Genomic DNA, 134,513 nt, shown 5'->3' with positions numbered 1-134,513 from the left:
ACCTATGGTGAGATTTTAAATCTATATGATATACAATATGCACATACAAATTTAAAAATAATTGAAACATACATCACATGCATAATTTAATTATAACATCCTAAAAGGGACTGATTTTAGCCCCTAAATTAAGCTAAAGTCTAAAGTATTACTTAATAATTTGGTGAAGTACACTATTGCTCCTGAACCACTCGGACTAGCTGAAAACCAACAAATCTACACTGAATCAGCCTAAAACACCCTTGGACTAGCCCAAAACCCAACTCAATGGGCTTGAACCGAGCTAGACCATCAGATCAACCACCAGACGCGTGGGTCACAGACGGTGCGTGGAGCGGGTCGGAGTTAGGCACACAGGCAGGCATGGTCAAACGCAGAACGGGTCAGCAAGGCACACAGGCATGGGTTGGGTCGAATGAATGGTGGGTCTTGTGCTGGACTTAGGTCGGGTCGGACGAACGATGAACCGGGTCTGAAGCCTTATTTTGAGTTTGTCTTCTATCTTTCACAAAAAAAAAACATGATTTTCTTTTATGGTTGATGCAATTACAACCAATTTTCAACTCTAGAGACTCTTAAAAAATTACAGACCCTCAAGAATTACAATAATTATTACATAAAATACTTAATTTATGACCCAAATCATAATGTATCCATTTTAGTTCAACCATAATTTATCTAATAAATTTTAACCCACCACATGTAATTGAGCAAAATAAAAGCATGCTCTTATACAACATGATAGAAAATAAACAACCAAGGTGGAAAATGGATCAAAATTTTACTCTAATTTCTAATAGTAACGTTAGTATTAAACCCTAAATTAAAAAGAAATTAGAGTTTTGAGAATACTTACATTCAAAGCTTCGGTTGTTGTTCGAACTACCATTAAGGTTGACCTACTATCCTCCAGAACAGAGTTATGGGATCCGTTGGATGAAGGAACTAGGAGAGAGAAAAGAATGGAGGATAGTATCCTCTCCGCTCCATCTCTCTTAAGAAAGATGGTTAAGATACAAAAGGAACATATCCTCCCCGCTCTTCTGTTTTTTTTTCTTTTTTTTTGTACAATCTCTTTGTTCCAAAAAGAAGAAAAAATTCTCTCTCAAATGTTTTTCTTTTTACGAAACCAAAATCACAGAAGCCCACAAACTCTCTGTTGATTTTTACCTTGAGAATAACAAGGAAGACTTCGTGGTGTTCTTTGAAGATTTGAGGAGTTCATTGTGTTTATGAGATTCTACAAAGAGAAATTTTTTTCTTTTCCTCCTTAGAGCATGTTTAGGCCTTATTGTTGTTTATGAGATTCTTCCGCTATGGGAATTTCATTCCTTCAAGACAATGTTGCAAATCGTCAAATTCCTTTCAATACAATACACCGTCGTACTTACACACATGAATAGTCTCGTATCCCAAGCCTAAGTCATTGTAGTTTTCATTTGACTTCGTAGAATGAACTAGGGATAGTAGTAACCATAGAAAATGTTGCTTTTAATAGTTCCAATAACATATCGAAAGACTTTTTACTCCAACAGTTGAGAATCTTGATATGCATCAACTTCACCAAAAAGTTCAAGGAGGAAAGTTCTGATTACAAAATAATACATGCAATATGCTAAATACAAAAAAATAATTACATAATTCAAAACAATACATTAAAAAAAAAAAAAAACTCGAAAGCTAATGCTCTAGTGCGCTATAGTTACGGACGCGAACACCAAACCTACAAATTACATAAAAATATAGTTAGAATATTAGATATGCAAAATTAAACAAATTAAATATTGAAAAGTGCGTACCCGAAGTGATCATGGGCCTCTTTGTGATCGACTCATCTCCTCGAGCATCTTCTTCATCTCCTCCATTTCTCGAGCATGGTCTGCCAGTAGTCGATCTCGCTTCTCCTCCCTCAGGCGTTGTTCTTCGATCATTCGGTTAGCGTTGTCAAGGCTCGTCTTTAGTTCGCTAACCTCCTATGTGTGTGATTGGTAGTCATACACACTAGAGGAAGAAGATGAAGCCCCAATCCTAGGTTTAGGTTTTGGGCTCCAACCATGACCTTTTGAGTAGCCCAATTGTCTACCCAAAACTGTCTCGTATATCTTGCCCTCAGTTAGTGGTTGAGAACCCTCTGGGATGGGCTGAGACTGAAGTTCCACCATTTGATTCTGTACAATAGAAGTTTGTAATTAAATTTGAGAGATGATAAGACTTAAAAACATAATTGAAAGTATAATAAAACATATAATTTTCTAAAACTTACAAAAGCGTCCTCTGCTGCTGGTGAAATGAACTCGTCACTACTATCGGTGTGCGTTTCTCTGAATAGCTCAACACGGTCCACCGGACGACCGTGTAGTTTAGTGAGCTTTGTTTGTCTCTAAAGAAATGACTTTGTGTTGCTCCTATGGTTGTAAGGTTGTCGCGCCCTAACAACCTTGCACACATTTGATTGATCCTACATTCCAAAAATGACGATAATCAAAACGTTATACTTTCAAACAAATTAAATAAATAAACGTTATCGATTTCAACGTAAAACTATATAAATCACCTGAAATTGTCGAGTGATGTAGTGGCCATAGAGAAAGTGCCAATCTTCCACCCGATTGACCAATCTCATAGGGTGGGTTTGCTCGTGCTTCTTCAAGGCTGTCAAACTTCTTAAAATGTCGATGGTTACTTGCCCTGAATTCCTTACACATAGTGAGCATTTGATGCTCAACAAACTGATTAAGTGTTGGATCGTTTAGATCGAACACGAAAAATTGCTACAAAAGAAATATGTTTCAAGTCAGTATAACTTTTATATGGAATAGAAATATATATAAATGTTTATGAATTTACAGGTTTATCGTTAGGCCGCCCTTAACGACGTTAATGCACTCTAGTGTTACAAGAATTGAGGAGGAAAGCAATTAGTTTATTTCCACGTATTCCTTCTTAGTCCCTCTCTTTTTTCTTCTTTAATTCCTCTCTTTTTTCTTCTTTAATTGCTATTTTTTTTTCCCTCTTAATCCTCATTTTCCTTCTCTCAATCAAGAGCGGATCTATTAAGAGACCAGGGGCACATGCCCCCCTCACATTATCGGTTTTTATATTTTAATATTAATTTTGAAGTGTAAGATTACAATATATATTAAATTTAACTCGCCTAAATTTTGCTTTTCTGTTGTAGTGGCCCTTGGTTGTATTATTCTTCCTTTTTTTTGTATGCAAATTTTAAATTCACATATTTACCCTAAAAAAAATCATGTGAAAATTGTCGGTCTTCCTTTATTACTACAAATGTAGTGAATGTTATTAGAGCATCAGTGAAACGTCAAAATATTTTCTTAACATTTTTAGTGTGTTTATTATATAATGTCCGGTGCCCCTATGTAAAATTTATGGATTCGCCACTGCTTTCAATTATTCTCTTTCTTTCCTAAATAATTTTTCAATCATATAAAATTTTTCTCTTTTTCCAAAATATAAATATCTTTTTCTTAATAATTATATTTTAACAAATATAATTATATTTTCAATTTTTCACAACAATTATATATATATATATATATATATATATATATATATGCACATATACCTTAATTATCAAATTTCTAAAAAAAAATCTACTATTCAATTTAATTAAATAAATACAAAATGTTTTTTAATTAAATTCAAATTCAATAATACTAAAATTTAAAATCTAATAATTAATTAAATATTCAACTCACAGCTATTTAATTAAATTTAATTTCACAGAATCATAAATTAAGAACTATATGGCGCGCAGTGGATTTTTTTTAATTACAGGAATACCCTCCTTCAATTTCTACTTCCTCTCATCGGCGAGCCTTAGCCTCTCTCCTAAAAACACCTCTCATCGACAAAGACGACGTTAAGGACTGCGCCGCTCCCGTCGCCGCCGCAACAACCGCCGCGCTTGTCAACATCTCTCATATGACGTCGTTTTCCGCTTTACCTCGACACAGCTTCGCCTCGACCTCAGCGTTGTCATCGGTACGCCTCTTTCTCGCCGATCTCACCTTTGCTGCCTCGCCGCCGTGGCTTCCGTCTTCAGCGTCCGGGTTCTAATCTTCGAGTGCAAGTCGTCTAATCTGATAGAAGAGTGTTTTTTCTATTTCCAGTTTTTGTATGTTGAACTCGGTAAAGGAAACCATTGGTGTCTTATCTTTCATTTTTTATTTAAAAGTACAATTTCTATGAAGATTTTGTTGGGTGAATGTAAGTGTTGGACTTGGAATTCAGTGGATATTTAAACTAGTGTGCTAAAACATGTTTATATATGTGTTACAGATTGCTGAAGCTCATGGCCCCGTCAAGAAAGTCCAGAAGTGTTAATAAGGGTTTTCTTCTGCTAATGAGGTATCCTCAAGCAAACACGTGGAAGATGCCAGCAAAAGCAAGCAGAAGGTATGTGTGTTTGTGGTGGAAGATGGCTTTTCCAAGATTTGTTCAGTCTGTCGACTTTCCATTTGCTTCAATATGAAAAATATTATATTTCGTCGTTTTAATTTAGAATTTGGGTTACTATTTTCATCGTGTTACAGGCTATCTTGAAGTAAATTGGGCATTGCTATTCTATCTATTATCATTGTTTTTGACCCGTTAAAAGCTAGACACTCCAACTTGTAATCAGCCGCTTTCTATGGTTTGGAGGGAAATCCAGCTGTGGGTTTGTGAAGGTAAGAGATATGTGAATTTGTTGAAATCCAACCACCTTTCTTATGGGCGTATATCATCTCTCATTCATAAACCCACCTTCAAACCCACCATTAATCTTTCAATTTTGGAGTTTCATTTGAACCGATGTCAACATATCAATCAATTCAACCAAATACTCTCTCAGATGCTTCTAACTGGCTTCATAAGAGAAACTTATGCTGCAAGCAGATTAATCAAATTCTCAACACATTTTCCCTTCATTCACATCGATTACACCCGTCGAATTTTCAACTTCATTGAGAACACCAATTGCTTTATGTGGAATATGATGATTAGAGCTTACATTCAAACAAACTCCCCTCATTTTGCTTTCACTCTTTACAAATCCATGCTTTCTAACTATTTGGGTGCTGATAATTACACCTACCCACTTCTGATTCAGGCTTGTTCCATCCGTCGGTCGGAATGGGAAGCAAAGCAGGTGCATAATCATGTTTTGAAATTGGGTTTTGATTCAGATGTTTATGTTCGAAATACTTTGATTAATTGTTTTTCTGTTTGCTCCAATATGACTGATGCTTGCCGGGTGTTTAATGAAAGTTCTGTTTTGGATTCTGTGTCATGGAATTCAATTTTGGCTGGGTATATTGAAATAGGTAATGTAGAGGAGGCAAAGCATATATATCATCAAATGCCAGAGAGGAGCATAATTGCTTCAAATTCTATGATTGTTTTGTTTGGCATGAGAGGACTAGTGGTTGAAGCCTGTAAGTTGTTTGATGAAATGCTAGAGAAAGATATGGTTACATGGAGTGCATTAATTGCTTGCTTTCAGCAGAACGAGATGTATGAGGAGGCTATAAGAACATTTGTAGGAATGCATAAAATTGGAGTAATGGTGGATGAAGTTGTAGCGGTGAGTGCTCTTTCTGCTTGTGCAAACTTACTGGTTGTTAATATGGGGAAATTGATTCACAGCTTATCTTTGAAAATTGGAACTGAATCTTACATAAACCTTCAGAATGCTTTGATTTATATGTACTCGAAATGTGGGGATATAATGGTGGCACGTAAATTGTTTGATGAAGCCTATTTGTTAGACTTGATATCTTGGAACTCTATGATATCAGGATATTTGAAATGCAATTTAGTTGATAATGCCAAAGCCATTTTTGATTCCATGCCTGAGAAGGATGTTGTGTCTTGGAGTTCTATGATATCAGGTTATGCACAAAATGACCTTTTTGATGAGACTCTGGCGCTTTTCCAGGAAATGCAAATGAGTGGCTTCAAACCAGACGAGACCACATTAGTGAGTGTGATATCTGCATGCGCTCGCTTGGCTGCCCTTGAGCAAGGGAAGTGGGTCCATGCGTATATAAAAAGGAACGGTCTGACCATTAATGTTATTCTAGGTACTACCCTCATAGACATGTATATGAAGTGTGGATGTGTTGAAACTGCCTTGGAGGTTTTTTATGGGATGATTGAGAAAGGGATTTCGACTTGGAATGCTCTAATTCTTGGGTTGGCAATGAATGGGTTAGTGGAAAGCTCGCTTGATATGTTTTCTAATATGAAAAAGTGTCATGTAACACCTAATGAAATAACATTCATGGGAGTACTTGGTGCTTGTCGTCACATGGGTTTAGTAGATGAAGGGCAGCATCATTTTTATTCAATGATTCACGATCATAAGATACAGCCAAATGTTAAGCACTATGGGTGCATGGTTGATCTTCTAGGACGTGCAGGTAAGCTTCAAGAAGCAGAGGAACTTCTCAACCGTATGCCTATGACACCAGATGTTGCTACTTGGGGTGCCTTACTTGGGGCTTGTAAGAAACACGGTGATAGTGAAATGGGAAGAAGGGTTGGGAGGAAGCTGATTGAGCTTCAGCCTGACCATGATGGTTTCCACGTGTTGTTATCGAACATATATGCTTCAAAAGGAAAATGGGATGATGTTCTTGAGATTAGGGGCATGATGACAAAACATAGGGTTTTGAAGATTCCTGGTTGTAGCATGATTGAAGCAAATGGAGTTATTCATGAATTTCTAGCTGGTGATAAAACACACCCCGACATGGATGCAATTGAGGATATGTTGGTTGAAATGGCTATGAAATTGAAGTTAGAAGGTTATACACCAGACATAAATGAGGTTTTGCTTGATGTTGATGAAGAAGAGAAGGAAAGTACTCTGTTTAGACATAGTGAGAAGCTAGCCATTGCATTTGGTCTTATTAATATTAGTCCACCAACACCTATCCGGATAATGAAAAACTTGAGGATATGTAATGACTGTCACACTGCTGCAAAATTAATCTCCAAGGCTTTTTGTCGGAAAATTGTGGTGAGAGACCGACATCGGTTTCATCACTTTGAGCAGGGGTTTTGTTCATGTAAGGATTACTGGTAGTGGATAAGGATTCATAATACTTGACAACTTGATTTTTAGGGCTTGTAAACTTGATTTTTAGAGCTTATTTTGGCACCATTTCGCTTGATCATCTTCACTAGGACTGGCAACTAAGTTGCCTCGAGGTCTCGCAAGCAGCAACTCACAAAGCTAGTTTCTCTTCATTCGGGATGTTGCCGCAAAATGGCTTGGTGAACATTTTTCCAGTGATGGTGATGAGTTTGCTACACTTGCGAGTTCCTATTTAGAGGTCAGGCAATTACGGTGTGCCTTAAACTCTACCATGGATGGGCGTGGGTCAAAAGCTGCAGCTTAATTGTTGACATAATTGGCAAGAATCAGTTGATACTGGTTGCCTCTAGGTACGGATGCATCTAGAGACATAATGGGAAGTTCTAGTCTTTAAAAAACATCTTCCTAGGGTGTAATTCGTTTTGTTCTTTAAAATGCTTTTATACTAAGTTCTTAGTTCAAACCAATTCTTTACTAGAATTTGTTCTTGCATTTCAAAGTTGAGTGGCGATGGATGGGATCGATATGGTACACATGCTTGAATTGTAATAAAAACTTGACCTTTTGTTCTAATGTTACATAGTGACAATACATTATTATTATTTATTGTAATAGTTTATAAATACCACAACTAAATAAATTTAAATAAATTGATCTTGATTTGCATTATTATTGGATTTCAGATTTAAATATGATGAATCTCTTCTTCCTGGAATTCAAATCTGCCTTCAGGGCCACAAGAGCAACTTTGGTTGGGTTTTTCCGATCTTTGTATCTTGGAATATATATTTTCTGAATCAGGTCAAATACAACTGATCAACACGTTAACCGAAAGAAACATATGCTTTGAAGAGGATGGATCTCGACAATGTATTCATCGTATGCTCAAGAACATAGTCGTGAGAACTATGTGTTTATTAGAATTAAAATCCTACCTATGCTTTAGATAATAGAGCACTATAACCTTTTTTGTGCAAGAGCAATTATTTATAAGAATGGTGCAGTGACACTTCTATTTTAAGAGTGATTTATATTTAGCCATAGTATTCTTTTGACTATTTGTTTTCATTGAAAGGGATGAAAGTTATTCACCAACTTTTCAATATTTTTTCAACAATTCGAGCACACGTCGCTCAAAAATTTGCAATTATAAGTTAATTCAAGCTTTCGATTTTGCAGTCTATAATGAAAATATTATTGTGAGATTGGCTTGGTTGTTCAATCATTGGAAACAAAGCCAGGTAATTTATATTGAAGCCCAAAATTGGTTGAAGATCACAAGGTGTTCCCAATAATAAAACTCTACTTTTTTTTTTTCTATATTTTAATTATTAACTACTATGTTATTATTAAACTGTTCTTTTGATAAATAATTTCAAATATGAATGAATTTTTTAGATTTTATATAAATATATAGCTTAGATATTTTGATATTTTTTATAATTGTTGGTTGTCTGCATCAGCAAATCAACATAAAAGGGGTAATTTATCATTAACTTCCGTTAAAATGGTTAATGTAATAAAAGAAAAGAAGAGTTAATTTAAGTTAAACTAAAGTGTAGTGATTCATGCAATTTGAAGTTCAACTAGGAAGGATACTGAGCGTGGCCATGTATGAGAAACGGAGGTTTGAGCTTCGCAGTGTGGATGAAGCTCGTAAGCCTACTTCATCTCATTGTTCTTCCTCTTCTTGAAGGTTCAGAATTGAGAATTTGGATTCAAAATCACATAAGATTTTTTAACTTGGAACAAATTTGCAAGGGACCTTTTTGGATGAGGAAAGTTGAGAACAAATTTGATTTTATATCCAAAATCTTGAATCTCAACCTACAAGAAGAGCAGGAAGAGTTTGACTAAGAAGGCTTACCAGCTCTCCACGCTTTGCTATGTTTGAGCTTGCGTTATCATCCATCGCCATCCACAACATCCTTACCAGTCAAAAGAAATTTGAACGTTGTTGAATGACTCTGATACCAATTGCTCGATGCATAGGTGTAAAGAGAATTAGTGTAAAGAGAATTAGGATCGGTAAATTACATGAAAAAGGCAATCAAAATATTATCGAGCTTGTAACTCTTAAAGCTCCTAAATTTCGAGCACCTTTTTTGTAATTTACCGATCCTAATTCTCTTTGCACCTCTGCATTCAAAATATTGTCGAGTCTGTAACTCTTAAAATTGAAGGCAACAAGCGCAATTCAAGATCAAGTCCAAGAGCTAAAATGAAATTGTGTATATTTCATGGAGTGTTTGACTACGTTTGATGGTCCCAGTCGTAAGTCGCAATAATGAAGCACAGTGAGTCTATTGGTCAGTTAGTAAGTTAGTAATTCGAACAGAAAATACGATTAATGATATGCATAATTACTATGCGCAAGAAAGAACATATTTAATTCTTTAATAAGCCCACTTAATTAAAGAATGAAGGAAGTGACTTTTATAAAGAATGAAGGAGGTGACTTTTATTTTCTCCCCTGGCGGATTTATTAAGGGCCAGGGGCACACTCTTCCTCACATTTCCAATTTAATATTAGTTTTGAAGTGTCAAATTATGATATATCTTTAAAAATGCATTTTTTTTATTTTATATTCGGTCTTTGGTATGGTGGTTGGTGTCCCTTTGAAATCCTAAGGTCTTTGAGTTGTTCAATACTCATCCACTACAATTATTTTTTTTTTGTTAATCGTGTATTCTTACATATGATTTCTGGATACGCCACTACTTTAGACGTTTGGATTTTAATTTTATGTTTTACTAAATTAAGATAGGTATAATAACAATAAAGGATAAATTTGTAATAGTATATCCATTATGTGATATAATAATAATAAAAAGATAAGATAGTTGAATTTTCAACCAATATTTGTTTAGATAAGATATAGGTAGACTTTACTTTAGTTTCCCACTTTAGTATATTTTCTTTAGCTTTCTTTTAATTTCCTTTCTAATTATAAATAGGTCTAGATTTTTATCTTTCTTCAACAAGAATCTTATTCGACAAGGGGTACTGTCTTGTCTGATTTGATTTTATACGTTAATTTTTTATATTTCAATTGTGTTTAAAATTCGGGGTGCATAAATAGATTTCCAAGTTGTAATCCAAGGTACATTGCAAAATATTATTGAGCCCGTAACTCTTAAGCTCATAGTATTTTGATTGTCTTTTACTTGTAATTTATCGATCATCATTCTCTTTGCACCTTTGCATGGAGCAATTGGTATCAGAGCCATTCAATAAAGTTCAAATTTCTTTCAATTGATTTCAAATTTCATTTTCGGGGGAGAAAAGTTTGATAATTTTAGTTCTCTTCAAATAAATTTTATTCTTCAATCTTTTTATTATTTCAAGAGATCGAATTTCGAAGACCCAGACTCTATGTTCGCTTGTACGTTCGTGTCTAAGTTTGTGGTCCCAGTAGCAAGACGCAAATTAAAGAAGTGCGATGAGATCGTTATTCAGTAGTAATTCGTCTTAGCACATACATGTATAGATTCTTGGCCCAAGAAATTTTATTTCTAGAATCAATAGAAAATTTTGAAATAAACATTTATAGTATGAGAATTTAAAGTTTTCAAATGTCTAAGTTTTTTGAAGAAATTTTTATCTTCTTCAAAAGAACTTTCTCAAAAAGAGATTGAGGAGCAACATACTACTTTTTCAGATGCAAATGATATTACTAATGAATCGAAGCGAATATCAAAAATAGAAATTGATTTTCTCAATTGCGGAATTCCCAAACTTGATTAAAAAACAATTTATTTTCAAAATACGTTTAGTTTCAAAGAAAATCTTTGCGTCAAAATTGTTGAAAAAAAAATTCCAAGTCTATGGGAAAATTGATTTTATACAATTATTTTCAAGAAATGATACTGAAAAACATTAAAAGGAATTTTCATTTCTTCACACAGGTGTTGTACAAGTAGTCTTAATTCCAATGTTTAGATGTGGACTAGATACACCAATTTTAGCAATTTCACGTGACAAACACCATAAAGATTTTTCAAATTCATTGTTAAGAATTATTGAATCAAATTTGGTCAACGACCCTATTTATTTTAAATATTTTCTAAATTTTATGGTATCTTTACACATTCTTAAAATCTTGAGCCTAGACATCACTGGACGAGATTTTAACTTTGAAGAAGGAGTTAAAAAATTAATGTGTCTACAAATTCACTTACAAAGTTCTAACTACAACCATGCATCCACCAAAGGCTTTAATGTCATCGACAAAGGGAAAAGCCATGTTGATAGAGACAAATCTAAATAAATCTTTTGTTAGTGTTCCTAAAATCCTCTCTTGGGAAGAAGTCACAAAGAATCCACATTAGATTCTTAGATTCTGGACAATGCTTTCGTCCCTCAAAAGAAAGAAAATGAGGTTTTCCATATCATTGAACATCCTGATAGGAAAGTATAAATCAAGTTTGAGAATGAATCGCCTAGGTTCCCTGTAGTCAAAGAAAACATGAGCTCTTGAGAATTTATGAGTTCAAGGCCAAGTACATCTAGTATTAGGAGTGAGCCAATACCTAATCTAAACAGATCAAATTCCCTCAAGATTAAATATATAAGATTATATCAACGAATACCACATATTGTTTATGAAGAAACTCTCCTTGGTTCTCCAACTCAAAGAGGAATGGATAACAGCTATCAATTAAATGTAATTATTTCAAAATCAAAGTTTGAGCTTAACAAAGAATCACTTCAAAAAGAATCTATGTAAGCTGTAAATTGCAGTGAAAGGATTGCCTTTTTCAAAACCTACTCTGAAACAATTTTTTTTATTGATTAACTCTCCTTAAAATTTTTGGACACAGAGAACTATTGCCAGTAATTCTATTTTTATGGTTGAGTAATTTTTTTGGGTATCGTTCTAAATCCCTTAGTGGAATCGAATTATTAACTTGGTCATATCTAGACACTGTTTGAGAATTTCTCCATATCCTAAACTAAAGGAATCGATAAGGTTTGCTTATAGGTTGATGAAATTAAGATTGGGGATTGATTTGACTAAAGACTTAATTTTTTGAATAGTTTGGATATGTTTGTCTAGCCATGGTTGGGTTTTTCTTTAACCTTTGGTACAATGATTTCCAAATGGGCCCGAGGTTTTGTATAAATTCAAACACATAATTAAGGGAGTCCAAAAACTTTTGGAGTTGGGTTTTATCAAGGATTTGATAAAAAAAAATTGACGTGAACTCAATTGATTCTTGAATGGGCTTTATTTTTTCTAAGTATATTTCAAAATCCAAAAATCTTATTTTTGTCTCAAATAATTTGACTTTTGGTATACCAAACCATTTCTTTTTATTATATCTATAAAGAAAATATTGATATATTTAAAATGCTTTTCTAAATTTGGAAAAAATATTAAAACATCGTAAACATAGACAATTGTAAAATTTTGAAAATCATTAAAAATGGCATTCATGGTTTTTTGAAATTCCAATGGGGCATTCTTTAGCCCAAAGGCATTACATTCCATTTGTATTGTCCAAACGGAACGTTGAAAGCAGTTTTGTATTTATCCTTTTCAGAAATTTGAATTTGCCAAAATCAAGATTTCATATCAAATTTTGAAAATATTTTTTGCATTTGAAATTCATTTGAGTAAATCTTATTGGGAATTGGATACATAATTCATTCCAAAACTTTGTTTAAAGGTTTGTAGCTAATTACTAACCTTGGAACTCCACACTCTTCATTAGACACCTTTGATAGAGATTAAAATATTAAAATTTGGTATTTAATATTCTTTACGAGCTAGGAAGGGGACCTCAGATCATAAGCTACAACGATATGAAATGAATTGGTTAAACTCATTAACCACATAAATCAATATTTGTTAATTATGTGTACACTCTACTAAAGACTCACAGTTGAACTATTGTCACTATAAATATATTTATGTGTCCACGAATATAGTTTAATAATAGTAAGTTAGTCTTTCACGAATGTTTGTAACACTAGTTGGGTCAACTTACCATTTTACCCCTATGTTACTTCTAATCCTTAAATACTAGCGTTCCTCTAATGAACAACTTGTTTATGGTCCAACCAATAAACAAAAATCTTTCTCATGCTATAGAGAGGGGTATGACTTTTTGTTTAAGTCCCGGAGACACCATTTAAGGGAACATTCATGAACTTACCCTAATGTCGAGAATGAGTGAATTCCATCTTGTGTAATTATGTTTCCAACTATCCATTCGATCTTGTCTCCAAAATGATAAGCATATTGAGTCGACAATCTGGCCACTCTCACCCAAATCAAAGGATAATCTCTCGCGAATAGAAGTTCATAATATACTCAAGATTAAGAATAAGTTACATATGTCATTCTAATGAAATAGAGACCTAACTAGTTAATAGAGTTATATCTAGTGACTACTATTTCGTGGTCTGGTCTTATGCACACTCATTGCATATGATACCCTCATTCGCATGTCACTTACATGAACACGTTGCATCATTACGTTTGTATAAAATACAAAGTGAGTCATATCCATAGTGTTACTAGAATAAGGTACCTAGTCTTATCCTTATACTATAGACCCTTTAAGCTGAGCTTGAACATTGATTCATGTATGTCTCTACATATTCTTTAAGACTCATCAAATAACTTAGGATGTTAGTTTATTGGATTTGAGTTATTAAGACAAAACTAATAATATAATCAATAACATTTATTAAAATTATAAGAATAACACTTTATTAATAACGATTAATAAATTATATTTACAATCTACGAGTTTTAGGACATAAATTTCAACATTTCAGGCTTCCTTATGGTCCATTTGAACCTCTTTCATGGCCCATGCAAACCTCCACCTTGGCCTATACAGGTTCCCCCATTTCTTTGATGGAGAAGGAGACTTTTTATAAGAAGTTTTTGGTTGGAAAACTTATGTTCTTTTGAACATTTCAGCACCGTATGTCGAAAGTTGTCTATGATATATATATCACATCATCTTCAACTACTACTCGTCTTTTAGAAAATTGCTTCACACTTTGTGATTTGATCTTCTTGCCTATTCTTCTCGCGAGAGACTCTGCGATTTGCTATCTTCTTCTTTTATTCACAATCCTGCGTTTAGACACTGAAAACTGCGTGGAACAAGCACAACACTTATGTAAAGTATATTTATAAGTACTTATGCATTTTTAACACAATGTACATGTTTTGATACACTACTTTAATATTTTGGCCTCATTATTCTATAAAAGAGGCTACAATAACTTGTATTTCTACAAGCTATCACAATCCACTAGCTAATCACACAATGAAATTCTAAGATTTTATGCACATGTCGATAGTTCTCTTCTATATGATTATTTTTCGAACCCAATAAGACTTAAGATGTGTAATTTAGTTAGGCTTTACTTAATTGCTCTAACTAATAGTTAGGACGCTTGTTTGGCTCATTCTTAACTAGTTGTCATAAGTCTTTATTATGGCTAGCTAGGTTGTGTCAAGTGAGTCGTGTGCACGCAAGAATTGCATGAAGTTCAATCACTAAGAATTGATGATAGAGTTGTATTTACCCTTTATCTTTACTTTCTGCAATTTAGTTTCCTGTCAACCAAAACCAAAACCCTCATTTCTATTGCTTTTAAAAGCAAATTTTAACTTAGAGAAAATTTATCTAAAGCACTCTATAGTTTGATGTTGTACTTAGGGCTATTGCTATGCGTTAGTAGTAAGAACTGTTTAGTTCGACGTATTATAAATTCTTTGAATAGTAGAGGTTTCCAGTCGATAACATATTTCTCTGTCAATGGCGCTTGCCACAAAGACTTTGATGTTTAGGTTAGAGAATGAGAAGTGGACGTAAGGAAGTTTGAGGGTAGGACTCATGCTACCTCAAATGAAGTCATTATGTTGTATTTATAAAGAAAGTTAGTCAAAGGTCTTCTCTAAGGTTTCTAAGTCAATTTAGGATACGTAGATAACCTAATTGGCCAAGGAGCTTGCTTGATGTCATGTTTGGCTTAGGCCGGACTCGATCTTAGGTCAAGGTTGAACATTTTCATTATGTTATCTTGGGCCTAAAATGCCACTTTGGGTTGGGCATGCGTAAAACATGCCTTATTAGGCATTTAACAAGAGTTGGCCTCGACCATGGTTGAAGGTAAGGCCGCTTAGGCTTGACCTAAGCCAACCAACTTTTCCACTTTTCCTCCGCCCATTTCGATTTTTTTGTTACCACTTTCACCCTATGTCATGTTTCTTATTGACTTTGTGTTTCTAAACGTGAATGATATTCATTTGGTCTAAAACCATCCATAGCACTCAGTATTCCTCTTACACCTACCTTTTGTCTTTATTAACTAACTTTATCTTATAACTCTACACCTTAAATACAAACTTATAACTCCTCTTAATTTTGTTGTTTAGTAAGGATTTAAACTTCCAACATTAAATAAACAAACTTAATACTAATGAGTTTTATTTTAAACAAAGTTATTAAAAATATTTATAAATATAATACAATTTTACTTTCTGTTCATGGTAGACCCAAACAGACATAGCAAGTATCTACCCACTATAAAAATAAAAGTAACTTTTTTTTCCTATATTTATAAATAAGTTGGCTGAATTTGCTATATTTGAAAACATCCATTTACTCTCGGGACCCAAGTTGAAGAAGATAAATCAAAAGTCCACCTTTGGAATCTAGCTTTGAACATTTTTACCTTCTTACCTAAAATTATATATTCTTTTGAATAGTATTAATTTGAATATCAATAAGCCAACGTTCTCAAAATCATCGAGCTGGAAAAAAAAAGAAAAAAAAAAGGAAAAAACCCAACCTAAGGTAAGAAACGATAAATTCAAACTTATCCAATTAAATGTAAATTTAAAATAAAATTATATGGAGAAATCAATTTCATGTTTTGTTTTTGTTTATATAAAAACAACCTCGATGTTGCATTATATTTGCAGAAAAAGCCCAAATTTGACGGCTTAATCACAAGATCGATCCCACCCTCCGCTGTGATCGGCTCCGTGTCGTACCAACCAAGGTTCTTCAGATTCAACTCCACTGCTCAGATTCAACTCCACTACTCAGATTCCTTCTAGGGTTTTTTTTTTTTTTTTCTTTTTTTCCATTTCTTCCGATAATGGCTGCGGTTCGTTTGACGCCAGAAGATGCCGAGTTGTTGCAGCAGGCTCGTGCTGCTCCGTCCGCCGTTGATCTAGTCTCTGACGATGATCGCTCAGTGGCTGCTGACTCATGGTCCATCAAGAGCGAGTATGGTAGCACCCTCGACGATGACCAACGTAATGCTGATGCTGCTGAGGCTCTATCTGCTGGGAATTTGCGTCCCGCTTCTGATTACAGGTCTAGTTTATTTCTTCTTTTGAGTTGTTTGAATCTAGTTGGAAATAGTTGAAACCGATTTTTTTTGACGCTCTGCTTATATTTGGCAGTTGGGAACTTGGCGTCTTTTTCTTCTTCTTCTTTTAGTTTTGATTGATTCCTAGAGCATTCAATGATCATGTTATTCCCATTCATTTCTGGAATTAATGAATATGGTTCTGCGGCGTAGTTCATGTAGTTTACAATTCTCTTACTCTTGTATTGAATTCTTGAATGTGTGAGTAGAATCTCATTATCTCTTGCTATTTTTTCCCCTTAGTCCCATGGACTTTGTATGGATTTCCTAATACTATTTTCCCTTTTGCTCTTCATTCTGGAGGGATGGAAGAACTGTGTTGTGTCCTTGTTTACTTTGCTTAGAGATTCGATGTATGTTTCACTTTCTTTTAGCTTTAACTAGTGTCACAATAATAATTGATTGGAAACCATCCTGAATTGCCCCAGGCAATGAAAAAGCAGATTTATAGGTAGTGGGTTCAAAGTATGATAACCACTTGCGTAGGATCTAATATCCTACGAGTGTCTTTAGAGTTTGATGGTTGTCCACCAAATTAGTCGAAGATACACATAGATCGATCAATACACTCAGTTATTGAAGAAAATTTTTCTTAGGATCTCGGTAAAGCACAAGCAAGTTGAATGCTCCATTTTTATCCACATGATCAGATTAGAATATAATAATACTATCAATTTGGTATAATGGTATTTTTTTAATGGGCATATTTTCATTCAAATAAGACTTGTTACATATTCAGTTCTGACAAGGATGAAATGGAGCCAGATGCTGAAGCTGTGACATCAATGCTAGGTCTCCAAAGTTATTGGGATTCTCAATATGCTGATGAATTGACAAATTTTCGTGAACATGGTCATGTTGGTGAAGTCTGGTACGTAAGAATTTCTAAGGTATCTTGTAATATCATTATGATGTTGCCATTCTGGCTAAATATGTAGCTAGTAGTTAGCTACACTTGAATTTTGCTACATTTTTTTTGCCTTCTATTTTATTCTGCGAGATCATGTACTGTATGTTGGTTTGGTACTCACTGTGCCTAAGTTTAGTTGAGAAATTGAAGAACTATTCATCAACTCTTTAGTGATTAAAACATAAAGCAGATTTTTTAGATTGATCAAGTAGAATCAAAGAGATTTGATTTATATTTGTTTATCTAGCGTTCTATTTTTGTACTTTCTTCATTCTTCAGGTTCGGATCTGAAGTTATGGAAACTGTTGCTTCTTGGACAAAGAGCCTGTGTTATGATGTTTCTCAAGGTCGGTTTCTGAATCAAGCTGGCAATGTTAAGACACTGAATGTTGATCAGGGATCCAAATTCTTGTCTAGTTGGAGTGTACTTGATATTGGGACGGGAAATGGTTTGCTACTTCAAGAACTTGCTAAGGAGGGGTATGTTTTGAAATTTTGCCTTTTGACTCTTGCTAACATTTGAGAAGGGTTTTCTTTTGACTTACATCTTATTTCAAGTGGATAAACTTTGTCATAATAGATGCACCAATTAAAGGCATACACTTTGCAAAATAAATTGAGTAGGGGAAAGGATATTGTGGACTGGGGATGTTTTATAATTAATTTTTAAATATAAAATATATTTTTGATGCTAGATCCTTTTCTCTCTTATTAACTTTTTGTTGAAGGAAACAAGTTAGAGGCAAAAATTTGAAGTGAAGCGAGGAAAAGAAAAGGGCACTTCTTTTTTTTTTTTACCCCTCTTTTTTCTCTATTGGTTGGATGATGATGACTCAAAGAGATGCAAACATTGATTGGTACACTAGTCTATAATGATGGGGAGATTATCTTAGGTTGTAGAGATCTAAACAGTGGTGCTTTTCCTTTTTTCTTCCCTCTCCTTTATTTATGTTTCATCAAAACTCTAATCCCTTTATTATTAGTGTATCCTGCCCGGTCTTCAATTGAAGGTAAAGAGGACACGATCATTTGCAATCTTCTTTTTCTAATGAAAGAGGAAAGTGGTCTAATATTACTCTCTCCCCTCCATTCATCATATGAATTAGGGAACACAACCGATGGACAATAAGGGAAGAAACTGACCCTTTTTTCACGGTCAAAGTGCCCTTTAGGAATATCCACTAGGCTAAGGTTGTCAGAAGCATTTCTTTTTGTTGATAAGAAATTGAGCTTTTATCAAGAAATATTAAAGAATATGCTGCAGGATCATTAAAAGAATAACCTCTACTAATGGCAAATGCCCAAAAGGGAGGTGTTAAACCAAATCTTTTTCTAAAGAACATCCAACTAATACTCAAGCCCTTTGAGAATCCTGTTTTTTCTTAGAAGCCAAATACACAATCTCACCAAAAAAGGAGAAAAAAAGGGAACACAGGCTTTTGGGAAAGGAGATGGAAGACACAGCGACAGAAAATAAGAGCTAGAAGAACAGCCCCTCAACAGGCCAAAAGCAAGATTTGTTTTTTAAATTTATTGTTATTATTATTATTATTTTGGATAAGAAACAGGTCTTTGAAAAAGCAAAAAAGAGTCTAAGCAAGAATCCCTTCTCCCTTGGTTGATCTGAGCATCCCAATCAACCCAAGTAGGGTTATATCTCAGATGCTCTTTTTATATGTTACAGGACGGGTGAAAGGTAAGTAAATGGAGAACGAATTAGCAACATAGACAAATAAGATAGAGGTTTAAACAACCCTCTCTAAAGTAGATAGCATAATCTTCACCTCTACTTGAGCAATACAAGGGCTTCTAGCAGAACCCTTAATCCCATGAGCTGAGCCCAATCAAGGGGGTGTTTAAACTGTATTTATGACTATGATTTTGTTTCCACAGAGTGTTAGATTTCTGAAAAAAGCACCTGGCCACATCTCAGCGTATTGATGCTCAACTCCTTCTTCCCACCTAGCATCTAACCAAAGGTCCAAAACAGAAACCCCCTTCTTCCTCCCTCCCACAAGAAATCCCTCAAAAGAAAATTTCTAAAGAAAGGTAGAAGGAGCCTTCAACTACATCATCCACAATGAAATTAGAAATTCCTCAAAATAAATTTCTAAAGAAAAGGTAAAAGCACCACCACTAGTTGTTTCTTAAATGTCAAAATTTTCATCGCCTTCTTCATTGGATTCTTTTTACAATACTTCAATAGTAGTTGGCATTTGTTGCAGGGTTTGCCCTCTGTCTCCGAAGAAAAGATTTGTAACATCATTGCCACTGGATTACTATAATTCACTTCTTGGCCCTAGGAAGCTTCATATATTTAAATATATATTATATGATCAGTTTTTTAGGATACTCATTACAAGAAAAAGTGTTGGGATACTTGCTAACAAGAATCAATATATCTCATATATTGAGAATTAACTAAGAACTACAATATGATCCAAGTTTATGGTACTTGGGACCCCCTCTCTTGAGAATACTACTCAAGATCTGTCTACCCAACAACTCTCCCTTCTTCACTTACCAACATTTTATTTATAACCACAACTGCTAGTAATCGCCTAAATATCTAATTACCCTTATACCCCTAACCTTTTACTAATCTAGTATCTAACATTACCTTGCCCATCAAAACACCTTGCCCTCAAGGTGTGCTTACAAACATGATCACAAAATTGGGCCTTTTTATTTTCATTTTTTTATTTACCAACAACCCCAGCAGTATGATCTTCAATGTTGAAAAAGAAATTCTCCCCTCTAGCTTTGAAAAACTCTTGGCTCCAATAAGGTCCATTGACTTCAGCACATAGCGCAGAATCATTTCCTTTAGCCCGCAAAGCAGCCCAATGTTCTTGAATTTTCTTTTTCCCGAACACGTTGTCATAGTTAACCCTTTGCATATCACTAATAGTTAGTGTTTAATTTTCAACCTCTTCTTCTCTAGTGGGCTAGGCCCATAAGCAAATTGTTGTGCCAAACGCCGGTTATCTTGGGCCAGCATACCTTTACCCTCCTTAAAAACAGTCATGAGTTTCCAACGGTTCAAACCTATAACAAAGCCATCCCAACCATTGAACTCGTGCCTTCTTTCTCCATCACAACCAGGCATTTTCTGCTTTTTTGAGCAACATCTTTTTCTTCACTCGAGTCTTCATTTCAGGCCTCACAAGCATTGCCGCCGACCTTCCCCTATAGTTTCTTCTTGGTCACTCTTCACCAACCTCTTCACCTTCTCTGTACAACCTTTGCAACCACGTTTTCCACGAGATTTATCTTCAACCATGCTAGTTTTTGCTTCCTCTTGTTTGCATATCTCCACTAGTATTAGATATTTCTTTATAACTTTCTTCCTCCACCTGTGCGTGGTTTTCTTTTTCATCATGTGGACAAGCTCATCTCTTCATCCCTTCGACTTCAATAAGATTTTGATCTCTCTTCGACTACCTCTGCTCTTCCTTGTTGATATTTTTCTTTCCTCGATTCTTCTCCTGCTTCTCCTTGCTTTCCTTTATTTTGTTCTAATCCGTCTCTGTTTTCCACACTTCTTTGACCAATATTGAAGTTTCTCCCGATTCTTCGTCATCCTTCTTTCCTTCACTTGACTCGTCCCCTAATGATGATCCAAAGGTGTGATGATCGATCAGTACCTTCCTAATTTTATTTTGTTGTGAAGTGTTGTTCCTCCATTTGAATGCTCAACCGCTCAACACTCCTAGCCAAGGATCTCAATTTCTCCTCAATCGCTAGCAATTTTAGCACATTCGTACGAATTCCAGCAAGTTCTTTATCAATCACATTTTTTTCGTTCTTCTATCCCTTTTTGCACCATTTTTTTATTCTCTCTCAGGTTGTTGCTCTGATACCAATTTGTTAGGATACTTCCTACAAGAATCAATATTTTCATATATTGAAAATTAACTAAGAACTACAATATGATCCAAGTTTATGGTACTTGAGACCCCCCTCTCTCAACAACTCTCCTTTCTTCACTCACCAACTTCTTATTTATAACCACTACTATTAGTAACCGCCTAAATATCTAATTACCCTTATACCCCTAACTCTATACTAATATAGGTATCTAACAAAAACCTTGCCTTGGAAAAGCCTTCTCCGGCGCGTGCCTAGGTGCACCTATGCTCATGGGGTAGGTTTGGCACCTTGCCTTGGAAAGGTGAGACTCACAAAATAAGATGCATCTTAGGTGCATGCCTTTTGGGAAGTCCTAGGGCTCAACTATTCTCTTTTTAATGTAATATTTTCATATGTAGCGCGCCTCACAAATAGAAGTCCATGTCTTTTTGTACGACTTGTGCCTAGGCTTCTGAGGGCCATTGCTTCTTAGTGCGCCTTGGGCATTTAAAAATGTTATAAATAGTGGGCTTAGGTCATGTTGAAAACCCAAGGGTAGTTGAGATTTACTTTGCCCTTATTTTTTATTATTTTAATTGGGCTTGTGTTGCCTAGAAGTATTTACCACTTTGTACCTTTATTGTCATAAGAAAATAATAAAAAATATCAGCATCGTGGTTTTTCTTCATGAATGGGATTCTACGTAAATTTGTGTTTGTTCTACATCTCTACTTTCAATAAAAAAAAATTGGAAAAAACCAAGTTACCTTGACTAGACCTCATTGTTAGAATTAGTGGGCTTGACCCTTAGAGTATTTTTGGAAAGAATATGGAAGATTTTTCCTATTTCCTAATTTTTTTTCTTTGTTTACTCCTTATTGTATTCTATTTATTCTCCCTCTTTGTACATACTGTATTTATTTATCAGAAAAATAATAAAACTAAAAACATCATGATTTTCCTTCCGGTTCACGGGTTTCCACATAAGCCTTAGTTTCATGTTTATTGCTTTCAATATGGTATCAGAGGAAAGCAATAACGAAACCCTAGAAACCAATCCCAAAGAAACCCGGACTAAAACTGAAGCTATCGTCGTCGCCATTGCGTTCGCTTGAATCGCTATCGTCGTGGAAAAACTACTCCAAAGGATTTAGATGCCACCTATCTATCCAATGGGCAAACCCTCGCCGCTGTTCGCGCAACTGTCCAACCAGAAACCACCTCACGCGCCGCCTTTGTCAGGTGCATGGGACCACATGCCTCGCCCTTTCGTCTCATCGCCCAACCCAGCCTCCTCTACGCGTCGTCGTCTATCCAACCAGCCTACCCTTCCAATCATCCGTCGTTGCACGCACCGCCCATCGCCGTCGGACAGCAACATGCAAAACTATCAAATCTATACAACAATGCAAATTTGTCCATCGACCCTTTACAATAACCTTTCTTCTATGGAAACGAAGCTGACCAACACCATAACAGATCGGAGATTGAAGTAGGCGAGTCATCGACACCTTCCGGTTATGGACAGCCATATGTCTGTGGTCTCAGGATTAACCAAACCTACAACAGAGTTATTTTTGAAGTTGGTGCATTCTCAACATAGTCTAAATTGACTGATCTACCGTTGTATTTCGAAGAACTCAGTTACTTCGCTCGCTAATGTACCTTCGATTTATATAGCTAACTTTGCTGCCTTTAATGCACGATTCTCGACCCACGATAATGAGAAGAATGATGGGAAACCAATTCTCATATGTGAGCACTGGAAGAAACAATGGCACACCAAGGATTAGTGTTGGAAACTCCATGGTCGGTCCCCAAGAAGTAACAAACGTTCTTCTAACGAGCAACATAACTCAGAGCGTACCAATTTTAGGGAGACTGCCAACACCTCTAAGTCAATTGGCCCTATTGCTAGCCAGACCAACCCTTCTACTCTAGGCGCCATTGTAGTCAGGTATGGCTTAGTCCCTTGGCCTTATTAGTGTTGATGGGAAGAATTCCTAGATTTTGGATTCGAGGGCCACAGATCACTTGATAGGCTTTTCAGAGCACTGTCTCTTATACCTTCTGTGCCGGTCATGAGAAAATTTGGATAGCCGATGGCTCTTTAGTCCCGATTGCTGTCAAAGGACAAATAGTTTTTTTTTTGGTTTCTCTTCAAAATGTTTTGCATATGCCTAAACTTTCTTTCAATTTGCTATCTATCAGTAAGATCACCCGTGAGCTACACTGTAAAACTACTTTCTTACCTGAATTTGTTTGTTTTCAGAACTTGAGTTCGAGGAGGACGATTGGCACTGCCCCACATAGCAGGGGACTTTACATCCTTGATGATGATATCTTCGGTAGTAGTATTTTTAGGACTAGTTTACTGTCTTCCTATTTTAGCACTTTTGAACATGACTTTTATGTTTTGACATTTTCTGTTGGGTCACCCGAACTTTACTTATACGAAATATTTGTTTTTCCATCTTTTTCCTAAAATCGATGTCTCTTTGTTATCTTGTGATGTGTGCATTCGGACAAAACAACATCGGTTTTCTTTTCCCTTAACCATATAAACCCACACAACCATTTACCCTTATCTATAGTGATGTTTGGGGTCCCTCCAAGGTCACCACCTCATCTGGAAAAAGGGTGGTTTGTAACTTTCATTGATGATCATACCCGTCTTAGCTGGGCCTACCTTATCATTGATAAATCTAAGGTTTCCTCTATTTTTCAAAACTTCTACCACACCATTGAAATGCAATTCCACCAATAAATTGCTATTCTTTGGAGTGATCATGGTCGGGAATTCCAAAATCATAACCTTAGTGAATTTCTAGCCTCCAAGGTCACCAAAACTCGTGCACCTACACTCAACAAAATGGAGTGGTCGAGTGAAAAAAGCGTCACCTTTTGGAAGTAGCCCGTTCACTTATGTTATCTACTTCCCTTACTTCATACCTGTGAGGAGATGCTATTCTTAAAGCAACTCATTTAATTAGTATAATGCCTTCTCGTTTCCCCCACCTTCAGACTCCCTTAGATTGTCTTAAGGAGTCCTACCCCTCTACTCGTCTTGTTTTTTAGGTTCCTCTTTGTGTGTTTGGGTGTATCACTTATGTCCAAATTTTGGTCCTCATCGGACCAAATTTACCTCTTGGGCTCAGACATGTGTGTTTGTTGGGTATCCTCTTCACCAGCGCGGTTATGAATATTTTCACCTATAGTCTAGGAAATACTTTGTCACTATGGATGTTACTTTCTGTGAGGATCGATCCTACTTTACCATTAGCCATCTTCTGGGGGAGAGTGTGACTGAAGAGTCTAACAACACCTTCGAATTTATTGAACCTACTCCTAGTATTGTGTCTGACGTGGATTCTCATCTTATAGTCCTACCAACAAACCAAGTTCCATGGAAAACGTATTAGAGGAGGAATCTCAGAAAGGAAGTCGCGTCCTCTACTAGTCCGTCGCTATTTCTAGTCCAATACTTCGAACCTCCTCGAGATCAAGATATGAAAAACCCTACTGAACCTTGTACTAATAATACGATGAGTGAGAATAACGGGTCTGATGTTCCTGAAAATGTGGAAGAAAAGAACAATGGTGATGAGACTGAGGTCAGAACAGAAACCAGTAATAATGAAGCTGAACAGGGTCATACAGGGAAACTTGATGAGTATGATCTCTCTCTTGACATTCCCATTACTCTGTGAGAAAAGGTACTAGGTCCTGTACTAAACATTCCATTTGTAACTAGGTTTCCTATGATAATCTCTATCCACAGTTCAAAGCTTTTACAGCAAGCCATGACCCTACCATAATACTGAAAAATATTTATGCTGCTTTAGAGTGTCCTGAATGGAAGAATGCTGTCGTGGAAGAGATAAAGGCTCTTGAAAAGAATAGAACTTGGGAGATTTGTACTCTACCTAAGCGACACAAACTTGTGGGATGCAAATGGGTGTTCTTTCTCGAATACAAAGCAGATGGTACTTTTGACAGACACAAGGCAAGGTTAGTTGCAAAGGGATTTACTCAAACCTATGGTATTGAATATTCAGAAACTTTTTCTCTAGTTGCTAAGTTGAATACTGTTAGAGTCCTATCTGTTGCCATGAACAAAGATTGACCCCTATACTAGCTGGATGTTAAGAATGCTTATGAAAGGAGACCTTGTGGAGGAAGTTTACATGAGCCTCTCGTCTAGATTTGAAGCCCGGTTTGGTTAGTAGGTGTGTAAACTCCAGAAATCTCTTTATGGTCTGAAACAGTCTCCTAGAGCATAGTTTGACAGATTCACTACCTTTGTCAAGTACCAAGGGTACAGTCAGGGACACTGTGATCATACTTTATTGACAAAGGTTTCCAAGACAAGGAAGATTGTTGTTCTAATAGTTTATGTGGATAGCATTGTTTTGACAGGAGATGATCAAACATAAATCAGTCGACTAAAGCAAAGAATGGGTGATGAATTTGAAATCAAGGATTTGGGCAATCTGAAATATTTCCTTAAGCAAAAAATGGGTGATGAATTTGAAATCAAGGATTTGAGAAATCTTAAATATTTTCTTGGAGTGGAGGTGACCAGATCTAAAGAAGGTATGTTTGTGTCTCAAATAAAATACACACTTGACTTGCTAATCGAGACAGGTATGTTGGGATGTCGTTCTGCTAACACTCTTATTGAATTCAACTGTAAACTAGGAAACTCTAATGATCAAGTTCCAGTTGATAAAGAACAATATCAGCGCCTCGTGGGTAAATTGATTTACTTGTCCCATACTCGTTCTGATATTTCCTTTGCTACGAATGTTGTGAGCTAGTTTATGCAAGCTCCTTATGAGAAACACATAGAAGCTGTCAACAGAATTCTGAGATACTTGAAAACAACATCTGGTAAAGGGTTGATGTTTAAAAAACAGACAGAAAGACCATTGAGGCATATACTGGCTCGGATTGGGTGGGATCTATTGTTGATAGAAAACTACCTTCGGTTACTGTACCTTTGTTTGGGGTAATCTTGTAACTTGGAGGAGTAAGAAGCAAAGTGTTGTGGCCAGGAGTAGCACTGAGACCGATTACAAAGCTATGAGTTTGGGAATTTGTGAGAAAATTTGACTCTAGAAAGTCCTGTCAGATCTTCATCAAGACACTATTGAAGCTTTTTTGTGATAATAAAGCTGCTATTAGTATTTTTAACACCCAGTACAACATGATAAAATTAAACATGTTGAGATTGATTGACATTTCATTAGAGAAAGACTTGACAGTGGTAGCATATGCATTTCGTACATTCCTTCGAGCCAACAGGTTGCTGATGTTCTCACCAAGGGACTTCTCAGACCAAGTTTCGACTTTTGTATTAGCAAGTTGGGCTTCATTGATATTTACGTCCCAACTTGAGGGAGAGTGTTAGAATTAGTGGGCTTGGCCCTTAGAGTATTTTTAGAAAGAATACCGAAGGTTTTCCCTCTTTTATATTTTTTTTTCTTTTTTACACCTTATTGGATTCTATTTATTCTCCCTCCTTGTGCCTATTATATTCATTCATCAGAAAAATAATGAAATTAAAAACATCATGGTTTTTCTCTCGGTTTTCGGGTTTTCATGTAAATTTTGGTTTCGTGTTTATTGCTTTTAATACTCATATTCTTTATGGCTCTCTTTGTATAACTCTTTCGTACTTTGAGTTCTTATTAATAAAGAAGTTCTCGTCTCCGTTTAAAAAAAAAAAAAAAACTCATATTTGGATCTTTTGAAATGAAGAAATAGGAAAAGAGGACTTTAGGATGAGGAGAAAGAAACCCCTTCCCCTTACCTACATCTTAGCTTCTCTGTCCCCCTCAATAAGGATGGAGAAGTCAAGCATGCCTTCATTTTTTCAATGGAAATAACAAATGAGACCTTCATTAATATAATGAAAGGAGTCTAATGCTCAGAATCTGAAAATAAAAGTTCAAATAAAAGATACAAACTAAATTAAACAGAGCAAATGAAAACATTCCAATTCAGGCAAACGTTTTGAATTGAATAATTAGAGAAAGCCTTGTAGCTAGAACACCACGAGGAGGCAAGAAGATGAGGATATCCAAAATGAAACGACCAAGAAAGGGTTTTATCTTGAAAAACCCACTAATTTATTTCAAACCATACTTCAGACTGTTGAGCATTCACTGAATTGGATTGGATCTTAAATTTTATGGGCCAAAAGAGGGCCCACCAAAATCTGAACTATCCTGAAACGGCATGACAAAGTTTTAAGAGAAAATTATCTTCCTTCATTGTAGTTGAGTTTTTTCTTCTAGAAAACAGGTTATGGTTTAGGCTCTTCTTTTCTACCATTTGGTATGTTTTTCTTTCAATGATGTAGATTCTTACTGAGTGTGTGCAGCATTTGCAGGAAGTAATGTGGCAGTTAATCTAGGGGATTAAGACTTTTGTACTCCACTAGAAGTTGCTGGGCCTTAATCGTTCAGTATTGTTAAGTGATAGGCTCTAGTTTTTAATCCCATTATCATAGAGCTTGAAACCATCATGGGTTGGCCTAATGGTAAAAAGGGAGACATAGTCTCAATATCTAACTAAAAGGTCTTAGGTTCAATCCATGGTGGCCACGTATCTAGAAATTAATTTCCTACAAGTTTCCTTGACACCCAGATGTTGTAGGGTCAGGTAGGTTGTTCTGTGAGATTAGTCGAGGTGCGCGTAAACTGACTCGGACATTTACGGATATAAAAAAAATTATCACAAAGGCTGAAAATTTTTAGTTACTAAATGCAAGCTTGCAATTAGCATAGATAGTTACTGATTGTCATCTTGCACTTGCTTGCAGATTCTCTAATTTGACAGGAACTGATTACAGTGAAGGGGCAATAGATCTTGCTAGAAGCCTTGCAGAGCGAGATGGTTTTTCCAATATTAACTTTTTGGTATGACTTGGCTTGAGGGTGTTTTGATTACCGTACTTATTCTCTTTAAAAATCTTTGCAAATCTATCTCTCTATCTCTGTTTCTTTTTTTTTTTCCATAACAAGAAACAAAACTTTCTACTGCTGAAATGAAAAACATTCTGTCTCTCTATTGGATATGGTATGGAACATAGTTACTTTCTACAAAATTGATAGAGGTTTATTTTTGGCTTTGTAAGAACATATATATAGTTTTTGGCATATATGTTCCTATTTTTTGTGTTAAAAAAGAATTAAAATGTTTTCTAAACTACATTGTCACATTTCTAATGGGCTATAATATGACTTATCGCTGGTAAATGTCATTGGTTCAAGTTAGATTGAGAACTATTTTAAGAGTAAATTAGATTTTTTTACCATAAATCTTTGTTTACAGAATTAGATCTAAATAGACTAGATTCGCTGTTAGTTTTTCTTTTTTTTGTTCGAGCAAAGGACAGTAATTGACAAATTAGATTCAGGAGACAGATTGGGAATGAAATTGAGGTGGGGGATTACCTGTTTAGTCAATCTCATAAATCCAGCCAATTGTTTGTCAGATTATGTTGCATTGGAGTTTCGAGAAATAATTGTCACATCTTTATATTGTCTATCATTGATACCAAGCATGATTTGAAGTATAGAGATGATTTGTAAAACTTTTAAAAGTTGAGTAAATAAATTAACAAAATACTTATTAAACAAATGGGGATAGTTGTTAAATGGCTGTTAGACCACCAATAATCCACACTTATGTTAGGAGAGGCAGCTCGGGTAATTCACCTAACCAGGGTTAAGTAGTGGTTGGGTGACCTGGGTAATATAAATACTTTTGTAATGTTTTGGGACGACTTATGTTTTTGGATGTGAATTGTGCTGTTTGTAGAGGTTGACCGTAATTTGTTTCTTATTAAGTAAAGATCCCAACTCTCTGTAGCTGTAGAGAGCTTTTACAATGCCCTTGGGTTCATACTAGCTGATTCGATGCCTTTTGACGGTCAAGCACTGTATGGTGCAGTTTTAGCATCGTAAACCCAAATGTAAAATCATCTGTAGATCCAGAAAGAAAGTGGAATTAGAGAGTTTTACGAGCATGAAATTCACGAACTCATTTTCTATTAACCGTCTTAGAGTTATTCAACTCAACGCTTGTGCTACCCCTATAAATGGAAAGTGTCTTGTTGCAAATGTATTGGTATGGTCATGTCTGGTAATTTCTTTTCTTTTACGATTTTGGTAGTTTGTGTATTTTGTTTGGTTTCCTTGCACTTTGAGCGTTAAGTATCTTTTCGTGTATCAATGAAGAACTTTTTTTTCTAAAAAAAGAAGAAATACGATGGACGTGTCTTGGAAATTTTAAAGCTCAACACTTGAGTGATTCATGAATCTTATTGATGGTTTTTCAAAAGCTTCTTTCCTCGAGTTTGGGGTTTGTGCATAGTTTGCTCTTTGTTGGTTTATGGTTGGATTATGGGTTTCTTTGGTAGTGTTTATTAGTAGCCTTTGTTTTACCGTATTTGAAGTAGCCAGGGGGCATGTCGGTTGTAGCCATTTGTTATTCGTAACTTTTCTTTTTCTCTTCATTTTGGAGTTTTATCTTTTGATTTTTATTCCTTTTCTTGTTTCAAAAGAGAGATAGTCAGGAAATAGTAGGCCATTTATTAGATATTTAGAAACGTTTCCTTACTTAGTTTCTGCATGATATTGTTGGATCATCATAATTGTATTGTTTTACTTTTACATGACTTAGGTTGATGATGTTCTTGAGACAAAGTTGGAAGGCCAATTTCAGCTCGTTGTGGATAAAGGGACTTTAGATGCAATAGGATTGCATCCAGATGGTCCTATTAAAAGGTAACAATAAGCAAATACATGCATTCTATAATATAGTTGTATGTGGACTGTTTCACATTGGACAGGTGCTTACTCGTGCTCCCACTGAACATGGGCGGCATGGTAAATTGATAATTGCAGACTTGCAAGTTTCACTCCGATAGATATTACTGGATAGAAAATCGAAGTAATTGGTGTTTCTTTATTTCTTTTTATTATTTCCAGGATCATGTATTGGGAGTCTGTATCGAAACTGGTGGCTCCAGGTGGGGTTTTGGTAAGGCCTTTTTTTATCCCCTCTCACCTATCTGGTAGGAAATAATAATAGTAATAGTAACAATAAGAAGGAATATTTTTAAATATAGCAAAGTGAACTAAAATATTTACAAAATATAGCAAAATTTCACGACTCTATCACTGATACTGCTAGACACTTTATTAGACAAAGCACTGATAGATACTGATTGGAGTCTTGAAATTTTTGCTAATTTACTGTTTACAATAATTACCCTAATAATAATGATGTGATGATGATCTACTTCATGCTAAACATGCCCATCTGAAATTTTAAATTCTAGAGTTTTCCAACATCCAGATATTGTAGCATCTCGCAAATAGTTTAATGAGATGGCCTGAACTTTGCACTTTGTTTAAAACATACATTTATTCTTTTAAAAGGCAATATTACTCTTGATCTTCTAAAAATATTTCAAGACTACCCTTAGAATAGAAGTCCGTTAAAACGTTTGGATGAAATTTGGGACATGGAACAGTCTAGATGTGATTTGAAACGAAAATTGAGACCAACACTGTCACGCTATTCTAGGTTACCATGATAACCCATTCCAGTCCCAATTTCCATCCAAACTTCCAATGGATTTCTTCTCAAAGGTAATTTTGAAGCATTTATAATAAGGTCGTGTAATATTGCAATACCTTTTGAATTGGATCTCTTCTTCCCCCACCCTCCTCCCGTTGTAAATGTAATACATCCATTTCATTGATTTCATATATCAGATGAATTGAAACAAAGGACGAAGTTCAAGAATATTTCTTGCAATTTAGGCATTTGATTGATATCATTATGAGAAATATAAAGTAATATGAACTATTTTTCGTAAATCAACAGAGTGTTGTTTACGATTACAACTCAGTTGAAGTCAAAACTCAGAACAAATCAAATGAAGAACAAACGAGTAAAAGGAAAATCAAGAACAATTAAAAGGAACCTTACACCTCTGCCCTTCCTATGTTTCAAGGAATGTTGCAGACCCTTCACTCAACCCCACAAAATGAACTCTCCTTCCCTCTTTTCCATTTGCCCTCTTATACAACATATTTCTAACTAACTCTGGCTCCGTTATGGTCCCTTTCTCACTGCCTAAGTTTTTCTTCACACGTGTGCTTCCCCTTTCTTACCCTTTCTACTATATTGTAGAATAACAGGGGCTACCAGCATTCTTATGAGATTCTTGAAATGCTTGTGAGCTCCGCCTTCTTTTTCCCATTTACATTTTATGTTCTTTGGCAAATTCGAGATGTTTTATTCTCTTGGAGCTCTAGTGCATAGACATAGCATCCTTCGTTCAGTGAAACTGCGATGCAATTGGGACTGACCCTTTTTTATTACATCTAATGCTCATATTAAATGAGACGTAGAAAAATATGAAACAAGAGATAAGCAACTGGAACTGACTTGTCACTGGTAATTCCTGTGTAGGTGATCACTTCTTGTAACAGCACAAAAGATGAACTTGTGCAAGAAGTTGAAAACTTCAACCAAAGAAGGGTTAATACCTTTGCGGAACCAGAGTCATCTGATGAAACACAACCAGAAGAATTGTTGCCTACATTTCAGTACCTAAGCCATGTTCGTACGTACCCGACATTCACCTTTGGAGGATCTGTTGGATCCCGTGTTGCCACAGTGGCATTTCTTAGAAACTAATTGTGTTAGTGTTAGCTTTGTTACCTTGAAGTCGGTCATTTCTGTATGTTATACACATTTATGGATTTAAGTGTTGCCTACCACTGTTTGCCCCCAAAGAGTCAATGTTGTAATGTTTTTACCTTCCCTTTCTTTTTTTTCTTACTTTTTGTTTTTCTTTTGTTTTTTGTTTTTTGTTTTTTTTTTCTGTTGAGAACCTCAATGACTTAGCATTTGTGTAAAACTTTCAACCATTTTCCAGGTTTTTTAGCTTGTGCTTAGGGAACTGATGTAATTACGGTGGGGAGTAAAGTGGGAAATTACTAAATTGGCTGCTTCGATCTCAATGCCTTTCTCAGGATTTCAATAGACATCTAATAAACCATGTTCAACACTATATGAATCACTCAACCCTTTGTAACTTGGCATTGAGTATTAATATCACCCCTTTTATATATACTAGTGCTTTTATCACGTGCATGTGTGTGTTTTTTAAATATAGAAACGTCCCAATAATAAGTCATTTTCAAAAAATAGTAAAATATTTAAATTATTTATCACATATAGTCAAATTCATCAAACTCTTTATCCCATATGTAAATTTTTTTGCTATATTTTATAAATTGTTTCATCTTTTTACTATCCACTATAATTTTTCTGGGATAATTTAGATAAGATACTATACAATAGAAATATTATTTTGATGCATTTAAACATAACACTATAGTTACCAGAGATGCTTATATTTTAGTTATGAAAAGTTACATAGGATGTTTTCATTAAAGATTGTAATTTAATTACAATTGAGTTGCATTTCTATTTCAAAATTAAGTGAAAATAGTGGAAATGGTTCAATTAAACCATCATTAAATTGAATACAAATTTGTAACTTCCACAGTTTATAATCACTTTATTTATAACATTAATTTGATGATTATAATTAATGTAAATAGGTATAATGAAAAAATCAAATCAAATACATGTTTCTTTTTGTCTAACACCATTGTAAACTGTGGTTACAACTAGAGAAGATAGTAATTAAATTAACATTTTTAAATGTAATTCATGTAATTTTAAATGAATAGTAAATAGTTTATGAATAGCTTTAGAGAAGTTGGTTTGTTGTGTGTGTGTAATATATACCTACAAAGTTTAATTGATAATTTAACTTAGGTTATTTTCTCATATTTAGTTATTACATGATATAAAATAAGAAAATTAATATCCTTTTTTATTTTATGTTTTGAAGGAGGAAAAGTATTTTTTTTTTTATTAATTATTACAATAAAAAAATATGTAACAAATAAATTTTAAAAATTATCATACATCAACCAACAAAAAAAAAATAATGAAAAAAAAATACATAAAACAATTAAGATCAATGATAATATGAAAATATATATTTTAATTTGATCGGTATTAGAGATCAAATGTGTTTTTCTTTATTCAGCTACAAATATCACAACTCAACATTTGCTACAACTTGAAAGTACACAAATGTGCAATTTAAATGACGTAATGTCTTCTTAATCACTTAAATTTTTCACCATTTATTGTAGAATGATTCTTTCTAATTTAATGATGTTAGACGGTGAGTATAGTTGCAAAACTTGACAAATAATAAAACTTCTGTCAAACTAATATATAATCGATGTGCATGTACAAAAATGAAGTGAAAGAATAAAAGTTAAAAAATAAAAAGAGTGCAATATTTGTGATCTTTTTAAAAATAATGTAAAATTTGAAACATATATAAAAAGTAGGTGGGTGCAAAACTATTTTTAAAAATAGGTGATTTGAGGTGAAGTCGTGTACAGGGTACACACTTCCATGCAGTAGATCCCACATATTCTATTTTTTCCTTATTTTTATATTTATACTACACTTGACCCCACATTTTTTTTATTTTCTCATTATTTATATACGTGAGTCCCACACATTTCACTTTTTCTCAATATTTATATATACAAACTCACATATAATATAATATATATATTAAACATTCAAATTCTAAAAATATCTTTCTTTATTAAATTAATTAATTTTTTTATTTTTTCTTTATATATATATATATTTAAATATCACAATCTTCACTCCTCAATTTTCTTATTAAATTCATTTTTCTACTTTAATTTAATTTTTCTTAATCAAAATTACACATATCTTATTTTCCAATTTTTAATTTTTTAAAAAAACTCATATATTAACAAATATGTTATTAAAAATATATTAAACAAATAAAAATAGATTATAATTGATAAAAAAATGTTACAAAACTCTTGTATTTTAAAACTTTTCATATTCTATAATAAATTATAATTGAATGAAAAACTATTTAAGCGGTAGAAAAAATATTTTGGTATTCCTTTTATTAGAAAGTAAATTAAATAATTATTTATTATAAACCATAGGAAGAGAGGGTGGAGTTTCCTTTCATTATTTTTTAAAATGACCAATGAATATATGTGGATTGACATTAATATGAAGGACAATTTTGAAATTTTAAAATTTGTTGGGGTAAAAAAGACCAAAATTTCTTCTTCTTAGTCCGTTTTTAAGGTATTATATATATATATATATATATATATATATATATATATATATATTGAAAATTTTAGTATGAAAGTCATGGGATATATTGAAAATTTTAGTATGAAAGTCATGGGAGTGAGATTGAATTATCAAACTTTCAAATAATAATTAGGAGGCGTTTCGTGTAAGAAGTATTCTAAAACTGTAGTAATCACTTATGCTAAAGTGGTTGGAAGTGATTTTGACTTGGCTAAAATCACTTGCTATTGTTTAAATCACTTTTATCTAAAATAATCATGTTTGGCAATAAAATAAATTTAATTTTAAAAGATGAAATATTACTTTAAATTGATTTTTGAAATATTATTAATAAAGTGATTCTTTTTTGTTATTGTAATAGAGTCATCTCCTTCTAATTTGAGTCTAGTGTTTTAGGTAAGACTTTTGATTTACAAAGATGTGAAGACATCCAACCAATTGAGGAAATAGCAAAAGGTCATTTTTTAAGAAAATCGGGATAGAGCGAAGTGTTTTAAAGATACAGAAACCAATACTTGAACTTTATGACTGAAAATTAGAGGTAATTTATTTAAGATATTTCTAAACAACTTTGTAAAAGGAAGTTTTCTCATTGGAGAGAATTTTTAGTTATTAACCTCCAAAATTTGTATTAGGTTCTAGATGGAAATCATGTCATCTAGGCAAGTTTGGGTGTGAGCTGAGCATCAGGACGCAAAAGGCTATGTTGTACATAAAAAGAAATTAAAGATGTTAGTTGGACGTTTGGTGATTATATGCCAGGGCCACACAACCAACCATGCGTGTATGCAACATGGCAAGTGGCCAAGCCTGTCGTCCATGCTTGTATGCCGACCGTGCCAAAATGCCATTTTTAGGGCATTTTTTTTTTATACTTTTGTAACTTTTAGTAAAGTTTGGATATTTTCTGATCCTAAGGGATTAATTTGGATTTAATCATATCATTGTTTTAGGTCAAGAGGAAATTGGACCGAGGACTTGGCTAATATCTGTACGTGACAAAACAAATTTCAAATAGATGTATTTACTAGCCCAAAAGTTTTAACATACTTGAGTTTGATATGATTTACGAGTTATTTCTAAAGCATGTGAGGTATTTAAATTATTTGATAAGCATGTGTTTGTTGAGGTGTATGTTTGGCTACTAAGAGGAAATAGAACTGATTTATGAGCATTTTAGTTTATAAATGTATTTGATAAGCATGACTTATGGTTATGAGGTTTTCTAAATGCAAAAGATTTCTTAAACATGGTGGGTTATTGTTTTTAATAAAGGTTTGAGATTTAAAATATGTTTTAGTCTATACCAAGTTATCTTTACAGCCCTACGAGGTAAGACATTATGCGTAGAGAAATTTGTAGGTAGGGACACATATCTCTAAGGATTTGAGGTGGGGACACTTATCTTTGAGGTTGAATTAGGGAAGCCCATCTCTGAGGCTGGTTCGATAATATTGATCTTACTCTACTATCGTGGATGAGGTTTGGATTTGGTATTGATTTAGCTCTGTTATCTTCTAAGGATTTGATTCTTGAGTTATAGACAAAGAAAAGCTGGTGTTTGAGGAATTGTCGTAAAACGTTTGATGAAATAAATTATTTAAATGTTTACTGAGTTTATAGCTTAAATGTTTTATATGTTGGATTTTATGTCCTAAAACTCGTAATTTGTAGTTTAAAATTATATTCTATTCAATAAAGTGGTTGTTGAGGATTTATTAGTGAAAATAAAATACTATAATCTTGAATCCAATAAACTAAGGTCGTGAGGCTATCTAGTGTAAACTTGAACTTTATGTAGAGTGGCGTAAACGTGATCAAGTTCGAGTATATAGCCCAAATGATCTATAGTATATGAATAAGGTTGAGTGTCTTATTCTGAAAACACTATGGATGCAGCTCGCTATGTAGTTAGTATAAATAATGATGTGATCCTGAATCGTTCATGGAGAGACATGAAAGTGTAGGCATCCTATGTAAAGAGTTTACATAAGATCGGAATCAAGAAATAATCATTTTTAAGTTATAACACTGTTAAGTGTATAAAACTGACTATTTTGATTATAGATGACCTAGGTAACTTAATCTTAGTTCTGAGTTAACTATGAACTTTTGTTCATACAAAATTATCCTTAGATTTGCATAGGTGAGGGTAGCTTAACGGCGCTGACCCAACAAGCCTCCATTTCAGGGGTAAGACCGAGTGGATCGCTAGGGACATAGGATGCAAGACGGAATTCACTCCTATTAGTTTTAGGGTTAGTGGATATGTTGTTCCCATAAGAACTGAATCCAAGTTTTGAACAAGAGGCTCACCCTCTTATTGGTTCGGAAGGGATTCAATTTGTAGGTTAAACTTTAAACAAAAAATTTTACTATAGCTTGTAAATACCTTAATTTATTTTGTTATTTTAAAAAACGACTCAAAACCGTAAATATTTGTTAAGTGTTCTACTTGTGATCATTTTCCTTTGTTAAACGGCGAAAAGATATCTTTTTATGAAGAAAATTCCTATTGGGTCCCTCCTGCGGTTGGAAGAATCTCTCTTATTTCTCCTTCTCCCGCTACATTCGAAGAGCACAAACTTTGGTTCTCTCAATCCATTTTTCGTTATAAATAATCTGTTGTTTGTTGATTTGGGTTACTGTAAGTTATCAAATGTTCTTTTAGAAATGTAAATGGAATTTTAATAACACTCCATCTCTTGCTTCCTCTTTCAGAAAACAGAAGGACGAGAAAAAGAAGGCTTATACTGTTTGTTTCTTCTATCGCACAAATTCTATTCCCATTTTTGTAAGTATTCTTGTTTCCTTTTTATTTTTTTTCCTCTTGCATTTAATCTTAACTCACATCCTGTTCGTAAGTTTTTGTCTGCAACGTGTTTGTTCAATTGTCAATCATGGTGCTGCTTGTTTGAAGGTTACTGACATTGTATTTTTTTTTTTGTGCATTTTCGTTAATTTTAAACTTTTCTTGATCTGGGTTGCCGTTTTCTTGAATTTCTTTGGTTTTGCTTTCTGGGTTTTTGTTTTTGTTTGGTATGCCAGTGTCGGTCTCTTCCTATGTTGTGTCGTGTGTGTGTTCTTTGAGTTTTTATACCTTTTGATCTTATTGATTTGCCTTGACGTGTTGCTTGGTGTTTTTGGTGTTTTGAATGCCATTTTTTCTTTCATTCTTACATTTTTATAATGAGATGAGGTGATGCCAAAGCTTGAAGAAGCTAACACGCCTTTAATAATGTTTTTATGCTCACTCTTAAACAATGAATGATGAGTTCAAACATCTGAATCGGTTCAGAGGTTTTAGAAACTACTTTCTTTGGGGAAAAATAAGAGTTAAAGTTCGTGGCCTATAGGAACTACTTTTATTTTTTGTTTGTTTGGTTTTTTTTTTTTTTTTGAAGTCTTTGTCTATTCACAAGTATTTTAAATTATTAAGGGCCATTTGATCTTTTTGGTTTTTGAAATTTATGCTTGTTTCTTCCAATTATCTTACTTGTTTTTCTTTAAAATAAAACAATTGAGTTCTTTGTTAAATTCCAAAAACAAAAGCTACTTTTTTTTTTTATTTTGAAACTTGACTTGGGTTTTACAACTGTAATAGAAAATTGATAACAAAATAAAGGAACCTATAGGTGGAAGTTGTGTTTATAAGCTTAAATTTAAACCAAATGGTTATCAAACAAGACCTAAGTTCTCAACCTTAGGTCTTCCAAATGAGATAAGTTGTGTTTCTTCCAAATGAGATAAGTTTTCAACCTTAGGTTTGAAACTCGAACTTTGGAGGGTGCCTCCAAACATCTCCAAGGCCTTTTCATTGGAGTTAATGAACTTGTACTTAGAGCATTGATGTAACTTTTCGAGTATCAATGAAAAGTTTGTCTCTTTTTCCTAAAAAAGATAACTTAAAAGGATAACTGATATGGAATGTTTGGTTTTTCAGTTGTCTGGAGTGCTATATTACATGTTCTTGCTTGTTTGTCAAACTAAGATCTATTTTATTGATTAAAGGGACTTCTTTCCTCTTGGAATTAGTTTTTTAATTGCTCCTCTATCTTAACTTAGGAAAATAGGGTGGGACATAAACATCTATAATTCTTAGTTCTTATGTTGGACCTATAGCATTATGCTCAAAATAAACTTCCCAAAAGAATAAACAGTTGCAACTTTTCTACAGCAGTTGAAGTTTCTAAGGGCCCAAAAAGGTGAAAAGCTCCAAGGGCCCAAACCTTTAGTTTCTTTACTTCCTGAACAATTGGATGGAGTTTGCCCACTCTAAAGCCAATTTTAGAAAAACAACGATTTTAAATAAGTATTTTTCTTTTACCTAGAAATTCATCTCCAAGAATCTCATCATTCCATGGGATTTAAATTCCAGGAGTTTCAAAGTTTCTATTTTTTCTCTATTTTCTGCTAATATGTATGAATATATTATGCTGGGAAACAATCTGAATTCCAATGGATGTTGATCGCTGCAGCAACAAAACTGACCTACATAGTGGTATATTTTATTTGGCTTGTTTTATATTACTTTATTGACATTCTTATCAATATCTACTGGGTCATTGAAGAATGGGAGATCATTTTGGGCTGTTGGTGGATCAGTTGCTCACTGAATCAAACCTTGAAGCTACTATTGAGAGAAAAAACAGAATTTGTCACCCTATGGCCTCAACAAATGCAAATGCAGATAATATGATATCTTCGTCAAACATTGATGTCGAATCTGTGTCACCTTCAAGTATTGTTCAGTGCAGAATTTGTCATGATGAGGATGATGGCTCAAAAATGGAGACACCATGCTCTTGCTGTGGCAGCTTGAAGGTTAGATTTAGTCTAGTCAATGCTAACTAGTTTTACTATGTACTCAGATAGCTATTTTTGTAATCCCTCTTTTCCAAACTGTATGGCTGGCTATAAACTGCTTTCAACAATGTTCCTGTCAACTTTTGCTGCATTCAATCTAGTATCCAAATTTATCTTCTTCTCCAAATCTTTTCCCTGCATATTATAATATGCTATAAAACACTTGCTAAGTTAGGTACCCTATTAAGTAGTATAAATGTACATGTTACTGGACTGAAAAGAGTAGGATCAGATTCCTGCATGGATAAAGCATCCTGTGCTATTCTTGGTTTCCTTTCCCTTTCCAAACCTTATTCCTTTCATGTGTTAATTTAGTTGGTTCACCTTGATAATTAGCTTCCAATTAGTGTTGATAATTGCAGTATGCTCATCGCAAGTGCATCCAGCGGTGGTGCAATGAGAAAGGCGATACAATCTGTGAGATTTGCCACCAGGTCTGTCATTTTTATTTTTTTTGTTTTTAATTGTTGTTACTGCATGGCTAAATTTACGTTAGTAAGGAGTATTTTTTCTTGTACTGTAGGACTTTAAGCCAGGGTATACCTCACCTCCCCCTGTATTTTATTATGGAGATATTAATTCACCAATACATTTCAGGTTATCCATTTACCACTCATTCATAATGCATTTCATTTCACATGCAATTTCTCTAGTATATGTTATTATTCAAATCTCGTTCATTCATTTTATATAACAGTGCTATCATTGAATTTTGTGGTCTTAGGGGAAGTTGGGAGATGTCTAGACTGAACCTGCATGTACCTGCAGGTATGCCTGACCACGAGTATCTTGATTCTGACTTTGATGATTTTTTCGCTCCCTCTCCAAGAAGCATATTGTGCTGCCGTGTGGTTGCAGTAATTGTATTCCCTACCTCTTCATTTTATTTCATTTCAGTTTCCTTATTTACAAATTTAAGCGGCTCGATAATTGGCTTTGGTTTCTGCAGAAGCAGATTGAAAAGTATTAAGGTTTTTTATTTTTGCTAATTGAAAAGTATTATGATGAATTTTTGTATAGAAATTAAATTTTATTCTTTGAACTTTCTATAAAGACCAAAATTTTTAATGAATTATTGAGATACATTTTTTTTCATTACCTGAATATGTGTGCATGGACAAGTGTTTTTCTCATTACCTGAATATGTGTGGGGTCGTCAAATATTAATGAAAATAAAGTACATAGTATTTATTCTAAGTTTAGGAGATGCAATATAATATTAAAGTTGATGGATAGAGAAATATAACATTTTGAAGCAAGGATGAGAATGAAACGAGAATCAAATCACTTAACTAAATAGGATTTAAACTTGTGGTCTCCTTGCTCATATTTGTACCATTAAGACAATTGGATTGACCAACAATCACCTGTTTGAAACTTCTAATCATATCTGTATATATGTAGTTTATTGCTCTTCTCGTTTTACGCCATACTCTACCAATTGTAATTAGTGGTGCTGGAGGGTATTCATGGACATTGTTAATGGTAAGATTGTTTCTCGGTTTTCCTTCATCTACTTTTTTATCCCTTGGCCCTTTTCTATTGTTGAGACCAGTGAAGAACCAAAAGTTCGTGTGCTGTATATTTCAGTTGCTGATCTTGAGAATTGTTGGGATTCTTCTACCAATATACGTCATGGTTAAGGCATTTACTTACATTCAACGACGGCATCGTTATCAGGTTAGTGATGCAGTCTATTTCTAGATTTGTTTTGAACAACATTTCATCGTATGAACTGTGCGGATTTTCAATGGGGTTCATGCAAATTAGGGTAGATATGAATTTTGTTGGCCATTGTGTTAAACCTTGTTCTTTTGTTTAACCATGTTTCTAATTATAATCACTATATTTTGGTTTAATATAGTTTTAGTGCATATAAGCTACCCTGACATGATCATAGTCTACTTGAAATAGTTTAAGTTTAACTAGTTAAGACATATGTCATCGACTAGAAGTCAGGGTTCAAATTGTCTCTTCCAAATAAATAAAAACTGATCACCCATGATTTGGAAAAGAAATATCATGGTAAGCACCTGAGTCCATGAATATTATACAGCAAAAAGAAAAGAGGTTAGAATAAATGCCTTTTTAGTTCCTTTTGGTTGTGAAGGTTCAAAACCTTAACAAGTAGCCTTGAAGTTTTTGAAATGCTTCAAAATACCAAACTTTCAAGGAAAAATCAATGATTGGCAAAAAAGTGTCAGTGTGCCACTGGGTCTGTGTACTTTTTTTGGTACAACTTTTGTGAAAAGTAAACGATTATCAAAAAAGAATAGTAATCAAAAGAAAAGAGTGTCACTGGGTCCATCAATTGTACTTTTTTTCACTCTTCAATAATAAGCTTTATGTTTCTTAAGAGGAAAAGAAGTTATGACTGTACTGTCCTATATCAGAACACCAACCATGATAAACATATGGAGAGTGCATATCTCTGAAAATTGGTTCTAGTTATTTGTTTACATATATCGAATACTACATTTGAACCTTCTCATATTGTTTTGTTAGGCTCCCCGTCTTCAACTCACAACATTAGGTGACAATAGTGAATCGACAAACCATTCTCAATCGCACTTAATCCACTTGAGATAACAGTACATTGGCCTGGTCCCTCGTATAGTGGAAACGATGAGATGGAAAATGGCTGGATAAATTGCGTAGGTCACCAAACGCCTTTCACTGTGAGGAAGTTGTGAGTGACAAGCTGTTTATGGTTCTTGCAGCAAGACGATCACGACCAACCGATTATTTTCTCAAATGAAGTTCACATCTGTGCAGAAGCAGCAGTAAGTTATTTGGTTAAAATCTAACTTTTTATTCCATGTAATCGTTGGCTCACTGTTTAATGTATAAAGTGTGTAATCGTTAGAAAGTTTGGATTTGATTTGTATAAAATCAGTATTGCTTTCAAGGATGGATATGTGTTTATTAGTTTTTTTTTTCTCCTTTTTTAATTTTTTTAAATGGTGTGTTTATTTATTGATGGCTGCCAACTTTGCTCTTAAATCTGTTGTGAAAGATTTTAGATTAATTATTTGCTTATGAAATATCAAAACATTTTGAAAGAATTGTATGGAAAATCTTAAGTGTATAACATAGCAAAACAAAATGAAAAAAAATCAAATTTACTAGTCAAAATAGAGACATTAATACAAAATAGAAACATTAATAGTGAAACTCAATATATCTCAACTAAAAGGTTAATGATTAAAATCTTTACTCTTAAAAAAAAATTAAAAGAAATTAAAGGAAGTTTACACAGATGATCTCTTTCCAGGGACTTAATGAAAAGCATGCGAGGCCCTAATAATTCCATGAAGTTTTGTTCCTTCCACTGCGCTTCTTCCATCTTTTTTCCTTACCAAATCTGCATTGTTTCTCATTTTCTTCTTTGTGTTTGATTCTTGTTCTTCCACTCTCTCTTGCTTCTTCTTCTTACTCTAATTCACATTCTAGCTTCCATCTTTGATTTGAGAGGAGAAGAAGAATAATGAAAAGGAGGACCATAAACAAAAGAACATATTGCAAATTTGTAACATTCCAAAATTCAAGGTAATTTCTAATTTAATTAGCTTGGATGTTGTATATATTCTTAGCAGATTTGCCTTTTCAATCATTTTTCTAATGAAAGTGGTTTTCATTATTGTTATGATTGTTTATTTGTTTTAAAAGGTAGGGTTTGTTAGGGTAACGTGCAATTGAATAAAAGAGAGTAGAAATTAGGAAATTTCCTTCTTCTTCCTCACGCTGAACGACGCTCACTATTGCTTCTGGCCGTTCAACTCCCTCCCACGACACCACGTCCAGCCGCTTCGCCCACACGCCGCCGACCGTCTGTCAAGTAGCCGTGAGCGACGACGTCTCCACGCTGTGAGCCGCGCCATCTCTTTCTCCGGGCCGCACGCCGTGAGCGAGCCGAGCTTCTCCTCCAACGCCGAGCCCCGCTGCGCCGATCTTCCCTCTGTCCAATCTCCTCCCCGGTGGGTTTTGGGTGAGTTTTTCGGCAATTAGTGAAGTCTTGTTTTGGGTTTCACCACCCATTACAGAACTAAATTTAAGGATAATTTGAGGGTTAAAGTTGGGGCTTTTCCTTGGTCTGAAGGTTCCCTTTGGAGAAGTTCTTGAATCGATTTGTGGTTTTCCATCCAGGTTGTGAAGTGAAAATTTTGGGTAAGCATTTGGAGGAGTAAACTGGGTTTAATCAATAATTTTGTTTGTCCAAAACTATTAATTTAATTTTAGTTATGTACAGGTTGAATTTTGGATTTCCAATTGCAATCATAATTTTCTCGCTCGAGCTTCGACCTGAACAGTGAACCTAACTTTATGATTGATAATTGATATGTGTGCTTCGACTGAAGTTAACCTAACCTTATGATTGATATGTGTGCTCCTACGGAACCATCAACTCTAAAGAATTGTTACAAAGAATGAAGTGAATTTTGATGAGGAATTGAAGAAATGTCTTTGGAATTATATTTGATAACTTAAATTTAGTATGCAATATCCATAATTGAGAAATTAGGGGTATTACTTAATAAGGTTTAATGTCAATCTTGCCTAATCAAAATTTGATTTGAATCTCATTGTTCTTACACTAAGTACTCTACTTGAAAATTAATCATGGAAATCAAGCAATTAATTGACCAAGAATTATGGTTTTTCAAGGCATTTTTTATGAAAACAGTGCCCAATGCCTTTTACTGCTATAATTCTTCAAGGATCTCTACAGTTTGTTAATTGAATTTTTGAAGAATAATTTCTCCTCACAATTGCACTTGAATTTAGTTTCTTGAATGTCTTTTACTTCACAAGATTGCATTCCCATAATTTCTTCTTGTGTTAAAAGTTATTAATCAATTCTTTCTTGAGATTTATATTTCAAGAATTTTTTACTGAATTCTCTTGAATATTCTAATTGCATTCCTTTATGCACAATCATAAGTCTTTCGTTCAATATCTCGAATCTTTATATCTATTTTACATTATCAATTCAATCTTTTTAATGTCCTACCAAAAAGAGCTTTCAAACTACAGGATTTCAAGTGATCATCCATGTTTTTTAGGTTTTATTTCATTTTTACTTAATAAAATGGTTAGATCTTGCATTGTTTTTATTTTTTTATTATTCTTTTAAAAGTGTTTTCAATTGATGACGACCGTACTTAATTTAGAAAAGTTGGTGGTTACAAAATCATTGACTTAAAAAAATGCAGATTGAGAGGGAGAAGAAGCAAAAAATTAGAGAAATTTTCTTAATTTCACAAGAGATGACGTATACAAAATGCTAAATAAGCGTTTATTTTAAAAAACTTAGATCAAATTTAATTAGGTCTTCCATTTTGAGCTATCCATGTCATTTTTCCACTAATGTGTATTATATTATTTAAAACTAAATCTAAGTCCGTCCATGCAAAGCATATTTTTCAACTCATAAAAGATTTTTATTCTTTCCAATCTTTTTAGGTTTTGATATGCTTTTTTTAGTAAAAGAAAAAAAGAAAAGAAAAAGAGTCAAATTCACTATTTTGTTCAAAGTGCATGTGAAATTGCCGTTTACATTGAGGAATAGAAAGTTTTTTCAAACAAACAAACAAGAAAGGGTTTAAAAATTTTAAAATTAAAATTAAAATTAAAATAAAGAAACAAAACAAAACAAATAATTTGGATCTGCCGTTCTTCGAGCAGATTAGATCCGGAGATTCGAAAATTCTTCGTTCTTCGTCCTAATTTCCCCCATCGCCATTTTCGCAGCTTCGAAGGTAATTTTACTTTTTCAATCCTCTTTTTCGCTCTCCATTACAATATGTTTCACACTAAATTTTTTTTTTCTTCTTCTTCTATATTCTCTGGATCTGATTATTCTCTATCCGTTTCTCTCTTATTTTCTTTTCCTATCTTGTTGATATATTAATTTTTTGATGCATTTATGATTCTGATTTAATTCAATTAAGAAATTTTGGGAATTAAAAATGATCTTTGTCATCTCTGTTTCCGAGAAATGAAATATAATGTGGTATATCGTTGGATTGTGTCTGGTTTAGCTGTATGTCAAGTTGTTGCTTGGAAACTAGTAACAGCATCCTGTTGTTCTTAGTTTTAAAGTTGATTAGGTAGTATTCAAGATTAATATGGTGGTACGGTGGGTGGAAACGTGGATCCATGGAGAGGGGAGTGAACAATGTAGTTGGAACTGGAAGTTCATAACTTAGGTATTTGGAATCTGCATCTATTGAAATAAGAATAATGAAATCTACGTAAGTTCTTTTGTTATTATTATATGTTGCTGTGCATTTCACTTTCCTTATTATTATCTTTGGTTCTTTTAATGTTGTGTGGGTGTGAGTGAGAGCTTAAGGAAGGTTGACTGGTAGATCTTTCTGTTTCTGATATTGGATGGTATGATTTCTATGGATGAAGTATTGTCATATTATGTCTATGATTTCTGTTTGTCGACTAAAAAGTGGGTTGGTTCCATTTCAGAGAAATGGTTGCCCATCTATAAATTGGAGCTAGCTCTTATATTGGTATTTCAGTGAAAGATACTGCCAGTTCATTTGCTTCTGACTTATAACCAGTCAACCTGCAGGCTGCAATTTTATAATTATTGGCGTTGCTGCTTACCTGAGCTTTTCTAGTTAATCATGTCTGAGCATATCAAAGAGGCCGAACGAGTGGGTGGAGATGGACATGTTGGATCTGAAGAATCTATGTCGTCATCTCGTAAAGAGGTTTGCAACTTCATAAATTATATTTAAATTTTTTATAAGAACGTCTAGATTTTTATTACAAAGTTATCAATTTGAAATTGGTGGCTAATTTTCACAACAGGAGGAAGTTATAAAGAAAAAATATGGAGGAATTGTTCCCAAGAAGCCACCACTCATTTCTAAGGTACTTTTCTCTTGTAAAAAATTATGTATTCTTGAGATCATGCATCCTTTCACATATGTGTCTAAAGCTTTTGAATCCCAACTTCAGGATCATGAACGTGCTTATTTTGATTCTGCTGATTGGGCATTGGGAAAGGTAGTTGTATTAGAAACTTATATCAATATGCCATTTTTACTTGATTTTGAATAATTTTGCATAGCTATACTAATCAACTAATTTATCATTCTTAATTTATCCGATTGTAGCAAGGAGTTGAGAAGCCGAAAGGACCTTTAGAAGCTCTTCGGCCGAAATTACAGGTTAAAGAATATATCTATATATATATTGAACAAGAAATATACTCTTCATTATGTCATGCATATGGTCTTCATCTCAACTAGAGACAACCTTTGATATTATTTTAGGGTAGAGATTTTGAGTGATAACATGTGCTGAAGAGAGTGCTTCTCCATCTCAAAATTTAGACCTTGGCTTGACCTTTTGAATAAAAGTTTAAGGCATAACAATTCTTTTCCATTTTGTTTTCAATTTTCTAATTTTAGTATCTAGTTTAATATTAGAATATCAGACCATTTTTCCATAAAGGCAAAAGGAGGAAAAAAATTGGTTGGCAAAAGCATAAACTAGGGAGAGTTGTTTTTGGGTGAAAGAAAGTATATGTTTGAAAAAAAAAATACATGAAAGACTATGAAACTAGGGATAAGCGCTAACATGAGCTCATCTTAATTGATATCTGTATCTTTCCAAGGACAAGAGATCCCGGATTCAAATCCCCCTACCCAAGTTGTACTTAATAAGACATTTTCTAAAAAAACAAAGGATAAGCAAGAGGAGGTTTTTGGATAGAGATGTGTTAAAAACAAGTCTGTCAAAGCCTACATAGAGAGAAACAAACAAGTAAAAGATATATATTGCGACTAAATTTGAACATTTGAAAGTACGGAATGAATTGAAAGCATCATGTTACCAAATCCACCAATTCCCAATCAATTACTGTGACACCATATAGGTTCCCAAGAAAAGAAAAGTTTTCCAAGAAGTTATAGGTGAATAAGCTTGAGTAATCAAATCAGACAATATGATTGAAAAGGTCGAAAATAAATAGCAGACGTGGCTTAATCCTGGGAAGGATGGTGCTGTGATTACCAAATGCGTTAGTATGTTAATTTGTCAAGGCATCTGTATGATTATTGGGAAATAATTTGTTTTGTAATTTCCTTTTTATTGCCCGTTCTTTTGTTAATTCTATCATCAGAAAGGACTAATGCGATTTCAATTTTTTTTTTTCTTCCGTAGCCAACACAACAGCAAACACGGTACAGGAAGTCTCCTTGTGCTCCATCAGATGGCGAAGGTATGCCTTCTATTGAAGCTTTAGTTGAAACTAACCAACCTCAAATAGATATTTAAACTTTCAAGATTGTGTTTATCTAGTCCTTAAAACTGTAATTAATCTGCTTACACGTATTTGTCATTAATCGTGCTTGCGGAAAAAAAAAAACACTAATATGTATTTGTCATTAGGTTTGTAGTTTAACACGTTTACCTGGCCTGCCCATGGTATTATATGATAGCTACGTTGCCTCAGATTTCAAACAATTCCAAGTGATTGTTGACGTCAATAGTTAATCACAAATATCTATTAAACATAAAATTGAAAGTTATTAAAAGCTTTTTAAAGTTTAGAGATTAAACACAATAATTCTATTATTTCAAAGACCTTTAAAAACTTTTGAAACTAAAAATAATTCAATATATACAAATCTTGACAGTTCAAAGACCGAACTTATTACTTATCCGATAAAATGAGAAGTTGTTCGTTCATTGTCAGCAACTCTAATATATGTTTTATTCTATTCATGCAGATGGCGGAACTGCTCAAAATGAATATGCAACTTCGAATGAATGAATAACAGTTGCCGCTTGTGCTTTGTTGTATCTCACTGTTGTTGAATGCCTGTCTAGGTATGAGCAATTTTCTTTTGTTTTTTAGAATGTAATTGCTCAGGTTGGAGATTTGTTATTGTGCTTACATTAAGAATATCTACTGTATGGAGAATGGTAACTAGATTGATCTATTTCATATTTTCCATTGATCACAGTCGACATATTATGACTTATTTTATAAGTCAAATCTAAAAGTGTTGTATTAGATCTTTGAAATGTTGTGTATTCTAGACCATGTACCTTCATCTTGCCACCCTTAAAAGTTCAATATTTGAAGATTTTAAAAACTATCTGATCTTTTATATCTAATGCAACCTTTGACATTCAATTTTATCTAATAAAGTTTAATATCTAAATTTGTAATTTTGAGTCTAAATTTGAATTTTAACCTAAAAAGATTTTTAAAAAAATAGTTAAATGATGGTGACTCCGCAAATAAAATTTATAGTTTAGCCTAAAAAGATTTAATATCTAACGGGTGGTCACATTGTTGGTTAAATTTTGCTGATTTAACATTGGGCTAATGAGAGGAATAGCAAATTATAAATTTTCATTTGAAAATATCACAAATTGATTTAATATATTTAGAAATAGTAAAATGATTAAATTAATAATTAATTAACAATAAAATTTTGCTGATTTAACATTGGGCTAATGAGAGGAATAGCAAATTATAAATTTTCATTTGAAAATATCACAAATTGATTTAATATATTTAGAAATAGTAAAATGATTAAATTAATAATTAATTAACAATAAAATTTTGCTGATTTAACATTGGGCTAATGAGAGGAATAGCAAATTATAAATTTTCATTTGAAAATATCACAAATTGATTTAATATATTTAGAAATAGTAAAATGATTAAATTAATAATTAATTAACAACTTGTAAATGTCATTAACACCCTTTAGCTCCAATAAATTATATTTATACAAATTTTTTTGCAAATTTTTTAAATTAGTATAAAATGAAATAGATTCAAGTTAAATCTTAACAAACAATTAAAGAATTAACTAAAGAGGAAATAGAACCACCACAGACGTTTAGGATCTGAATTGAGATCAAATCTTGTTTTGAAATCACAGTGAAATATATAAAAATGGCTAAATTCAATATAATAACAATAAGGTTAATTTACGTACATAGAATAAAATATGAAGGTTAATTTACATAACAAAATGCAAAAATAATTACAATTAGTATAAAAAAAGCCATGAAGCCTGCTTACAACCCGTAAAAGAAAACGTTTTTTCATAAATTTCATATTTATTCTTTTTTGTTTTGAATTTCGCTCGACAAGTATTGAATTTTTCCGCATCTTTTTCATATTATTACCCCTCATTCTTCGTATTTCCACTTTTTCTTCTTCGAGATTTCATCTCCCTTTTTAAAATTTCTTCATTGTTCATCATTTCTCATATTTTTTTCTTCTTCTTTTTCACTACACTATCGTGACAAAAATCTAAATGATCAGTTGTCTATCCCAGATAGACAAAGAGAAACAGATAAGTGACAGATATAAACATCATATATCAAGATTGTTTAGATATGGTACAAGATCATGTACCGAGATCGTTTTGGATATTAGTACATGATAGATTCAAAATGATCGTTTATTAAGATCTAAATGGTTGTGTATCAATATCTAAACGATTTTTAGATTATATTATATTATTGTTTAAATTAGAAGCCCTTTCGCTTGCACGTATGTAGCCGATTAATCGCGGGTATTTTTGTTATTTCACCTGGAGTTGTGAGCTTTTTTCTTTTTCAAAATTATTCTATACGGTTTAATATAAATCAAATGTAAAATTATAAAGAAAAATTTGAATGAGATTGTTGAATAAGAAATTTTGGCCAATTAAATCGCACCACGTCATCACACCAAAATGATAATATTCATAATTTAATTGGGTTTGGGTAGTCAAGTTTTCTCATATTCAACATAATTCAAACCCTCGATGTAAAAATTAGGCTAGGATAATAGGCGCAAGCCAAGTTCAGCCGGAAAATGGGCTCAAGTTCAAATCCAACAGGTAAAATTGGCCCAGACCCAAATCTATGTAAGGCCCATGAAAATTCTCTATAAATAGAGAGCTTCTCATCCATTTTGAAGATCTTTAGTTGAAGGGAGAATTGAAGCTCATCCACGTCTTCATAAAGATTGAAGATTTGGAAGACTAAATTTTTCTTGGATTCGAGAAGATCGAAGCTCAAATTGACTTGCAACTATATCTTTCTAAAGACCGAATATCAAGAAGTTATAAGTTTTAATTTGTATTCGAGAGAAAACATCAAAGGAGTACATATTAGGGATTGTATCCACAACACCATATAAATCAATATACAAAGTTCAATTCCACAAATTACATTTTTCTGAAAGTCTTATGTGAACAAAGTTCAATTCCACAAATTACATTTCTCTGAAAGTCTCATGTGAACAATTTGGCACGCGCAGTGGGTCCATCTCTACCTTTCATCTATTTCTCTTTTGAAAAACATCTAAAGAAATCATGACATCTCAAGGCAATACTTCCAAAGCTTTAAGCGACATCGAAAAACAGGAAAACTGAATCATATGAGGAAATGTCATCCTTTGAGGTCGCAAAGAACATTTGGAAACAATTGTCCAAGTCACCAAAAGGTGGAATTATAATCAAAGAAAATAATGTGAATGATGAAAAAATTTCGTCATCTGAATGCTCAAATGAGGAGATGCCTCATCCAAATATAATGTCAGTTATGATGACCATGGATACAAGTGAAGATAGAATGACTCAGCTAGAAAAGAAGATCTACATGCTCATGAAGGTCGTTGAAGAAAGGGATGACTAGATTGCATCGTTGAAGAATCACATCAAGAGTGGTAACGCTGCTGAATCAAGTCACACACATACCATCAAGAATATTAACAATTGAAAGGCAATTATGCAGGAAAGTCAACTTCAATTGCATCATTGCTTGTCCAGTAGTTGTAGAAGATGATTGCAAACTCCATCAAAACTCAATATGGTGAACCTGCTCAAACTTTCTCTTTGTATTCCTAACCATATATAAAGAGGATTGACAATCTGAGAATGCTGAATGGATATCAACCATCTAAGTTCCAACAGTTTGATGGAAAGGGAAACTCAAAACAATACATTGCTCATCTCATTGAAACATGTTAAACTGTTGGTACGCGAGGGGATTTGTTGGTGAAACAATTCGTTCAAACTCTTAAAGGAAATGCTTTCGACTAGTACATCTACTTGGAGCTTGAATCCATTGATAGTTGGGAGCAACTTGAGAGGGACTTTCTTAATATCTTCTACAACACCCGATGTATTGTTGACATAATGGAGTTGACAAACACTAAACAACGGAAGGGGAAGCTAGTCATCGACTAGATTAACTGATGAAGAGCTCTTAGCCTAGATTGCAAAGACAAGCTCACAAAACTGTATGCAGTGGAGATGAGCACCCGAGGCATGCATTGAGAACTCCTTTATATTTTGCAGAAAATAAAACCTCGCACGTTTGAACAATTGGCGACTCATGCACATTATATGGAGCTAAGTATCGCCAATAGAGAATGCACTAAACAGGTTTGAGCAGAGTGAATTTGATTGATTTTGAGAGCAAACAAATTGAAAAACTCGGCTGAAATTATGAGGACCTAGATTAGCAAATTTGAAGATGAAAGGTTTGTTTAAAACAATGATATTTTTAGGTGTTGATCTTGGCCGAGAAGGCCTGAGAAGGACTCTAATGATTTTTAAAAATTGTTCTATTTTTAATATGTAAAACCTAGAGTGCACCATTTTGGATAATTTCACTATATCATTGAAGTAGCTTAAAGAGAAGTGTGAAGGCGAAGCTACATACAGTTTTGGTAATTCTTTTTTGGGCGTGTGGACAGTCAATTTTGACCAGTGGCATCCCACACGCCATTCAGCCCAGAAATCAAAAGAATGATTTACTCAAAATCTGTTCATCTCTGATAACCCTATTTGGAAACATGCATGATTTCTGCTCACAATCCCCTATGGATTGATTTTAGTTGGTGGTGGCATGTATACCCTAAACCCTAAATCAATATATTTGACTGGTGATGTTATATTATCACATTATTGTAACTTATATTATAGTTGTAATTATTATTCTTAAGAAGTGAAGCTTTCATAACCGATGCTCAAGACACTATTAAACCTCACCACCACTTGTCCCTGAACACAACCTACCAGCAACATCAAACTAAGGTCATAATTATTACAAAAGGGTTACGAATTCTCACAAGAAGACATTAAACTTCACCACCTCCCAAAATTTGTTACGCGACTTCTTCACCCTTCTAAAGAGCCTATCATTTCTACAATCAAACGCCCTCCTCCGAAAACAAAGTAAAATAAACTGGCATGGCACGAAACTTTGCCTCTTTTCCTAAGTTGCGAACTGATCAGGAGCACCCCCTCAATTTGAAACTTGTATATTATAATGATTTCATTAATTTGGAATCTCTACACTTAAAAACCCATATCTGCAGAGTCTCCAAAGTCTAAGTACTTCTCTAGTATACTGAAGTTTTCTGGTTTTCTTGTTGACATGAAAACATCAAATTGAAACCTAACACACATGTACAAATTTCTTTTTGTTATTCTTGAAATTCTCTCTTGACTTTATTTTACACTTTCCTTTTTGTTATTCTCTTGCGTTCTCTCATGACTTTATTTTACCTGTACAAGCTCGCAACTGGCAGTAACCATATATTTCTCCATGGCTGAGTGATGATTTCAAACACTTCTTCCGATATTAAATATGGGAAACACACTCCACACTAGAAACGCGAACAATGTATTAATATACAAACAAGTGCCGTATTGCTAATTTCGCAAAGGTTGGACGTGTTAACTGAATGATCAATTACTGAATATAGACCAGGTAGGTTGAAAGAAATGCTTAGAGTTGTTATTTGAACGCGTGTTCTTGGGCGAGCTCTGAGCTGTTGCTTGATCAGTCTGTCCTTTTACGTGTTCTTTCTTGGAAATCTTTGGATTCTGTTACAGATTCTTGTTTGTTCTCTTTTTTTCTAATTGTCATCATCTTTTTTGTCCATTGATCGATGTAGTACTGAATGAAACTGACTGGGAGATGAAAAACATCTTTGCTGACATTTCCACATCGTCAAATATTCAAAGGTTTTGTCTTTTCTTTTGGTATGACATAACGGTTTCATTTGTGTTGATATGATTGATGAAAAGGAGAGAGATGAAGACATTTGTTTGGATGTATCAAGTGATGCACATAAGCCTATGCCTAGCATATTCCCTTGAAGAAAGTACTATTTAAATCAATAGATGCTATCACTTGGATTACGGAGATTCCTCCTAAACTTCATGAACTCTTGTGAGTTTAAAGGAGTAATATAAGATAAACAAATATCAAAATTCATTATATGACATCCGGATGTAGTGTAGAATAAATGTCCATCAAACTCAAACTCTCAAACTCATCCATCAAAAGTCATATAATTGTACAATAAAGTTAAAAAGTAATTACTGAAGAAGCAATTTCATAAAATAAAACAATAAATTAGATTATCATTAAATTATCTTCTTATTACTATCTAATTACCGACATATTTGTAAAAAAACTAGATGTGTTATAAGCTATTTTTTTCTAATTTTTTTTTTTTTGTTATTTAATGCAATTTCTCGTTCCATAAGCTAATCAAATTAGATTTTCAATTATGTTTTCTTTAAAAATGACCATGCACGTTTGGAGAGGATCATACACATATTTAATTTAGTAAATAAATGGATAGTCTTCAAATGTAATCTCAATAAAAAGATATATTTTGCATTCACATCTTTTTTCTTTTTTTTTTCTTTTTTTTTCATTTCTCTTGAGTTTAACATAGACGTGAACTTGAATCCATATGTTCATTGCACTGTAAAATGTTCATGAAACATAAAGTGTAAGAGAAAATTTTAAAAAAATACAATGTTACTTTTATTATTTTAACACTAATAAATAAATAAAATATTTGGAAATATTTTAAAATACAGTAGAATAAAAGGTAACTTATTTATAATTATAAGAAAATTTTACTCTATTAGTGATAGAAAGTCATAAACACATAAACATTAATTATTTTAGTGATGTCTATCTATATTAGGCGTGTAAGTTCAACTCGAATAACCTGACAACCTGAATTATTCAATCCATATTATATGGATTGGGTTGGGAGATAAAAATTTTGGTTCAACCCAACCCAATCCGAATTGTTAATATATATATTATATTATATTATTTATTTAATAAAAGTAAAGTCAGTACTATTTTGTTAAATGGTCGTATGAAAGGTTAGTCGATCATGTAAGAAATAAATGATCGTTTGAATGTAGAAAGCTAAATGATCGCATAAGAAGGTAAATGATCGTTTAGGAAGCTAAACGACTGTTAGGTTGGAAATGGAAAAAAAAAAAAACAATCCAACCCAAACTCAATTCATATTTTACGGGTTAGGTTAGGAAATTAATTCGGGTTGATTGAATAATATGGGTTGGGTTGAGAATGACTCCCAACCTAACCCAACCCGTATACACCCCTAATTCTATATCTTTGTTTCATAATTTTTTTTTGTTATATTTATTGGTATTTCAAATAGTACTCTGATTTTAACTTAAAATTTTGACTTTTATATTGGTTGGTAGCTCAAAGGTATTTATCAAACTTTTCAATAGTTCATCGATACTTTTAAAAAAAGTTTTAACAATTTTCACTCAAAACTTGGTGTACTCGTTGATTTCCACCGAAAACCATTAAAACCAAGACAAATAAAATAGCCTTTTTGAAGGAAACAAATCGAACCAAAACACACAATGTAAAACACCCTAGCCATGTGTACCTACCACCTTTGTCAAAATTTACATATTTTCTATCTCTAAATTGTTTTTCAATACGTAAGATAAACAAATTGTCATTTAAGATGCATTGTCACGTATATACATGTAATATATTCAAATCTCGATGTCGACTGGAAGGAGAGTTTATTTTATGTTTATATATATATACTTAGTTTTTAAAGTTTGGTATTTTTTATTCTTATTTATCTTGAGATAGAGATTAGGAAATTGATTTTAATCATTGGTGTGCAAGTATATTTATTTGAAGCTGAAGGCATGCTATGAAGCAATACGATTTTCCCGTTTTCCAAAAATCAAAACTATGATAATTTACCTAACAATCTTTTTCTGTCTTCTAATCCCCATCTTCCTCTTCCTTCGAAGATCATCCAAAAAGCGGCAGCTTCCTCCAGGTTCGCTAGGGTTTCCATTGATCGGTCAGAGTCTCAGCCTCCTCCGCGCCATGCGAACCAACACCGCTGAACAATGGGCGCAGCAGAGGATCAGAAACTACGGGGCCATCTCCAAGCTAACCCTATTCGGAAAGCCAACTGTGTTCATCGGTGGGCAGAGCGGGAACAAGTTGATTTTCAGCGGGGATTGCGCAGTAGTTTCGAATCAGCAAAATGAGTCTCTTAGAGCAATTTTAGGGGAAAGGAATTTGTTGGAGCTGATTGGGGAAGATCATAAGCGTGTGAGAAATGCGTTGGTTTCGTTCTTGAAGCCGGAATGTTTGAAGGAATATGTGGGCAAAATGGATGAAGAAATCAGATCACATATCCGCATGCATTGGCACTGTAAACAAGAGGTTACTGTGAGTACACCTTTTCCTACTTTTTCTTTTTTCTTACGTTTTTCAAAATTGAAAATTGGTATTTCAATTTTCATTTCTGAGTTCTCAACAGATATACACATTTCTACTATTGTTTGAAAAAATAATAATAAAGAACCCCGTTGCCGGGGATAAAAAACGGTAATACCCACTGCCACACTACAACGACTTAATTTGTTACATTAACTAAATAAAGAATATATAAAACGAGTTTAAAATAAATAAAAAATTGAGAGTTGAATGTGTTATTGTAATTATGATGTTTTGTCTATTGAGATGATGTTTATTATGCACATAGGTATTGCCATTGATGAAGACTCTCACCTTCAACATTGTATGTTCTCTTCTGTTTGGTCTTGAGCAAGGTACGAGAAGAGAAAGAATGATAGAATGCTTTCGAGTAATGATAAGCGGAGTATGGTCGATCCCGATAAACTTGCCGTTCACAAGGTACAACCAAAGCCGGCGTGCGAGTAGAAAAATTCAAGAGATGCTGAAGGAATTGTTGGATGAAAAGAGAGTTGAATTAGAAGAAAAAGGAGGCTCCTCACACCAAGATCTAATTACTTGTTTGTTAAGCATAAGGAATGAAGAAAATGAACTAGTATTGAGTGAAAAGGAAATTGTGCACAATATTATGTTGGTATTGGTTGCTGGATTTGATACTTCATCGGTTCTCATTACGTTCATGATGCGAAATTTAGCTAATAATCCAACTGTTTATGCAGCTGTTCTTCAAGGTATGCTGCTTCCAATTATCTTATACACTCTTTATATTACAATGACTGTATATATAATCACATCTTTCTTCAAGCTTATTTGTTTTTTGTTGTGGTGTGTGTGTGTGTGGTTAATTACAGAACAAGAAGAGATAGCAAGAAGTAAAAAATGTGGAGAGTTGCTTAATTGGGAAGATCTTGCCAAGATGAAGTACACATGGAGAGTTGCATTAGAGACCCTAAGGTTGGTGGCACCTATATTTGGAGGCTTCAGAAAGGCTATGAATGATATTCAATTTGGTGGCTACCTTATTCCTAAAGGATGGCAAGTAAGTCAAACTTTCTTCCTTTTTTGACTTGAGGATCTCAAGTGAAACTTTATGTAACATCTAATAAACGTATTCATCCAACCACACTATTGGAATTCAGATATTTTGGACATCACCAGTTACTCATTTGGATGACACCATATTTAGAGAACCATCAAAATTCGACCCAGATAGGTTCAAAAATCCAGCGTCCATTCCACCGTATTGCTTCCTTGGATTTGGCAGCGGTCCGAGAATTTGTCCAGGCAATGAGTTTGCTAGGGTTGAGACTCTTGTTACCATACATTACTTGATCACCCAATTCACATGGAAACTACTTTTGGATGACCATTTTATCAGAGATCCAATGCCAACACCTACCAAAGGAATGCCTATCAAAATTTGGCCCAGATCACAATCTTTCATGGCAGTGTAGAATGCGTAGAAATGAGAATCATGGTTAGTGACATATTTGGGAGTGAGAAGATCTCAAAAATTGTTAAAATCACCTGTCTTGTTTAAAATCATTCGGATAGTATGTAAAAAATAAGTTCGGGCGTAAAATCAAACATTAAATTATTGAGAAATGTGTTTTTTCAACTGATTTTGATAATGACAAAAGTTAATTCAACAAAGGATAGTTCTAGCAATTTTTCTATGCTTGAATAACGATACATTGCAATTCAACTTAACTCACAACCAATTAGTCCTAGAAACTAATTGTCCTCAAGCAATGAATCAAGAAAGAAATCAAAATTCATACTAATTAAAGAAAATGCTTTAAGGAAGAAATCTAAATTCATACTAATTAAAGAAAATGCTTTCATCTTAGAATTGCATTAAGATCCAAAGCTTCTATGTTGAGACTCTCAAGAGCAAGGAATTGAAATTTAAATCGGGCATTGAAGAAAAATCAGTAGTATAGACATGCTAAAGATTAATACAAAGATTCACAATCCAATCATGCCCCAAAAAATGTGCTTAAGCATCGCTAGAAATTAAAATTAAAGAAATGTTGGGTGATCAAGCCAATCAAGAAAGAATTATTTACCAAAAGCAAAAGTGGAATTCAACCTAAGAACAAATTAAAAAGCAATAAAAATATGCATTCTCAAGAAAAATTAGCAAGAACTTTAGTTGCTCGTTGTTTTCAAAGTAGCTCCGAAGAAATTAGCAAAGAAGGTTGCCATTTCTTGAAGAAGAATTTGATTTATTTGGTAGGGGGAATTTTACAAAAGTTTTGACTCTAAGTTTGTAAAATAAAAACTTAGGTGCAAATATAATCATTACAAGTAAAAGAAGGCTTATGTCACACCTCACCCCGAGCACCTCCTTACTTAGTTGAGATATAGCGTGAAGCCAACCGATATCACTTCATTCAAGAACGACACTCGTTGATCATTAAAAAACTTTTAAACAATAAACAAGTGGAAGCTAAATCACAACTTTTTAAAACACAACTGAGTAGAATCTTTCTCATTAAACAAACTTTATATAAGTTTTATACAGAGATAACTTAACTTTAGTTATATAAAACATAACCCAAAACCAACCTTCCCAATCTTAAGTCTGATACCATAAAAGACCAACAAAGCACATATGGAAAACAACAAGACACTTATGATAATAAAACAAAATCTTTCGAGAGACAAATAACAGTGATTCAGATTATGAGGACACGATCTCTACCTGGAAAGTAGGAAAACATTTTGAAATGTGTGAGCTGAACAAGCCTAGAGAGTGATAGTTTTTCTGAATAATTTTTCAAAAACTTTTCAGAAACAATAATTCATAAATATTTGGAAACAGTAAATAATGAACAATTACATGAAAGCTTAAACTGCATAAATATTTAGGAAACAATAACTTAAATTCTTGTTTTTCCTATTCAAAACCCAAACATCTACTCCCACGAGATGGTAGAGGTTACAACTCTAAATTTCAAAGATGGGCATCCTCAATGTTTGTTCCTAGCTACGAGGTAGGCGTTGTCCCTAACACGTTCCTATAGATAAGTGTCTTTACCTGTCCTTGCAACCCCTTGTCCTACCATGTTAAGGGTTGTTTTTAGATATTTTGGATTCGAAAAAAACATTTACAAAATCATACCCTTTAAATTTCCTTAAAGAATCATTTCGCATCAAGAGCCTTTAAAATGTTGTAATACATTGATAAACTTATTTTCTAATATAACATAAAATTTCATAGTAAAAAATATACTTGGATAAATACCTTAATGAAATCACATGCTTTGGAAATTATTCATAAAATATCTTAAACATTTAATTCAAATCATTCATAAACAATAACTTAAGAACATGCTTGAAATTTCTTTACTAAATTCATTTTTCACTTACTGATATAAGCTTTAGTCATTGGTTTATAAATTTGTTCGATCCCTTCCTGACCTGAAATAATGGTAAAATAATCAATTTCATCTTGTTCCTTAAGCATAAAAATACCAAAAGTTTACTTAAAATTTTCAAAAATCGCTAAAAAGGCCCAAAAACACCCCATGACATATGTTAGAGCGCAAGAATGGGTGGTAGGGCCTTAGTCGTGTGCGCTAGGCTACCCGTGTGCTATCGTCACGCCTCACATGGCCGCTTGTTTGGCGTCACACATGGCTCCCTTGCACGTGGGGCTTACCGTTGCGTGTTGCTTGCCGCATGCAGGCTATGCGTTAGGGCATGTGCTAGACGTCTATGGCAATACACTTTACGTCTATGACAAATTTTAGTTAAATTCTAAGATAAAAGACGAAACTGCCCCCCAAATACACTTTACGTATATTCCTTCCGTCTCCCGCTTTCTTCTCTTTTCTTCGCCTTCACTTTGTATTCCTTCCGTCTTCCGCTTTCTTCTCTTTTCTTCGGCTTAACTTCGTATTCCTTCCATCTTCCACTTCTCTTTTCTCCGGCTTCACTTCGTATTTCTTCTACCTTCCGCTTTCTTCTCTCTTCTTCGTATTTGGCTTCACTTCAGAATTTCTGCTTCAATTCATGTATTTTTTTTAATGTTTGTTCGTAATAGATTTGAAATAGATTTAAAGGATGTTGATCTTGTTTGTGTTGGGATATTGAACTTGTTTAGTTGGTTTCTTTAGTTTAATGTGCATATTTTGTGTGGGATGTTGTTTATGGTCTATCAATGATATGTTCTTGTCAATGATTGATAGATTTGGAGGATGTTTAACTTGTTTCTTTGGCATGCTAATATGCTTTCAGTTTGTTTTTTGTTGCTTAGGGATATGGTCTATCGGTGATATGTTTGTATCAGTGATAGACTTGATGGGTGTTTAGTTTGTTTGCATTGAGACATTAGTAGATGTTTTAGTTCAATGTGTATTTTTTTTATATGTTGTTGCTTATGGTTTATCAGTGATATGTTTCCATTATTGATAGACTTGATAGACCTTGAGGATGTTTGGTTTGCTTGCGGTAAGGTGTGTTGGTGGATGTTTTAGTTTAAGTGTTGTTTCTTAATCTATCAATGATACGTTCTATCATTGATAGACCTGAAATATGTTTAGTAAATACTTTATTCTAATGTGCATATTTTGTGTGGGATGTTACTTATGGTCTATTAGTGATATGTTATTGTCAGTGATTTATGGATTTAATAAGAGGTAACATTATTAAAGCTTCTAGTTCTTTTACTTTTATTTTTTCCAAGACTATTACTAGAGTGTGTTTGTGAGTGAAAAGTCTGTTAATGATATAGAACTGTATCAGTGATAGACTATTCTTTCTTTGATTGAAGTTTATTAATGATAGGGTTCTATTAGGGATAAATTATTCTTAAATCTTAAGTGTGATTGTGTAGTCAATCAATACTGAATATTAACAATTTCTATAATTTTTTTCATTGCAATACTAATATTAATTTTTACAAAAGACTGTAGATAACGACAAAACTGAGGAGGATGATGATAATCATCGTGAAAATAAGTCAAAAATGGTGCATGACGTATCAGAGAAAGCGAAGGTATTATAATAATCACAATTGTTGATTTATGATAGACTCAATGTGTCTATATATAAACTCTAATTTAATTATTTTATAGTTTCTATCACTGATAGACTACATAATAGTCATTTTATTGGTGCATTTTATGCATTTTAACACAATTATCTTGGGAGCACTTCAACTCAATAGATTTAGAATTTGACATCACAGTCTTGAACTCAAAATTGTTCTTTATCGCAATGTAGTAAAATGACTTTGATAGTAGTTCCTTGCTAGCAAACATATCATTTTCTTTCAAATCGAATGTAAAGGACAGCCTACTAACATGAATATCCGTAAGAATTTGAAAATCATCACCAATTGAAGAAGAAGGTAGCAGATAAGGCAAATTATTCGTCCCATTGTTAACAACACTAGATGACCATTCTAAATCCATAGAAACATGAGGAGCATGGACAACTAATGGATGTCTTGTAATATGCCCTTTAACTAAACTTAAAAACCAAACAACATCTTTATCTTCATGAATTTCAACCACGGTTTAAAAATCAGTGATGTCATAATTCAATAAGATTGACAATTGTATTGAAGAAAGAGATGCATCCAATCGAACTTCCCTTAATATCAAGCTCACTAAATTTTTCAAAACAAATTGTCTCATCAACCAATACACCTGTAGTCTTGTAGTTCAAGTATTTATTTGTATCATCCCACTGTCCACTATGAAACACTAATATTGGAAGCTTAATCATGATTCCAAATTACTGCAAAATAAAAGAAAACAATTATCAGCCTAGTATTACACTGAAGTATTGATAAAATCTTTAAAGAAAACAAAGATCAAATGTAAAATTTTTAAAGAAAATAAATTTAATTACATACTAGATGATTTAACGAAAGATCATTGTAAAGCTGTTGGACGTTGAGAGCGACTAGTTGGAGGACGACTGATTGAAGGGGCACGATGAAGAAGGTGATCTTTAGGAGAAAATCACAAAGAAGAAGGAGAAACGATGGTGAAGTTGGAGAAGAGAGAAAATAGCTAAGAATAAGGAGAATGGAGAAAATCGTGGAGTAATGATGGTGAAGATGGAGAAGGAGAAAATCACACCAATTTCCTTTTAAACCGTGGGTAATTTTAGAATATTTTAGAGAATAATTAAAAATTTGTTATATAGACAAATTGTTTAAAAAATTGTCATACCCACAAATACGTTACCCATTATAATTCTCCCTTTTTTTTCTTTTTATTAATTTAGTTGCCCTAAAACACATCTCAAGAGGCCCAAACCGTTTGGGTTACATCAAAGGCCCAACCAGCAGCCATTATGTTCCCCTACCAACCTATATTTCAATACCAGGAATTCCTTTTCAATTTGTTTGAAGAAAATCACTCCAAACTTTCTGTTCATTGCTTCAAGCAATCAGAAAACTGGAAAACTTCGGTTTGTATCATCATTTCATTGTATGTTGAATTAACCACTCAACCAACATCTTCAGTCATCTTCTCGTCCTGTGAAACGGTCAGGTATGGTTTTCAGTTCATCCATTACAGCATTCATATTCAATTTCAAACCTTAAACCTCTGTCACAACCCCTTTTTACATTTTTCTTTCATTTTACTTTTTGGAATCCGTTTTCGGAGTTCCTTTTCCATTTCCCCATATATTGGTGCTAAGATTTTCTTCTTTGTAATCGTTTCCTTTTTGCTGCTCTCAGAGAAACCCGTTGAATGCTAGCATGGCGTTTTGTAGAGCTACAAAACGTTCCATTGGATCTTTGATTTCTAACGGGCTGCTGAATAACGCTACTAGGAATGGGTTTTCCAGTTGTGCTACCAATAAGATATTTGTTGTTGAAGGTGTTCAATATGGAAGTTCAGTTCCTGACGTTCACGAAGCTAATTCTGCTATTTATTCGAGGCTTAGTCTGTTGAGAAGATTTAGTGTCGAAACCCCTCCTGGGTCAAACCAGATGAGTCTCATAAAGCAGCTGAGAGAAAGAACTAGTGCACCCATTAAAGATGTCAAGGCTGCTCTCATTGATTGCAATTGGGATATTGGTGAGACATCGTGATAGTTTATGAAACTTTCTTTTGCTTTTGATTTCGTTTACTGATATCTTATGTTGGAAGTACAGAAGCAGCACAGACAGAATTGCGAAAAAGAGGAAAGGTGTTGGCCCTGAAAAAGTCTGCTAGAACAGCCGCTGAGGGCCTCCTTGCATTGGCCCAAAATGAAACCAAAGCTGTTGTTATTGAACTTAACTGTGAGACTGACTTTGTTGCTAGGAATGAGATTTTTCAATATTTGGTAAGTTTTTTATTGTCTTTTTCATCTGTATGCAACATTTCCATTTGAATATTATTGTTAAAATGAGACGAAGAGCAAACACAATTGAAGAAAAACTACGGGCAAATCTCTCTTTTTTATTATTTTCCCATGCTAACAAATGATACAAGGGAAAATAAATAGACTAAATATTTGGTCAAATCTTTCCTTGGGTCAAGTCCATTAAATCTAACACTCCTCTCAAGTTGGGACGTAGATATTAATGACACCCAACTTGCTAACACAAAATCAAAGTTCTGTTTTGAGAAGTCCCTTGGTGAGGACATCATCAACCTGTTGACTCAAGGAATGTATGGAATGCACATGCATATGCTACCCTTCCTTTGATGAAGCGTCGATCAATCTCAACATGTTTAGTTCTATCATGTCTAACTGGATTGTTGGCGATCCTGATAGCTGCCTTGTTATCACAAAACTTTTTGCAGCAAAATTAACTCACATATCGCCAAACTCACAGCCCTGTACTTGGCCTCAACACTACATCTGGCCACGACCCCTTGCTTCTCACTTCTCCAAGTTACAAGATTGCCCTATACTAAGGTACAATAAGTGGAGCTTGATTTCCAGTCAACAACAGATTCTGCCAAATCTGAATTAGTATAAGCCTCAACAGTTTTCTTGTCCGTCTTTCTAAACATCAATCCTTTACCCGGAGTCGTTTTTAAGTATCTCAGAATTTTGTTTACAACCTCCATGTGTTCCTCATAGGGAGCCTGCATGAATTGACTCACAACACTCACAACAAAGGAAATATCTAGTCGAGTATGGGACAAGTAAATCAACTTACCCACAAGGCGTCAATATTGTTCTTTATCAACTGGAACTTTATCATATGAATTTCCCAGTTTACAGTTGAATTCAATGGGAATATTAGCCGAATGACATCCCAATATACTTGTCTCAGTTAGCAAATCAAGGGTATGCTTCCTCTGAGATTTTGAAGATACCATCTTTAGATTTGGCTACCTCTATTCCAAGGAAATATTTCAAATCTTCTAAGTCTTTGATTTCAAACTCATCACCCATTCTCTTTTTCAGTTGGATGATTTCAGCATGGTCATCCTCAGTTAGAAATATGTTATCAACATAAACAATCAATATTGCAACCTTCCCAGCCTTGGAGATCCTTATAAACGAAATATGGTTAGAGATTGTACCCTAGGGACTTGACAAAGGTAGTAAACCTATCAAACCATGCTCTAGGTGACATTTTAGACCATATGAAGATTTTTGAAGTTTACATACCTGATGACGCGAACTAAGCTTCAAACCCTGGAGGGGGGGCTCATGCAGACTTCCTCCTTTAGGTCCCCATTCAGGAATGCATTCTTAACATCCCGCCGACATTCTTTGTTCACAACAGCTAATAGCAAGACTCTAACTGCATTAATTTTAGCAACCAGGGAAAAAGTTTATGAATAATCAACACCATAGATTAGTCATCATGGTTTGACTTAGTGGTAAAAAGGGAGACATAGTCTTAATAATTAACTAAGAGGTCATGAGTTCAATCCATGGTGATCACCTACCTAGGAATTAATTTTCTATGAGTTTCTTTGACACCCAAATGTTGTAGGGTCAATCGGGTGTTTCATGAGATTAGTCGAGGTGCACGTAAGCTGGCCCGAACACTCACATATATCCCAAAAAAAAAAAAACAAAATCAACACCATAGGTTCGAGTAAACCTTTTTGCAACTAACCTCGTCTTGTGTCTGTTAAGGGTTCCTTCTACCTTGTATTTAAGTGTGAACACACATTTGCATCCCATAGTTTTATGTCCCTTAGGTAGAGTGCAGATCTCCTAAATCTTGTTCTTCTCAAGGGCCCTCATCCATGACAACATTTTTCCACTCAGGACATTTTATTGCAATGTGGATATTTTTTGGTATCACGATAGAGTCAAGGTTGGCTGTGAAGGCTTTGAATTGAGGAGATAGGTTCTCATAAGAAACGTAGTTAGCAATAGAGTGCTTAGTGTAGGACCTGGTGCCCTTCTTAGTGCAATTGGCAGATCAAGAGACGGATCATATTTATTGATATTTTCTGAATGATTCTCCCTAATTTCATTTTTAGTAACTCGTGCACTGTCCTCATTTTGCTCTTTCCATACAGGATGACCTTAGTATCAACATTACCCTGTGCACCTATATTTTGAGCAATAACTGTCTTGGACCAATCACTTTCACTCATTTTACTTTCAATATGTGAGTCAATAGAATCAGTCATACCTTGATCTCGTAAAGGTTCAGAGTCTTGGACCAGAGCCGGTTGGTTAGTAGGAGACCCAACTTCCTTTCTAAGATTCCTCCTACAGTAGGTTTTAAGGATCTTGGTTTGTAGTTAGGATCGTGTTGTGAGGATTTGGGCTAGTTATGGTAATGAGAGTAGGACTGATATATTGAATTAAAACCTGAAATAGATTGAGAATTAAAGAAGAGCTACAATATGATCCAAGTTTATGGTACTTGGGACCCCCCTCTCTTGAGAATACTACTCAATAAGCCTCCTTCCTTCACCATCTTCTTATTTATAACCATTACTATATGTAGTTACCTAAATATCTAATTACCCTTATACCCCTATACTAATCAAGGTATCTAACAACTTACTCACATACGCTCGCCTTGTGTTCTGTTTGTCGTTGGGAGCGTTCCTTACCTCCCGGGGAACGGCCATGTAACTTCAAAGGCTGTTCCTTGGTATGCCATTGTTTTTTGCAATGCTCATAGACAAGAACTGTTTTCCATTGTGCTTGTCACTACCACTAGTAGAGGACCTTGCACTAAAAGCAGTGGAGTCAATAGTCACCTCTGAGGTAGCCTCAATTGCTGCAATCTGTTGTCGAAGCCCTTCTAGTGGTTGGTGAGCTATACCCAAAGAAGAAGTGGAAGCTTGCACGTTAGGGCTCATCAACCTCAAATGTTGAGTGAATTTGAGGATTCCTGATATCAGGATGATAGCTAAGGTTAGTGGGTGGCAGGACATACATATTTGACTGCAGAAGCGATGGTGGCCGGTCGGAATTAGGTGGCAGCACATTGATTAGTATGTGGGGAACACTTCAAGCCGTGGATGAAGACAAGGGTGGCACAAGTAGGTTGGTCAGTGACGTCTGAACGGGATGGGCTGGGGTGTGGCAGCGCAGACGATGGAAAAAGTTGCGGAATTAAGTTTTCCAGCGTTGTCTGAAGGCGGCAGAACCATTTATCCATGACAGCGCTAATCTGAGCATTGACGGCGGCTAATACCAGCAACTGTCTCTAATACCATATTGAAAAAAAGAGACGAACAACAAACACAATTTTTACGTGGAAACCCTAGTTCAGAACAAACCACGGTGCAAATCTCTCTTTATATTATTTTTCCATATTAACAAATGATACAAGGGGGAAATAAATAAACTATAGTGAGGGAAAAAAAGGAAAAAATACTAGGTCAAATCTTCCCTTGGGCCAAACCCACTAAATCTAACAAATATGTTTGAATTACTTTGCATGTAAATGATCTTGTGTAGATTGCACGAACTGCTGTAGTTTTCTTCTTCAGGAAACCTTGTTCTTTTTCTCATAAGATATCATTTTATATCTATCTCAGGCTCTATCTTTAGCAAGGCAAGCATTGTTGACTGAGAGTTTGTCTCATAACGATCTTGGGACTTTCCCTTTTGGACCAGAGCAATTGGAGGTATGAATATTGTAAAATATGATTGCTTTCAACTACTTCTTGATTTTTTGTTACTTCTCATATTGTACGGATGCGCGTAGTGATGGGTGAAATTAGGAAATATGGGGCGCATCTGTTGGCTATTGATAGTTTAGGAACCATTGGAAAGATTTTTCATTGCCTTTTTAATTTTCTCAAATGTATAAGTTTCTCAGTAAAATGTGGTTCACATTGAATTCTAGGAGGATCATTTTCGTTATGTTAATGAAAAGTTAATAAATATAAGATGATTTTGAGGAGGATATGCACACAGACATGATCGAGTGACATTCCAAGCATATTTCTGTGTGGGCTATGTTTTCTCTGCCCTCCCGTTGACAAGCACAAGCAGTTTGACCACTTGAAGAATCTTTTTATTGATGTATTTATTTTGTTCATAGAAAGTCAAAATCTTGCAAGTAGTGTCACTTGATCATTGATTTCCAAATCCATGTGACGAGGGTGCTCTTGATGGTAGTGTTGTGCCTGCTTCAATTTTGCTGGCAATACATTATGTAGATGTGTTATAGCGACCTAATGATGTCTCAAAATTTTTGTTGTCCCCATGAATAATAGCTCTCACTTTGATTGCTTAAAAAATAGGTGTTAATGGATATTCTCATAATTTGGACCCCATTTTGTTGAAAATTGGGGACAATGTTCCCACAATTTTGATTAAAATCAGATGCAAATAATAACTTTTGATATTATGCATCATTTCTAATTGAAATTATATTTTCACGGATCTTATTTAGCATATCTTATCCATATTTGTATATAATGAAATTCTTGCCACTTTTCAGGGAATTAAATTAAATCTCGAACACCCAAAAATTAATGGAGAAACAACAGCTGTTAATGCAGTTACTGAAGTGGCTGCCATAATGGGGGAGAATATTAAGCTAAGACGAGGTTTTTTGATGTCTGCATCCCCAAGTGGTGTTATTTCTACGTACCTCCACACGAGTCCTCAGCCAGGTATTCTGATTTGAACTGCTCTGTCTTGCTTTAGGTGTGGGACATATTTTTCCTTGGGTGGCCAACATTCTGGTGTATGGGCTTTGAAATTTGAATAGCATTCAACTTATCCTGAATGGTTTCATTCTTTTCCATTTAACTCCCATGGCGGCCATTTCATGGATGCTTGGAGTGGCTTCCCACCCTACTTTCTATATGTATCTTGCTTTAATGTCTGAATTTTGTGCGTAGTAACAATCAGGACATAAGACCAAACAATTTTCTTGATGTCAATGAAATGATATTCCACATTGTGTGTGTGTGCTTTTTTTAAGGTTTGGGTCGTATTGCTGGAATTTTGTCTCTTGAAGTTGAGGGTGATAATTCACAGCCAGATGCTCTTCAACGTGTTGGATCAGAATTAGCAATGCATGTAGTTGCTGCAAAGCCGTTGTTCTTAACAAAAGAACTTGTTGCTTCTGATGCATTGGAGAATGAACGTGAAATTCTTAAGTCTCAGGTTTGTTTAAGATGTACAATTTTATGAGTTTTAGGTCCATCACTGGACGTTATTGATCAAGATCTTTTCTTTTTCCCTCTATTATTTTCTTCTCCACACCCTTTACAATTTCAATATTGCTTAACATAGATTGTCGGTCATTTGCTTTGAATTTTTATTTGGCTCAGCTTGGTGATCTGTTTTGATATGAATGGAGATAGATGACACAGTGTGCACACACAAAAAGGTCTTGAAAATTATCTCTTGGGGGCAGAGAGTTTGGAGCTACACAAAAAAAGACACGCCAAACTTGTGTCTATTTGTTATGTTTATTTATTATAAATTCAGACAAGTTGGGACAACGTGGGCCTGATTGGAACTTAAAATTAATTCATCCCAGAAAAAAGGGTCATGAAAAATGTTCATATATTGTCTGTGTGGTTTTTCTGTGTGTGTGTTTTTCCCTTTGGGGGCAGGGGTTGGGGGATCTGACTAGAAGAAACCTATGCAGAATGTGGGGGACCTGATTATTTGAGAAGAAAGTGATACAAACTGTAGAATGTGGCTGGCGCTGTGCAACTAGAGGCCTAAAACACAAATAGAACTCTAAGGTCACGTTTGGAGCTAGGACTGGAGTGGGCTACAACAGTCCACTCCTTGTTTGGGGCAAGATTTAGTTTTAGTTGAGGATTAAGATTAGAATTTAAAATAATCCACATGCCATTGCTTAATTCTTTAACCCTAGACGTATTTGTTTTAAGAGTTAGGAACTTTGTCGACCAACTTTCGGACACCACCTCCGGTGATTATTGCTGGCTAATCTCCGACTACCACCTCCAGTGATTCCACTGGCAAACTTTCGACAACCAACTCCGGCGACCGTTACCAACCAACCTCTATTTGACACCAATCAACCTTGAAAACTTTTAATAGAAACATTTATTAGAACTTTTAGGGTTTAGGCTAATCTCTGGTGATTGTCGTCAGCCAATCTTCGACCACCACCTCCAGTGACTCCACTGGCGAACTTCCGACAACCAACTCCGGTAACTGTCGCTACCAATCAACCTTGAAATTTTTTAATAAAAACATTTTTAAGGTTTAGGCTAATCTCTGGTGGTCGTTGTCGGCCAATCTCCGACCATCATCTTCGGTTACTAACGAACTTTCGACAACCAACTCTAGCAACAATCGCCACCAATCAATCTTGAAAAGTTTTTATAAAAACATTTTTAGTAAACATAACAAACAAAAAAACTTGTATATACAAATACTTTTAAAAAAAGGTTCTAAAACACATTGTGTTTTTATTTTAAGTTCTTATCAAAAGTGTTTAAAAATGAATTTTTGAAAAATCTTTTTAAGTCATTCTAAATACATTTTTAGTTTAATTATAATAATATATTTTTAAATACACTTTCTTATGCTTATGCAAAATTATTTTATCTACTTGTTAAACTCTTTAATAGTCATATATGAAGATTGTAGTTAAATTTATTAAATGAACACCCTAATTAACAAAAGTTGATTTAATCACATATAAATTACTATAAAATATGTTATAAAATAAAATTGTAGAAGACATGCATCCCAACTAGTAATAAACTAGCTTGTATAAATCAGTGGAAGGTACAATTCGAACTATGTTTTCAAAAATTGGTATTTCATGTACTAATTTATATATGCCAAAAAATAATAGTGAAAAAAAAAATGATAAAACACAGACTAATTTACACCTCAAATATAGACTATAATAACTCAGACCATGATACTTTGCACCCTAAACCCAGACTATAATACTCTACGCCCCAAACACGAACTATAATAATCCACAGACTATCTGCCCCAAATACCCCCTAAATTTTTCCATGGGGCTGTTATAAACTATTGGATTATCTGGCCGTTTTTAAGTTATTAAGGATATCTTTGTCACTCTGCCCCTTGAACTCAATCTATTATTTTGTACAAATGTAGTTAAAAAGTAATATGATATATTGATTTGTCCACTGTTTATCCTTAAATTTAAAAACACGTGTAGATACTTCCAAAGAGGATTCTACATAACCATCCTTGAAACAGAAAATTACACACACCAAAATTACATATTTTAAAGAAAAGACTTGATCATGAATTCGGTTTTTATACTTTCAAGGTTGTATTTATTTTGTCGTTGTATTTAAAAAACGTTTTAATAGGTCCTTGAATATTTAGACTTGAATCTATTTAGTTTCTGTACTTCATAATATTCTAAATACTCACCCAGAATTTCAATTTTGTTGTCCTGAATATGATTATTATTTTCCAGTGTATGAATTGTGAAGTGATGTCAATGACTTTAGCATATCAATCACTTGTGATGGAAACTGTTTTTTCTATAAAAAAGAAACTTTGATATCTTATTTTAGGATATCATTTATTTATGATAAATTAGGATATTTCTATAAATCTTTCACATGTCAGGCCGAAACAACTGGCAAATCTCAAATGGCCATAGAAAAGATGGTTGAAGGCCGTTTACGGAAGTACATGGAAGAAGTTGTCCTGATGGAGCAGAAGTTTATTATTAATGATAGTATAAATGTAAAGGTGAGGTGTCAATCAAAATTTAAATTTATATCTTCTCAAGAATCATACAAGTATGCTGATAGAGTTATACATTGCTAATGAATGGTGAATGTGTCTTTGATGTAATATATTAAATTCTGATGCTTTTGTTTAAGATTTTTATATATTTCTTCTGTTTGAGCGTGAATTCATTTGTCTGTTGGCTTTTCTTTTCTTTTACTAGGAATGACTAGCGATATCCAAAAATGTTGTTTACGGGTCCACTAATAAACATTTAGATATTGAAAAATAACTTTTTTTTTTCTTTTTTTGATAAACAAATTTTCACAATCATTATTTTTTATAAAGATTTCAGTTTATAGGTCTGTGTAGACGTGTTTGTTCTTTTCAAGGACAACTTCTATGATGTTCACTTTGTATCTTTGCATTCCGATCTTTGTATCTTGAGCAATTGTCTCTTTGATTATATCAATGAAAAGTTTGTTTCTGTTAAAAAAAAACTGCGCTGATTAGATCTCCAGTTCAATTGTGATACGTTGGAACTATTTTTCAGACAATGCTGGATAACCTGTCCAAGGAAGTGGGTTCGCCAGTGAAGATTGGAAACTTTCTGAGAGTGGGTGTCGGGGAAGGAATTGACAGGTATACTCTACTCATATGTCGGAGTGTTGTTCTTATGTAACGTTCTTTCTAAATTGAAGGGTTTCACTTATCAGCTATGCCTCTCTTCATTTACTGAAGATGGCAAGTTTAGTTTAACGTGTCGTACTCATCATTTGTATTAGTAACATCCAAGGTTTAGGAAATACACAAGCTCGAAATGTTGAAGCATAAGAAGGCAACCACAAAGGCAACCACAAAGGCCTAAATCTCATTCTTCAACCTCATAATAAAATGCCCCAGTCTTCTTGGTCTTTGTGTCTACAAGCTCAGGGGAAAATGGATAATTTTGTGGATTCCCTCCTACTCCTTTGTTGCTCGGTTTTCTTGTTTGTGGTTCACAAATTTTACTTGCTTCTTGAATGAAGTTTATAGCTGGGTAATACTGTCGTAGAAAGCCTCTTTAAACTGCAAAGAGGTAATTGGGCCCCTACTAACATTGATAAATTTCTTTGTAGACGCCCCAATGATGCCTCCTAGATGTGGTATCAGTTGCCTCAATAAGAATATTGCAGGTGTTGGGAACCAAATCTTGAGTTTCAATTGGGCTGGTGCCATTTGCTAGATATACTCATCTGTAGGGAATCACTACTACTTGACAAGAATTCATATGCTCAAATATTGTGGTGGAAGTTACACTACCTATTCTTCGTCATTGTGCATGGTGTTGTTCAACTCAGCTTATACTCATTTGTTTAGATTTAAATCTACCTCATTTATGAGGCAAGCTAAGTTAGAGTTGAAACCATTAGGCTACATCTTATGTGTTTCTACACCAAGCTTACCAAGTGTTAAAGTCTTCATTGCTCTTGCTTAGTGTGTTACTCGTGATTTTTGGTGAAAGAATAGTAGGATGTTTGAAGATAAGTTTGCTTCTTTTGATTCTTTTTGGGCTTTTATTCAACATACAACCTCTTGGTGCACAAATTACACCAAATTATTTTGTAATTATTGCCTTCTTATGATTATCAACAATTGGATAGCTCTTTTTTATTAATTTTGTAGGAAGGGGTTCCTCTACCTCTGGCCTGGCCTTAGGCTGTTTTTTTAGCTCTTTTGATGAGTATCTCTGTTTCTTATAAAGAAATTGTGTCAATTCTCATATCATATGGATGACTGTGTTTTTATTCTGAACATGGAAATTGACTAATTGATTGTCATCAGAAGGAACTTGTGTTCAGGCCATCCTTGAGAACTCCCTTCAAGGTTTAGGGGTCAATGGCAGGCCAAAGTCCTTCTTAGGTGGTCTCTGCCTTGAAGGAAAAGAAGTTGATAGACCAAACGGCATGGGACCTATTAGCTAGTGCCCTTGATAGTAGATGTACTGAAGTTACAGTACCCTTTGTACCAATTGTTTGGGAGTTTGCAAATGTATTCCTTGAGGACCTTCCAAGTTTATCACTAGCCCTAGAGGTAGATTTCACTTTAGAGCTCAAGTCAAGAACAACTCCCATTTCTGAATCTCCCTATAGGCCCAACAGAGTTAGAGCCAAAATTATAGATACAAGAGCTATTAGACAAAGACTTCATACGCTACGGTGTCTTGCCATGGGCACACTGGTTTTAATTGTGAAGAAGGATGGATCCGTACGGCTATTGTGCATTGAACACGATGCAACTTCCATTTTAGGGGCCACCCTAGAAAAGTTAAGCCTGCTGTGAGACCACCAACCATCCATCAGTATAAGAGGAAGGGTAATAATGTAATTGTGGGAAGAAGTTAGTTATGTATGGGAGTGAGGACCGAGAATATTACATAAAAGGGATGAGGGAATCAGGTGAGAGTGGAGGGGTATTTTGAGTAGGAAGAGGTAGTATAAGTAGTAAAGGTTTGTATTTCCTTTTTCATTAGCGTGGAATTAGTATCAGACTCTCATAGTGAGAGGGGAGTTGTAGCCTTAGGGCTCTTTCTTCATTTAATAATACTTGTTTGTAAGTAGATACCTTACACGTGCTTTGACTCAAAAGAAATACTACATTTAGTGGTCGCTTAAGTATTTTCTTAGGGAGCATGCAAGTGAAAACAAAACTTGTTGGAAGTACCCGTATTGGTCTGTAGGGGATAGTTTTCACTCTCGTAAGCCAGTAGAGACAAGTAAGGTGATGTGACCGAATTGCAGGGATGCAAGAGAATGTGAAAGTTGTGTACTAAATTCAGATTTTGAATCCTAGGTTTTTGGTGTTACAAATGCTATCAAAGTAGAATCTCTTCCAATAGGATGTGGTTCAAGGATGGGCCAAAGAAAAGTTGGTGAGCATGCGACACTCGAGTGGAAAGGGGCGCATGAATGAATTAATACTACACCCGTATGGGAGAGATCCTGAGGATACACCGTATGGTTAAGAAAGAATTTAGGGGCTTGCTGTGTGTTGAAATCGCAAGGGTATTTATGTAATTTACTGTACCCTAGTTTTTCTTTCCTTTTCTGTTAAGGCTCATGTTGCCTATTTATGCTTCCTTTTTGTGTCTTTATCATTTGTAGAAAATAATAAGAAAAGTCTCCATCGTGGTTTTTCTCCTTGTACTTTCCACCTATCTCGGTGTGTTTTTTCTTTGTCTCTTTCAATAACTATTATCAACAAGGTGAATTTTTCTTTTTGGTGTCTAAATCATAGAAACTCTAGAATTAAGCTTGTTTGGCTTGGAGCAATTGTATGTTGGGTGACCCCATAAATTTTTCTAAAAATCATGTCGGTGAGGACAAAGTTGTTGAAATGGATTGCATCAGTCAATAGAGAAAATTCACCCTTGCAAGTCCTTCAACACGATTGATGTGCCATGGCTAGGTTGTAGGGAATGCAGGAAATGTAGGACACAATAAAAACCCAATACCCACTTTCTGGAATTGATGATCTATTTGATTGGTTAGGGGAGTAGCTGTATTCTTTAAGATTGACTAGTAACTAGGTTACCACCAGTTGAGGATATTTCCACGACTTGAGGTCTAGGCATGACCGTATGAGCATTACAGATTTGTTGTAGTGTGTGGACCTGATTGGTCTAATCATATTGTTTTCACTGTAAATTGCAGGCTAGAAACATCGGATTCACCTGAACCTGTTGCTCAAGCTGCATAAATATAGGTAATGCTTTTGTATGAATGTTAATAGTGTAGTTTCAAAGTTGCCCCAAATAAAGTTTTCCCCTTATTTTTCTCCTCGTCTTTGAAGATAAGTTTGTTGGTAGAATCGACGCTAGTCTAAGTAGTCAGTCCCTTCTTTGGCTTCTTGGACTTCACTGACCAATCTTGTCAAGGATTCTATTTAATGTTGCAAGCTCAAGATTACTTGTTTGCTCTTAATAAGTTTCTTGTCAGTGTTCGTAATAAGATGATCTTAATAATGCTTATTTATAATTATAGGGAGGGGAAGAGTAATTATTGAAGTACATTCTAAGACAATCATAACAATCACTAATTGATGTAGTTTTTCATTTTATAATGCTTGTTATTAATTTTTTTATATTGGATCCGTATATTGCAGTCGTCTGGCTGGTAGTAGCTCAACAATTTCTCAGCATCTTAAAACTCATTTCCTGCCCAAATATTCTTGGTGGTGGTTAAGTTCCATAGCATCCCTCAATCACTACAGTGATTTTCTGCCCCTTGCTTTTATTGCCATTACAAGGACTGTATGCATTGAGGTAGAAATCCTTTTGGTAACAACATCGCTGCACTTTTGTTCATCCCTCGTGTCTGATTATGAGATCAACTGACCATTGAATTTTGAAATCTGGGTAAATTAAGAGTTTATGTTTCTTCACAAATTGTGCTTCTTATTTGTTCATGAGACTAGATTATGTCTAACAAGTAACAACACACCCCTCAATTCTATGGTTCTTACCAATTTTATATGAGAGTTGAAAGAAGATAAGGGAATAAATTTTATAATTTGTATGATAAGGGAATAGGATACGACATCTGTTTATTAGTTCATTTGTGGGAAATGGTTTGAATTTAACAGTTTCTTGTTTTGAATTGTCATCTTATATGGAGTTTAAATTTTTTTTAACATGTTTAGTTGATCTAATTTTTATTCAAATAAACATTCTATTAGATCAACTAAACATGTTAAAAAATTTATAGAATGTTTATATAAATTAGTTGAATGATGGGTTAATTTGAATGATTTTCTTTTTCTTGAAATTAGTTGAATTTGAACCCATCAACCGATGAATTAGATTTGCCTGATAAATTAGTTGCATTGGTATTTAATATATAAATAGTGATTTAAGATTTACTTAAATTAAAAAGAAATGATTCAACTAATTTCAAGAAAAAGAAAATCATTCAAATCAACCGATCAACAGACGATGAACTGAGATTGTAACAATTTTCCTTTTTAACAATTTTGACTAAGCAGTTCACAAATCTTCCTTGCATATTACTAAAATTTGGCAGTTGTCTGATCTTGTTTACTAAATAGTACTAATAATCTTGTTTGCTATTTATTGACCATTTTAAATAGATCAACATAGGAACTTCAATTTTGAGTCAATGAATAAATGTTTTATATGATTGTTAAACTATGAATGATAAGTTGAAGCATCTGAATCAGTCCAGAGGTCTTAGAAATGGGGAAAATTTCTTGTTATATGCTCGGAGTCAATAATTGTATCTTACTCACTTCAAAAAGAAATCTTGAGTTCTTTGTCAAATTCCGTAGGCAATAGCTAAAGAAATCTTGAGTTCTTTGTCAAATTCCGTAGGCAATAGCTATTTTTTCTTATTTCAAAATCTTAACTTGGTATTCATACCATTATTAAAACTTAACCTTAAATAAATTGTATCTGTGCCAATTCAAATTTTGTTATATTTGTAATTTTTTTAAAATATTGTTATATACTTGATTATTTTATATCGGTACAAATTTTGTTATATTTGTAATTTTTTAAAAATATTGTTATATACTTGATTATTTTATATCTAATGAATAAATTTGCAAACTATACTAATGAATTCTTTTTCACGGTGGGATAGGTATTCAAATGGAAATGGGTGAATTTTGAACAAATTAAAAGTAACTTTGTGATCCTGAATTGACTAAAATTTTCAACTTTTACATGAATAACTCAATAATCATATTATTTATAAAAAAAAATCTGACTTAATTTATCTTCCAACAGTTTTTCTAAAATAAAAAATATAATAATTTAATATCTAATTTGAGAGACGAGACGTAGTTCACTAAGCTGAGAATAGAGAGAATTTTTTTTGGTGTTATGAATTTTTCAAAATGATTTACTTTCTAAAATCAAATTTCTAGACATATTTCTTCATGTCTAGAAATTTTTGCTCTCACAAATGAAAGCAATGAGTTTTGAACGAAAAAAAAGAAGATAGATTTGATATTATATAATTCAAATTAAAAAATTATATTTGTCGAATATTCACGTTTTTAAGTGAATGATTATTATACTCTTACGTAACTTTTACTCTAAATGTCTTATTGATCTTTTATCTTTTAGGGTATATATATTAAATACATATCTAAACGAAGTTAATAGTTTGTTTATAGGAAATTCGCAGTTCTAAATAATTTTTTAAAAAGATTTGAAATAGCGTTGGAGTGTCGAGGACAAACACCACATTACATGTAATTAAGAAAGTTCGTTTTCATGTTTGAAAGAGTCCTTTGAATATAACACTAAACTAAATATTATATATTAATTAAGAAGAAATCAGTTCTAAAATCATCAATATTTTACCCTAATTGATTAGGAAATCTACTATATATATATATATTTCGAGTTGTTTGTTTGTTTTGTTATTATATCTTTTTATTTTTGTTTAAAAATCGATCGTGTTTTGCAACCTTACTTATTTAAGAACCAAGTCGAAGCTCAAGTCTTGAAGTTTGACAATCACGTCATTAAATACATTTTATGATAATATTTACTTAAAAAGTTTAAATTGTACAAATTAGTTTAGGGCATTTATCGTAATGATTCATGTGTATTTTGTCTTAGAACTTTAAGAAATATATTCTTATTATATTATCTTGAACTTTAAATCGGGATTTTTATGTTATAAAAGTAATAACCGTGAGACATGTCCTAATTCAAAATTCAAAAGAAATTAATTAAATTATAACTTTAATCAGTTTTGAATCACTCTTGAATTTAGGGGTGTGAAGAAGGACGTAAAGGATATGTTAACCTAGTTGAGGTATTCATTAGATACGTCCACTAATCGCTCAACTTAGTACTTTGTTCAAAAAAAAATAAAAACTTTAATCCGAACTTATGATTGAGCTTTGAGAGGTTTGAGTCAATTTTATATATATATAAAAAAAAAACTAGGAAGTTAGAAAAAAGAATTTTATAGATGAATGGATAAAAGAATTTGCCAGTATGAAATAATATATTTATTCTCCAAAACAATAATTTTATTTAAATATGTAATTGTTTGTATCGAACAAATTAAGCGACTGCAAGAAAGTCAATATTTTAAAATCTAATTTAAGAGATGAAAGAAGCTGCAAATTTTATCTAAAAATAAGAAATTAATAAAAGGAAATTGATTTTGTTGGTTGGAATTTTGATTTAGAAGTAGATCGATAGCATTAATTTGTTAGCAAAGTTTATCGATATTCAACGAAAGAAATTGGAAACACATATTATGTACTAAACTATGCTTCTTAATATAGAAAAAAGATATGACAATTAAGTTTTGTAAAATCACAACAAACTTTGAACAAATTTCAATCTCCATACAACGGTGTATATATAAGGCAATGTAGGCTATGTTTCTCTCATCACAATCACAATCCCAGAAGAAAAAAGAAAAGAAAAAGATAAAGAAAATGAGAACTTTTCTAGTTATTCTCCTCCTAGCATTAGTATTTGTGTTCTCATCTATTTCAGCTTATTCACTACCATTATCAACACGAGGAAGGTGGATTATTGATTCGCAAACAGGTCGACGAGTGAAACTTGTGTGTGTGAATTGGCCTTCCCACACACAGAGTATGTTGGCAGAAGGCCTCAACCATAGGCCATTAAAAGACCTAGCAGACGAGGCGATCAAGTTAAGATTTAATTGTGTACGACTCACATATGCAACTCATATGTTAACTCGTTATGCAAATAGGACGATTGAAGAAAACTTTGATCTTCTTGATTTAAAACAAGCAAAAGCTGGATTGGCTCAATATAATCCTTTTGTGTTGAATAAGACTGTTGCTGAAGCATATGAAGCTGTTGTTGATGTGTTGGGGGCAAGTGGTCTAATGGTCATCGCTGACAATCACATGAGCCAACCAAGATGGTGTTGCTCTCTTGACGATGGCAATGGCTTCTTTGGAAACAACAATTTTGACCCTCAAGAATGGCTACAAGGGCTTAGCTTGGTTGCTCAACGCTTTCGCAACAAATCAACGGTATGTAATTCACATCATAAGATTTTCTTAGATTCTTAAAACTAAACTAAAACTTTTAAGAACTTGTATAATATTTCATTAATTAACAATTTTTTTATTGGTTGTTTAGGTGGTAGGAATGAGTTTACGAAATGAGATACGGGGCTTTATGGAAAATGCAAACGATTGGAACAAATATATAACTCAAGGGGTAACCACGATTCATAACATAAATTCGGAAGTCTTAGTCATTGTTTCAGGGTTAAATTATGACAACGATCTCCGATGCTTAAAGGAAAAACCTTTGAATGTTAGCACCTTAGACAATAAATTGGTTTTCGAGGTACACTTGTATTCTTTCAGTGGAGATTCCGAGAGCAAGTTTGTAAAACAACCATTGAACAATATATGTGCAAATATTATGAATGGATTTATAGACCATGTTGGGTTTGTAATGCAAGGACCAAACCCGTTTCCATTATTTGTTAGTGAATATGGATATGATCAAAGAGAAGTTAACGATGCTGAAAACCGATTCATGAGTTGCTTCACAGCCCATCTTACACAAAGAGATTTAGATTGGGCATTGTGGGCTTGGCAAGGTAGCTATTATTTTAGAGAAGGTCAAGCAGAGCCTGGAGAAAGTTTCGGAGTGCTCGACTCTAATTGGACTCAAATTAAGAACCCTAACTTTGTACGAAAGTTTCAACTGTTGCAGACCATGTTGCAAGGTAACTATATAAATGATTATTACAAGTACATGCAATGACCTCTATAAATATATAATATAAAGTAACAATTTATGTATAACATCTTTTTATGATATATATGCAGATCCAAATTCCAATGCATCGTTCTCATATGTTATATATCATCCACAAAGTAGCCAATGCATCCAAGTCTCGAATGACAACAAAGAAATTTTTCTCACCAATTGCTCCACCCCAACTCGATGGAGTCATAACAATGATGGCACTCCAATTGAGATGTCAAGCACTGGTTTATACTTGAAGGCTAGTGGGAAAGGCCTTGAGGCATCTCTTTCATCTGATACCTTAAGCCAACAAAGTGTTTGGAGTGCCATTTCAAATTCTAAACTTCATTTGGCCACCTTCACTCAAGGTGGAAAGAGCCTTTGTTTGCAAATTGATAGCTCTAACTCTTCAAAAGTTGTGACCAACTCTTGCATTTGCACCAATGGTGATCCAAATTGCCTCCAAGACACCCGAAGCCAATGGTTTGAACTCGTTGGAACCAACACATTATGATTGCCTTTGTATTTTTAAGATTTAAACTATGTGACAATGCCTTGTATATGTACACCAATTCTAATTCAAATGTGATTGAATTTGTATTTGTACGATATTATATGTATATGACATTGACAATTTCATGTATTTAATTTGCACTAACGACGATCAAAATTTCTTCCAAAAGATCCAAAGCCAATAACCAACAAATTGTCATGATGGATCACCACATATATTTAAAAGATTAGATATATATGACAAACGTTTATGATCATTTACGATTATTTTGAAGACAATCTTTACTTTTAGTCTAAAAACATGTTACCTCCCAGAAATTTTTTAATTAAATAGTGCAGTGCTTCTTTAACATGATAGTGCGAACACTTTTCTGTATTTAGACTTTTATGAATCGTAGTTTGAGAATGTATATGTGTATATAAAATATAAGTTTTAGGTTTAAATACAAATTCATGGTCCTCTATTTTAGTATTAGTTAAATATTTTGGTTCTCATGCTTACAATTTTAGTATTCATTTTAGTCCACATTTTCAAAATATCAATAATAATAAAATGACACAAACAGTGAAAATTTTTTCTTTTTACCTTAATAGCTAGAAGTAATGTTTTTGTAGGGACTTTTAAATATATATATATATAAAAAGATAACTCCACAGTGAAATTTTTTGGTGAGATTGTGATGATGATTGGTTACACTTCGTGTTTCTTATTTCATAGAGTTATTGGGTTCTTCAAGTTCGATTGGCTTGAAGTTTGGATTATCTTTCAAGTAAATGTGTTTTTTTATGCTTTAATTATATGATTACTCGATTGTTTATTTGCTAATACAAACTTGCTGTAACATTATGAGGAGTAATTCAGGCAATTAGATTTTTTTTGTTTTTGTTTACCGTTTAGAAATGATTTTAAAATCCAATCAAAATTTAAAAAACTAAAAAAAATAATTATAAATACTACTTTGTAAATAGTTTTCATTTATGTTTGGATTGTTTTCGTAATCTAATTAATATTTATGGAAACCAATTAGGGATGTAAGTGGGTTGGCCGGTTGGGTTGGTTGAGGGACATTCTCAACCCAATCCATATTTTTGAGTTATTTGGGTTGGGTTATTGTCAGTTGTGTTATTTTTTTTTCTTTCTAGTTTCGAAGATTGGTGATGGAGGAGAGTGGAGACAAATGGATGTGGGAGATCGGAGACGGAGAGGAGATGTGGAAGACCGAAGATGGAGAGGAGATGTGGAAGACCGAAGATGGAGAGGAGATCTGACGGAGATGGACGACACAAGGATGAAATCTGACATTGAATGGTCGTCGCACTATTGGCGAAGATGAGGTCCGACGGAGATGGACGACGCGAGGATGAGATCTGACGTCGAATGATTGTCGAACTGCTGGAGACGAAGGTGAGTCGGACTACCGGAGAAGAGAACACTGAGAAGTGAGAAGAGAGTGAAGGGATGCGACAAGAATGATATTAATAAGAAATAGGAATGTCGTGCGTGAACGTGAAAGAGAAGAGAAGACCTAATTTTTTAAGTTTTATTTTATTAAATAATATATATATATATATATATAAATTTTGTTTGGGTTTGGTTGAACCAAAATTTTCAACTCTCCAACCCGAGGCCCAACTCGAAAAAATTCAATTTTTTAAACTCAACTCAACTCATGTAATATGAGTTAGGTAGTCCAGGTTGTTGGATTCAACTCATATTCTTACACCCTAAAACCAATATTAAATAAACTGTGAAAAAAATATATTTAGTGAAACACACGTTTTGTTTTAATATTTGTGAGTGTCTGAATCGATCTACTTGCATAAACTAATCTCGGTCTACTTGCATAAACTAATCTCATTGCAACATTTGAAGGTCAAGAAAACTTGTATAAGATATTAAAATATATTAGGTATATGGTTAACTATAGATTGAACATTTTGCCCCTTACCCCTTAAGTGTTTCTTTGATGTTTCCACTACCAACCGACTAACCTGTGATATCTGTTAAACCATTGTACTCGAGTCCACCAATCAACACGAAATACTTTAGCCATTAATTTATGAAAGTAACTAAAATTATCAAACCGTACATAGATATAGCACTAAAAAAAGCATAACTTACTTTTGCAACCTAGTCATTACCAAGTCAAATATTAATTAATCTAAACATAAAGTCAGCTAATATTTTTTTTTATTGAACTATAATCCTTAATTTAGACTTTAAACTAAATTTCAATTATAACATTTCATCCCCAACTTTTTTGTTACAACTTCTTATCCTTGGTTGCTATTTCATTTTTTAATACACCCTGTGGGATTATTTCTTCTGCTATATAAATATTGAAGAACTGCATCTTTTGTCATATTGTGCTAACTTGGGAGTATTCATTCATTTTGAAAGCAAGGACAAAATGTCAGGACAACAGTGGAAAAACGTCTCTTTAGCTTGTGTTTTTGTGCTGTTAACTTTTGAGGCCTATTCATTGCCCCTCTCGACAAATGGAAGATGGATAGTTGAGGCAACGACTGGCCAACGTGTGAAGTTGATATGTGTAAATTGGCCGGGACATATGCAAGCCATGGTGGCAGAGGGTCTTCATCTCAAGCCACTTGATGACATTGCAGCCATGGTGGTGAAGTTGCGGTTTAATTGTGTGCGTTTGACTTACTCGATTCACATGTTCACACGCTATGCTAATTTGACTGTTAAGCAATCCTTTGAAAATTTTGATTTGAAAGAAGCCATAGTAGGTATAGCCCAAAACAATCCTACTATATTGAACATGAAGGTCGTTGAGGCTTATGAAGCAGTAGTCGATTCCCTTGGTGCACATGGAGTTATGGTAGTTTCTGATAATCATATAAGCCAACCAAGATGGTGTTGTAGTAATGATGATGGAAATGGTTTTTTTGGAGATCGCTATTTCAATTCCCAAGAATGGCTACAAGGACTTAGTTTGGCAACGCAAAGCCTAAAAACCAAACCTCAGGTATGGTTTATTTATTTACTTTATTTTCATTAAATTACTTCTAAATAAAACTATAAAATCGGGTGAAGCATATAAATAAAAAGACAAAAAAAACCCTTAATTTAACATATTTTAGAAAATAAATTAAGTACATCTATATTATTAAAGAAAATTATACCAATAAATAATTTAATCCCTTCAATTCATATATAACACAACTCTTAAAATATAGGGGCAATATTTGTATTTCAACCTATAATTTATCATTAAATGTTTTATATGATATTTTGACAAATTAGATGATAATTTATATGTAAATTCAAAGGTAGTGGCAATGAGTTTGAGAAACGAACCACGAGGACCAAATCAAAATGTGGAGATGTGGTTTCAATATATGAGCCAAGGAACTAAACTTGTTCACCAAATTAACCCAAATGCTTTAGTAGTGGTTTCTGGACTAAGTTATGACACCGATCTAAGCTTCTTGAAGAATAGGTCAATGGGCTTCAATTTGGACAACAAGCTTGTATTTGAAGCTCACTTGTACTCCTTTACAAACAACATGGGTGATTATTGGACATCAAAGCCATTGAACACGTTTTGTGCTAATGTCAACCAAGGATTTGAAGACCGAGCTGGATTTCTTGTGAGAGGACAAAACCCAATACCTCTCTTTGTGAGTGAGTTTGGGATCAACCAAATGGGAGTAAATGAGGGACAAAATCGATTCTTGAGTTGCTTTTTTACCTATCTTACTAAGAATGATTTTGATTGGGGCCTATGGGCGTTGCAAGGTAGCTACTACTATAGAGAAGGTGTGAAAAATGATGAAGAAACCTTTGGCGTCTTAGATTCTAAGTTTACAAATGTCAAAAACCCAAAATTCCTTCAGAAGTTTCAGCTTATGCAAACCAAACTTCAAGGTACATAACTTTTAAAAAGTGATACATACATTTGAATTCGTGTTTTAAGAATAATGTTAGTTTGATTTATTCATTTTTTTTCTTCTCACTGATGAATCACACAATTGTTCTTTAACACAGATCCAAGCTCAAATCTTACAACATCATTCATAATGTATCATCCTCTTAGTGGTGAATGCGTGCGAATGAACAAAAAGTATCAATTAGGAGTTAGTAGTTGCAAGACATCTAATCGTTGGAGTCACGAACAAGATGACACTCCAATTAAGTTGGCCGGTTCTATATTGTGTTTACAAGCTGTAGGAGATGGACTCCCTCCAATTCTATCTAAAGACTGCTCAAGCCAACAAAGTGCATGGAAATATGCTTCAAATGCCAAGCTTCAACTAGCCACTGTTGATGAACAAGGACAAGCCCTGTGTTTGCAAAGGGCTTCTCATTCCCATCAAATTTTGACTAACAAATGCATGTGTCCTAATGATTCTGAATGCCAAGGAGATCCACAAAGTCAATGGTTTACACTTGTACCATCAAATGTACATCTCAGTTAATTGATGTCCAAAATTGTAATTATCTGTCTATTTAATTTGTTACACATCCTCCCTTTCAATTTAAACGATTTTATGATTCAAACATTTTTCATGAAGGCCAAATAAGAAGTTTAGATGCTTTTGTCCAGAGAATTATATTAAACCTACTAATATTACTATTACGTTTAGAGAATAATATATTTTAGTAAAAAAAAAGTTTATAAGTTATAATATTAATAAATTATTCAACCGAAACATGTGTAGATCAATTTCAATCTAAGCAAAATGCTAAGTAAGAAAAATTCACCTGATAGAAAAAAAAAGGGTTTGATATATAAGTTATTCTCACGTGAAACTATAATGGTTCATTTAATTCTTAGATTTATCTTAATCCAAATAAAAATTAATTTTGAATTTTTGAAATCATCAAAGTTAAACGAGCTAGTCAGGGCATGCATTTGGAAGAAGATCAAACTTTGAGTCATTCTAATTTATTTCAGTTACAAAATTTTAATCAAAGTAAATAATAGAAAGCAAGAAGATATCGTGTTGATCAACATTTTACCCCAATGTAACTGACTACTAAATCTACTCTATATTATATATATTTGTGTTGTTTGTTGTTATCATTATATCTTTTTATTTTTGTTTAGAAATTTATCTTGTTTTGCAGCATTACTTATTTATGTTGGCCAACAAAATGAAAAAAAAAATAAAAAATCCAAAGTCTTGAAGTTGGACAAAGCACGTCGTTACGTACATTTAATGGTTATATTTACTTTAAAATTTGGACAATGCCAAGATATTGCATATTTACACACAAATAACAAGTGTGTCACGTCTCTAATTCAACAAATTATTTAAATTTTACTTAAATTAAAACTTGAATGAGTTTCAAATCACGGTTAAAGAAGGACGTTAAAGGAATATATGTTAACCTAGTTGGTATTCATTAGATATGTCTACTAATCTCTCAATCTTTGCTACTTTGTTCAAAAAAATTAATACTTCAATCGCGCTGATCTTAAGATTGAACTTTGACGGGTTGAGTTAATTTAAGAAGTTAAGAGTTAGTGAAAAAAATTAGATTTTTTTTTTTATATATAGAATGTGTAAAAGAATTTGCCAACATGAAATAATATATTTATTCCCCCAAATAATAATTTTATATAAATATGCAATTTTATGTGTATGTTCTTTTGTTAATAAATATCACTAACATAAATCATTAAAAGCATAAAACTTACCCTACAACCATACTGGCACTACCTCATCATTCGTAGAATGGGTAAAATCTTTTAATGTTGTGCTCGTTGTGTTATTTAAAGATCGGTTTTTTCGTTGAACCTAGATCTTGGGATCTCCAGTCAACTAGATTGGGTTGCCTCTCTGGATAACTTCATATTATAGGCTTTAATTCCATTCTTTTTCATAAATTTTCAACCAACTCCCTAGTTAGGCCTTTAGTAAGTGGATCCGCTATATTATCTTTTGACCTCACAAAGTTAATTGTGATAATTCCACTAGAGAGTAGTTGTCTGATTGTGTTATGTTTCTGTCGTATATGTCGAGACTTACGATTATACATAATATTTTGTGCCTTTCCAATAGTTGTCTGGCTATCACTATGTATACATATTGCAAGCACTGGTTTAGACCAATTGGGAATATCTTCCAAAAAAATTCGAAGTCATTACGCTACTTCTTCAACCTTGTCTAAAACTATAAATTTAGATTCCATTGTGGATCGTGCTATACATGTTTGTTTGAAAGATTTTCAAGAAACAGTACCGCTTCCAAGGGTAAAAATGTAACCACTGGTGGATTTGGAGCCTTTAGTGCTCGATATCCAATTGGCTTCACTATAGCCTTCAAGTACAGCAGGATATTGAGTATAGTGTAATCCATAATTTTTAGTATGCTTTAGGTATCCCAAAATTCTCAAGATAACTTTCCAATGATCATGACCTGGATTACTTGTATAGCAACTTAACTTGCTTATCTCATACGCTATATCAAGACGTGTACAATAACTCATGATATACATTAAACTACCAATGATGCGAGAGTATTCTAATTGTGCTATACTATCTCCATTATTTTTACTTGAATGGAGACTACCATCAATTGGGGTCCTTGGAATCACAATGTCATGTTTTGTATATTTCTTCACTATTTTATCAATATAATGTGATTGAGATAGCACTAACTCTTGTAGGGTTCTAGAAATTTTGATACCTAGAATAACATCTGCGCAACACCCATGTCTTTCATCTCAAATTTTTTAGCCAACATTTTTTTGGTTTCCTTAATAATGTTGATATTGCTACCTATATATAATTAGCATATCATCAACATATAAGCACACAATGACATGGTCATTCTCGTTGCTTTTGAAATATACACATTTGTCACATTCATTGATTTTAAACCCATTGGCTATCATTACACTGTCAAATTTTTCATGTCATTGTTTTGGTGCTTGTTTTAGTCCATAAAGAGACCTAATTAATTTGCAAACTTTCTTTTCTTGACCGAAAAAAACAAACCCTTCAGGTGATTGAATGTAGATCTCTTCATCTAACTCACCGTTTAAAAATATCGTCTTGACATCCATCTGATGTATCTCAAATCCATGCAAAGCTGATATTGCTATGAGCATGCGAATGGAAGTAATTCGAGTAATTGGTGAGTATGTATCAAAATAGTCAAGTTCTTCTTGTTGCTTGTAACCTTTGGCGACACGTCTTGCCTTATATTTATCTATTGACCTACTGGTCTTTATTTTTCATTTGAAAATCCATTTACAACCAAGTGGATTATTTCCTAATGGAAGATCAATTAGTTCCCAAATATGGTTATGCATAATGGACTTAACTTCAGTATTCACAGCCTCTTCCCAATATGGAGCTTCAGGAGAGGACATGGTCTCTTTAAATGTTAGAGATTCATTTTCTAACAAATAAGTAAAAATATCATGCCCAAATGATTTTGAGATCCTCATCCTTTTACTTCTTCTGAGTTCCTCATCCTTCGTTAACTCAACATTTGATCTATTATAAGATTCACTCGTTATAGCATCAAATAAATGTTTTTGTAACCTTGCTTCACAAGACATTTTATGAGGAAAAACATTCTCAAAGAATGTTGCATTCCTTGATTCCATGATTGTATTAACATGTATATCTGAAATATCTTATTTATGAACCATAAATCGGTATGCACAACTGTTAGTGACATAACCAATGAATATGCAATCAATAATTTTTTGTCCGATTTTAACCATTTTAGGTTTAGGCACAGCAACCTTTGTTAGGCACCCCCACACTTTTAAGAATTTGTAGGAAGGTTTTCTTCCTTTCCACTTTTCATAAAGAATATTTTGTGACTTTTTATGAGGAATTCTGTTTAATAAATAATTTTTTGTCAATAAAGTTTCTCCCCACAAATTTTGAGGTAAACCTGAACTTATAAGCATTGTGTTCATCATTTTCTTAAGTGTTCGGTTTTTTCGTTTAGCAATTTCATTGGATTAAGGTGTGAGTAAGAAGTAGTAGTTTGGTGAATAATGTCATGTTCTGAACAAAATTGTTTAAAAGGAGGATCATATTCACCACCTCGATCACTTCTTATTGCCTTAATTTTTGAGCTAAGTTGATTTTCAACCTCTTTTTTATAAAGTTTAAACACTTCAATTGCCTCATCTTCGCTTTTTAGCAGATACACATAACAATATCTTGTGCTATCATCGATAAAAGTAATAAAGTATTTTTTTCCACTTCTAGTTTGCACAAATTTCAAGTCACAAATATCACTGTGAATTAACTCTAAAAGCTTGATAATTCTTTGAGTTGAATGAAAAGATGTTTTAGTCATTTTTTATTCCACACACACCTCACATCTATGATTTGTGTCAAAAGTGAATTTTGGAATCAAGTTCATATTAATTAGCCTTTGCAAAGAATTAAAATTAACATGTCCTAGTCTGCCATGTCAAACAAATGACTCAACAATACGTTTTGTAAATATAATAATTGGATTTTCAAATCTTCTTCTATTTCCAAATTATTAATTTTTCCTTCCATTGGATAGTTAGGGGCTATAAGTCCTTTTTGTCTACATTTGTAACAGATAATTTCTTTTTGTTTTTTAGTGGGTCTGTTGTTTTTATATTTCTTCTTTGGTCTAGATTTATAATTTTGTTTATTTTGATTGTTTTGAAAATAACCTTGATACCTGTAAGGTTTTCTTCAAAAGAAGTTTCTTATACTTCCTGGGTTGTTTTAGTGCTAAAGGAGCTTGTATATTTTCATAACCATATTGGGCACAAAAGGATCCAAGCTCTTGTCGTTGTTTGTGGAATTCATTTTTTATTTTCACTTTTAATTAGAGATCCTTATTTAAAGCTAATCATTCATTATTGATAAAGTTAATTAGTTCATCATAAGTTAAATTATCGAATGAGATTGTTCCTTGAAAGGTTTGTCTAATAGTTTGGCGTACTTTTTCAACGAATAATTTTGGTAATCCTGAAAGAAAATTTTCTTTCCAGTATTGATTATTGCAATCTATTCGAGTAAAAACTTTGCTTAGGAAAGCATCTTTGTACCATTGAAAATCTTGAAGTTTTTGACAGGTAAGATTTGAAAGGATCTCTGATCTCTAAACTATAAAGTTTTTTGTAATGATGAAAATTAAGGTTGCTACAACATCTTCGGTTTGATTTATAGTTGTACCACTTTGTTCACCTTAATGTTGGATTTAAAGAACTAATACACTCTCGAATGATAAATGGCTCTGATTACCACTACTTTGTGGGTGCATGCATGATGGGATAATACGAGGTGTATTGAGAAAATATGAGGTGACAAAGAATAGAGAGATGTGGGCATGTGACATATTAACTTGTAAAGAAGACCTTGATAATTGAGTACATACAATTATAGAATCCAAGGGAAGCCTAATAATCTTCAATAGATTCAAACATCAAAATCAAAGGAACTCGATTGTTTTAGTAGATATCAATTACTAAAAGAGTCCTAATATAAGGGGAGTTTCTTCTAGATTATTATAGTGTGTGTTGTAATATAGTGTGTTTACAAAATAATTTTTATTTGAATATTAATAAAATCTCTTTATCTGAGCCTAATTAAAAGCACTTCATTAGTATGTGATATTCACCAAACTGGACTATTAAAGCTATAGTGTTCTTCATACTTCATGGTCCTTTAGTTATTACTTGCCTTTAAATAAAGTAACAACCTAAAAGTAAAATAAACTATTTTATTTTTTAAGAGAATATCATACTTTGCCAATTAATATAATTTTTTAACAATGGAAAAAATATCCATTTACAAGAAGCTGGGGCTCGAATTGAGCCGAACCAGTTAGAATAGCACATAAATACTAAGAACCAAAGTCGAATCACTCTAATATTTGTTCGATTGATTTGGTCTAGTGATTCATAGGTTAATAGAATCACATTAGTATTTATTCATTTATTTATATATTTCATCCATATATAAATGGGTAAAAATAATAATCTCTTCGGGAGATTGTAAGTAATCTTTGATATCCAAATAATATCATATTTATAAGCTTAAAATAAAAACTATGATCTCTTCGAGAGATATAAATAACATTTCAAAGTTTGCTTTCGTACATTGCTCTCCTTTTCATTGTTAAGGATTTTAAAATTTCAAATAGACTCTTAACGTACGACAAGTACAGACTATTAAATACAATATTATTATATCTTTTCCAAAATATATTTGAAAAATAAAATTCTTATATAAATATGTATAGTTCTAATCATGTAAACACTTTCTTCTATATCAAGTAACATTCACTTCGGGAAATTCTATTAAATTATTTGATCGAAATTTACCAACTTTTTAAAATAGAAACATATGCTCAATATCTAATATAATGTTTCAAACTTTCTCTCTCAAATTGTTATTTGCAAGAGCAAAAATGTTTTGACATGTTCAACTACGAGTGCACGACAAAAACAATGAGCACTAATTGATTTATGCAACTTCAAGTGTGTTAAATCAAAATTGGGTTTAAGAAGTAATTAACTATTATATATATCTTTCATAAACTGTGTCATAAAATAATTTAATAAAATATATATAATCACTACATAAAAAATTTCAAGACTCACAAAATTGACATGAGTATAATTTAAATATTCAACCATCAAATAAGTTTCAACCCAAGCATGACAAATAAATAAAATTAAAGTAATATTGAATATTTAATCTCATATTTTGAAAAGTAATATTAACATTATATAATCTTAACATATAAAAGATAAACACTACCGCAATATTTGTAAAAAAATGTGATCCAATTAAGAATATAAATATCCTAATTAATTTTGCTATATAAAACAATTATATTCAAGTATATGAAAATATAAACTAATGGTGTTGTTGTAGTGGAGATTTGAAACTGAGACCTCTCGTCTACAAATACATACAAGTGTCAATTGAGCTAAATTCATGTTTAATTAAATTTAATTCCTCAACAATATATAGATATTTTATCCATAATTTATGAAATACTTATCCTCAACGAAAAATATTGTGATGAAGACCCATGCACATATACAACATGTAATAAGATAATTAAAAGTCTAAATTTTGGAGAGAATGGGGTCTGGAATCCAACAAGTATATGCCTAAATATGTTTAATATGATTGAGAAACTTGGAGACAAACAACCTAATTCACTTAATACAAACTAACCGTTCTAAAAGGTTCTCTCTTAAAAATATTTGATGAGTTTTACAATTTGATAAAATCAAATGTAAAATATATTATTAAATATATTTTAACAATCAATTTGCAAATACATAACTTACATATATGATTAAAGTAGAATACCCACATTCTTTGCACTTTATATGTTTAAATTCAAGAAAGATGAATGATGGTAGTGAGAAGATAAACGATAAATACACCAAATACATACATATGCAAAGTCACCAAAATTAAAATACTCACCATACTTGAACAAAATTCTAAATACCTCAAAACTATAGAGAAGATTCTAGTGGATCTGAATCTTTAACATAAATAAAAACCATTTTTTACACAATCTTCAAAATGGTGAGACTCGTACTAACAACGTGTTATAAAAATAAAAAACAAGCAAGCAATACGCCAAAAGAATAGGAAAGAGAGGAAGAAGAGAAGGCAATTGAACTCAACTGTGTTGTTTATATATCTCTACAACCTCTATTTATAGAGTTGTGAGAATAATTCTTACAAAATCAAATATAAGTAGGGGACAAGAAAGTTATGAAAATTGATGGGAATGTTAGTGGATGAATTTGTTACCTAATAATATTCAACTTTAATTTATAATATTCATAACATTGATATATACTGTGAATGAAAAAAATAGGTAAAATTAAATACTAAAATTAATGAATTATGAAAAACAATAAAATAAAAAATAAAAACTTTTGTACAAATGTGTGAAATAGTTTTCCATTATCTATGAGTTTAAGATAAAATGTCATTTCATGTAACGTGAGGTCCCATGGTCTAGTGGTTAGGACATTGGACTCTGAATCCAGTAACCCGAGTTCAAATCTCGGTGGGACCTTTTTTTTTTCCTTATTTCATATCTTATCACCGGGATTTTTTCCCCTTATTTCGTATCTTTTCTGGTACATTTTTTTACTGAATTTAAAATGTACTTCATCAGGTTAATTTTCATAAATATATAATATAACACAAATATTATTTTGAAATAAATCAAATTTGTAGATTTAATATATGGTTAAACTAAGCGTAAGAAATAGAAAAATTAATTTAAAAATTCAAAGGACGAATCAACCCCTTCCTTTCGTCACAAAAGAAGGAATTTGATGAAGAACAAAAAACAAGTCCTCTTTCACAGTCGAAAAGCGAACTGATTTTACGATTCTTTATAGTTGAAGAAAAAGGAAAAGGAAAATGGAGGATTCTCGATCATCAGACGGCGGAAGTGAGAGGCGAAGTTCCGTCATTAGTAGGAGAGGGACGAACGGGACGTTGAACGTCATATTTACTGATCCGCAGATTCTCGATTGCTATATTTGTTGCGAACCCTTGTCAATTCCTGTTTTCCAGGTCTCATTAAAACTCTCTTCTCCTTTAAAATTGTGTTTATTGTTCATCTGGATACTACTGATGCTTTGTTTTTTCTCGCATAGCTTTTTTGGTTTTTGTTACTTTGGATACTGTAGTTTCGCTTGTGTGTGGTTGTTGCTGTTGACGATTTTAAAATCCCCTTTTCTTTGAGCTTTTCTCATTTTCTCTTTTCGAAGTTTATTGTTTAGACTATGCATTTCCATTGGAAGTAATTATAGATTGTTATGGAAATTCTGGAGTTATGATGTAAATAGTCTTAGACAATGGGAGAAAATTGCTTTACCTTGTTTATATTATCTTGAGTAAATGTTCGAATCAAACGACAGTTTATTTGATTTAACTTCAACTTTTCAATTGTATGGATTATTGGATTTTCTTCACTGTTTAGAAACATGAACTTGAAGGTATAGATATAGAAGAACATCAAGTTTATATTTGGGTTTATAGTCTCTTATATTCATGATTTTATTTGATCTCATAACATATACTTTGGTTGTTGGATGTATTAGTGTGAGAATGGGCATATTGCTTGCTCTAGCTGCTGCACCAAAGCTCAGAATAAATGCCCTAGCTGCACCTTAGCAATTGGCTACATACGTTGCAGGGCAATTGAGAAGGTTTTGGAATCAATCAAGTTACCATGTCAAAACGCAATATACGGATGCAAAACCGTGATGGGTTTGAACCTGATAAACGACCATGAGTCCTTATGCAGATATGAACCCTGCTCATGCCCTTTGGACAATTGCACCTTTGTTGGTTCAACAGAGCAGTTGGGCTTACACTTCACCAAAAAACACAAAGACTCAGCCAAAATCTTCTCATACAATACGAGGTTCACTATATGCTTGAACAATGGTGATACTCATCGTATCCTTAAAGCAGAGAATGATGGAGTTTTGTTCTTCCTATCTTACACATTTGAAATTTTTGGGAATGCTGTAACTATGAACCGGATTGGACCTTTGTCATCTGAGAAAAAGTTCTGTTATGAAATTAAAGCCAAAACACTGGGGAGTGTTCTTTCTTTACAATCAATAGCAAAGGAGATCCAAGGTTTGATAAAAGTTCCTCCTTCCAAGGGATCACTTTTGATTCCTAACGAGTACTTTGGATCTTCCACCCAGACTATGTTGGAGATTAGCATTTGGCCTGCACACTAAAGACAAAAACTGTGAATCAATAGCACGTTTGCTGATCTTCTTGGTTCATTGAACTTTGAATCTTTCTGGCTGCTTTTTTTTATCTTTTCAAAGGACTTGTGTCTACTTTTGTACATATTATCATATTTTGTCTTGGATAGATACCTAGGACATCTTTTTTATAATTTTGTATCTATTATCATTTTTGGTACACCTAAACCTTAAAAGAATTGTGTAAAAAATAAAAAATGTTAGTTTGACCTAGTTTTATCCTTTTTCGTACATCTAAACCTTAAAAGAATTGTGTAAAAAATGTTAGTTTGACCTTGTTTTATAATCCTGCGTTAAAAAAACAGATCAACGTGAATTATCCAACCCAAGTTGCTTAAATTTTGTATTGTGTTGGAATTTTGTATTGTGTTGGATTGGGTTAGAAAATTGAAGAAAAAAAAAACTTAGTATGAGTCTTAGGTTGTGCAAATAAGAGTCAGGTGACCCGACCAGACCCGGTTATGCATATAATATATATAAATCCTAAACATATTTTATCTTCTCCCAGCCTTGCAGAGTCGCACGTCTCCTTCAAGCCTCGCCACCACCTTTGCCAATCGTCTCAACCCTCGTAGTCATTCCCATCCCTCAACTTAGTTACTCTTTTTTAGCTTTTTTTTTTAATCTTTATAATTCTCTAAAATTATGAAAACTTTTCACATTCTTGTTGGTTGAGAAAAGAAATTGAAACAAAATGGATCGAAATGAAAAATAGAAGGAAAGGGTTTTGAAACCGGGGACAAAGTTGCCTCGAGATCATCCCTAGTTTTAAAACTGACAAACCTGGGACAAAGCACCAAGATTTTACATAACGGAGTAGAGTTGTTTCTTCTTCCTCCAACTATGTGTGGAGTTGTTTCCAATGCCACATGAATTAAGTGTAGAGCTAAGAGCGAGAAAGCGAAAAAAAATGAGACGAAGCTGGAAAGTGAGCTATAGTAAGAAAAGTAAAGAGAATATGAATAAGACAAATGCGAATCAACTTAGTTACTCTTTTTTAGCATTTTTTTTTCTATAGACTTGGTGCTCGCAACAACCTTCCTGAAATCAGACACCAACAAATTTCTAGATTTATTCATGGGTTACGGGATGAAATTAAGGATATTGTCAACTTACATGTATCTTCTCACTTTTCTTTCAAATGCTACTTCCTTTGCATCTAAGATTGAAGTCACTCAAAAGAGCAAGAATACCAAAATCTATAAAAGAAAGAACAGTTGGGACAAACAACAAAGAAAACCCCACTAACTCATTTATATGCTTTCAATAAGGAAACTCATCCATACTTTCACAGCTTGTCAAGAAAGATGACATTCCACCAAAAAAATCTGGCCACTAAACCAGATGTAAATACTAGTAAAAAGAAGGTTGACAGCCTTTATAATCGTCGTACTTTTGGTAAATGTTTTCGGTGTGGTTATTAAGGACATCTATCCAATGAGGGCCCTCAAAGAAGAGCTTTAACAATTGAAGAATGACAAGAAGATGATGATTCAGATGATAACATCTATGAAATTTCAACACCGGACGAGGGAGATCAATTATCTTGTGTAGTTCAAAATCCTTTTCACTCCAACAGCTAATCGTATACCTCAAAGAAACTCTCTTTTCACAACAAGATGCATTGTTCACGGTAAAGTGTGTCAAGTTATTATTGATAGTGGTAGGAGTGAAAATTTAGTATCTAAAAAAGTTGTTTCTTTTGGGATTTATGTCCTAAAGCTCGTAAATTGTAAATATAATCCATTGATCGTTGTTAATAAAGTGTTATTATTGTAATAATTGTTATTAATTATATTATTAGTTTTGTCTTAATAACCCAAATCCAATAAACTAATACCCTAAGCTGTTTAATGAGTCTTAAACAGTACGTAGAGACATACATGGATCAATGTTTGAGAAAGGGTCTATAGTATAGAGATAAGACTACTGTTACGAACACTCGTGAATGACTAACTTACTGTTATTTACCTATATCCGTGGACACAAAAATATATCTACAGAGAGAAGAGTTCAATTGTGAGTCTTTAGTGGAGTGTACACACAATTAACAAATATTAATTAATGTGGTTGATGTGTTTAGCCAATTAATCTCAAATTGTTGTAGTTTATGATATTTAAGTCCATTAGGTCTCCTTCCTAGCTCGTAAAGGTAATGAGATTTATTTATATTGGTTGTAATTTGAAATGTTCAAATTTACTTTAGGAATTAGTTTCATGTATAGTGATACATTATAATATAAAGGTTATCAAACTTTATTATATAAATTTAATTTTAGATATGATTAAAAATTAATTTATGAGAAGTAAAATATTTGAATGAGTTCCAATATTAATTTAATGTGAATTGGATTCATATTAAAATTATTGAATACGAAATAAACTTATATTTGAATATGATTCAAATATAGTTTAAATTAAATATAATTTATGAGAAATAAAATATTTAATTTAGCTCTTAATTAATTGGAGAATTAATTAATAGTTTTATTTAATTTAATTTAATTTAATTAATATAAAATTATAAGATATTGGAGAGATATTCTTTAAATAAAGTATTAATTAAAATATGATTTAATTAATTATTAACTAATTGATTAATGGTTAATTAATGAGTAGATTTGAAATTTCTATTAATTTATTTTTTTTTAAATTAATAGAATCTCATCCTTCTGTCTTATTCTAGAGAGTTATAAATATGTAGAAGAAAACAGTTTTATTTAATCAATCAATTAAGAAAAATAATTTCTCCCTAAACATTTTTCTCATCACAATTGGTTCTCACAAATCAATCTCATCTAGTGGTATCTCAATTTGGAGATTTATTTTGTAGATTCAAATATATCTAATCTATAATTAGAAAGCTTTTAAGTCTTGGTAAGAAAACTAATTTCTTAATTATTTTTACCAATCTACTCGTATTTTATGATTTCCAAATTAATTTGAGGAATGATTCTGAAAAATCTTCCATTGACATGGACTTTTATCCCCTCAATTATAAGTTTCATGAGTTATATAAAATATGTTGATATTATAAATATATGAAATGGGATAAGCATGATGCATGACATTACTTAGTTAAATGTAATTTGTTGTATTTAAATGAATGACTTATGTTTGCTTGATTTTCATATATTTTTTTAATATAAGTGTTATATTAATTAAGATGAAAATCAATTTGCATAGAGCATATTACATCCAAAGTTTAATATAATTGCTATATTAATGTAATGTTTTGCATGTTACATGATTTATTATTTATTATAATTTGATTTTAATTAATTAAACCATAATATGCATATTATAAACTTCATGCAAAACATAGGAACTTAGAGTTAATTTAATTTAATTTTAAATTATTTAAAATTAAATTGACCTAATATCACATGGATTAGAATTATATCTTATTTTGGTTTAATGAAACTAAATAGGAAAAATAGGATTTAATGATCTTTTTTTGTTTCTTAGCTGACAATTGTTTGTTTGGTGAGAAGAGTCCTCTCAATATTCGGGTCTTGGCTTAATGATCCATATTTTCTTTGTGAAGGATGAATTTATCTCAACTAATTATTTTGTACAAGTGACATTTTCACATACACTTTTATGATTGATGACCCGCTCTTCACAATATGTAGTATAACCTTCTAATTATGTCAAATTATTTCATTGTGCACTACCGCATTTTTATAACTTATCACATTTGAGATTGACAATGCCCATCTTTAATACGATAAAATCTCAACGGTCATATGACGTGTTCTGGATCACAAATCCTCTCCATTAAAAATAACAACCATAAAATTATTATTAAAAAATTATCAAAAATAGCAAATTTGATAAAATCAAAAATTTAAATTCTATCCATAACAAACATTTGATAATGAGTGATATATTTCTATTAGTGACATTGATAATCATCCATAAAAATAACTATGACTGAATCTGAAAATTTTATTATAGTCGATAAATATTTTAATTTATTTCTATTTGTAAAATTACGGCAAAAAAAAACTATTTTCGTTTTGAATTTCCTTCTCGTTTACTAGTTCAGCAATGGATAAAAACGAGGCGGAAGGAGCCCGAATCCACCACTGAAGAACACTAAACAATATCAATGACTTCCTCGCTCATGTTTCGTCGCTTTTCCTGTTTTCACTCTCCATCTTCTCCTTCTTCAGTTTTCTCCAAGAAGAAGCCCCTCGTTTTCCTGGGTTCTCCTCAGGTTCTCCATTTTTCTTTACACTTTTTGGTAGTTGGTTTTCTCATTCCGTTGCTTAATAGAAGAAATGCCTTTTTCTTAGGTCTCAACCGTAGTTCTTGATGCTCTTCTTAATGCATCTTCTCTCGCAGATGCAGCTTTTGAGGTATCCATTAAGCTCTTACCTCTTCACTTCACTCTTGTGTATGATTGATGTGAGTTTGGTTTTGCCCGATTGCCGCTCCCCAGTTTCTTACTATGTTCGTGTTTAGTATAATTGTTAATATGAATTTAGAGAAGAAGAATGGGGGCTGGAGGAAGTTGTATAGGAAATGATTGTAACTTGTTTCATTTAGAACTATGTCAGAAATCACAACAACCTATTTCATGTTTTGAACTATTTCTAACTATAAAATCTCCGATCAGTATTTGAACACGGGACAAACCCAATTAAGAACTATAACTCAATACCTGGATTGGTGGGCGCTCTTTTCAGTCTTCTTTTAGAATCAATGCCGAGGGATTTCCATTAAGCTCCCATAGGCTATACGTGAATCTATTGCATTGGTTATGTGAAGGTTATCTGCAGTGATAATCAACATCAGTCAAATTGCCATTCTGTTTTGACATTAATCACTGTTTTTATTAACTGTTGAAAGCTTATCATTGAACTTGAAGGTATGGAGTCGGTAGAATTTATGAGTATTACTGTCCTTTGAGCGAAAATTTTAGAATTTCTAGCGTAAGCCACTTATAGGAAGAATAGCCTTCCACTGTGTTTCTAATTTCTTTATAAAGACCCTATCCTCTTCTACTCACCTAGAAGGTGAATTTTGTGATCTAATACCAAATTTTCAATCTTATCATTACCTTATTAACATTTCTAAGAAAACAACCATACCTTATTAACAATGGTTTCTTGTAACATGGAATAAGTTGTGATACGATGTTAGATTGCAGAAATGTGTTTATACGATGACTAATGCTAAATTGTTTAGATTGCAGCTATTGTTACTCAACCACCTTCTAGAAGGGATAGGGGGAGAAAGCTGATGCCTTCTCCAGTTGCACAATATGCCCTTGATAAAGGCTTCTCTTCTGACCTTATTCTTACGCCTGAAAAAGCTGGAGAGGTAGTGTTACCTTTTTTTTGAGGTGAAGGCTTAAGGATTTGATTCTGCTTGCTATGGTGATAGAAACAACTGAATTTTAAGAATGTGGAAATTTCTAAATTATAAGCATGCTGTGAGAGTGTATGAGGCGTACTTCTACAACATTGGGCATCAAGTTTATTTCTTCCAATGAAGAACCTTCTATGTTTATTTTGTAAGTGCATGATAAATCTGTGGTATTTGTGGAGTCTAAAAGTTGTGATGGATGGTAATTAATTTTGCACTGGTTATTGCTTGTTTCTATTCCTTCTATTTGTGGTAGAGAGATTTACTTTCTACTTTTTTATTGAACTTGTCTTAGTGATCACTTTGTGCAACCGTAATACTCACAAATGAGCCTAATTCTTATTTTTCACAAGACATTTTTGAGATATTCTTACTTTTTTTTTTAATGATCATTGGTGTTAAGTTCTTAAACTTAATTACAATAATATTGATGTGGGACTTTTCAAACTTCTGTAATACTCACTTTGATGGAAAATTCTTAATGTTACAGTAGAAATTATATCTTTTTAACTGGAGACAACTTTTATTGATTAAATGAAAAGAGAGACTAATGCTCAAAAGATACAAAGCTCCACAAAGGAGAAAAAGTAAATGCAATACAATTTCAATAATTGAAGCATATTCATAAAAGATAATAAGTCTTGTAGAAATTATAATGCTTGTTTCTTCTTATTTTCCTTCAGGACATGTTCTTGAGCACCTTGAAGGTTTTGGAACCTGAACTATGTATTACAGCAGCATATGGAAATATCTTACCGACCAAATTTCTCAACATTCCAGCATTGGGTAAGCCATTTATTTCTGATGATATTCAAAGTAAAAAACAATTGTTGGAAACATAGCCAGAACTAGAAGGAAGCAGAAAAATCTTTCATGAGGTGGACAGAAAACCTGGTCAAATTTGGGAGGGTGTCGTTTTCCCTCCTGGAGTTATTCAATTAATTTCTCTTGTAATTATGATCCCTCAGGGACGGTCAATATTCACCCAAGTCTATTGCCATTATATCGCGGTGCTGCCCCTGTTCAGAGGGCATTGCAGGTTGCTTATGCTTATAAGCTATTGATATCAAGTGTTCAATTTTTTCCATACCTTCAAATAGTAATATGATTTTTGCCCCTGCTTTTAGGATGGTGTTAAGGAGACTGGCGTATCACTAGCATTCACAGTTCGTGCATTGGATGCTGGACCCATCATTGCTTCTGAAAAATTTGAAGTCAATGAGCATATCAAGGTGCACCTGTAACTATTAGTTTACAGTTTATGCAACATGACATGCATTTCTTGATTATTGATTCCTGTAAAGCACTAGTGGTTGGTATCTGAAAAATCCATCACACGGTTCACTAATAAATTATAATCAGAATACAATTGAGATGGAGTCAACTATTAGAAGTGCAATTTTTTTCCACTTTATTCCCAATACAGAGGTTTTTATGAATTCAACTACTTGTTTCATGTCTTATTCTGCACAGTTATACATCATCTGCAAACTTGCATTTTGTTCATTTTACCTTTGAACTCTTGAAGGTGGAGGGTTCATTCATCCTTTCTTCACTAACCTCCTATTCAATTTGCTAGCAGGCACCCGATTTACTTGCATTGCTATTTTTAGAAGGTGGGGCATTCTGTGTCTGTCATGAACTTCCCTTGACCTTGATGCTTCCTTTTATTCTGTCTTTTCTCGTTATTTTTTTAGCGTATCGTAACTTCTTAGTTTCTTCTGTCTTGTGAAGAGTGGCGCTGATTTCTAATTATTCATTTTATTAGATAACTTAAATCACAATACCATAAATTTGTAGCTTTTGAAGTCGTCAACTTAAATATATATGTGCGCTTCTGTTACAATCTAAAATGACCTAGTTTTTTTCTCTTTTTAACAAATAAAAGGTACAAGAGAAGGACTGTGGATAAGGGGAATAAAGAGCACTGAAAATTTACTAAAAGGAGCTCGAAGTGATGGTAATTAAAAAACGGGTAAAAGGAAGCATTAAAACATCAGACCCCACTAACCAAACCTATCATTTTTTTAATTATTTTTTAAAAGCAACAAAGATTTTCATTGATAAAATAAATAGTCTAATGCTAAACATACAAGATACTGTAACAGAGAAGATACCAAAAAATGAAAAAAAATTACAATAACTAAACTGCGTAGATAATTAACAAAAGCTTCGGAAAGAGAACACCATAATGGGGTGACAAGTCAAGCTGAACCCAACCGATCTAACTGAACTAATGATTTGTCATGGAATACCCTTTGATTACGTCAAACCATAACTCTGATAGAAGAGTTTTAAATGCGTTGGTCCATAAAATTTGAGATTTGGATGATAATGAAGGACCGGCCAGTACTTGAAGAATGTTCTCATAAAGGAGCTTCAAAGACCCATTGTAATGTAATAGGATTTGTGTAATTTAGTAAATTCAAAATTAGTTAACCTATCCCCATTTAATTATCTATAAATAGAGAGCCCCTCCCTTGTATTCACTAGATTTGATCATTTGAATAAAAGTCTATCGCTTGGTTCTACATTACATTGCAAACCAAAATATGAAAGTAAACTCCACCAACAGGAATGAGCGAATGAGCACTCGGAAAATAAATGCTGCAAGTGGGCAAATAGAACAAGGGGGTTAGTGTGTGGAAGTTGGGGTGGCAAAGCAACCTCCTTTTCCAAGAGGCCAGGAGGCAATCAAGTATTTTGATAGAGCTATAGCTAACTGAAAACATACCAAGAAGGTCTGTTTGGATTGATAAAATTTAGTTAAAATACACTTCAAATCTATTTTACGTGGTTTCCGAACACTTCAATTTTTCATAAAATGACTTATTTTCAAAATTGTACAGTTGAAAAGTTAATCTAAACATATCTAATGATCATCTCCTATAAGAAGAATGGGATAGTGCTTGTCTGCCAATAAATTAGAGTTGAGAAATAATTATCAAAAGAAAGTTATACTTTTAGACCTTTAATATTACATGGATGGTTTTAGTTGTAGTATCTTGACACGGCTTAAGTAGCACTCTAGAGGACCAAAGTGTAAAACTGGAAACTGTGAGACAAATGAAGCTTCTAATCTGCTTACTGTCCACTCTCTTCCAGGCTCTAAACTCTTGATTCGGGAACTTCCTTCTATACTTGATGGATCTGCCGAAAAGAAGGCGCAGCCTCAAGATGAATCTAAAGCTACCAAAGCTCCAAAGGTACCCTTGGTTGAGGTCTTCTATGATAAATGTACATTCAAATAAAGGGAAAGTAATTTTGGTTGGTATGCTTTAGACTGGAAGAACAACAAAATAATTAGTCATCTAATCATTCATATTGACGTAAATAAAATTTCTAACTCATTCTCTTATAATTAGTTAACATTATTTCGTTGTACAATAAAGTGAAGCAAGAAGTAGACATCCATGAACCGAGTATTGACTTCTGCAGATTGCTCCCGATGAGGCATGGCTATCATTTGATCAAGAGGCATATGTCCTACACAACAAGGTAATTTTACTCTTCTTTTTGTTCAATTTTGCAGTTAAAACATGCATCCCTTCTAGGTTCGTGCATTTGCAGGATGGCCTGGAACACGAGCTAAGATTGTTGTTGTTGATGAGAAAAGTGGTCATGACGATATCCTAGAATTTAAAATCATTACTACAAGGCTAAACGTCAATTGTAGTAGTCAGGAGACTCAAGCAGACGAGATCCGCTTTGTCAAGGACGCTTTGGTGTTCCCATGTGGAGGGCACACGTCACTTGAGGTTGGTTCCATATTGTTGCCTATTTATATTATGCTGAAGTTGGTGTTGCATACAATAGAAGTATAGCATTATCCATATTGATTAACCTAACCGTCTTTAAGAGTCAAGAGTCATGTAAATAATAAAGGGTTTAGAGAGATTGGGTTCAAGGCTTCAAGCCAAGATATCCATTTTACTTAAAAATTTAATACCATAGTAGTTTCTTTATGAGTATAGTCGAGGTTGGAAACGTGTCCGACATTCTTAGATGTGTTTGAAAAAAATATTTTTTTTCCCTTAATTTTGGACACGGTTGGATACAATTTGGACATATCTTTGGAAAGTTTTTAACCAATTTGGGTTTCTCTTATGGTTTGTACCTTATATATATTGTTCGTGTTTGTGCTTCAAATCTTATTTAGATTTTGTTTTAGATCAGTTGCATTTTCTTATGTCAACTAGATAGAACTTTCAAAATGTTAGGAAGTTGCTAGAAATTCACAAAAATTCACATCAAGCCCTTACAAACCGCCTAAGATACAAGTTTCACAACCTACCCACAGTTCCTTAATTACAAAAGAGCTTCTCAATTTGAAGAAATCATTGAAAATGAATAAAGTATAAATTTTTTATCTAAAGACATCCACCCAAGACTAATCAAAATTTAAACACATTACCAAGAAGACATACTTTAGCAGCATCCTCAAAATCTTATTATTTGTTTAATTTCCAACCATAAATTGCATAAGGTTGCCTTTATGGCATAAATCTTCACAATTTCTTTGCTTTTTCTTGAAAGTTCCACCAAATGTTGTACATTTTCTTGCACCCGAAGATCACCTCCATTTGTCACTTTGTTAACAATATTACATCTTTTCACTTGTTCTTTAAAACATATACCATCACATATTTTTGACCTAGCATAAAGTTGAATTACTACCACTGTGCACAAACATGGTTAGGCTGCATTTTCATTATGGTTCTTTGGTAATTTGACCAGGTATTGGAAGTTCAATTACCTGGAAAGAAGGTCATTAGCGCAAGCGCCTTTTGGAATGGCATGCAAGGTAAAAAGTTGAAGAAATTTGATGCAAGCAAACATTTCTTGCGCGTGTTGTCATGATATTTAGATGTTGAGTCTAGGTGAAGGGATTTGTTCATCCATTGCACATGTTGTGGTATTTAGATGTAATCCGATGCAATTTTCTGCATCATACATAGAATTATTTTGTTTTCTCATTTGTTAACATTTTCAGAATGTTGATTGATCTAAAAGTGATCTCTTTTGAGTTATTTCTCTCTTTTAAAATAGAATACGAAAATATCGAACTTTCCGTATTCTAATGACTACTATTCTATCTCTATCAATATCTATAACTATAGGCATTCATGATTTTATGTTAGAAGAAAAAAAATGAAATAAAAAACTTAGACAACTGTTGCAATGTTTTTACCCGGGTCAAGTATAGTTAAATTTTGCCTTAAAAAACAAGGCATAAACTTCAATAAAAATTCACTCAACTTTAAATTTGGATTATTTGGGTTGTTAATTTGACCAACCCAAAAAATTGGATTGGTTAAAATAATCTTCCTAACCCAACTCGTCCCAAAGGTACCCAACTCGTCCCAAAGGTTACATTATCACGTAAGGTTTGGTTTGAGTTGCAATTAATTTGATGCATTAAACTTTAATATAAAAGTTAGTTTAATAAAAGTTGATTTTGGCAAGTTTTACTTTACAAGTAAAAGTTAATTTTCTTTTCTTCCTCTCTTTTTATATATTTCATTATTTGGTGTCGAATTAAATGGGTATAAACTTTTAATAATGGTATTAGAATCTGTACTTTTAACATGTTGGTTGTTAATTCTTTTAACATGTTGGTTGTTAATTTGGTGAGGCTGATCCTCAAATTTGAGAGAAGAATATGTGGAATCGAAAGCATCCATACCAGAAAATTAGATAAGAATATATCAAGAATTTTTAGGTATAAAAGGACCCATAACTTTAAATCTCAGCTATAAAATTTAATCCCCCAAACTTTCCTAATTGAAACATTAGTCTATTTTTTTCATTTCCCCCTACATTTCATTGATGGCTTTTCTCTCCTCATCCCTTTTCCTTCTTCTATTTCCTTTAGTTTTATAGTAACTTTGTATGAATAATGGCCAATTACTTTCATGATGTATTCAACTCTACGTTCAATTTAATGATATTAAAATGTCAAGATTAAAATTACCAATTTTCTTAGGTTATAAAACATCTAAAGATTTGTTTGGATTGATTGAAAAAAAAGCTATTTTTTTTAAATAAATCATTTTTATTTAAAAGTTTTTTTTTATATAAAAGCAGTTTAAAATACACTCATCAAAATATGAAAATGTTTGAAAAGTTATTTTGAGTTATCGTCAAATACTTCATTTTTTTAAAAAAATATTAAATACTTAAAAAGTTAAATCGAACAGACTCTAGTCGTTTTACCTTTATCTCAATCTCTCTCGACGTATAGCTATATATTTTCTATATATTTTCTACACACAAATGATTGCTTCTGTGCTTATCTTTAATCTTAAACCCTAATATTAAAATGGCATGCCCCACCTCTTTTAATTAAATTAATTAAACTATAATGGTACCTCTCTTATATATGAGCCAAAAGTTTGTAATGAATGCTTCATCTCTCTTTTATTTATTTCTTTGGTTTTTGCTTTGTGGGAATAAGAAAGAAAGGAGAAGAAATGGGAGCTCTTGATTATTTTTCCAATTTTTGCATTGTCACACCAACAAGAACCAAACACAAACCAATGCAGGTACTAAAAGTAATTTAATCCTTATTTTTATATCTTGTGAAGAAGTTTTCCCCAATGGGTTTTCTTAATGTTTTTGTAATTTAGGTTATGTGTTCTTTTTAGACAGTTGAGATCAAAGTGAAGATGGACTGTGATGGATGTGAAAGAAGAGTTAGAAATGCTGTCACTTCCATGAAAGGTCTATCTTTACTCCTTCAACTATCTCGTGCCTCGCTTTAAATCTAGTTCTTATACATACTAATTGTTATCTAGTTCTTATACATACTAATTGTTACAAATAGAAAGTTTTAAAAGAGTTTTTTCTTCTATAACATTTCGAACAAATGAGTAAGTTTCAACTTTTATAATGAATGTATTAACGTCATCGTCATTATCCCAAAGAATTAGTACAAAATATATATATAATTTGTTTTTAACGTTATATCATCATTTTTTCAATTAACTACTAACGTTTAAAATGTTTAGAGATGAAATTGAAAAAAAATGTGAGTGAAAAAAATAAATAAATTTTTGCAGGAGTAAAGTCAGTTGAAGTGATGAGAAAGCAACATAGAGTGAGGGTTATTGGTAATGTTGATGCAAACAAAGTGCTAAAAAGAGTAAAAAGCACTGGAAAAAGAGCTGAATTTTGGCCTTACATTCCTCAACATCTTGTTCATCATCCTTATGCTTTTGGTGCTTATGATAAGAAAGCTCCTTCTGGCTTTGTTAGAAATGTTGTTCAAGCTTTTCCAACTCCCCATGAAGAAAACTACGTCTCTTTTTTTAGTGATGACAACGTTCATGCTTGTTCCATCATGTAGCAAACTTTAATTTATGATCACCTTTTTTCTGTCTCTCTTTCGTGCTTGATCTCCATCGAGATCTCATGCAATCCTTTTTGTTGAACGTAACCTTTAGAGTGGAGATAAAAAATTTGAATCACTTTAGTGAGATCAACTTTAAAGAAATCAACTCATAGGGATTTTGTTAACTGAGTTGATGAAATTAAATCCATCTTTTTATCTCTTTATGTAAAATTGTTTTTCTAGTGTTCGTGTGTATGAAATGAAATAATGCGATTAATGAAAAAGGTATTGGTTGTTCATTACTTGTGTAAATGTGAAGGAATATATCATGCATTTATTTCAAATTTTAATTTTTCTTCGGTTTAGACTCTATTGAAGGGACATCAAAGTAGATTGTTACAATATTCGAACTCTTTTTTAAAATCAAAATCGGTACACTTAAGTAAATATAAATCTCCATTATGTGTTGAATTATACTTTCAATAAATAATGATTAACATAGGCAACTCATTCTAATATTATATATTATGATCAATAGTTAAAATACATGCGTATTATATTTAAAATTAATCAACGTTATTGAAGAAAGATCAATTAAAAGGTTTGGTTTTGTAACGACCCGACTTTTTTTTATCTAAGTTGAGGTCCTTACTTTAACATAATGTTTAAATGTAAATGTTCGTAAAATATGTGAAAAAAATCAAATAGACATCAAAAAAATTAATTTTATTCGGACTCTATTTCAAATAAAATAAAAATACAAAAGTACCATTTATAAAATCACTAACAAACAAGTAGTTGTTCTAATCACAAAACTTTGTTTAATCATAAAATTTAAAAACATTTAAGACCTTAAGCGGAAGCAAATTTTGAAAACTAGGTTTCCATATGGTGATCACGAGTCCTTCCTATCCCTCGTCGGTTTACCTCTCGTATTACTTTTGTTTGAAAAATTTAAACATGAAAAGAGTGAGTATAAAAGTATACTCAGTAAGAGGGTCACTATAGTTGGTCCCGTTAGGAGTAAAAATGTTAACTTCCTATTGGGAGGTATCCTACATTATAACAATCTCATGATCCTGTAGGATGCACGCAATCAGTCTAGTGCCCTCGAATGATGCACATATCAATCTAGTGCTCCCGAAAGATGCACATAGTGAAGGGATAAAAGCCCTATGGCAGCAAAAGATTTTACAAAACCATTACTCAATTCAATCAATTTAATTTGGAAATCCCAAAATACGAGTACATTAGCAAAAATTTAAACAAAAATTCTAAATAAAAACGAGTGCCCTCGAATGATGCACATATCAATCTGGGACCCACTCACAAAATGCCAAAAAAAACTTCATCCTTTTACGGAGATAATTTTAAAAACACTCATTTCTTCCAATTTTTTTTTTTTAAAACCACCCCTTTTTTTTTAATTGTCCCAAGGAGGGATGTACACAAATTTAAATATGATATGATGTTAAAGAGTTTTGAAAAGTTGGTAGGCCAAACCAATTATTAAAATAATTTTTAAAAGGGTACCTACAAAATTATTCCAAATTCAATTTCAAAATTGTGTTATTAAGTGACTTTGCACCAAAGATAATGCATTATTCTCCAATATATGAGGTTTTATTGGGAAGAAACAATGACTTCATTTTATCTTTTTTTATTATTTTAGAATACATTGGATGTTAAAATAAATTATTTAAACGCATATTTTTATCTTTGGAATTTAAAGCCATTTAATCATGAACATTTTTATTTTTAGGTTATCCAATATAATTTCTTATTTCTTATTTAAAAATTTGAAGTCCACATATTCATATCTCAAATATTTTAGTTGAAGGTTCAAACTAGTTTTCTCACTTATGTTATTCTTGAAAATTTATTTTTTATACGAAATAATTAATAAGAAAAAGAAAAGTGTTTGGATTCTTTTTTTTATTATTATTGCTTTTTGTTTTTAATATTAGTTAGAATCAAATCAGATATTAAAAAGAACAATAATTATTGTTGCTGAATTTGAGATGGAGTTTATGCAAATATTTGAAAATAATTTGCTCCCATTACATGATTGAAGGTCCAAATGAAAATGTAATAATCATCACCCAAAAGATTCATTGATTTTACGTATAATGATATAAGTAATGAAATTGACAAAACTAAAATAAAAACAAACTCTTTGGCTGCCCTAATAATGCACTACATGACAATCAATGTCTCATTTTTCAACCATATTTCCTAAACTTCTGGCTTTAATACTTAGTGGGATAATAACCTATATGTATCTACTCCCCCTATCTCTATTTAATATATGTTGAGTCTAAAGGGATCAACTGACCTCCTTTCTTATTCAAATCGCCTCTTTATATGCTAATAAACTAAAGCTGGCAAGTGTGGAACCCAATTTTCGACTTCGAACGAAGAAAATTAAACGCAGTTATCATTGAACTAAGTAAGGTGAAAGATTCAAATCTTTCAAAAAATTTCTTTGACGTTATTATATATACTTTATCATAAACATAATTGCTCAAATATATATTCCTAATCTTAAGACAAGGTTAAGAAAATACCTTTTGAAAAATGTAATTAATGGAGTAAGAACTGTCCATTGAAATTTTCCATTTAATTGATCACATTGATTGATTTGTAATAAAACACATATAAGTTAAACAATTATTGCATGTATATAATATAATCATTGAAATTCAACAAACTTGGATAAAAAGATATTCCATTTTCACCGTCCAATAATATTCTCATAAATCAATCTAAGGAAAGATGTATTTTTTTTTTTTTTTTTGCTTATCACATGGATATACACAAAATAAATAATAGTGTAATTTTTCTAATTTTAATGGCTAATATAATAAGACATTTTTTTAAAAAAATTGAATGACGTTCAAATATAGTAAAATGTGTCAAAATATTTCAAATTTATCTACGAAGATATTGATAAACACTGATAAACTCTTATCAATAATGTTTATTAATGTTCAGTGACAAATCCATGAATTTGACGTAAGGGACACCAATCACTATATAATAAACACACTAAAAAATGTTAAAAAATTATCTCGACGTTTCAACTTATGCTCCAATAACATTAACTATGTTTGTAGCAATAAAGTGGAATCACTAGCGCATAGTCAAAAAGAGATTCGGGCACGGTTGGTATTTGACTTTAAAATTTGCACCAAAAAAGAAAAGAAAAAAGAAAGAATATCTTTTCAATGAAATATTCCTATGTTCCATACTTGAATCTCTAGTTGAAGTCGAAGATCCTCAAGAGATTGAGAGAAGGAAATAAATTGTGCTCAATAATTTGTTAGGGTGTTTAAATAATCCGACAACGCGAATAAATAAATAACTCAACAATCCAATTACATTGGGTTCGATTGCTTTATACCTTATTTGGGTTGTCAATTCAACCAATCCAAGGTTAATAAAATCTCCTCAATCCAATCCAACTCAACCTATTTACACGGCTAGTATTTGCAAATGGATCAATCACCGAGATAAGATAAATTCATTTTGGTAATTTCACCCAAACTTATAGAGAGATTAGTTTGGCATTTTTGTTTCTGAAGATTCACCTTAATTTGACATTTTGGGAGGAGAAAATTAAGTATCCGTACGAATTTCTATATCTCTACTACACAAAGGGTAAAAAAATTCGAAAGGAAAAAGCAATTTCTCATTCAAATATAGAACTCGGATGAAAAATGAAAAGAAAAATAGCTTCGCAAAGCCGTTGAGAAATTTCCACATTCGAGATAGAAAATGATTGTTTGTAGCCTCCGTTCCCGCCTTCTTCCTCTTCTTCACTCTGTTCTACACTCATCTTCTTCAAGGTCACTCTCTTCTCCCCAAAACTTTTTGATCAAATTAACTCACTTTTCATGTTTCTCTCTTCTACTTGCATATTGAATTTTTGTTTCCATGTCGAACACAACACTTTCTTACAGAGAAAAGAAATAAGAAACCTGACCATTTGCCTTTCTTGCGTTCTTTAGATTGCTAAACGTTTCGGAAGATGCTGCAAGAAGTTTAAGAACGTGGGTTAATTGTGGGTTTCGTCCAAATTTCCAAGTCAAGTGTTTTGGTGGCTTAAATTTTGCACCTTTCATTTTATACTTTTCTGAACTTGTTGCCTTTGTTATGGGGTTGATTGGTGAATGGGAATCTTTCTTATGAAGCTTGGAAGTTATGTTTATGGGCTGTGGTGGTACTTCGGTTATTGAATAATTTGTTGTGGACACCATGTGTTTGTTAAAAGTCCATAAAGAAGCAGTTGTTGGGTATTTGTATAATTTTCTTTTCTTGCTTTAGTAGTTTAGGCTTGGTCATCACTGAAGTCTTGGCGAGTTATCCATGTGGTTATGGAACTGTGCTGTTGCTCTTTATTTGTGTGGGATTTTATATCTTTTGCTTGTCAATGAACGTTAATTTGTGTTAAATGGGATGACCTACTAAATTTATTGTTTGTTGATTATAAGAATTTGTCTATTTTCTATATGCTGGTTGGCTATGCTTTTTCCTTTTGAGATGAGAAAAATATATCTGTGATGAAAATCAAGCTACATGTACTAAAAAGTAAAAACTAGCTATAATTTACGTGAACGGGCAACACCATAATATATTGGAATGAGAAATATTGTGTTTGATCATATTTACTACACTGGAACCATGTGATATGGGACATGAGAGATTGCCCCCATTTAGTCGGGATGCCATTTAGAAAATTGGCTTTTGTTTGATGCTACACACAACACAACTACTGAAATTGAGAGGGCCAACTCATTTGGAACACTTTTGGACTACAGGCATGCTATTATCACCATGTTTGGACTTAGATGTACGAAAACAACAAAAATGAAAAAATTTAGACGAAATATTAAATATTTATCAGAGAAGGATTACACTGGTTTCTTAAGCATTAAATTGTTTGAACATGGTTGGTTATCTGGTGATAGCATATCTTATTGAACAGGTCTTTTCAGCTTATACTTCATAACCATACATTATTTCATAGTACAAAAAAAGCATTAAATTGTTTGAATGTATTTGATTTTACATTCTTCAAACCTTTGTAATTCAGTTAAGGACTTGTTCTTCTGCTTCTGCTTATGACCACCTGCTCTATTCATATATTTTGCAGCATCAAGATCATATTCCCGTGGGGAGTGCAAACATTATGACCTCTTTGGAACTGTACGGCCTGGTGATAAGGAATTTAGGAAAGCCTGGGAAAAGCAGATGAATGAAGAAGAATCTACTTTATGGACAGAAAGCGATGATGAGGCAGACGATAAGGAGCAGAAAAAAAATCGTCTCGAAGATGAGATAAGAAAGACGAGGCAGCAGGCAAAAGAACACTCTGACTTGATTGATGCTGATGACAGTGATGAATTATGGAGCGTTTGGTCTGAGAGCGATGAAGACAAGACCTTGTGGACTGGTAGTGAAGGTGACGATGACGATGATATTCCTACAGAAGCCTACCCCAATGAACGTAGTGACAAATACATAGATAAACTATTCGAATTTGAGGAAACATCTAAATACCGAACAATTTCAGAACTCTTAAAATCCGAACAGGAACCAGAAGAGTTGTCCCCTGGAAAACAAGCCAGGAAACTTGCTGTCGAGAATGCATTGAAGAAGTTAAAGAAAGGGCCGGATGGTCGTTATACCAATGTGTGGGAGGTTATGAGTGATGTAGATATATTAATAGGAGCTTTCGAAAACGTAGTCTCGGGACCTGAATATGCAGAGCTCAGACAGGGAGGGCAGAAGAAATTGAATATGCAGTTTTTCAAGGATATACAAGCACGTATGAGAGATCCAAATTTTAAGTTCTCGCCTGAACTGAAGTTGAAACCAAAAAGCAAACTGGTTCCCCAAAAGAGGTGGCAGAAAGCACAATCTAGACGAAGGAAAGCACAGAAACGATAAGTATAAATTTTTCTTTTTGCCTCCATTTATGAATTTTATCATTTTATCTACTTATTCGACTCTTACCTTAGTGTTTATATGTATCTGGTGGCTACAATTTAGTTTATAAGAATTCTTCCGAGCACATCCCACAAGTATCATACAAGTATATTGGTTCATCTCCTACGTTCCTGTAGTCTCTCTTTTTCCATTTCTTTCATTTGATATTTAGGAGGATAGTGACTGATCTCCAGAATGGGACTATGATATGAACTGTTATTTATTTATCAACAGAGGTACAAAGTCGAGGGAAGAATTGTAGAGCTTTCTCTCTCTCCCTCAATCAGCCTCTCAATGACTAACCAAAAAGATACCTCTCACAGCGCATCATTTTCCAAGTACAACGCATGACCCCTACACGTAAATTCACTATCGAACCCACTCCTAACTAACTCGTAACATTCTTTTCCCCCCACTCTTTTCTTATGCCCTTACTCCTATACACATTTGTGATTAGGGGTCTAGTCTATCAAATTATTTTAATGCAAATAGGTTTTGCTTTTCGCCTGTTTCATTTTTGGTTTTATTTTGCTATATGAAAGTAAAAAACAGAGGATTCAATACATGCATGTTTGAGTTCCTATGCTCACATATATTTCTTTTATAAATTTGGGTATCCAAGTATAGGGCCTACTCATATCATGCTCGTAATTCATTCGCTGATCTTGGTGATGCTTTGCCCAAACACCAACTCTGATAGGCAAGCGATTCCAAATTGTTAAATCTCCGTTTGGTAACCATTTTGTTTTTAATATATGGTTTTTAAAAATTAAGGTTATTTCCATTTTTTTTTTTTACCGTAATCATCTTTCTTGATTATCAAAGTTGAATTCTTAGCCAATTTTCAAGAACAAAATGAGTAGTGTAAAACTATTTTATTTTTAGTTTTCAAAAATTGACTCACGTTTTAAAATTATTGACTTAATTTGCAAAAAACTAAAAACAAAAACCAAACGGTTAGAAATAGGGCCTAATTTTTCCACCCAGTACTTGAACCTAAAACCTTGAGAGTATCTCTAACCATTCCATACACTTTTTACCAAAACTATTTCTTGGCATCCCATGCTCATGAAAGTTCAATACCAAACATCTCACTATTATAAGCAGCTAAGTTCGATAAAGGTATGAAGTAGTTGAAGTGAAAGAACATTATCTGTCTAAACAGTTAATGAAATACTGTCAACATGCATATTAAAATGAAGACCTAAACTAGCACCTTTGATTAAACACACTCCTGATATAGTATGTCTTACTATTCTGTTGGTTGTTTGCTTCTCATAATTGCCTTTAATGTTCGATCATTCTCATGTATCAGTCAAGCATAAGGGAAATCTGGAAAGATGCCAAATCGATAGTCTCGAACACATGTATTATCTGGAACCCCGTCAAACTGAAAATCTTGAATGCCTACATTATGAGCCATGGATATCATCTGGTTTCCCAGCTTTTCATTATCATAGACAGCTCTTGCCTTCTGTGCTGCAGTTGTAGTGACTGGATGATACCGGAAACTGTTGGACATGCCACTTTCTTGATCGAGGTAACGTTCAAATAGCGACCGATTGTTGAATTCTCTATTAAGTATAGGAAGCATGTGCTGATTTTGGAAGGTATAGTATGGGTCTGTTGCATCTTTCATCTGGTTGTCTATGTATTTTCTTAGGTTTGATTCTTCACCTTCACCATGTTTGGAAGTTGAAGGCCAAAGTTCAGCATGCTTACCTAATTTTTTAAGCTTCTTTATCAAAATGGTTGAATCCACATTGCCCGTCACTGTGACCTTTTGTTGTTCACAATTTATGTCTATCTTATAAACTCCTAAATTCCATAAGATCAAATGAGAATAAGGCTGTATATTTGAATTCCAATAATAAAAGTTAGCCAATGGAAGATGTTATATTTGAAATCACTATTTTAAAAACATTTGTTTCAAAACACAAAAGGCTCATTTTAAAGAAAAAGATGTTTTCTTTTTCCTTTTTTCTTCATTTTTTTCTTTGGAAACACAAGAAGCTCATTTTATAGAATAGGAGTTTTTTTTTTTTTTTTTTTTTTTTCCTTTTTACGGAAAATAAATTTTTATGTTAATCTACTAAACAGTCATGAACTAAGAATACAGTTTATTTATCTTTTAAAAAATAAACATGTAGAAGAAAATAAGTGAAACATAGGATCGAAAAGATGCATTTTTTTTTAAAGTTAAAACAAAAGATATGATCTATAAAACTCTTGGCATAGTAGTTTTCATATGTGTTTCACACGAGTCACAAACAAACCTGTTATTCAAACTAAAGTGTACATATTTCTTAGTATAAAATAAAAAAAGAACCTATAGATTAGTTTTTACAAGCAACAAAATAATAATAAATACCTTCAATCCTGTTGAGAAGTTTTCTTACTCTCTGGAGGCAACCTTGACAATCAACGTGTACTTTAAGAACACGTGTCTGTTAAAACAATGTGTGAACAAGCAAATTAAAGAAACCAATATTTACAAATGAAAAAAAAAAGGTATCCACTAATAACCATTTTGTTTTGCCTTCATCTTCATCTTATTTAAAAACATATTTGAACTTCAAGCCATTTTATAATTTTTAAATCAAGTTTTTGGAAACAACAAAAAACAAAACGGCTATTAAAGGGAGTATGATCAAATGTTCTTGGTAACGAACAACTAACCTCAACCTTCAAGAAATGTGAAGGATTTTTTGACATTTTCTTCCTTCGTATCAACTTTCTGTGCTGCAAAGAAAATGGAAGGAAATATTAAGTGAAGAAGAAGAAGAAGAAGAATTGTGTTAAAGGAGAGGAACATCGGTCAACCTCATTAAAAGTGTGTGTGATTTCAGCTTCACAGCCACATCAGTATGTGCTTTTTCTAAAAAACTCATCATTACCTTCCCCATTTTATTCTGTTTCATATTGAAATCTTTCTCTATCGAGTATTGAGATGTAACTCTATATTGATGATTTCTCTCATTTATTTTTTAGTTTTAATTTCATTATATTGAGATTTTAAAATGAACAAGTGTTGAAATTTGGCCTTCTAATTCAAGGTAATTTTCTAAGGTTATTGTGAAAGTAAATGAAAAAGGTCAATATATCTCTCATTTTCTTTCCCTTCTTTTTATTTATTTATTTTAATTAAATGTTATTATTTTTCTATTCTTATTATTTATGTTAGTTTAATACAACCATTTTTCATTTTTGTATCCATCTCATTTTATAATAAAAATTTGCAATTATTCTATATGCAAATATTTCACGTTTTAACTTTGTAATTAATTTCTATCATCTCATGTTATTTTATAATTGTTTATTCATTCTTTTAAATTATTGTTGTCTCATCATTATTTACACAAATATTTTAGTCACATCTAAATGATTGTTTTATAACGATAAATGATCAATGATGAATTAATTCATCTAAAATTGAAAGTTTCATTAATTAATTATAACAATTTTCTTCGAATTTCATGAAGTTTTTCAAAATTTTCGTTCATATCATTATTTCTATAAAAAAAATTAATGACATTGATTTTTTAACCTTGATTAGTACTAATATCAATGGCAAGTTGTTGCTTTTGTTTTAGATATATTTTATCAATATTTGTTTGATATATTCACCATCATGTCGATATATTATTTATTGACATGAAAAGACCTCAATCTAAAGGAATCATGAAAAAAAAAATCTCAAACTTAAGCTAGTTGAGGCTATTCTCATGGCTAAGCATAAATAGGTGGTGATTATGAATGACACCCATATAGTACGACTCTAACAGATAAATTTAACAGAACACTCATCCATACCATGTAGCATATCATAAACATCATAACATGACATGAATAGCAATCGTAGTGTCCTTATCATTTGATTAATATTGCATGCATCATAACAATCATAAACATATCAATCATGTCGATCATAACATATCAGTCATTTATATAATTCATCAATATCAGTCATTATGCATCTTAGCTACATCAAAACATAATGAAAAATATATGTAAGCTCTTACAATTTAATTTGAAGGTCTAATAGTAGAATCTCTTACTTGAGATTAGCTAAAAATATTCTTTTGCTAACAATAAAAAAATTCTTCAATTAATCCAATCCTAATTATGAATTGAAATTTCAGTATTTTAATTAATAAAATTAACAATTGGCTTTCATAAAAAAATTCTCTCAAATTAACTTACCCATAAATTGAGGTTCAAACCAATTTAACCTTGATGAAAAAAATACATCATTTAAATCTAACTTTCCAAAGGCATACAACCAAAAAATTTCTTGAACATTTAAATGCTATTTATAGACATAAATAATAATATTTATCATTTTTTTTCTTTTTCCTTTTATATATAAATATATATATATATTCTCGATATGTTTCCTCAATAAAATATTCTATCAAATCAACTTTTACTTCCTCAAATCATGTTGAAATTCTTGTCATTCATGAGGCCAAGTTGAGAACGTGTATGGCTAAGATCAATGATTCAGCACATTCGTGTAACATGTGGTTTGTCTTAGAATAAAAATCTTCCAACGATACTATATGAAGACAACACGACATGTATAGCCGAAATTAAAGGAGGATATACTAAATGATATAGAACAAAACATGTTTAACCAAAACTTTTCTACACTCGTGATCTTGAAGAAAAATGTGGCATTCATGTACAACATATTTATTCAAAACATATATAATTTGGCAGACCTATTTACAAAAACTTACCTACCACAATTTTCATGAGAGGGGAGAAAATTATATTTTTATAAAAATTATATAAAATATATAATATTTTTTCTTCACTATGATTTTTTCCCTTTTTTTTCTCCAATAAAGTTTTAACAATGCCTATTTCATATACATGATGGTCATCTAAGGGAGAGTATTATAAATATTACAAATGAGTGTATTAAATAGATGTCCATCCTCATGTTCATTATTGCCAAGGGTCAAAATACGATCATCCCATTTATTGTCCGTGTGTCTCAAAATAACAAATTTTTAGTATTCATGTAAGCGACCATCTACTTGCCATTTTACTTATAAATAGAAGTCTTTTTTTTTCTTTTTGCGTGGATCTTGTAGTACACAAGGTTGTGAAAAATCTTACAACTTTGGAGATAGTGGAAAATTTTGAATGTTTTGAGAATATGATTTTAGTAGTTTATTTATTTAATATTTTTATCCATGTTCATACTTTGATTTTGCATTGTTGTGTGATCCTCAATTTCACAACAATTATTTCAATATTATTATGTTTTAAATTGATGTGCATGCCACAAAATGTTAAACTATTTTTATATTTAGAATAATCAATACAATGAGGTTTAAATAATATTTATTTCACATGCTAGATGGATTTGATTTAAAATATTTTTTTAGTTGTTCAATAGTTCACTCTTGCTTCTTGTAGTTCTACCTTTTCTTTTGAGGTTGAGTAAACGCCCATTATAGAATACACCTTATGACAACACATTTTTTTGTACTTGTGTATTTGAATTAGATTTGATTTCTTTTAATTATTTTTATAATAAACACTATGTATATATTTTAATTAAAGGAAAATTGTCGAAAAATAGAAAAAAAAAACTATTTACAAGATATAGCGAAAAAAAACTTAAATAGATTAAAATAAACTTTGCTATATTTTGTAAATAACTTCGATATTTTACCATTTTGAAAATGTTTATGAATTAAATGTGTTTCAATTTCTTACTTAAAATAGAATAATTATAATAAGACAATTACGGAAAGAATTTCAAGAAACATCAAAATAATTGAAGACATAATAAAACAATAAAATAGAACAAAAAGTTTTTTTAACCATAGTGTATTTGTATTCTAAATAAAAAGATAAGGGTCGGTTTGGTACAGAATATGGATTTTGTTTTATGTTTTCAAATTTACTGTGTTCAGCAAATATGCATTTGACAAATAATTCAAATTCTGTTTGTGAAAACCATTTTTAAATTCTGTGATCCAAATAGTACAAATTCTGAAAAAACAACATTTTTATGTTTTCATTGTATTCAAATTTTGAATTATACATTTTAAAGAGCTGAATTATATTAAATACATATAAAAAAAATAGAAATACAGTATATGTTATAAACTCAATTAATTATTTTCATATAATATATATTATAAATTATATAATGATTCATAATAATAATAATTATATAATTTTTTAGGTTAAATTATAAAATTTGTGCGTGTGATTTAAAAAAGATAGAATTTAGTTTTTTTGGTTTGATAAAATTAGAAAATAGTCTCGAGAATTATTTATAAAGGTTGTCAAATCATAACGACAATATAGAGACTGAAATTACAATTTAACCAATTTTTTAAACATAAATTATATTTATTTATACATAATAAATTAATAATAGTTTTGTCATCAACTAAATCTTAGTAGATAAGTAAGGTTATTTTTATGATTTATAAATATAGATTAGGAACACATGTAAACAATATTTTTAAACTAAGAATCCAATTTTTGAATCTGCCATCAAATATATATCTCAAAATATAAAAGACAACTTTGTTTTCAAATTTATATTTTCATATTCTCTACCAAATAGAACTCTAAACTATTATTATTTTAACATTTTTAACTTCAAAAGAATCACTTTACTTTAAAGACTTGGACCTTCGAATGGTGAGAATCTCATCTATTCTCAAGCTGTAAACATTGCTTCAATATGATCCAGAGTCACTCAATTGATCCATAATAAATACAAAGTTTCGTAATCACAAAATGATCGACACATCCACAAAACACATTCCCTCACAACAATACAAAACCATAGAATGCCAATGCTTCGGTTAAAAGTGGAAACCCTAAGATGTATAAAATTAAAATTGAATGTCATTCAATACAATACCCTAAATCTGATGCCTCTCTTTCTAAGAAGACTTTTGTATTTTTATCAAACATGGTAGATTTTAAATCAATAATTAACTTTGCTTAAATTAATTAGTAAAGAGTTCAAATGTTTGTTGAAGGAAAAAAAAAAGGTAAGTAATTATATATTGATGATATAAGCCAACACAATTTCTAAAAGTTAAAAAGAAGAATTTCATTACAAGTTTATCTTATACAATTATTTATTACCGTAAATGGATATTATTAGAAAAAGTTTTATCCAATATCTTATAAATGTTGACAACAAAATGTGAAAACTTCATACAGAAATGGAAGAAAACAAACAACAAATTAAACAACTTCATACCAATTTTAATTAATTCATTTCACACTTACTTTAAACTTGACGTAAACAATGATTTCCTTCCAACTATATACTCTAACTAAAATAATTGTCAATGATATCTTTTTAAAAAACAAAAAAGAAATCTTCCAGATTCCCAAAATCATATAACATATATATACGTTATAGTTATATATATAGTAATTAATTTCTCATGTTATATAAACTCAACCTAGCTGAAAAAAGCAAAGGAAAGCTAGATCTAATTATCTCTCAATTCATTGATGAATATGCAACTTGGTTGTATCTTCTTTGTTTTCGTGTTCTTAATTAGCAGCGTAATTAGTCGGACCGAACCGATCGATCAAACTTATGGTTTCGATTTCTCAAAGATTAAGTTCGATACGGGAGGACTTAGTAGAAATGCATTTCCAAAAGAATTTATATTTGGAACAGCAACTTCAGCTTATCAAGTAGAAGGAATGGCTGACAAAGATGGTCGAGGACAAAGCATTTGGGATCCTTACGTTCAAATTCCAGGTCATTTTTTAATTTTGTATTCTTTTTGTATTCTTTTTTTTACCTTGAGGTTTCTTCTCCATTTTTTATAATTTTTTTTTTGAATTTAAATAGGTAATATTGCTGGTAATGCCACTGGAGAAGTTGCTGTAGATCAATACCACAAATATAAGGTTTGGTCAAATTTTATATATATGATCGGAAATTCGAGGCTCGATTCCATAAATCATTTTCGGTTTTTCCATTTTGGTTTCTGAAAAAATCAAGTTTATAAACCTACTTTGTTGGAATGATTTTAAAAATTTTAAATAATTTTTCAAAATTAAGTTTATAAAGGTTATTTTTTCTGTAGATATAACAAAACAAAATCAAAATAATGTCATTTCTTTCCATCTTATTTCTTGTTCTCCATTTTTTCTTTTATATTTTTTTAAAATCATAATCTTTGTTTTTTATAATCTATCATAAATAATGTTTTTTTTATGTTGAAGGTCGTGTACTAAATATATATTTTAGTACAGATCTTAAACGTTGAGATATATGTACATTATCATTAAACAATATTGTAGTTTAGATTTGGGTATACACCATCATTTAGATTTGGCTACACGATCATGTATCAAATATATTACGTCTGTGAGTGGCCATTGGTACATGATGATCACAAGCCAAGATCGTTTAGATTTGGCTACACGATCGTGTACCTTATCTAAACGGAATCTTAGTATACAATCGTTTGTCAAATATATTATGTATGTGAGTGGCTAATTAATCGTGTGTTGATCGCAACATTTTTTGTATTTTCTATTGTGAGCATGTTGACTTTTTCCGTTTTCGAAATTGTTATATGCGATATAAATATTTTGTCGATAGATTATATTTTAAAAAAAAATCTCGTTTATAAACGTCATGTATTATTTTGTTTTTATTTGTTTTTCATCCGTTAACATGTTTTAAAATGAACTTGTTTTGATTTTAAAAAATCAAAAACAAAAATTCAAATAGAAGTTAAGTACTTTTCTGTTTTTAAAATTTATGTGGTGAACGAAATTTGTAGTCAAATTTCAAAAAATTAATCAACATTCAAACTTTGTTATTAATTTTTTTTTTCTTAACATTGTTCAGGAAGATGTTGATATTATGAAAAGATTGAACTTTGATGCATATCGATTTTCGATCTCATGGTCAAGGATATTTCCAAGTAATCGAACCTTACATAACTTCATTATATTGATTGATTTAGTTTACTTAATATATCTTCTAGATTTACCCTTTTTGTTTCCTTTTTTTGTTGTACAGATGGAACTGGGGAAGTAAATTGGAAGGGTGTTGCTTATTACAACAGATTGATTGATTATATGGTTGATCAAGGTTTATAATTCTATTGACATTAAAGATCTTCACCTCCAACTACTAACATTATTATACATTATCTCTTTTTATTTCAACTGACATCAAAAGCCTTATTTCTTCTCTGTGTGTTAATTTCATGTATTACTCTGCAGGTATTACTCCATATGCAAATCTGTACCACTATGATCTTCCATTGACACTTCAAGAAAGATATGGAGGTCTACTGGGGATGCAAATTGTGTAAGTTCCATCCAATATATTAAGAGTTTGAAAATAGACCCACTGCTCTTCCTGTCAAAATTAGGATAATTAGGTCTTATTTCGTTGAGAATATACATATTCTGTTTAACCATTTTAGATTTATTGTATTACTACAACCTGTTTCTATTTTCAAAAATGTATTTGAATTTTGTGATACAAATAGTGAAAATTTTGAAAACAAAATTTTTATGTTTAATTTTTGTTAATTTACAATTGAAAATTGAAAATTATATTAAATAAAGACCCTATCATATTATAAACTCAATTAATTTTTTTTTATTAAAAATAATAGTTGTTATAGTTTGAAGTTAGATCTATATGATTTTAAAAGTTTAGAATGTAGTCTATTTTAGTTTGATATAACTTCATATACGGTTCCCAAGGTTTATTAATATCTCTAAAGTATTTTACCATATAAATTATTTGTCCATAAATTATAATTATAAATTTACAGGACTTAAATTCTAATTTTTCTAATATTTAGTAGATAACTACAACTATTATTTTACAATTATTTATATTAGAATCTAATTTATGAATATAAAACCAACACATATTTGTTAACCTGAAACACTATTTTGTTTTCATGTTAACTCTTCTTTTAAAATTTCTATTTCCAGATCTTATCAAACAGACCGTTATGTAAGATATCTCGAACTTGAGAATTTGTTTCAACCAAAACTCTTTCATCTTTGTCCAGCCAACTTTGACATAATTATTATATAAGTTTTTTTTTTTTTTTTGTGAAAATGTTATAAGATGAACACAAAATACTCTAAACTTTGAAGAGCAATATTTTAATTATACTCTTAGACTAGACTTTCAAAAGTTTAAAGTTGACGTTTCATATTAACATTGAACCCATATAGAACTATAGAAAGATGAAAAATTAATGCAATAAATATATGTATATGTGTAATATGCAGGAAGGATTTTGCTAAGTATGCAGAATTTTGCTTTGAACACTTTGGAGATAGAGTGAAAAATTGGATGACGTTTAACGAGCCAAGAGTGATAGCAGCTTTAGGGTTTGACAATGGCATAAACCCACCTTCAAGGTGTTCAAAGGAGTATGGCAATTGCACAAATGGGAACTCAGGGACTGAGCCTTATATTGCAGCTCACCACATTATTCTTTCTCATGCTGCAGCTGTGGATATATATAGAAACAACTACCAAGTAAATTAAACTAAACTTAACTCTCGGCTATTAGTTGCATCATGTCAACATACACTTTAAAATTGTGAGTCTATGAAATCCCTTAACTTTAAATAGTAGAATTAAGAGCATACTATACATAAAATTTCGAAATTGAAAGTTTAAGATCGAATTACATATAAAATTCAATTTCAAATCTTATATATCATTTGACTTTAAAGTTCGGGGACTTTTTTAGTCATTAAAGTTGAAAGTTTGAGAAGAAATAAAAAGAAATCAAAAGAAATCAAAATCTCCTCTTTTATTGTTTATTTATTTTTCCAAATGTGTGTTTTTAAAGTAATACATTGAAGTATTTGATATTCAGAAAGCACAAGAAGGTAGAATCGGAATTCTGTTGGATTTTGCGTATTACGAGCCTCTTACAAGAGGAAAACAGGATAATTATGCAGCACAAAGAGCAAGAGATTTCCACCTTGGCTGGTATTTTTACTTTTCTTTTCCATTGTTTATTAAATGATAAAATTGATGAAAATAATTTTTTTATATACCAAATTGTAAAAATAAGTTTTGGGTGATCTATTTTGTTAATTTTTAACACTTTTGTGTGTGTGTGGGTTTAGGTTTTTGCATCCAATTACATATGGAGAATATCCAAGAACAATGCAAGAAATAGTTAAAGAAAGACTACCAAAGTTTAGTGAAGAAGAGGTTTCGTTAGTGAAGGGTTCCATTGACTTTTTGGGAATTAATCAATACACTACTTTCTATATGTTTAACCCAAAAAGCACTCAACTCGATGCCCCTGGCTATCAGAATGATTGGAATGTTGGCTTTGCATGTAATCTCTCTCTCCTTAAATTGCAAATTAAGTACCCATAGTTAACAAAAAAAAAAATAGTATTTAATCTATATAGTTCGTTAAAAACTCTCATAAATATCTCTAACGTTTATAAATAATTCCATTTGTTATCTTTTTGTTTTACACACAGTTGAAAAGAATGGAGTACCAATAGGTCCACGGGTAAGTACACATTGTTTTTATTTACTTTTTCCTACTTTAATTACTCTTTTTGTAAGGTCTTAAAATTTTGATAAAATGTTTTATATTATCAAATGTTCAGGCTCATTCTACATGGCTCTACCAAGTTCCATGGGGAATGTATAAAGCTTTGATGTACGTCAAAGAGAGATATGGAAACCCTAATGTTATTCTTTCGGAGAACGGTACGAGTTAAATTAACTAATTAAAATTTTTGTTTCTCACAAATATATCCTTCTTTTTGGACAATTTTTTTAATGAGTTGCATTGGTGCCCTCTTGTTTGAAATCTATATTATAATCAATACACAACTTTTCATTACTTTCTCTTTTGGATCACTATTGCAATCCCAACAAGGATAATGGTTGGGAAAGAACAATTTTTCTCCTATAGGTTATGTATTGATCCTGCTAGACCTTTCAACTCCAAATGCACTCACCAATTCCTCGGACCAAAATCAAGAAGGCCAAGCAAGGGGATTGACTGTACGCTTTAATTCAACCAAATTGTAGCTATGCATGATGGACCTCATATACCTCTCACATATAGTTCGCTTTGGACATACACCTTTCGTAACTTTGTTTTGAATGATACTATGAAACATAGTTATCATTCCTCATAAACCCATAACTATTTCATTATTCAATGGATATGAAACTCTAACATCTATGATAAAAATGGTGAATTTGATTTTTCAAATGGGTGCGGTAGAGTTGGAAACAAAAGAAACTAGACGAAGTGAAGCGAAGTATTTTTGTTGGTCTTAATACCAATCCTAACCTAGATGGCTCCCTGACGAACTCATTAAAAAAGTTGGCCAAAATTGGTATTTGTGAAAAATGAAAAACTTATTATGTTATTTGTAACCATTGCTTTTTTTTTTTTTTTTTTTCGTTTTGAAATCAACAGGTAGAGATACACCCGACATTCAACTCCCAGAAGCGCTTTTTGATTTAGAGAGAATCGAGTACTTCAAGTTGTACATACAAAATATGAAAAGAGCAATTGATGATGGAGCCAATGTAAGTGGCTATTTTGCTTGGTCTTTGTTAGATAACTTTGAGTGGCTATCAGGGTATACCTCTAGATTTGGCATTGTCTATGTTGACTACAAAAATGGCCTCAAGAGGTATCCTAAAATGTCAGCTCATTGGTTCAAGCAAATGCTTCAGAGGAAGAATTGAAATTGGATTTTGGGATCTTGGGAATTTATGTGATTAATTTGTAATAAAACGTTTTAGGTTTTATTGAACCTGTGTTTGCTTTAATAAAGTTTTGTTAGTCATTTGATGATTATGTCAATGGTGGGACAACTTAACTTGCACATTTTTTGTTTTGTCCAAATTGAAATAACTTTGAGCATATAAAGTAACAAAAAGAAAAAGAAAAAAAGAACTTTTGTTTAGTTTGTGGACTCCAACCTTTCAAACCTTAAAACTAATAACCAAAAATAGATGTAATATTATGATATCATCTTAACTAGATCGCTCATAGGTCCAAAAGTTTAAACTAATAAATAAAGATAAGTTTAACAATAGTTTGAAATGGAAATAACTGGTGTATAGAAAACATGCTAAAAAAATTATAAATTATGATATGTTTCAATTTTTTAAAAAAGTAAAGTAAAGACATGTTTGAAAATAATTTGAAATTGTTAAAATCACTTTAGTCATTTTTAAAATCACTCCTAAATATGTCCTAAGATTGGATGAAAAGCAAGGACAATAAGAACTAGGAATGGATCTATCAATCACATATTTGATCTTGGAACGCTGGATGAATGTAAAGAGGGATTTCATACTCGACTCAAAATTAAGTGACATCTTCTTCATAGGTGAGCAGAGCTAAATTCAATCGTGCTCCACCCTAGCTGAGGTCTTGGTTAGTTCTCCAATCTCCACCACACTAAACTCTTTGGAATGATAATTTGAAGATTACTCCCCATACTCGAAGGTAGTCGACTCTACGTTCAAGCTACATTTGTTTGGCATCAAGCAAGGGGGAGAAAATAAACACAAGAAAACTATGTTGCGATGGAGGATGAAATAAAAGGGAAACAAATCCAGCGTGGAGAAGGGAAGAATAAAAAAGTTAAAGGAATAATGAAGAATCTTCAGGTGAGTATGCTCATTAATCACATATGTGATGGAATGTATGATATGCATATCCCTCCCATGTTTATGTTGTCGAGAAGGATGATATTTTGATCTTAACACACCAAAAGAATGTATGTAAGGAAACCTTGATCAGTTGAAGTTAAAATTGCATCAACAGTTTCAGGAAGCCATTCTAAAGTCATATCCATATTTGTGAGATAAATGAAAACCAAAGAGCTAGATAATTTAGACCCAAACTTAAGAGTACATCTTGTGTGTTTAATTTGAGAGGATAAGGAGTTAAATTTACAAAACCCTAATTTGTGAATGTAAGATCATATAGTAATTATAATAGATAGCAACTTTAAGGATAATAATTATGTGTTAAGCTAACATTTTTTTAAAAAAGTTGCAAATATAGCAAAGTTTAACAATAGACTACTATCGTTGATAATAATCTATTAGTGATAAACCAATATTTGTTATATTTGCAATTTCTTAAAAAGAAATTGTTATATATATATATATTAATATTTTGAATCTAATTATTATATTTACAAAGATATAATAAAACAAATTAAATATACCATACAAAAGGCACCAAAAATAGCCTAGGACTGAACTATGAGTTGGGTCTTGCTAATTAGTGTTGGGCAATGATGCAGAGTCATAAGGGCCCTCACACACAAACCATTGTTTTATATTTGGTTTGTCTTATTTTTATTACGTGATACCTGTGTCTCATAACAACACAAAGCAGAAAGTCATTTTCCATGTCACTTTAGACCTTGGACCAAATTTCAACAGAGTCATTTGTACAAACTTCCCAAGTTAAAACTTTATTCCTGATTTCTAAAAAATTACTTATTAACGTTACTTCCAAGCGATATTGGTTTTCTATCAACTACATTAAACTAATTCCATATATCTTGTTTGTGCACGAACTTGTTAGGAATAAGGCTAAAACATTGGGGGCTAAATTCGTATTAAAAAGGGAAAAAAATATTAGACCCCTATCATTCACCCATACAAACGTAGGGCAGAAAAGGTAATAACCAGGGGCAGCTTAACCTATTAAGTTTATGGAATGAACATTCTGATGTGGGACCTACGAGAAGGTATGGGAGTATATAAGGGAATGTTTTTGGGATTGTTGAAGGTATCGTCATTGAGAAAAAGAATAGCAGCAACTTTTGGAGGAGAAGGACAACATTCTCAAATTAGCTGGACAGTTGCCCTTTGTGTTTGTTATTTTCTTCTGGTTGATACTGTCTAGTGTGGTATTTTTTTGTTAGAGGATAATATATGAACCTTGTCTTCTATAATAACTATATCGATATATAAATACATAGTACTATCTTTGTTCCTCTATTGGTTTGTTGGGATTTTACTGAGTCGCAGGTGTTAGGTCCTTACAAATTGGTATCAAAGCTCCAAAAAATCATGGGGAGAACACGAGCAATGGCACAAAGACAACTAGAAAAAAGAATGGAAATCAGTGAGAAAGAAATATTGGGATTGAAAGAGTTTCCCTTGGACTAACTAAAAGCGTGGAGAAGTTGTCGGAGGATGTGAAAGATCAGAGGATGTAAAGGAAAGCAGTATGAACAAACGCCGAGAGGAATCTTGTGGGTCTGAGTTGAAAATGAAAGGCAAGATGGAGGAAGTTGACATGATGTCGGGCTTCATGGGTGGTGTTCTTGATAGAAACAAATACAAAAAGTTAGAGATGCCTATTTTTGCAGGGGTGAAACCAGAAACATGGGTGTATAGGGCCGAACATTATTTTGAGATCAACAACGTAACCGAAGCGGAGAACGTGAAGGTAGTGGTGGTCAGTTTTACATAGGATGAAGTGGACTAGTTCCGATGGAGTAATAACCGGAAAAGATTCACATCCTGGAAAGATTTGAAAAAGAGGATGTTTGAGTATTTTAAAGTTCTGGGAGAAGGCAGCTTGAGAGCTCATCTCATACGCATTTAGCAAGAGGGGTCGTATACAGATTATGTAAAAAAATTCCTCAACTATTCCACGCCATTACCAGAGATGGCAGAACGTATGTTGATTGACGCATTCATAACGGGGTTGAAACAGTCTTTGCAGGCTAAAGTGAAAAGAAGGCACCCATTAACCTTAGAAGACTGTATGTAGGAGGCACAATTAGTCAATGACCGAAATTTAGCCTTAAACTTAGTGTTAATTGAACTAGGCTTTAGTGGGCCGGGTAAGGTTGGGGCCCAAAGTAATATTAAAAACTATCAAAAGGGGATGAGTTCGGAAAAGAAAGAAACTCGAAGAACTAAATATGGGATGAAGCAAATTTCGATTCCATTCAAGGAAAATTATGCACAAGGGGAACCATCGGTAAAGAGGTTGATGGACAGTGAATTTAGAGCAAGATTGGATAAGGGTGTGTACTTTTGTTGCAACGAAAAATACTCCCATGGGCATAGATGCAAGATAAAAGAAAACAGAGAGTTGATGCTAATTATTCTAAATGAAGAGGAAGATTTGGAAGAAGCAGCAACCAACGGAAATAAGGAAACGAAGATGAAGACTGGAATCGAGATAATAGAATTGAAAACGTTGGAAGTGATGGCAGAGATGAAAATTGCGCTCCAAACCATTTTGGGTTTTACATCCAAAGGAACCATGAAATTAGAGTGAAAAGTAAGAGACCGAGAAGTGATCATACTTATCGACAGTGGGGCGACCCACAATTTCATTCTATCACGAAGTTGTTGAGGAGCTGAAATTGCAACTCGAGAAGGGAACTAAATTTGGAGTGACGATTGGGGATGGGTCAATGCTGGAAGGGATAGGAATTTGCAAGCGTGTGAAAGTCAAGCTGCCGAAGTTGACTATTGTAGCAGATTTTCTCGCCATTGGACTGGAAAAATTGATGTTGTGTTGGGAATGCAGTGGTTCAGCACTACCAGATTCATGGGTGTGCATTGGCCTTCGATGACTATGACATTTAGGATTGGAAAATCGCAGATTATACTAAAAAGAGACCCAACGTTAGAAAAGACATAATGCTCCTTGAAAACGATAAACCAAAACATGGGAGGTAGAAGACCAATGATTTTTGTTGGATTTTAAACACTTGAAAATTGAAGAAGGAACACAATACGACAGTGAGATTGAAGATAAGGGAGATGAATCCGAGCTACCCATGATTAGAGAACTTTTAAAGCAGAAAAAGAGATATTCGAATTACCTCCATCTTTTCCACCTTGAGGACAAGGTGAGTTTCGCGGAAGACGGTATTGTTAGACCCCCTATCATTCACACATACAAACATAGGGGCAGAAAAGGTAATGGTAGCTTAACCTATTAGGTTTATGGAAGGAACATTATGATGTGGGACCTACGGGAAGGTATGAGAGTATATAAGGGAATGTTTTTGGGATTGTTGAAGGTATCATCATTGAGAAAAGAATAGCAGCAGCTTTTGGAGGAGAAGACCAACATTATCGAATTAGCTAGAGAGTTATCCTTTGTCTTTGTTCTTTTCTTCTAGTTGATATTGTCTAGTGTGGTATTTTCTTTGTTAGAGGATATTATATGAACCTTGTCTTCTGTTATAAGTATAACTATATCAATATATAAATACAGAGTAGAGTATTGTCTCTGTTTCTCAATTGCTTTGTTGGGATTATACTGAGTGGCAGGTGTTGGGTCCTTACAAAAAATTATAACATTAGGGACTGAAATATATATGTAAACCGTTTTATAAGGACTTACAAAATCTCATGACGACTCATAATCATCCATCCTCACAACTACAGGAGCAAACTGCAAAAGTAAATTGGCCTCTACGTGAGTGAGAGAGAGAGCAGTCGCAGCAGAGAGAGATTACTTTTGATGACTTTCATTTGATGATGTGAGAGGGGGAGGCGCTCGACCGTCATAAGAAAAGAGGAGTACGAAAGAGAAAGATCTCAATATTAGTCATTTATCTCTTTAGTAACTATCTTCTTTAGATACTTTTTTTTTTACTAGAAACAACTTTCTTGGATGAAATGAAAAAAGACTCACAAAAGATACTAACTCCACGTGGGACAAAAATAATGGAAGAATAAAGTCAAAACAAAATCAAAAGCCCACATGAGGCATAAAACTTGGAAAAGAATATCCATAACGGAGATCAGAAATAGCACACCATGAAGAGGCTGAAAATCGAACCGAACTCTGAACAAAAATTGAATCAAAAAGCATAAACCATAAATGAACAATGAAGGGGTTGTTGGATTGCCAAAATGCTGAGGATGAAGATGAAGAAACCAACAAAACGGAAAACTGAGTTTCCACTACTTCAGTGGAAGGATATACATGGGACTTTCCAGAAACTTTGTCTAGGGAGCAACTGGAAGTTAACATAAGAATCCACTTATTGCCAAATCGAAAAGATGATTAGAAATTATGCAGACTTGATTTGAAACATGAAATCATCAAATAAAAAGCCCATTTCTTGGAAACAAAAACCAAGCCAATAGCGGCAACAAAAAGCCTACCAACTAGTCATGAAGTCCATACGAAGTTGATAAATGTAGCATCAAGATTAAATCTTAACAAGGAGACAACAAATGTATTTCTTAAATCTGTATTCCTCATGTCTTAATTAGAGACAAAAACTTGGAAGGATTGATGCTTTGGGAAAAGATGAATTAGTCTTTCCCATTGGTGATAAGATTGATGATCTTCAAATGATCTTGGACGTAAACCAAGAATAAATTTTGAAAATACCAAAAAAATAAATAGCATAAAGATCAAAATCTATTTTCTCTAATATAAAGGATGTGCAGAAGAAGACAAAAGCAACAACTAAAGGAACTTCAAAGAAAGTGAAACAACACAACAGACGAAGAAAAATCAAATTCCACAAAACACTACATGAAGCAGATTCAGATATTATATTAAATTCACAATTCCAAATTCTCAATTTTTTTAAGAAGGTAAGGGGGAAAAGTACAAAAATGAAAAGTCTATCGATAGAAGAAGTATCTTATACTAGGATAAGAAAACAATCTGAAAGGAACAATGGACGAAAATTATGAAGGCTACCAAAAGTCTCGAACACATTTTCAGATCTGATATCGTTCAAGAACTGGTGAGTTCTCATTCAATGTGGAAAATTAGTAAAGTCATGCCAACTTCAATCTTCCAGAACGATAATTTGCACTTTGCAGGCAATAGAAAGCAAAAGTACTTTGCAGGCAATAGAAAGCAAAAGTAGTATATTAAATTCAGAAGTCTCCCTCCTTTTCATGCATCAGTGCAAGCAAAATATAACACAGTCATTCTAATCAAGCAAGTGATGAAACACTTTTGGAAATTCAACTAGAAACCTTTATTCAATCCGAAGAATGAATTACAAAATGAAATAATAATAACAGAACAATTGAATTGAGGAGATCTCAATTCGAAATCAATTTAACTCTCTCTGCTATCCTATCTCTCAAGGAAGAGCATGAGTTGATTCTTCTTAACTCCCCCTTCCTCTTCCTTCCCTACCTTTATTTATCCTAATCGACACCTAACAACCTTTCTAAATCTCCTTCGAGTTATCCTAACCGACACCTACAATCTTCTAATTTTTCTCCACTTCACACATGCATTCCCCTGTGAACTCTTTTATTTTTCTTTCTACTATATTGATGTATGATAGGGGGTCTATCATTACATCCCCTTTCCAAAAGCACCTTGTCCTCAAGGTGAAATTTTGGAAATAGTTGCTGGAGCTTTTCATAATCCTCTCACGTTGCCTCAAGAGGAGGGAGACCTTGCCATTTAATCAACACTTCCCGGCTTCCTCCTTTATTCTTCGAGTAATCAAATATTTCCTCTGGTTTAGACTTCCACTCGTGAGTTTCAGTAACATAAGGCAACATGTTCGATTGTACGAGTCGAGGATCACCCACCATTTTTTTGAGTTGGGACACATGGAATACTGGATGAATGGAAGCAGACTCTGACAACTCTAGCCTATACGCAACCAATCCGATTCGTTCCACAATCTTATATGGCCCAAAGAACTTGGGAGACTTCTCATTTTTCTTTTTTCGCAATGAGATTTGTCTATAGGGTCTACTTTTCAAGAAAACCATGTCACCAACCGCATACTCTACATCCCGACGCTTCAAGTCTGCATTCTTTTTTATCTTATCTTGTGCAACCCGTAAGTGTTCTTTTAATATTCCCAACATTTCATCTCGTGCTTTGAGCTATTCGTCTAAGGTAGGGTTGGGAGTGTCACGATCACCATAAGACACCAATGGAGGTGGCATCCACCCGTATACAGCCTGAAATGGAGTGACCCTTAAGGACCTTTGGAAATTGGTGTTTCTCGAAAGAAAAAAGAAAAAAGAGAAAGATCCCATATATGTGATTAACCTGAGTATCAATTCCAACGAGGGTGTACTGAGGAACATCTAGGAGGAGAATTGTCACACCATGCTTTACAAGCTCTAGGGCAGTTTCAGGATCCATTTCAACTTCATAACACACTACATAAATGAAAATTGGAGTTTCAATTCCTCTTGTTCTTTCCAAAAATATTATGGCGTGTACCTCCGTGATTTCTTCACTTGTCGGTCTCTCCTGAAAGTGAGAAATAAAAGAAGGCAATGGACGGTAAAGTTAATTTGTCATCCACAAGCCTTAAGAAACTATCTATACTCCTATTTCAAATAAATTTAGTACAAAATTATTTGCTAACAGTCGCCTTTTTATTTCCACCGATATTCGTTTGTGGCGTTGTAAGAAAGCACAAACATATAGATGTCAGATACTTATACATGATAGAATATAACGATACATCAATCTTTAAAATGTTAAGATGTTGATATGTTTCAAACATATTTTCCTTTTCTTTAAAAAGATTAGGATACACACGAAATTTATGGAAGTACAACAATCAACATAATACAATAAAAAAGAGACACAAATTAATTAGATAAAGGAAGAAGATTAGAGAAAAAAATGTATGAAAATAAAGAAATAACTTTCTTGAATATATTCAAGAAGGTTGTACTTTTATCCGACTTTGTGGGAGATCAAATAATTCTAAGATTCACTCTTTTATATATTTTTGTCTTTTTAGTTTTGAGAAGAATGGAGATTTTAAGTAGGTTGTTTAGTTTTGAGTTGGAAAATATTACATGAGTTAGCTTATCTTTTTTCTTTAGCATAAAAATAAATACATTAAATGTGTGTTAAATACGTCAACATAAAAATAGATGTGCCAAATGAGTATCGGATACACTGAGAAGTATCTACAAATATAGGTGTATAGGTATCTGATATGTATTCGATATGGATTCTTTGCCTCACATTAAATGTATGTGTAATGCTTTATAGGTGTCTTTGTTGTACAAGTGTTTTTTATTTAAAACATAGCAAATTTTAGATTTTATCAATGTTTATTAACGTCGCTGATATGCAATGATAAAATAGATGATAGATTTCTATTGTTATCTACCATCAATGTCAATTAATGTCACTAATAGACATTGATAAAAGTTTATCGTCAGTGTCTATCATGAAGAGATAAAAGCCCTATGCAATGGGCAAACATCACGGAGACAAAACTTAATTTTGATTGAAAATTTAGCCATACTACTACATTGTCAAAAAAAATATAGAAACCTAATGTATTAAATTTATGGCTAAGCATACAAATTAAAAAATAGAATTACATAAAAATCCAAAACTTACTTTCATTATCGTCTATGAATCATAAACCACTAATTGGAGTCACGAACACCATCGCTTGAAGACCTACTTATTAACGGAAGGATTGATATTTTGGTTGGCTTGTGGGAACCAATTTAATTAGGATTAGAGATTGAGAGAATTCTTAGAGGAGTGTATTATTAACTAAAAGATGAAGAACCTCAATCAATTTTCTCTTTTTTGTTTTGCAAATACCATATACGCAAGGAATAGAGAGAGGGGAGGAGAACATGAGAATCGTCCATGTTTTAAGTAAATTGCAACAAAGGAGATAATTTTAATATTATTTAATAAAATAATTAATATAGTAATAGAGAGGTT

The 134,513-nt window shown here is 32.7% G+C and overlaps 14 protein-coding genes, 2 long non-coding RNA genes and 1 other non-coding gene across 35 annotated transcripts; 15 read left to right on the top strand and 2 right to left on the bottom strand.

The window, feature by feature from the left end:
- Positions 1-3,777: 3,777 nt before the first annotated feature.
- Positions 3,778-8,268, top strand: LOC101208146 (pentatricopeptide repeat-containing protein At1g08070, chloroplastic). Of its 6 annotated transcripts, XM_011652905.2 has the most exons (5): positions 3,780-4,152; positions 4,303-4,419; positions 4,557-4,691; positions 5,114-5,152; positions 5,328-7,759. In XM_011652905.2, the coding sequence occupies exons 3-5, from the start codon at positions 4,655-4,657 to the stop codon at positions 7,091-7,093; spliced, it is 1,842 nt and encodes a 613-aa protein (XP_011651207.1). In that variant the 5' UTR covers positions 3,780-4,152; positions 4,303-4,419; positions 4,557-4,654; the 3' UTR covers positions 7,094-7,759. The 6 variants fall into 6 exon arrangements, 5 of the variants coding, with proteins under 5 accessions (XP_031738843.1, XP_031738842.1, XP_031738844.1 ...); XR_968956.2 differs by adding an exon at positions 7,789-8,268 and having other exon boundaries at positions 3,779-4,152; positions 4,557-7,455; XM_031882984.1 differs by having other exon boundaries at positions 3,779-4,152; positions 4,557-5,587; positions 5,942-7,759.
- A 7,794-nt stretch (positions 8,269-16,062) lies between these two features.
- LOC101206137 (EEF1A lysine methyltransferase 2) lies at positions 16,063-32,380 on the top strand. The gene is made up of 7 exons (XM_004140686.3): positions 16,063-16,462; positions 17,257-17,388; positions 17,707-17,907; positions 28,109-28,205; positions 29,974-30,077; positions 30,282-30,333; positions 31,777-32,380. The coding sequence occupies exons 1-7, from the start codon at positions 16,242-16,244 to the stop codon at positions 32,002-32,004; spliced, it is 1,035 nt and encodes a 344-aa protein (XP_004140734.1). The 5' UTR covers positions 16,063-16,241; the 3' UTR covers positions 32,005-32,380.
- LOC116402713 lies at positions 23,634-27,015 on the top strand. The gene is made up of 2 exons (XR_004215255.1): positions 23,634-24,995; positions 25,125-27,015. It is a non-coding gene; the product is annotated as an uncharacterized LOC116402713 (long non-coding RNA).
- Positions 32,381-37,024: 4,644 nt separating the features above from the next.
- Positions 37,025-42,423, top strand: LOC101208390 (E3 ubiquitin-protein ligase MARCH2). Of its 4 annotated transcripts, none has more exons than XM_031882445.1 (9): positions 37,025-37,144; positions 37,276-37,348; positions 39,126-39,378; positions 39,783-39,854; positions 39,944-40,017; positions 40,145-40,283; positions 40,825-40,905; positions 41,011-41,100; positions 41,926-42,423. In XM_031882445.1, exons 1-9 carry the CDS (start codon positions 37,054-37,056, stop codon positions 42,007-42,009), a joined length of 957 nt encoding a protein of 318 aa, XP_031738305.1. In that variant the 5' UTR covers positions 37,025-37,053; the 3' UTR covers positions 42,010-42,423. The 4 variants fall into 4 exon arrangements, with proteins under 4 accessions (XP_031738305.1, XP_011651201.1, XP_011651203.1 ...); XM_011652899.2 differs by having other exon boundaries at positions 37,050-37,201; positions 41,926-42,357; XM_011652901.2 differs by lacking the exons at positions 37,025-37,144; positions 37,276-37,348 and adding an exon at positions 37,385-37,474 and having other exon boundaries at positions 41,926-42,357.
- LOC116402688 lies at positions 41,700-42,800 on the bottom strand. Its single transcript, XR_004215193.1, has 2 exons — positions 42,676-42,800; positions 41,700-42,187 (listed from the first exon to the last, which is right to left on the bottom strand). It is a non-coding gene; the product is annotated as an uncharacterized LOC116402688 (long non-coding RNA).
- A 2,204-nt stretch (positions 42,801-45,004) lies between these two features.
- LOC101206373 lies at positions 45,005-48,503 on the top strand. Of its 6 annotated transcripts, none has more exons than XM_004140687.3 (7): positions 45,005-45,179; positions 46,007-46,148; positions 46,249-46,311; positions 46,399-46,446; positions 46,557-46,610; positions 47,608-47,665; positions 48,177-48,503. In XM_004140687.3, exons 2-7 carry the CDS (start codon positions 46,062-46,064, stop codon positions 48,218-48,220), a joined length of 354 nt encoding a protein of 117 aa, XP_004140735.1. In that variant the 5' UTR covers positions 45,005-45,179; positions 46,007-46,061; the 3' UTR covers positions 48,221-48,503. The 6 variants fall into 6 exon arrangements, with proteins under 6 accessions (XP_004140735.1, XP_011651199.1, XP_031738309.1 ...); XM_011652897.2 differs by having other exon boundaries at positions 45,996-46,148; XM_031882450.1 differs by having other exon boundaries at positions 45,029-45,179; positions 45,901-46,148.
- Positions 48,504-55,410: 6,907 nt separating this feature from the next.
- LOC101208631 (cytochrome P450 716B1) lies at positions 55,411-57,642 on the top strand. The gene is made up of 4 exons (XM_004140776.3): positions 55,411-55,962; positions 56,279-56,720; positions 56,841-57,028; positions 57,129-57,642. Exons 1-4 carry the CDS (start codon positions 55,471-55,473, stop codon positions 57,441-57,443), a joined length of 1,437 nt encoding a protein of 478 aa, XP_004140824.1. The 5' UTR covers positions 55,411-55,470; the 3' UTR covers positions 57,444-57,642.
- A 4,675-nt stretch (positions 57,643-62,317) lies between these two features.
- Positions 62,318-75,689, top strand: LOC101206762 (elongation factor Ts, mitochondrial). 2 transcript variants are annotated; one of them, XM_004140689.3, is made up of 10 exons: positions 62,318-62,504; positions 62,696-63,038; positions 63,116-63,288; positions 66,924-67,013; positions 67,835-68,009; positions 68,324-68,508; positions 70,948-71,073; positions 71,606-71,694; positions 74,745-74,796; positions 75,196-75,689. In XM_004140689.3, exons 2-9 carry the CDS (start codon positions 62,717-62,719, stop codon positions 74,788-74,790), a joined length of 1,206 nt encoding a protein of 401 aa, XP_004140737.1. In that variant the 5' UTR covers positions 62,318-62,504; positions 62,696-62,716; the 3' UTR covers positions 74,791-74,796; positions 75,196-75,689. The 2 variants fall into 2 exon arrangements, with proteins under 2 accessions (XP_004140737.1, XP_031738561.1); XM_031882701.1 differs by lacking the exons at positions 74,745-74,796; positions 75,196-75,689 and adding an exon at positions 72,171-72,278.
- Positions 75,690-78,780: 3,091 nt separating this feature from the next.
- LOC116402834 (glycosyl hydrolase 5 family protein-like) lies at positions 78,781-81,672 on the top strand. The gene is made up of 4 exons (XM_031883227.1): positions 78,781-79,092; positions 79,202-79,802; positions 79,906-80,271; positions 81,482-81,672. The coding sequence occupies exons 1-4, from the start codon at positions 78,781-78,783 to the stop codon at positions 81,670-81,672; spliced, it is 1,470 nt and encodes a 489-aa protein (XP_031739087.1).
- A 1,077-nt stretch (positions 81,673-82,749) lies between these two features.
- LOC105435091 (glycosyl hydrolase 5 family protein) lies at positions 82,750-84,781 on the top strand. The gene is made up of 3 exons (XM_031883222.1): positions 82,750-83,328; positions 83,633-84,230; positions 84,351-84,781. Exons 1-3 carry the CDS (start codon positions 82,750-82,752, stop codon positions 84,779-84,781), a joined length of 1,608 nt encoding a protein of 535 aa, XP_031739082.1.
- Positions 84,782-92,305: 7,524 nt separating this feature from the next.
- Positions 92,306-92,377, top strand: TRNAQ-CUG. Its single transcript has one exon. It is a non-coding gene; the product is annotated as a tRNA-Gln (tRNA).
- Positions 92,378-92,605: 228 nt separating this feature from the next.
- Positions 92,606-94,313, top strand: LOC101206998 (E3 ubiquitin-protein ligase SINA-like 10). Its single transcript, XM_004140690.3, has 2 exons — positions 92,606-92,886; positions 93,417-94,313. The coding sequence occupies exons 1-2, from the start codon at positions 92,731-92,733 to the stop codon at positions 94,068-94,070; spliced, it is 810 nt and encodes a 269-aa protein (XP_004140738.2). The 5' UTR covers positions 92,606-92,730; the 3' UTR covers positions 94,071-94,313.
- Positions 94,314-98,151: 3,838 nt separating this feature from the next.
- On the top strand, positions 98,152-104,551 carry LOC101207238 (methionyl-tRNA formyltransferase). The gene is made up of 11 exons (XM_004140691.3): positions 98,152-98,322; positions 98,402-98,464; positions 99,297-99,431; positions 100,160-100,262; positions 100,445-100,515; positions 100,604-100,708; positions 101,059-101,092; positions 102,582-102,682; positions 102,915-102,974; positions 103,031-103,234; positions 104,214-104,551. The coding sequence occupies exons 1-11, from the start codon at positions 98,215-98,217 to the stop codon at positions 104,334-104,336; spliced, it is 1,107 nt and encodes a 368-aa protein (XP_004140739.1). The 5' UTR covers positions 98,152-98,214; the 3' UTR covers positions 104,337-104,551.
- A 1,328-nt stretch (positions 104,552-105,879) lies between these two features.
- LOC101207489 (heavy metal-associated isoprenylated plant protein 21) lies at positions 105,880-107,111 on the top strand. Its single transcript, XM_004140692.3, has 3 exons — positions 105,880-106,021; positions 106,124-106,199; positions 106,538-107,111. The coding sequence occupies exons 1-3, from the start codon at positions 105,881-105,883 to the stop codon at positions 106,822-106,824; spliced, it is 504 nt and encodes a 167-aa protein (XP_004140740.2). The 5' UTR covers position 105,880; the 3' UTR covers positions 106,825-107,111.
- A 3,364-nt stretch (positions 107,112-110,475) lies between these two features.
- Positions 110,476-114,692, top strand: LOC101207731. 5 transcript variants are annotated; one of them, XR_004215579.1, is made up of 5 exons: positions 110,476-110,657; positions 110,820-110,908; positions 111,965-112,761; positions 114,116-114,340; positions 114,464-114,692. XR_004215579.1 is itself a non-coding variant. In XM_031883355.1 (4 exons), exons 1-3 carry the CDS (start codon positions 110,587-110,589, stop codon positions 112,759-112,761), a joined length of 957 nt encoding a protein of 318 aa, XP_031739215.1. In that variant the 5' UTR covers positions 110,476-110,586; the 3' UTR covers positions 114,116-114,690. The 5 variants fall into 5 exon arrangements, 4 of the variants coding, with proteins under 4 accessions (XP_031739215.1, XP_004140741.1, XP_031739217.1 ...); XM_031883355.1 differs by having other exon boundaries at positions 114,116-114,690; XM_004140693.3 differs by having other exon boundaries at positions 110,478-110,657; positions 110,820-110,872; positions 114,116-114,690.
- On the bottom strand, positions 113,791-115,581 carry LOC116402910 (heavy metal-associated isoprenylated plant protein 28-like). The gene is made up of 3 exons (XM_031883358.1): positions 115,480-115,581; positions 115,172-115,247; positions 113,791-114,618 (listed from the first exon to the last, which is right to left on the bottom strand). The coding sequence occupies exons 1-3, from the start codon at positions 115,513-115,515 to the stop codon at positions 114,116-114,118; spliced, it is 615 nt and encodes a 204-aa protein (XP_031739218.1). The 5' UTR covers positions 115,516-115,581; the 3' UTR covers positions 113,791-114,115.
- Positions 115,582-120,269: 4,688 nt separating this feature from the next.
- Positions 120,270-125,763, top strand: LOC101209364 (beta-glucosidase 44). Its single transcript, XM_004140778.3, has 11 exons — positions 120,270-120,565; positions 120,659-120,717; positions 121,670-121,745; positions 121,844-121,915; positions 122,050-122,137; positions 123,085-123,337; positions 123,684-123,799; positions 123,940-124,157; positions 124,309-124,340; positions 124,441-124,543; positions 125,268-125,763. Exons 1-11 carry the CDS (start codon positions 120,310-120,312, stop codon positions 125,540-125,542), a joined length of 1,548 nt encoding a protein of 515 aa, XP_004140826.1. The 5' UTR covers positions 120,270-120,309; the 3' UTR covers positions 125,543-125,763.
- The last annotated feature ends 8,750 nt before the right edge of the window (positions 125,764-134,513 follow it).

Source organism: Cucumis sativus, chromosome 3 (genome assembly GCF_000004075.3).
Source record: "Cucumis sativus cultivar 9930 chromosome 3, Cucumber_9930_V3, whole genome shotgun sequence".
NCBI lineage: Eukaryota > Viridiplantae > Streptophyta > Magnoliopsida > Cucurbitales > Cucurbitaceae > Cucumis > Cucumis sativus.
This window is presented reverse-complemented; position numbering and strand designations above follow the sequence as displayed.

Bases quoted from the DNA above. Each gene is read 5' to 3' on its own strand.
- LOC101206373 (XM_031882449.1), top strand. From the start codon at position 46,062: ATGTCTGAGCATATCAAAGAGGCCGAACGAGTGGGTGGAGATGGACAT. The intron at 46,447-46,556 runs GTAGTTGTATTA...ATCCGATTGTAG, and splicing joins CTGATTGGGCATTGGGAAAG to CAAGGAGTTGAGAAGCCGAA. The intron at 46,611-47,607 runs GTTAAAGAATAT...TTTCTTCCGTAG, and splicing joins CTCTTCGGCCGAAATTACAG to CCAACACAACAGCAAACACG.
- LOC101207238 (XM_004140691.3), top strand. From the start codon at position 98,215: ATGACTTCCTCGCTCATGTTTCGTCGCTTTTCCTGTTTTCACTCTCCA. The intron at 99,432-100,159 runs GTAGTGTTACCT...ATTTTCCTTCAG, and splicing joins CGCCTGAAAAAGCTGGAGAG to GACATGTTCTTGAGCACCTT. The intron at 102,975-103,030 runs GTAATTTTACTC...CATCCCTTCTAG, and splicing joins CATATGTCCTACACAACAAG to GTTCGTGCATTTGCAGGATG.
- LOC101207489 (XM_004140692.3), top strand. From the start codon at position 105,881: ATGCTTCATCTCTCTTTTATTTATTTCTTTGGTTTTTGCTTTGTGGGA. The intron at 106,022-106,123 runs GTACTAAAAGTA...TGTTCTTTTTAG, and splicing joins CCAAACACAAACCAATGCAG to ACAGTTGAGATCAAAGTGAA. The intron at 106,200-106,537 runs GTCTATCTTTAC...AAATTTTTGCAG, and splicing joins TGCTGTCACTTCCATGAAAG to GAGTAAAGTCAGTTGAAGTG.
- LOC116402834 (XM_031883227.1), top strand. From the start codon at position 78,781: ATGTTAACTCGTTATGCAAATAGGACGATTGAAGAAAACTTTGATCTT. The intron at 79,093-79,201 runs GTATGTAATTCA...TTGGTTGTTTAG, and splicing joins GCTTTCGCAACAAATCAACG to GTGGTAGGAATGAGTTTACG. The intron at 79,803-79,905 runs GTAACTATATAA...ATATATATGCAG, and splicing joins GTTGCAGACCATGTTGCAAG to ATCCAAATTCCAATGCATCG.
- LOC101208390 (XM_031882445.1), top strand. From the start codon at position 37,054: ATGAAGAAAATTCCTATTGGGTCCCTCCTGCGGTTGGAAGAATCTCTC. The intron at 39,379-39,782 runs GTTAGATTTAGT...TGATAATTGCAG, and splicing joins CTTGCTGTGGCAGCTTGAAG to TATGCTCATCGCAAGTGCAT. The intron at 40,284-40,824 runs GTATTCCCTACC...GTATATATGTAG, and splicing joins GCCGTGTGGTTGCAGTAATT to TTTATTGCTCTTCTCGTTTT.
- LOC101206998 (XM_004140690.3), top strand. From the start codon at position 92,731: ATGGAGGATTCTCGATCATCAGACGGCGGAAGTGAGAGGCGAAGTTCC. The intron at 92,887-93,416 runs GTCTCATTAAAA...TGGATGTATTAG, and splicing joins TGTCAATTCCTGTTTTCCAG to TGTGAGAATGGGCATATTGC.
- LOC105435091 (XM_031883222.1), top strand. From the start codon at position 82,750: ATGTCAGGACAACAGTGGAAAAACGTCTCTTTAGCTTGTGTTTTTGTG. The intron at 83,329-83,632 runs GTATGGTTTATT...GTAAATTCAAAG, and splicing joins GCCTAAAAACCAAACCTCAG to GTAGTGGCAATGAGTTTGAG. The intron at 84,231-84,350 runs GTACATAACTTT...TCTTTAACACAG, and splicing joins TATGCAAACCAAACTTCAAG to ATCCAAGCTCAAATCTTACA.
- LOC101206137 (XM_004140686.3), top strand. From the start codon at position 16,242: ATGGCTGCGGTTCGTTTGACGCCAGAAGATGCCGAGTTGTTGCAGCAG. The intron at 17,908-28,108 runs GTATGTTTTGAA...ACTTGCTTGCAG, and splicing joins CAAGAACTTGCTAAGGAGGG to ATTCTCTAATTTGACAGGAA. The intron at 30,078-30,281 runs GTAACAATAAGC...TATTATTTCCAG, and splicing joins CCAGATGGTCCTATTAAAAG to GATCATGTATTGGGAGTCTG.
- LOC101208631 (XM_004140776.3), top strand. From the start codon at position 55,471: ATGATAATTTACCTAACAATCTTTTTCTGTCTTCTAATCCCCATCTTC. The intron at 55,963-56,278 runs GTGAGTACACCT...TTATGCACATAG, and splicing joins ACTGTAAACAAGAGGTTACT to GTATTGCCATTGATGAAGAC. The intron at 56,721-56,840 runs GTATGCTGCTTC...GGTTAATTACAG, and splicing joins TTATGCAGCTGTTCTTCAAG to AACAAGAAGAGATAGCAAGA.
- LOC101208146 (XM_031882983.1), top strand. From the start codon at position 4,655: ATGGTTTGGAGGGAAATCCAGCTGTGGGTTTGTGAAGGTAAGAGATAT.
- LOC101206762 (XM_004140689.3), top strand. From the start codon at position 62,717: ATGGCGTTTTGTAGAGCTACAAAACGTTCCATTGGATCTTTGATTTCT. The intron at 63,039-63,115 runs GTGAGACATCGT...TTGGAAGTACAG, and splicing joins TGATTGCAATTGGGATATTG to AAGCAGCACAGACAGAATTG. The intron at 71,074-71,605 runs GTGAGGTGTCAA...ACTATTTTTCAG, and splicing joins ATGATAGTATAAATGTAAAG to ACAATGCTGGATAACCTGTC.
- LOC101209364 (XM_004140778.3), top strand. From the start codon at position 120,310: ATGAATATGCAACTTGGTTGTATCTTCTTTGTTTTCGTGTTCTTAATT. The intron at 121,916-122,049 runs GTTTATAATTCT...ATTACTCTGCAG, and splicing joins TGATTATATGGTTGATCAAG to GTATTACTCCATATGCAAAT. The intron at 123,800-123,939 runs GTATTTTTACTT...GTGTGGGTTTAG, and splicing joins AGAGATTTCCACCTTGGCTG to GTTTTTGCATCCAATTACAT.
- LOC116402910 (XM_031883358.1), bottom strand. From the start codon at position 115,515: ATGTCAAAAAATCCTTCACATTTCTTGAAGGTTGAG. The intron at 115,248-115,479 runs GTTAGTTGTTCG...TTGTTTTAACAG, and splicing joins CACATTTCTTGAAGGTTGAG to ACACGTGTTCTTAAAGTACA. The intron at 114,619-115,171 runs GTATTTATTATT...TATGGAATTTAG, and splicing joins ACTTCTCAACAGGATTGAAG to GAGTTTATAAGATAGACATA.
- LOC101207731 (XM_031883355.1), top strand. From the start codon at position 110,587: ATGATTGTTTGTAGCCTCCGTTCCCGCCTTCTTCCTCTTCTTCACTCT. The intron at 110,658-110,819 runs GTCACTCTCTTC...TGCGTTCTTTAG, and splicing joins CTACACTCATCTTCTTCAAG to ATTGCTAAACGTTTCGGAAG. The intron at 110,909-111,964 runs GTGGCTTAAATT...TATATTTTGCAG, and splicing joins TTTCCAAGTCAAGTGTTTTG to CATCAAGATCATATTCCCGT.